The sequence below is a fragment of the Columba livia genome, chromosome 1 (genome assembly GCF_036013475.1).
Source record: "Columba livia isolate bColLiv1 breed racing homer chromosome 1, bColLiv1.pat.W.v2, whole genome shotgun sequence".
NCBI classification, from domain to species: Eukaryota; Metazoa; Chordata; class Aves; order Columbiformes; family Columbidae; genus Columba; species Columba livia.
This window is the reverse complement of record NC_088602.1, coordinates 130,064,275-130,190,226: the sequence shown is the minus strand read 5'-3', so window position 1 is coordinate 130,190,226 and position 125,952 is coordinate 130,064,275. Positions and strand designations below refer to the sequence as shown.

At 44.2% G+C, this 125,952-nt stretch overlaps 4 protein-coding genes across 8 annotated transcripts in view; 2 read left to right on the top strand and 2 right to left on the bottom strand.

The window, feature by feature from the left end:
* The window catches only part of LOC106145872 (killer cell lectin-like receptor subfamily F member 1), a 3,674-nt gene extending 525 nt beyond the window's left edge, over positions 1-3,149 (bottom strand). Inside the window, 3 exon segments of the mRNA XM_065029548.1 lie at positions 80-195; positions 670-821; positions 1,385-3,149. Of these exon segments, the coding sequence (XP_064885620.1) occupies positions 80-195; positions 670-821; positions 1,385-1,496 (380 nt within the window). The 5' untranslated portion in view covers positions 1,497-3,149.
* Positions 3,150-46,940: 43,791 nt separating this feature from the next.
* FKBP4 (FKBP prolyl isomerase 4) lies at positions 46,941-64,615 on the top strand. Its single transcript, XM_065029520.1, has 10 exons — positions 46,941-47,346; positions 50,729-50,873; positions 52,135-52,277; positions 56,542-56,662; positions 57,188-57,344; positions 58,714-58,804; positions 59,144-59,227; positions 59,956-60,141; positions 60,619-60,858; positions 63,961-64,615. Exons 1-10 carry the CDS (start codon positions 47,263-47,265, stop codon positions 64,057-64,059), a joined length of 1,350 nt encoding a protein of 449 aa, XP_064885592.1. The 5' UTR covers positions 46,941-47,262; the 3' UTR covers positions 64,060-64,615.
* A 2,534-nt stretch (positions 64,616-67,149) lies between these two features.
* ITFG2 (integrin alpha FG-GAP repeat containing 2) lies at positions 67,150-82,045 on the top strand. Of its 4 annotated transcripts, none has more exons than XM_021297638.2 (12): positions 67,150-67,502; positions 68,958-69,053; positions 69,506-69,547; positions 70,355-70,532; positions 70,846-70,985; positions 71,436-71,584; positions 72,686-72,780; positions 75,278-75,331; positions 76,297-76,388; positions 76,888-77,005; positions 77,669-77,842; positions 77,992-82,045. In XM_021297638.2, exons 1-12 carry the CDS (start codon positions 67,470-67,472, stop codon positions 78,135-78,137), a joined length of 1,317 nt encoding a protein of 438 aa, XP_021153313.1. In that variant the 5' UTR covers positions 67,150-67,469; the 3' UTR covers positions 78,138-82,045. The 4 variants fall into 4 exon arrangements, with proteins under 4 accessions (XP_021153313.1, XP_005509837.1, XP_064885575.1 ...); XM_005509780.3 differs by having other exon boundaries at positions 67,252-67,486; XM_021297639.2 differs by lacking the exon at positions 67,150-67,502 and adding an exon at positions 67,509-67,777.
* A 3,627-nt stretch (positions 82,046-85,672) lies between these two features.
* Positions 85,673-110,974, bottom strand: NRIP2 (nuclear receptor interacting protein 2). Of its 2 annotated transcripts, XR_010466098.1 has the most exons (7): positions 110,322-110,974; positions 105,047-105,223; positions 99,161-99,243; positions 98,584-98,711; positions 95,749-95,801; positions 94,756-94,908; positions 85,673-94,033 (listed from the first exon to the last, which is right to left on the bottom strand). XR_010466098.1 is itself a non-coding variant. In XM_065029538.1 (6 exons), the coding sequence occupies exons 1-6, from the start codon at positions 110,550-110,552 to the stop codon at positions 94,816-94,818; spliced, it is 765 nt and encodes a 254-aa protein (XP_064885610.1). In that variant the 5' UTR covers positions 110,553-110,974; the 3' UTR covers positions 85,673-94,815. The 2 variants fall into 2 exon arrangements, 1 of the variants encoding a protein (XP_064885610.1); XM_065029538.1 differs by having other exon boundaries at positions 85,673-94,908.
* Between the last annotated feature and the right edge of the window lie 14,978 nt (positions 110,975-125,952).

The following is a 125,952-nucleotide window of genomic DNA, read 5'->3' as shown; positions in this document are numbered from 1 at the left end:
AGTGGCTGAATGGCCTAGGCCCAACAAGTGAAGAACATGTCACAGAAGCCAACACAGCTTAACACCAGAATGAACCTACCTGTGCCCTGTATATTTGGGATTGTTGAGCCATACTCATCTTCCTTTCTCCTCATCAAAGCTTAATCCAATCCAAAGAAAGCCAATGTTGTTATCCTTCAGTTTGTTTAAGAACTCCTAGAGAGAGACATGTCTTTGAACTCATAATAACGACACTTCATATAACTCCAGCACCAGCAGTGCATAGTGGTAATTAATATTTTAAAACGACCAAGGTTTTCATGCCCAAGGATTCCAGAGAATGTTTCCAAGAAATTGACAAGGGAAGAAAAAATAGTTCAGATTCTCAGCTACACTCAGTACTGTGGCTAATGATGGTAAGTGGAGCAATCAAGGAGCTAGCCTTTAGCTACTTGCTGCCCCCATGCCCATTCCACTAGAACATTTTAGACGAGCATCAGGCTGGAGCTGGAGCTATCTCTCTTTTTACCCCTACGAAGAAGTGAGGTGATCATTTTGTCAGCCTATCCTCCTGGGTGCTCTAGAAGTGACTGTCTGAACCTGGTCACATTTAAGCAAAATCAAGAGCACAAAAGAGACATTCACAAAGTAAAACGAATATTTAAAGCACAGAGGACCTTACAAGCTTACCATTTCAGTCTCATTCTCTATAATCAGGAGCTCGGATTTTTTTTCTTAGCAATACTTTCTACTATTCTGCCAGGTGTCACAAGTTTCTGAGTAGTAATAACATCTCCCATAATGCAGCTTCCAGCCAGTAGGACAGAGTTCACATCTGGAGTCTGTGAAGAGTTTGGGGTGAAGAGATTTTTCTCACTTCTTTTTTTTTTCTTTTATTATTGGCTCCTGCTTTTTCTGTGGCTTTTGAATAAGAGAATAAAGAAGCTTTAAACCAGGGATGGGGCAGAAATTGTGATGGTATAGCTTATTTTAAGAAAGTACATTGTCTCTGCTTTACAGTAGTAATAAGGATAGTAATTATTTGATTAGGGATCACTCTGTGCCTTTAAATATTTCAGAACTCTAGGTAATTGTACTAAATATTTTACATAATAATTGGAGCAAAAGCCATGGATAAAATCCCAGCTCTACTGGGAGGAGTACAATTCAGTGGCATCCATGGAAAATAACAGACCTTCAGTAACAATGGTCCACTTGTATTTTTTGCTTAAACTAAAATTTTCAAGGATGGAACTCTAAAACAGATCTCTATACATCTTTATCAATATAAACATGTTTATTCTGGTACCAAAAGGTCAATTTATTTGTGCACATGTTTTTATATTAATCTTTTCAGGAACTTCAAACCATTTATGCTATTATGAGTGAGACTTTATTTTCTTACCATTTGCATGCATGAACAAGCTTTCTTTCAATGTAGTCAGTAAGTTGTTGTCATTAAGATCTTCCTCAAAAATACTGCCACTTTCAGAAAGATTTTCTCTGGGCTTCTGCATGACATTTGATAGCAAGTCACCTGGACAAAAATCTCCAACATTTTAATGTAAAGCTCACAAGTGAACTGTACAGAAACCTCGTAGTATTTTTGCATGGATGATAATAGCAGTTATAAGCAGAAACTCAGATCTCTTGTCTGTCCTTCCTGTAAATGGTAGGTGGAGAACTAAGCATGTAAATCATATACATTAAACAAACACAAGGTGACTGACTTCACAAAGATAGTGTAGAGTCCATTATGATCATGCTTTTGACAACATGGCATGCAACAGTTGTCTTTCAACTAAAATGATTGTTCATTTGGTTTTCCAGTTCCTGAAATTGCTATTGAGCTTATTTCAGAAAAGGATGGGTTGATGCAAGACAGCAGGAATGTCATCCAGAGAAAGGGAGAACAGCTGAGTCCGCAGGGTACTTCTGCCCAGAAAGGCTTCCGAATTCTCATTTTTTTCCTGTGTTCTCAAATTATTTTGATGTGCAAAGTGGTTTTGATGTCCAGAAGTAGGCTGAACATTGGAACTACCAGGCCAAGGTATTCTAAAGGCAGAAACTAAAATTACACTCCTTGATCAATATTTGGATGTTTGTTGATGGCAACCTAAAAACTGTTCAACTTGTTTTACCAGGGCAACTGCAACTATTTCTCTCTGATCTCTAACTTTAGATGCTCAGGGATAGTGGCACACATCTGGGATGGATAGCTAAGTTCTGTACGTACATGATCAGTGCTGTCAGTGACCCAGTGCTTGTGCACATTTTCTGTGTACAATGCAAAGGACACTTTTATAAACTTAGAGGCACACATTTTTATTTATGTTTAGAGAGGTCTTTTCCAACTATGTGTACCATCTTCCAGCCTCCTATCTCACCCATCCCTGAAGTCCATTTCACATTCCCATTGTACATGCCAGGGGGGACTGGATGAGACTTAAGGTAAGCAAATCAGGGCATCAGGAGGTGAAGACTGGCTGTGAGGACGAGGAGGAGACAGCAGGGGTTCCAGTTGTACCATCTACCTGAGTAACTCCTTTTTCATTGCTTAAAGAGTTTTTCCAAACTGATGGATGGATTCTCTGGCTAGAAACCTTGGTGGTTTGTTCAGTTTTGGAAAGGAATAGTAGGGACTCTCAGAGTGGGGGACCGGACAGTGAGGAAGACTCCAGCCCTCTTCATACAGCCCAAACACGCAATGGTCCTCTGGAAGCCACCGACCTTCTGCAGATCCACAGACCCAAAATGACAGTGACTCCCTCCCATAGTCCTCAGAAAACAATAGTAGAAAGCATGAGTGGTCTTGTTACCTTATCAAAATAGTTTGTTTGCAAAACTTGTTTAAGTTAAGGATAAATATCTGTCCATTTCACAGGAATTAAAGCAAAACATTTCACTTGGTCACTTACATTGCTGAATTAAGGTGATCACAGCTCCAAGAAATACAACATTCAGAAATAACCTCAAACTGAGAAGCAAACCACTTGGACCTTGGGATACTTGCTCATTTGTATCAGTGAAACCTCAGCAGTATTTATGAAATACGTTTTTTTCTTCATCAGAATATTTCTTCTTCCTCAGAAAGTTGTGAGCTGATTAAGGTGTATCGTTGCAGCTCTTAGAGACTCGAACAGCAATATACTCAAAGTCAGTGTTTCCATCAAATCTAAAGGGAATAAGAGTAAAGAAATGGACACGTTGCACAGTATACTAAGAAAAAAATTATATCCTGTTACATTGTAAATAGGTTTTGGCTAATTATATTTAAAAGTCTCAGCAAAATGTTACTATTTGTTTAGCTTTTTGTGTTATCAAAAAATACAGACAAATGAAGTTTTAATGTTTAGCTTCACAATAGTTAACAATTTTCTATTTATAATTACCAGTAGACTATTTCTGTGCAATGAGCCAATACATCTGGTTGCAGTTTTTCCAGAAAAAAAAGGGTGGAAATGTTACCTGCACTACATATTCAGCATGCAGAAAGCAGTGTGTAGTTATGTAAATGCACTCATACACCTAGAAGAACTGCAGTAAGATTTTGAGGGCAAGCTTAATTCTAAATTTTCCTATCTTCTACGTGCAAACTTCTCAACACTGGTTAGTACTATTTTCATGCTTTTGTACAATTTCATAGCTTTTTGTAAGAGAAGCAAACCCTTCATGCTCTGACCTTTTCCACACATTTTCTCTGTGAAACTATGAGAGATTCTTTCTCTGAGAGTTGTCAGATCTGATCTTTCTGCATGTCAGCCTCTAGTATAGGCAGCTAGTACCAGTCACCTCATCCTGGAACTAAAATGTTCCTTCATATCTTATCAAAATTATCACAAATGACAGAATATAAATGCTTATGGTCAATTGCTGATATTTAGTCACACACTAAAATGTTACTACAACATATTGACATTTCATTGAAAGGGGAATTTTCCTAGTACAGAAATTCTCAGTAAACCCAAGGTTTGCTACTTAACAAGTTTGCTGCATAATTATTTGCATTTCATTAATTTATTTACTGATTTAGGGCCTAAGAGATTACTCCTATACAGAACAATTCAGAAATATGGCTGAGCTGGTTGGGAACAATTTTTTAGAAAGGGAGAACATTCCATGGACACTTCCAAAATTGCCTTTTTTCTTTCCCCTTCCAATTCAGCTAGCTTTGGTCATTAACTGAAGTCTCAGACAAGTGCGTTGTTTTTTCTTAATACCACCACCACCAGAAATACAAGTGAGTTCCCCAGCATGTGTGTTACTTAATATGTAGAATAAAGCTTCACACAGGAATTCACAAATCCTCTGTTGAGATTTATGATCAATTTTCATTATAAATGTAATGTGTGTGTTTGTTCATGGGTTATAATGTTTGCATCAAGTTTTTGAAACTCAGAAATTTTATTAAGAAGTACCCAAGGGTGCTTCTCAAACTGACCAATTTGAAAATGAAAATATATTTAAATAATTTATTTTTTGGCTTCACAGCACCACTGGCAGCATGCATAAGTTGTCAGTTCTCTAATGTGGTGATCACATTGTAGTGATCACATTGTCTATACTGAATTCACAGCTCACTTGATTGCTTTTAATGTAATTAATCTGTGTCAGGTTTCCTGTAAGAAAAAGCCAGTCTCACTACTGTTGTGTTGAGGCTATCATCCTACACTGCAGATTTCTTTGAAGAGTAAAGTGTTTCTTCTGGTTTTGGCAACAGTTAACACAATGTACAGATGCACTGTTCATGTGTTTACATAGAGGTCTGAAGCATCAGATCAGTGATGGGATGTGACTTTTGGTAAATTATGCACTTCACTCTCCTAAACATTGATTGCAGACTGTTAAATCTCTGTATTTATTTCCAGCTGGGGTTCCCAATGTGACTCTGGGGAGTGAGGCCACAGTCAAATGTGCCTCTGCTCTTGATGTTTTTGGAGAGGGGGAGTCCTGCACATCACATGTGATGTTTTGTACAGTTGAGCAGTCTACAGAGAGAAGAAGCCTCAGCACTTGAGCAAAGCTTCTTCAGGTCTAGCTTTGGACGAAACACAAAGAAGATAGATCTTTATAACGTATTACCCAACAGACTACATATTTTCCTTGTGACTATGTTGGGAACTAAGAACAGACCCCCTGTGGTAGCTAGACTGGCAGGCTCCATGGGTAACCTGAAGCCCAGAACAGGCTCTGTGTGTCCACACTGTGCAGTTGAGTTCAGGCTGCCTACATTTCCCAATTCTGCTCTGTGGCAGATTACCTTAGGGTCTTTCTGGGAAGTATTTTTGAGATGACATTGCCATGTGATAGGAAAGACAAAGAAGACATAAAGGTCCAACTGTGAACAGGGCAGTCATTTGAACCCTGAAGCAAGGCAAAGCTGAGGTTTTCTGTAGTGGCTGGGTTGCTCCACAATGTCTTTGGCTAGAGTAAGGAAGCAGCACAGATAGTCAGTAAATTTAAAACGCAGTGTAGAGAAACTGACGAAACCTCTGTCACAATACTCACATTGTTGGCCTTCTACAGCTGTCAGACCAGCAGGTGTAGATGTTTGGCAGTGCTGGGAAGAGCTGGGAACTGGTGGTCACAAACTCTGCTGTTACCTTGACTAAATCCATCTGATCCCATTTCATTGTCCTAGGTATAAAGCCAGACTCCAGTTTCTAGATGCTGAAATATTCTGCTAGGTCAATGATGTCTCCTAGAAACTCTAAAAATGCTATGAAAATCCCGAATCACAAGAACTCAGAGTTTCTTAATACGCAATTGGTGGAGACTTTTTGCAATGTTTGGGCTTTATGCACAAGAAACATCTTTACATGCCTAAAAACAACGTTTTTAGCAGATCTGAGTGGTTTGATATCACTCAGGTGTGTTGGGAAAATGCACTTGTTTATCTCTGCAATGTAATAACATTTATTTTTGTAAATATTTTAACAGTATTGTGCACATTGTTGCAGTGCAATATGTAGCAAACCCACATTTCTCAAAATTCAACTTCAAAATATGTTTCATGTAAATTAAGATTAAAATTCCTGTAAGTGGCATTGGCATCATACAAAGAAGCAGGAAGCTACCTAGAGATTTTACAATACAGATCAAAGGATAGTAAAGGTGCTTTAATAGAATGTAGGTGCTCTCATACAATCAGAAGAAAAACAAGAGCAAACAAATTTTGCAAATGTTTTGAATTACTAGTTCCCAGAGCAGTTCTTATGGGATTACAGGTGATATTGTGGCCTTGTGTTCAGAAGTTCAAAACCATTCTTATCTGCTAGAACTAAGACCATGAGCAGATCTCACCATGTCAGAAGAAGCCAGAGGCTGACACTCTCTTTCCATAAAGCCCCTTAACTCTGCCTTTGGATTGCTTCTCCAATTTCCTTCTTAATTTTTCCTTCTCCAAAGCAGCCTGGACTAATGTGTTGTTTCCTAAACAACTCCTGGTCAAGCTGTTTCTTCCTGGGAAATAAATCTCATTTGGTAACATTGCTCTTAGTAATGGATGATTTTAAGAAAAACAATGCAAGCAGTGTCTGAGGAAGCCTTTAGATGTCCTGATTTGAGCTACCAGAAAATACCACTGTGGTTTCAGCAACCTTTAATTCTCCGAGTAATATGAAAGCGGTTGCTGCAGGAAGTAGAGCTAGTGTCTACATATGGGCAGTATCCATTCCCTCCTTGCCAGGGCTGAGATGAGCCTGTCACATCCACTGCCTTCCAGCTGTATCAGGGCTGTCTGGCAGACTCATTGGTACGAACTTGAAAGTGAAGTCTCAGGAGTCAGGGTTAGAAATGTCTACAGTCTTGATAAATCACCTGTGTCTTCTTTGTGCTCAGGCTTTCCATTTGCAACACCTACCATGTCACAGTCAGCACAAGTTCTTTAACCTGCAATTTCTTTCCAGTTGGTGCTCTGTTTGCTACAGCAGGAATCCCTAAAAACGGGATAGGAAACTGGAGAATCAGACCCCAGGTATGGCTCTTCTCAGAAACGTGGTGGGACGCCTTGACAACTGGAGTGCTGCAGTGGATGACTATAAACTCTTCAGAAGTGACAGACAAGTAAGGAGAGAAGGTAGGGCAGCCATGTGTGTTAGGGAGTGGTCTGACTGTCTAGAACTTAATAATGGCGCCAACAAGGTTGGGTGTTTATGGATAAGAATCAGGGGGAATGCCAATAAGGCTGTTATCCTGGTGGGAGCCTGCTACAGACCACCCAACCAGGATGAAGAGGCAGATGAAATATTCTGCAGGCAGCTGGGAGGAGTCTCACAATCGCCAGCCCTTGTTCTCATGGGGGACTTCAACCTACCAGATGTCTGCTGGAAATACAACACAGCAGAGAGGAAACAGTCTAGGACAGGGGTGTCAAACACATTTTCACTGAGGGTCATATCAGCCTCATGGTTGCCTTCAAAGGGCCAAATGTAATTTTAGGACAGATGTGGCCCCTGGTGAAAATTAGTCTGACACCCCTGGTCTAGGAGGTTCCTGGAGTGTATGGAAGCCAACTTCCTGACACACCTGGTCAGTGACCCAAATAGGGAAAGTTATACGTGCATATGTGCACGAAAAGTATAAATATACTCGCAATCCTGCAAGAAGTTTTACTCACATCCATGGCGGCAAGGCAAGCGGAGTCTCCACCCCGGGGAGGGGAGCTCTCGGCAGCAGCATCTTGCTCGTGCTCCGAGAGACCCGCGACAATGGGCGGAGTCTCGACGAGAATCCCGTTTTTATCTGATCAGATCTGACTGTAGACACTCCAGAAGCTTCTCTGCACCCCCCACACTGGCTGTGGGTGCCCCTGAAGCCTCCAAACATCCCCCACGCTGGGTGCAGCTCAGTGTGCCTTGGCACTCCCTTCTTCTAATGGCCCTGGCCAGGGTGCTCTGGGGCCAAACAAAAGAAGCTGTTAGCCTCAACTAGCAGAGAAAGGGGGAGATGTGCCCACTCCTTCCATACTGAAGGAGGGAGGGGGAGAGAATGGGGGTTGCATTCTGCCACACACGCACAGAAGAAAAAGCAGACCATTTGCCTTTGTGTGAACATGGAACAGACGTCTATACACTCGCAGACACAGGAACGCGCTCAATGCAGCCACATAGCCACCAGCTTTTGAACACAGGCTCTGCTGCTTTTGGCACTTTTCAGGCACGCTCCTGAAAGCTGCACACACTGCTATTCATTCGCTACAGCACCTCTGTGAAAACATCTCTGCGGTCGATGTACCGCTCAGCTTTCTTCTCGTGTAACTGAGAAATGTCAGCGCAAGGAATCCGTCTCTGTCGAGCAAACGTCAATCCTGAATCGCTTTTGCTTTGTTGCTTCTACCTAGATTATTTTCCTTTTCTCTGATCACTTGCGCAGTCATGACTGTGCTGTGTTGCACACAGGCACAGCCAATGCACACCAAGTGTCAAGAGACACACTCAGCTGAGCTCAACACCAGCGCAGATGCACATGTGCGACGAAATCCACCCACCTGATTTTGGAGGGAAAGACATGGACTCACACGCGTATGGAGCCATGGATAGATAGAGCAGGCGCTAACGAACACAGACTTTCAGGCACACAGTCTCCACACAAACAGGGACCAGTCTGCAGGTATCCTAGACCTTGATTGTCGAGCTTGAGTAAACTAGACCTGAGCAAAACTCTCCAACACTTACAGGAAAGACACACGCTCTCGCACAAGCACACAAGTGTTTGCCCTCAGCTATAGCTCAGGGATAATCTTGGAAGAGATGCCGTGCTCTTCTTTCACCTTATGGCACGATCTGTTTCATTTCTCTTGTGGATCAATTGCTCTGCGTCTTTCCTCGGGCGACTGTGAAGCATTTGCCATAGGAGAAAGGGACCCCGGAGCAGCATTCAGTGCTGCCTGTGACTGTCTTTGTTCCTTTCCTAGCAGAGCTCCCTTGCATCTGTCCGCATGAGAAATGCAGAACTGTGCAACACGCGGAACCTTGACAAGAAACAGCACAGCTGTGCACTCCCTCCAGCTTTAAGCATGAATGGAGCCTGCAGCAAGGCACACGCATGTGGACAGACAAACGATTGTAGGCACAAATGCTTTCACGCACAGGGTCGTCCAGGAACAGGCACATATCTGCAGATACACTCCAAAAGTGTATTCTCTGCAGCCACGTATGTGTGTGTGCGGTACGCTATACATCAACAAACGCGTATAGCCTCAAACATGTCAGTGCGTTTCACATACGTCTTTCTTTCTGTCAATAGACGAGAGTGGGCGTGCTTGCAGAAGTGTGCCTGTGTGTGGCCAGGCGTTTGCTTACTTATCAGGGTGTGAAAATGTAGGTGCTTTTCTCTAGATGCGTGTGCGTGCACGTGGCGATGTGTGCACACAGCTGGGTGATTGTGGCAAGGTTTCTGCGTGGTTTTGGGTGAGGAATCGGGTGTGTGCACGTGGACAAACAGCAGGCATAGCAACTAGGTTCCAGCGCTGAAGTAGGCAAAAGTCAAGCTTTCCCATGCTATCTCTTTCTCTCCCTATACCTGGTCGTGCAAAGAAAGCCAATAAGCCTGCGATCGTCAAGAGAGCCACAACACAGCATGCCGAACAGAGCAAATACCAGCAGCTCATCTGTTCACACATCGTTTCGGATATTTGCTTGAACGCAAATACGTTCGTGCTTCTGTGAGATTAAAGACGTGTGCATGCGTGTGGCCAGGCGTTTGCTTACGCATCAGTGTGTGAAAAGGTAGGTGCTTTTCTCTAGCTACGTGCGCGTGCACGTGGTGATGTGTGCTGTAGACCACACATTGATCTTCTTTCTCTTACAATTACATGGAATGTGGCTGTGCTCCCCCTCCTTTCCAACCCGTCCCACCATCACTTCTGGGATAGGGTTGGAAGGAGCCCTGCACACACACAGCATATGTTCACCCACACAAACAGAGTCCTCATATGCATCCCAGCACAGAGAATACTGCACCGACATAGAGCAGTTCCAGTACAAACATGAGTGGGTGACCAGCCTGGTTGGAGTGGGGAAAGGTTCAGATTGCTGACAATCTCTTGTCCGTGCAGTCTCTACTTGGAGTAAAGAGGGCTAGGGAACAGACCCATAAAAAGAGATCTTAGCCTGCTTTATTTTCTGTGCTCAGGATAGGAGTTGCTATGGATAGGTTTTGGTTTATTGTCAGCATGTGTGCATGTGCACACTAGGCAGGTTTCTGAGACCATGGGATTTTGTGGCTGTGTCTATATGTGCAGGAAATGGTATGTGTATAGTGGTGTGTGATCACAACTGTGTGTTTTCAGTCTGATCTGTGAGCATATATATATAATGTGTGAGTATGAAACCTTGTGAGTCTACAGGAGTGTGCATGCCTGTGTGCACCATGATGTGTAACCAACTGTGTGCATGTGCAGTGATGTGAGTACATAGACATCCACACATGAGTTTTCATGTGCGTTCTTATTTTTTCTCCTCATCCCTATTCATGGTTTCCTAGCTATTTGCTTCTTTCCACAGAACTGCTGCAGGGAGAGTTTTGCAAGAGGTTCAGGGCTTAGAATAGAGATTCATTTATCTGGAGACCAGGAATCCTGAAGTTTTCGGGGAAATGGGTAGTGGAGATGTTCTTGTTGAAGTGCGAGTCCGTTCCCGGTGTGCAGTGAACCAATCTTAGAAACAGTGATGAGATGTTCTTCAATTCAGAGTTGTACAAGCCTAGATGCTAGAAAGTCAGCATGCCAGCAACAAAAGTCACAGTCATTATATACCAAATCTTACCACAACGTCGACAGCCTCAGGGCAGTCCTAAATTGGTCACACATTCGCTTATTTGTTACACAATAATTGTGGTACTATCCATAATCACTGGGGAGAGGTCTCATGTCACACGTCTCATGTTGGGTTGGTGTCTGCAGTCCTGTGGGTGTGCTTTTTAGTATTATAATGTGCAAAGATCATCTAAGGGACACCATCTGGATATGTTTGGGTCTACATAAAACAACTCATCGCTAAGGCTTCAGGATGTCTAAAGTGAAAAGAGCAGACTGACCTGAAACTGGTCAATTCCTGACAAGATTCAGAGGTTTAGGATTCATTCCTTAAGTGGTAATGACTACAGAAGGATAGGAGGAGAGAATCATTGTCAATGCCTTAATAGGGTCAGGGTGGAGAAGAACCTGCCTATGTCTGGAAGGCCACATATAATGTCCAGGGAAAAAGGTTTCTTATTTCTGGCACTGTCTGGGCCATTATGAACACTCTACATGTGGAGGGAACTGAGTGCCTGAATGTTGGAATCCTCTTCCCATCTGTAGGGAGATTCCAGGACTTAGTGAAATAGAAGCAAGGGAATAGGGGAGGGAACAATGCAGGTGATGAGTATTAAATTCCCTTGTGTGAGGAATTAAAAGTTTTGCTTTTGTGATAATTGTACCCGTCTTACAGGTGCGAAGTGTGTTTTGCTGCTATCCAAAGATGTACCCTGGTGAAACAAGGGTATGAACTTAACAGCAAGGTCTATATTCTTAAGCAGATATTATTTTTTTTAAAAGCGCTAGGGTAGCACTGGGTATTATCTTCCATAAGTACTCCAAAGTCTAGATGCTTTTGGGTTGCTTATTTTCACACATTTATTACATATTCATTACAATTTTTTAACATGCAATACATCTATACTAAGAAATCCATAATCCTTGGGTAAGACCCAAGTTAGTTCTTTCACAGTCTTTGCTGCCATCTGGCCTCTTTTTACAATGCATTGAAGTCTGTTTTGGTGGGGGTTCTGAGGACCTTTTCCTGTGCTGTCCTTTTAGTTTAGAAGGAATAAAGTTGATTTTCCTTACTACATCACTGCAGACTATAGTCAATTGGTGTGGCCCACATGCAAAGAGATTAGACAACTTCTTCGTTCCACTTCAAATTAAAACCATGGTGTTAAACTTATTCTCTGCTTTAAAACCAAGCAACATTCAAAGGGGAAGAAAACTGAGCTGTTCTATAGTAGGCACGCAAATCAGACAACACCTCCAGTGATGGCTGGAAAACACAATGATTGTGTGAATATAAGCAATGCAAAAGCGTCCATTCTTTGGAGCACTTATGGAGGATAACAACCAGTGCTGTTAAATGAAAGAATACCTGCTTAAGAATATAGACCTTGCTGTTCAGTTCATATATCTGTTTCACCAGGGTACGTCTTTGAATATCAGCAAAACACCCTTTGCACCTGTAAGACGGGCAGAATTATCACAAAAGTAATGCATACTAGTCTGTTTCAGTGGGGCTTCTGAGGGTCTTTTTATGCATCCACTGATCAAACTCTCCACGTTTGCAGTTCTTTGCAGAACTGCAACTAGTACACACTTACATAAGTAATTGATTAGTTTCTTACTTACAGTACATCTATTAATTGCTAGTCAAATATCAGCTAAGCACCCTGCTTCTAGAGAACTTAATCTTCTGTCTCCAGCTTGTCCTGCAGGAAGATCTAAAACTTGAAAAATATCCCCTTGTTTTGGAGGTGGTTAGAAAGAATTTAATGTGTCATTGGTTAATGATGGCTGAGTGCTTTGTAACTTAGTCACAGTCTACACAATTTAGCAACTTCCCTTCATGGGGACAGAGTCGCCTGTTCTGGACATAGCCTTGGTCCTGTCTTGTCAAGGATGAGTACTTAACATGCAGGAATGAAAACTCTCCATACAAAAGCTGAAGACAAAACCCAGTCACCTGGCTTCTCAGTATCTGCTTTCCTTTCTGTGTGTTGTTGTGGTTATCTCTTTGATGCCCAGAGCCAGAAGGAATCCAGAAGTTGGAGCTTCTGTTCCTTTTATGCCCAGCCGCAATACTTCTTTCCCCATGGAGAAGCAATGCACTCTGTTTGGGGTGGAGTGCAGGCAGCTTTCCCATGTAACGTTTATTTGCCCTGTAAAAATCAGCCCCATGTCCTCTTTCGTGCAGTTGTTTTTGACCACGAGGTGGCACCGCTTACTGCTAAATGGAACTTTCAGAACGTGCAGGACTGCCGCTCTGTCTGTGTCACTAGGGCTCTCACATCGCTGATCTGCCCCCAGCTCCTCCACAGCGTCCAGAGGGGCTTCCAGCCCTGGCTCAGCAGGCATCCGCCACCTCATGGAGATTCAGCACCCCACTGAGATGCTCCAAAAGCTGAGTCCTAGACGCAGTGCCCCCCCTCCCTCCCTGCAACTCCCCCAGCAGTTGTGCCTGATTATGCACTAACCCCTGAGGTTGTGAAACCATCTGCCCCCCCTTGCTTAACATAAGCTCTCCCAGCAGAGAGGGGGATGTTTGCTCACCTGCCAGCTATATACTATTGGTTAATCAAAACCAGCCCCCATGACCCTTTCACCAAAAGCGAATGTGGGAGGTTTTTCCTTCACCTGTCTGTAAAGCCTCTCCTCTTCCTCAGCATGCTCTGCTCTAATTCTCCAAACCCACTTCCCTCCAAGCAAAACCAAGTGTCTGCATCACTACCCTTAGTCCCACAGTGCCACACAGAACCAGTGAGAGTCCAACAAAGCACAATGGATGCGGACAAAGCTGGAAAGAGCCCCATGTTGCCCAAGAGAGCCTGAGAGAGCCTGACAAAACTCAGCAGAGACCGACAGCACTTAACAGAGGCTAACAAAGCCACACAGAGTGAGACAATGATTGACAGATCCTGACAGTCGTGCTTTCTTGCCCTTATTCAGGGTTTCTCGGGCTCTGTCAGGCTCTGTCAGGTTCTGTCAGGCAATGTCAGGATTTGTTTGGGCTCTGTAGAGTTTTGTCGAGCTCTGTCAGGCCCTTTTGGGCCTTGTCGGGATTTGTTGGGCTCTGTCATGCCGTGGCAGGCTCTCTCCGTTTCTGGTAGGTTCTATTAGGCCCTGTGAGACTGTGTCTGTCAGGTTTTCTCAGGTTCTCTTGGTCTCTGTCAAGCTTTTACTGGGCTTTGTTGGGCTTTGTCATGCCCTGGCAAGCTCTATAGGGCTCTGTCAGGATTTGTCTGGTTCTGTCAGGCCCTGTCCATTGTTGTCAGGCACTGTCAGGCTTAGTTGGGCTCTGTCAATACATATCAGGCTCTGGTGAGGTTTGTGGAGCCTTGTCAGACACTGTTGCGCTCTGTGGCATTGTGGCAGGCCCTGTCATGCTCTGTCAAGCCCTCTTGGGTTCTGTCAATATTTGTTGAGCTCTGTTGGGTTCAGTCAAGATTTCTCGGGTTTTCTCAGGACCTGACTGGCTCTGTCAGGTTTTCTCGGGCTCTATTGGGCTCTGTCAGGCAATGTCAGGATTTGTAGGGCTCTGTCATGATTTGTCGGGCTCTATTGGGGGTTGTTGAGCTCTGTCAGGCTCCACTTAGTGCTGTTGGGCTCTTTTAAGCTTTGTTGGGTTCTGTCAGGCTGTGTAAGGCCCTGTCGTGCCCTGTATACGCTTCATTGAGCTCTTTCAACCTCTGTCGCACTTTGTAGGCCTCTGTCAGGATGGACAGGAATCTCTTGTTCGCTCTGAGGTGCTGTCAGGATTTGTCGGGCTCTGTTGAGTTCTGTCGCGTTCTGTCAGGCCCTGTTGGGCTCTGTTTGGATTTGTCAGGGTGTGTGAGACTGTGTCAAGCTCTGTCAGGCTTTCTCAGGTTCTGCTGGGCTCTGTCAAGCTCTGTCAGGCTCTGTAAGTATCTGTAGGGCTCTGCCAGCACCTGTCATGCTCTGTCAGGCTCTGTTTGGCAATGTGGGACTCTGTCTGGCTTTGCTGGGCTCTGTTGGGCCCTGTCGGGCCCTGTCACACTCTGTCAGGCTTTGTTTGTCTCTGTACAGCTTTGTGGAGGTCTGACGGTCTCTCTTGGGCACTGTCAGGTTTTGTCTGTCTCTGCCAGGCCTATTCAAGCTTTCTCAGGCACTGTCAGGTGTAGTCGGGCTCTGTCAATACCTGATGGGTTCTGGGGGGCTTTATCAGGCTTTGTTGGGCTCTGTCCAGCTTTGTCAAGCTCTGTTGGGCTTTGTTGGGCTCTGTCAGGCTCTGTCAATCTGTGCCATGCTCTGTCTATCTGTGTCGAGCTCTGTCACTCTTTGTCAGGCTGCGTTGAGCTCTGTTGTGATTTGTCAGCTCATTCAGACCCTTTCAGGCTCTGTCATGACCTTTTGGGCTTTGTAGGTCTTTGTCAGGATTTGTCGATCTCTGCCAGGCCCTGTCGAGCACTGACGGGCTTTTCTCAGGCTCTGTCAGGCCTTGCCAGGCTTTGTCGATCCCTGTCGGGTTTGCTGGGCTCTGTCAGACTTTGTCAGGCTCCATCTGGCTCTGTCAGGCTTTGCCGGTCTCTGTCGGACTAAGTCAGGCTTTGTTTGGCAATGTGGGACTCTGTTCAGCTTTATCGGGCTCTGTCTGGCTTTGTCAGGCTCATTCTGTCCCTGTCGGGCTCTATGGTCTTTGTTAAGCCTTGTCAGACACTGTCACACTCCGTTGGGCTTTGGCAGGCCCTGTTGTGCTCTGTCAAGCCCTGTTGGGTCCTGTCAATCTTTGTTGAGCTCTGTAGGGCTCGGTCTGGATTTCTCAGGCTCTGTCAGGACCTGGCTGGCTCTGCCAGGTCACGTTAAGCTCTTGTGGGCTTTTTTGGGCTCTTTCGGGCTTTGTCGGGCTCTTTTGATCCCTGTTGGGCTTTGTCAGGCTTTCTTGCCAGTATTCAGGGTTTGTCAGACTCTGTCAGGCTTTCTCTAGGTATATCAGGCCCTGTCAGGCCATGTCAGAAATTGTAGGATTCTGTCGGGTTTTGTTGGGCTCTGTTTGGTATTGTTGAAGTCTGTCTGGCTCCATTGGGTGCTGTTGGGTTCTTTCTAGCTTTGTTAGGCCTTGTCGGGCTCTGTCAGGTTCTCTCAGGACCGGTAAGGCTCAGTCAAGCTGTGTCAGGCCCTGTTGTACTCTGTAATGCTTTGTTGAGCTCTGTCATGCTTTGTCAGCCTCTGTCAGGTCCTGCTGGGCTCTATTGTTCATCGTCAGGCGCTGTCAGGATTCGTCAAACCTTTTTGAGCTCTTTTGGGCTCTGGCAGGCCCTGTCGTGCTCTGTTGGGCCCTGGTGGGCTCTGTCAAGCTTTGTCAATCTCTGTTGGTTTTTTTTCGGGCACTGCCAGGCTCTTGCGTGCCATGTCAGTTTCTGGCAGGCTCTGTTGATGGCTGTCAGGATCTGTCAGGCTCTGTCGGGCTTTGTTGGGCCCTGGCATGGTCTATCGGGCTCTGTCGTGCTCTGTCAGGATCTGTGAAGAACTTTTGGGCTTTCTCAGGCTTTGTCAGGCTCTTTCATGATCTGTCATGCTATATCAGGCTTTGTCAGGCTTTTTTTGGGCATGTAGGGCACTGTCAATCTGTGTCATGCCCTGTCGGGCTCTGTCGGGCCTTGTCAAGCTCTGTCCAGATCTTTTAGTTTGTGCTGTTGGGCTCTTTCAAGCTTTGTCAGGCTTTGTCATGCTCTGTCAGGTTCTTCTGGGATCTAAGGCTCTGTCAAGCTGTGTCAGGCTCTGTTGTGTCTGTCTGTAATGCTTTGTTGAGCTCCTTTATGCTTTGTTGGCCTCTGTCAGGCCCTGCCAAACTCTCTTGTTCACTGTCAGGCACTGTGGGGATTTGTCAGGCCTTGTCAAGTTCTGTCAGGTCTTTCAGGCCCTGTTGGTCTCTGTCAGGCTTTGTCAGACTCTGTCTGGCTTTGTCATTCTCTAAAAGTGCACCAAAAACTGGACACTCTTGTGATGCTTGTATTCCTCCAATTATTGCATATTCATTACAATTTGGGGGAATTTTTATCATACAATGCACCTATAGTAAGAAAGAAGTGCATAAACCTAGGGTTAGAATGATGCTAGTTATTTCATAGTCTTTGCTGCCATCTCACATCTCTCACAGGGCATGCAGGCTGTTTCAGCAGGTCAACTAGTACACACCTAAGTCAATGATTGGTTTCTTACTTACAATACATCTGTAAATTTCTAGTCAAACATAAGCTAAGCACACTGCATCTATACAACTTAATCTTCCATCTCCAGCTCATCATGCATGAGGATCTAAAATTTGAAAAATATCCCTTCGTGTTGCAGCTGGTTACAACACATTTCTCATGTCTTTGGTTAACGATGGGTAAGTCCTTCGTACCTTAACCAGAGTCTACATTACTTTTGCAGCTTCTCTTCATATCGCTTTTGTGTCAACATGCAAGCAGGTGAGAGGTCAGCTACAAATATGCAGAAAATCTTCCCAAACACTCACAGATGTGTACATGCTACAGCTCTTACATAAATAAGATTCCAAATGAACGCACGTGCATGTACACAGCCATGGACGGTCTCATGCGCATGTAGAAACACAGGACAACAGCCAAAATTTTGCATCACTACCGTCGTCTATAAATGAATAGATGCAGCAGGTACTTACGCACAAGGACTTACAGGGACACTGTTCTTTCTAATCTGCTGTTTTCGCGTTATGGCATAGTATGTTTTTTCTCGGTGATTGATTGCTAAGCGCCTTTCCTTGGGTGACTGTGAATCATTTGCCATGGGAGAGAGAAGGACCATGGAACAGCATTCAGTACTGCCTACGACTGCCTTTGTTCCCTTAGTAGCAGAACATGAAAATTTCCTGAACCAGCTCAGCCTGTGTTCAAGAGCTGATGATATGTGCCTACAAAATGCTTGTCTGTCCACATACGTGTGCCTTGATGTGGGCTGCAGTCATGCTTAAGCCTGAGATGGTTTACCTGTTCTCTGTTCGCTGGAAGAGTCATGACTGTGCTGGCATACACAGGCACAGCCAACACACACAAAGTGTCAACAGTCTCACTCAGCTCACTCAGCAACACTAGCACAGCTGCACATGGGTGACAAATTCAACACTCACGCCTGTTGAGGGAAAGACGTGCTCACAGGGGTGTGGAGAGACAAATAGATTCAGCAGGTGCTAACGAACACAGACTTTCAGGCACAGTGTTTCCACACACACAGGGTCAAGTGTGCAGGTATCCTAGACGTTGAGAGTCAAGCCCACCTCATGTAACTGTGCACAACTGCCAAACACTTACAGGAAAGACACTCGCTTTCACACAAGCCCACAAGCACTTGCTCTCAGCTATATAGCAGGGAAAAGCTTGTGCAGAGATGCTCTGCTGTTCTTTAAGGCATGGTCTGGTTCGTTTCTCTCATAGACCAATCACTAAGCGCCTTTCCTCGGGTGACCATGAATCTTTTGTCATGGGAGAGAATTAACCATGGAACAGCAATTCGTACTGCCTGCGACTGTCTTTGTTCCTTTCCTAGCAGAGCTCCCTTGCATCTGTCCGCATGAGAAATGCAGGACTGCGCAACACGCGGAACCTTGACAAGAAACAGCACAGCTGTGCACGCCCTCCAGCTTTAAGCATGAACGGAGCCTGCAGTAAGGCACACGCATGTGGACAGACAAACGATTGTAGGCACAAATGCTTTCATGCACAGGGTCGTCCAGGAACAGGCACATATCTGCAGCTACCCTCCAAAAATGTATTCTCCTGCAGCCACGTATGCGTGTGTGCAGTAGGCTATACATCAACAAACGTGTATACCCTCAAGCATGTCAGTACGTTTCATGTACGTCTTTCTGTCAATAGACAAGAGTGGGTGCCCTTGCGGAAGTATGCACGCGTGTGGCCAGGCGTTTGCTTATGCATCCGTGTGTGAAAAGGTAGGTGCTTTTCTTTAGCTGCGTGTGCGTGCACGTGGCGATGTGTGCACATAGCTGGGTGATTGTGGCAAGGTTTCTGCGTGGGTTTCAGTGAGGAATCGCGTGTGTCCTCCAGACATGCAGTCTGTTTCGGCAGAGATTCTGAGGGTCTTTTCCTCTGTCTGATGATCTACCTCTACACGCTGGCAGTACTCCTCTGAAGCGCAACTGGTACACACTTACATGACGTAAATGATTAGTTCCTTACATCCAATACATCTATTAATTTCTAGTCAAACATAAGCTAAGAACCCTGCTTCTATACAACTTAATCTTCTGTCTCCAGGTCCTCGTGCTGGAAGATCTAAAATTTGAAAAATACCCCTTCATTCTGCAGGTGGTTAGAGAGCAGGTATCATGGCATTGGTTGAGGATGGGTAAGTCCTTTGTACCTTGTCCACAATCTATATTGCTTCATCAGCTTCCATTCATATCGCTTCTGTGTCCACACGCAAGCAGGGGAGAGGTCAGCTCCATATGTGCAGAAACTCTTCCCCAAACACTCACAGTTGTGCACATGCTACAGCTCTTGTATAAATAAGACTCCAAATAAACGCACGAGGCTGTATACCCCATCGGACCGTCTCACAAGTGTGTGCAAACACGAGACCCCGTTCAAAATTATGCACCACTACCATTGTGTATAAACGTACAAGCACGTTTATGTCTGTGCAGACTGACAAATTTCTATGCAGACGTTTGATACACGAATGGCTACACGTGCAGCCATATCCCACAGCCTCTGCTGTTCTTTCGCTAAATGACCTCTTTGGAAGCGTTTCTCGGGTAGGTCTACCTCTCAGATTTTTTCTGGTATAACTGTGAAAAGTCAGCGCAGGGAAACCGTCTACATAAACACATTTCAGTCCTGCCTATTTTGCCTTTGTCTCCTCTACCGAGATGATTCTCGTTTTCTCTGTTCACTTGAGGTGTCATGATTGTTCTGTTGCACACAGGCACAGCCAACACAGACAAAGTGCCAGCAGACACACTCAGTTGAGCTCAACACCAGTGCAGATGCACATAGGAGATGAAATAAACACCCATGCGTGTGGAGAGAAAGACGTACTCACATGCGGGTGGAGAAACGGATGGATTCAGCAGGCGCAAAGGCACACAGACTTTCAGGGACACTGTCTCCACAAGCACTGGGTCAAGTCTGCAGGTATCCTAGACATTGATAGTCTTGCCACCACCTGTGACTGTGCAAAACTACCAGACAGTGACAGGAAAGGCACTGCCTCTCACACAAGCACACAAGTGTTTGCCTTCAGCTATAGATCAGGGACAAGCTTGTGAAGAGATGCTTTGCTGCACTTTCTTGTTATGACATATTCTGTTTCGTTTCTCCTGTAGATTGATTGCTAAGTGTCTTTCCTCAGGTGACTGTGAAGCATTTGCCATGGATGAGAAGTACCATGGCTCAGCATTCAGTTCTGCCTATGTCTCTCGCTGATTCTTTCCTAGCAGGGCTCCCTCGCGTCTGTCCACATGAGAAATGCAGGACTGTACAACTGGAGAGATGCACAAGCGTTCCAACAAACACCACAGCTGTACACTCATTCAAGCTTAAACATGCATGGAACCCACAACCAGGCACACGCATGTGGACAGACAAGCATTTATAAGCACAACTTCATTCACACACAGTTTCATCCCAAAACAGCAGCATATCTGCAGGTACCCTCCAAATGTGAAGCCATGTGTACGTGTGTGCAGCGCCTCCATCTTAAACAGACATGTTTACCCTCCAGCATGAAAGTGCTTTTCTCGTACATCCTCCTGTAAGTAGAAGTGAGAGGGCGTGCTTGCAGAAGCGTACACACGTGTTGCCATGCGTTTGCTTATTATGTCAGTGTGTGAAAAGGTAGGTGCTTTTCTCTAGCTGCGTATGCGTGCACGTTGTGGTGGGCGCATATACCTAGATGCTTGTGGAAAGGTTTCTGCGTGTTTTTCGGTGAGGAATCCTATGTGTGCACGTAGTAAAAGAGAAGGGATTGCAACCAGGTTCCAACACTGAAGAAGGCAGACGGTAAATTTTCCTACGCTATCTCTGTCTTTCAGTATACCTAGTAGGACAAAGAAAACCGCTAAGCCTGTGATCGGAAAGAGAAACACAACAAAACACACCGCACAGAGATAAAACAGCAGAGCATCTGTTCACAACCTTGTTTGTGAAGGCAAACACACTGGTGCTTCAGTGAGTTTAAACATTTCTCTCTAAATTTGTGATTGCGCACACTGGTGCGAGTGGTTGTACAGACCTTCAGTCCTTGGGTGCGGGGCTTTCAGAAGTGTGTCTGTGGGCATGTCTGAAAATATTCCGCTGTCTGAACACGCACACTTGATTGTTTACCTAAACATATGCAGACACATTTTAACACGTAGTTTCGCATGCACAGAGATGGTCGCTGTTTACAGCACAAAGAGTTATCACTTTCCTGCCATCAGAAAGAATGACTGCACCACTTCCCTGGGCAGCCTCTTCCAATACCTGAGAGTGCTTTCCATGAAGAATTTTTTCATAATATCCAACCTAAACCTCCCCTGGTTCAACTTGAAGGCATTTCCTCTTGTCCTACCACTCGCTACTTGACAGAAGAGACCAACACCCTCCATGCTACAACCTCCCTTCAGGTAGTTGTAGGTGGCGATAAGGTCTCCCCTCAGCCTCCTTCTCTCAAGGCTAAACAGGCCCCCCAGCTCCCTAAACCGTTCCTCAGTAGACTTGTGTTCCAGGCCCCTCACCAGTTTTGTCACCCTCCTCTGCACTCTCTCTAGTACCTCAATGGTTTCTTATGATGAGAGGCACAAAAATGAACACAGTATTTAAGGTGGGGCCTCACCAGCGCTGAGTACAGTGGCACCAGCCACCATGCACCAGTCCTGCTGGCCACACTATTCCTGATACAAACCAGAATGCTGTTAGCCTTTTTGGCTACCTGAGTACACATATTCAGCTGGTTGTCAATCTTGAAGGAGAACAGGGAAAGAAAAGTATTCACTTTCCCATTAACAATTTCTTTGGAGAGGGTTAGTGCCAGAGGCTCCAAGAAATCTACCAGGAATTAGCCTAGTAGATGTGGTCCACATGAAAATAGCCAGAAAATGAAAAAATCTTATCAACACAACACATGGCATAACTCAGACATGGAGTTCACATGTTAATTACCAACTGGATGTGTGCAGAGCTACAGACAGTTGCTGCAAGATTGTATTCCAAAGTTGTACTTTTCCATGTCTGTTTAGGTACTCTAAGCCCTTGCTTAGTATCAGAAGGTGCTGTGAGCGGGAGGACAGTCAGCAGAAATGATGGAGACAAGCAGCTCTCCTGGAATAACTGGCACGTTAAGTCACGCAGTACCTAGGAGAGCAGACCTGGGCACAGGAGATTAATGCATTAGTTCCCTGATCCAAACTGCCATGTGATCTCAAGGAAATAATTTCCCTTTTCTGCAGCTTTGTTTCACCTGTTTTCCCACCTATGAAGTAAGGTGATTGGTAATCCCTCCAGCTTTTGAACACAGGCTCTGCTGCTTTTGGCACTTTTCAGGCACGCTCCTGAAAGCCACGCACACTGCTGTTCATTCGCTACATCACCTCTGCGGAAACATTTCTCGGGTCGATGTACCGCTCAGCTTTCTTCTCGTGTAACTGAGAAATGTCAGCGCAAGGACATGTCTCTGTCGAGCAAACGTCAATCCTGAATCGCTTTTGCTTTGTTGCTTCTACCTAGATGATTTTCCTTTTCTCTGATCACTTGCGCAGTCATGACTGTGCTGTGTTACACACAGGCACAGCCACCGCACACCAAGTGTCAAGAGACACACTCAGCTGAGCTCAACACCAGCGCAGATGCACATGTGCGACAAAATCCACCCACCTGATTTTGGAGGGAAAGACATGGACTCACACGCGTATGGAGCGATGGATAGATACAGCAGGCGCTAACGAACACAGACTTTCAGGCGCACTATCTCCACACAAACAGGGACCAGTCTGCAGGTATCCTAGACCTGGATTATCGAGCTTGAGCGAACTAGACCTGAGCAAAACTCTCGAACACTTACAGGAAAGACACACGCTCTCCCACAAGCACACAAATGTTTGCCCTCAGCTATAGCTCAGGGATAAGCTTGGAAGAGATGCCGTGCTGTTCTTTCGGGTTATGGCACGATCTGTTTCATTTCTCTCGTAGACCGACTGCAAAGCGCCTTTCCTCGGGTGACCGTGAATCTTTTGTCATGGGAGAGAATTAACCATGGAACAGCAATTCGTACTGCCTGCGACTGTCTTTGTTCCTTTCCTAGCAGAGCTCCCTTGCATCTGTCCGCATGAGAAATGCAGGACTGTGCAACACGCGGAACCTTGACAAGAAACAGCACAGCTGTGCACTCCCTCCAGCTTTTAGGCATGAATGGAGCCTGCAGCAAGGCACACACATGTGGAAAGACAAACGATTGAAGGCACAAATGCTTTCATGCACAGGGTCGTCCAGGAACAGGCACGTATCTGCAGCTACCCTCCAAAAGTGTATTCTCTGCAGCCACGTATGCGTGTGCTTTTCTCTATCTGCCTGTGCGTGCACGTGGTGATGTGTGCACATAGCTAGGTGACTGTGGAAATGTTTCTGTGTGTTTTTCGGTGAGGAATCCTATGTGTGCATGTGGTAAAAGAGAAGGGATAGCAACCAGGTTCCAACACTGAAGAAGGCAGACGGTAAATTTTCCTACGCTATCTCTGTCTTTCAGTATACCTAGTAGGACAAAGAAAACCACTAAGCCTACGATCAGAAAGAGAAACACAACAAAACACACCACACAGAGAAAAAAAAGCAGAGCATCTGTTCACAACCTTGTTTGTGAAGGCAAACACACTGGTGCTTCAGTGAGTTTAAACATTTCCCTCTAAATTTGTTATTGCGCACACTGGTGCGAGTGGTTGTACAGACCTTCAGTCCTTGGGTGCGGGGCTTTCAGAAGTGTGTCTGTGGGCATGTCTGAAAATATTCCGCTGTCTGAACACGCACACTCGATTGTTTACCTAAACATATGCAGACGTGTTTTAACACGTAGTTTCACATGCACAGAGATGGTTGCTGTTTACAGCACAAAGAGTTATCACTTTCCTGCCATCAGAAAGAATACTGCACCAGTGCAGGGCAGTGCCAATGCCCACACTTGTGTGACCAGAGTAGCTGGAGTGAGGAAACAATCAGTATGATGTGAACGTCTTGTCCATGTAGTCTCATCTTGGAGTAATAAGGGCTATGGAAGACAGGCATAGCAAGGGCTCTTAGCCGGCGTTAGTATCTGTGTTTCTTGATCTCAGGCTAGGAGTTGCTATGGGTAAGATTTGGTTCATTACCTTGGTGTGCCTATATGCTCTTGGCAGGTCTGTGAGACCTTGGGATTTTGTGGCTCTGTCTAGATGTATAGGAAATAGTATGTGTAGAATGGTGTGAGATCAAAACCGTGCATGTGTGCTCAGCTTGATTTGTGATTGCAAATGTGGAAGGAGTGTGTGTGAAACTTCTTTATACAAGAGCTGTAGCAGGTGCACAAGTGTGAGTATCCCAGAAGGGCTGATGAGCCGGGTTGGAAGGGAGGGGAGCACAGGCACGTCCTAGGCAATTGTAAAGGAAAGAAGAAGGAATATAATCTGAAAGAGAAATAGAGAGGAAGAAGAGGTGCTGAAGCTGGAAGCCTTTCCTTGCTAGCAGGAATTAGCGCAAGGTCCTTCATATATGATTTGTCCCTGATACCACGCTCTGCTCTTCTTTGGCTAAATGACCTATTTGGAAACATTCTGTATCACTGTGGGAACAGGTAGGTGCTTTTCCGTAGCTGCATAAGCATGCAGGCGGTAGCTTTTGCACATACCTGTGCGTTTGTGGAAAGGCTTCTTTCTGCCTGTGTTTTGGTGAGGGACCCTATGTGTGCATGCGGACAAAGAAAAGGTAAAGAAGTAGGCTCCAATTCTTGCATATTCATAACAATTTTTCACGTACCAAGCGTCTACAGGAAGAAAGAATGGCCTAAAGGCAGGATATGAATTATTTCACGGTCTTTGCTGCCATCTATTGTCAATTGCAGGTCATGCAGCCTGTTTTGGCGGAGATTCTGAGGGTCTTTTCCTCTGTCTGATGATCTACCTCTACACGCTGGCAGTACTCCACTGAAGCACAACTGGTACACACATTAAGTAAATGATTAGTTCCTTACATTCAATACATCTATTAATTTCTAGTCAAACATAAGCTAAGAACCCTGCTTCTATACAACTTAATCTTCTGTCTCCAGGTCCTTGTGCTGGAGGATCTAAAATTTGAAAAAGACCCCTTCGTTCTGCAGGTGGTTAGAGAGCAGGTATCATGGCATTGGTTGAGGATGGGTAAGTCCTTTGTACCTTGTCCACAATCTATATTGCTTCAGCAGCTTCCATTCCTATCGCTTCTGTGTCCACACACAAGCAGGGGAGAGGTCAGCTCCCTCCTTCAAAATTCCCTTGTGGGAAACAACCACCATCCATCTTTTCCCATACTGTGTAAGGGTGACCAAATCCTGCCTCTTAGAGCTCACAAGCACATGGCAGGTATCCTTTCCAACAAGTAGAAGCTCACATCGAACAAAACTGCCAGTGAAGGCCTAAAGCCACCCACTAAAAGCTCATAGGTGACAGATGGTTTCATCTTTGGGTCACTCTGGTGTGGTGGAGAGAAGACCAACTTCCATTACAGTATGGCTCAGCAGTAAAGAACAGTTGTAACAACCCTGTGGAGTAATTTCTTTGTTGTCTAGTAGGAACTCCAAACAAACGGGAATCATTTACTGGGAGCAGCTTTGTGGACATTAACTTTTTCAGGGATTTGCGATTTTTTTTCTTTGCTTCTTTGGCTTTGTTATTACATTATTTGCCATTTAAACAGAAGTAAACGTCTATCAAGATGATGAAGGGAAAGAAAGGAACTATTTCAATAAATTCTGCTATGAATCTTATAGAAACATAGAACCACAGAATCATTTCAGTTGGAAGAGACCCTCAGGATCATCGAGTCCAACCATAGCCTAACCTAACTCTAGCACTAAACCATGTCACTAAGAACCCCATCTAAACGCCTCTTAAACACCTCCAGGGCTGATGACTCCACCACTTCCCTGGGCAGCCTGTTCCAATACCTGACAGTGCTTTCCATGAAGAATTTTTTTTGTAATATCCAACCTGCTGGCCACACTATTCCTGATACAAACCAGAATGCTGTTAGCCTTTTCGGCTACCTGTGCACACATATTCAGCTGGTTGTCAATCTTGAAGGAGAACAGGGAAATAAAAGTATTCACTTTCCCATTAACAATTTCTTTGGAGAGGGTTAGTGCCAGAGGCTCCAAGAAATCTACTAGGAATTAGCCTAGTAGATGTGGTCCACATGAAAATAGCCAGAAAATGAAAAAATCTTATCAACACAACACATGGCATAACTCAGACATGGAGTTCACATGTTAATTACTAACTGGATATGTGCAGAGCTACACACAGTTGCTGCAAGATTGTATTCCAAAGTTGTACTTTTCCATGTCTGTTTAGGTACTCTAAGCCCTTGCTTAGTATCAGAAGGTGCTGTGAGCGGGAGGACAGTCAGCAGAAATGATGGAGACAAGCAGCTCTCCTGGAATAACTGGCACGTTAAGTCACGCAGTACCTAGGAGAGCAGACCTGGGCACAGGAGATTAATGCTTTAGTTCCCTGATCCAAACTGCCATGTGATCTCAAGGAAATAATTTCCCTTTTCTGCAGCTTTGTTTCACCTGTTTTCCCACCTATGAAGTAAGGTGAGGGGTACTGACCTTGATTACCAAGACACATGCTCTATTTTAGGCTCCCTCCGTTTGAAAGTTTGGCTTAGCTCTTCACCAAAACTGTCTTTTGCTGAACTGGTGCGGCTGCGACTGTGCAAACCAGAAGGTTTTGAGGTGGAGAGTATCACCCAGTCACACCTAGTTCCTGTCATTTAAGATTCACAAAAGTGTCTTGGAGCACTATGCGTATGGCAAAGGAAGGAGCTGCTCCAGGATGGGCCTGGCCCTTTCCCTGGCAGCATCCCATGCCAACACTGTAGCCGCATTCTCTGGTCCTCACATGCACTCATATTTGGCATGCAAACACAGAAAAATGGATAAATCCTGGAGAAGCAGCATTCTTGATTTGGATTTGTCACAAGCCCAAGGGTGCTCAGAAACAGCAACCTCATCAAGAATTACAGTATCTTTCTCTTTGCTTATCCTCTGTACATGCCTGGAAGGTCCTGTTTTTCACCCAAATTCCTGTGAAACACACTGTTTTACATATGATTTATGAGTCAAAGCTGCTGATTAACATCGGATAAAAACTACGTTGTCCAGTAATTCAGTGCTTGTTTGTTGGCTTAGTTAGAATTCCAGCTTAGAATTCAGCTTTGTTTCCCTGGGTTTGAATAAACCCTACATTTAAAGGCAAATATGAGGTCAAAGTGGTTTAGGTTGTTTTACCAGGAATCATGCAGCAAAGTAGTAAGACAGCTTGGAAAAATATTCAAGTTTTTTTCCAGTGGCTTCTGTGATTTGATACTAACATACTGACACACTGACCATGGTGTGGGAGGGGAAAATCAGGTGGATAGTTTCAGCAATTTGTATTCTACCTGAGGACTACCCCACAGCACTATGTTTGAACTAAATCCAGCAAAAAACAACCCTTACTTCTTAGCCCCCATCCTTCTTATCACAGGATTTGAAAGCTAACATCCTAGCCTTTGGACCCCTAAAATGATGGGTGCTCCCTGGCATTTACACAGAACCAGGAATGGCTGTCTCAATGTAAGGAATGGCTACGACATCTTTGCAAAAATGTGATGTCATGATTCACACGCTTGATTGGTTTGTTGTTATTTGGCAATGGCATTAACTTGGTTAGAGGCCTTGCTCTCTGTCTGTTCACTAACCCCCGCTGCAGTCCCTACCCTGATGCATTGTAACAATAACTCATCTTGTCTGCCTAGAAGCAGCTCAGTGCATGTACCCCACCTACAGCAGGAGTGGGAAAAGGATACAGCATGATGGGAAACGGAGAACCTGTGCTATTGGCTGTAGAGTAACAACGAATCAGGAGCAGCGCAGACATAGTAACATGTTTAATGTACAAGCTAGCCCAGAAAACTAATTAATATGTAACAGCTAACAGGGGGTGTAAGTAAGCTGTGGGAAAGATTGTACTCTCTGAGTACTGCAGCCAATGGCGAAAGGAGGAGGAACCGCTTGCGGCTGAGGCGGGAAATAGGATAAATAGGGGGACTATGTCCCCACCATGTTTTGAGAGACCCCCTAGGGACTCCTGTGGACTCTGTTCGAACAAAGTTTATTTTTTGTTAGTTAGTTTGTTTTTTGTTTTAGTGCTCTGTCTCCTCTTTTACCCCTCCTCATTTACCTCTAGCAAAGCCAATTTCCACACATTGGGAAGGATTTCAACTCTCTTAACCATCTTCACCATATAACAGAATTCCCAATTTCTATGTAATTGCAATTTCTGCATTTCCATAGTATTAACCATTTCAGTGTGGAGAGACGGGAGGAAGTATACTCATTGGACCCAGAGCAAATACACCTACAGGCTCACTCCTCTTTCCTAGAGAGAGAAGGGAAAAGACACAGTAGGCACAGACAACTCCCATGTCTAACAAGAATGTGTGTCTGTCGTAAGAACTAGGAGGAAACAACTACCAGATGTGGGCACAAGCAGAGGGAATATCTTGGCTCCAAGCTGCCTCCCTTCTGAACACAGAAGTGAAAATTCTCCATGATAGTGTCTCAAACAAGCCAAAGACTCTTGATTCCTTGTCTTCCCTCCTACCTCTTCCACCTCTCATCTCCAGACAGTTCCCACTCCCCACTGAGCTGAAATTATTGAGAGTACATATTGGAGCACACATTTATAAATCCTTCTAGATGACTAATTCTCTCCTAGCCTTTCTTCTGTCTCTGGAAAAGTGACAAAAATGTGATGGGAAGGTATTGGGGTTTCATCAAATGAAGATTTAAGATTCCATCATCTGCTGTCCAGAAGCCATCACACCCACGCAAAAGGGATGTGGTACAAAAGAAGGAATAGAATACTCCTTGGTCCCCTCAGGAAGAATATCTCTGCAAGACAGATGATCTGAGGGAGCTCCAAGGGTGAATAAAGGAACAGACTTTGTGTGTCGAGTGTTCAGTCACTTTGGGGTGAGTCTTTAAGGTCCTTGTAAAGCCCGAGAGGATCTCCATGAGTAAATAGTATGGGATTGTGCAATATCTGACAGGGAGACGACAAAAGGCATAGGACAGCCACTGGCCTGGATCACTTCTTAAGAACACAGGCATTCTAATTGAGTGAGAGAGACACAATTCCTAGGGACTTGGCTGCTCTTCTTAAAGAGTGGGAACCCTTGGCACTTCCAGTCTTTCCTCTATTTCATATATACAGCCTAGCCGTCTGCACAGTAACCAAGCACCAAGTATGCTGCAAAGTCTATACACAGTACAGAACAGGTGAGCTCTTGTTTCTTAACATGTTTATCAAGAAATTGAGCAAGAAGATGAATGCTGACATCCACCATTTGCTGAGGGTTGGACTAGATGATCATTAAAAGTCCCAACCCAACCCATTCTATCAGCCTGCGATTCTACGACTCGTGTTGTGCAGCACAAACGCAAATTTAACATACATAAAAACGGAAAGTGTACCTCAAAGTTCTATGGCATACTTTACACTGCAAGAGTAAGTGGGCTCTAGAGCTGGCTTAAGCATACAAGTGAGAGCCTGGGCTGATGTTAGGTCAGTAATGTGCTCAAGCTCTGCCTTGCTGGAGTATCAGGAACTCGGTCTTAGCCAGTGTGTGATCACATACATACAGCAGGCTGGGTAACTGTGAGGCTGAACCACTTGAGAATGGGCTCAAATTTGCATTAACCTGGAGATGACAGCTCTCAGGACTGGACGTCTTGGGTATGGTCGGCATGCTTCTCCACCCTTTTCAACACCTGTGAGAGCATGAGCACCACAAAGACACCAGTGGGGTAGGCTAAAGTAGTAAGCCATGAAGTGTAAAGATCAAGCAATGTGCAAGAAGGGTGGTGAGATGAAGCAATAAACTTAGATGCAACGGATTGCATGCAAAAGAAAATACAACATTTAAACTTGGACAACAACCTTTCTTAATAAACTGCTCAAAACTATGGTAAAAGATGGCATCTAGTGGAGATCACAGAATCGCAGAATATCTCAAATTGGAAGGGACCCATAAGGATCATTAAGTCCAACCTCCTGCTCCTCACAGGACTACCTAAAACTAAACCATATGACCAAGAGCGTCATCCAGATGCTCTTTAAGTTTGTCAGGCTTGGTGCCATGGGAAGCCTGTTCCAGTGACCAACCACCCCCTCAGTGAAGAACCTTTTCCTAATGTCCAATCTGAACTTCCCCTGATGCAGCTGGAGAAGTAGGATGCAGAAGTGGGAGGCAGCCAAGCAAGAAATCTTGCATGTGAAAGGCAAAGTTAGGAAAAAAAAATACATCAAGAAAAGCCTTTCTAATGTTACATAACAAAAGTAAAAGAAACAAAGCTGTTGCATCAAAGGGAAAGAGAGCTGAAGTAGATTAGATTGTTAAATTAATGACAACTCTAAAAGTGGGTCAAGAAAGCAATTACCAAAGGAAGTTACTGTATTTATAGATATATATATTTTTACAACTACAGTGTTATTAGTTATTGGAAAACAAATTGAAAACCAGTTTAAAAAAAAAGATTAAAAATGCAGCAGAATCAATCAGGAATTTGCCATCTCTAATTACTGTTATTGGTGTTATTTTCATATGGCACTTTACAACAGTAGATTACACAACACTACAATTTTGAAGCCTAGTAAAATGCTGCTGTGATTTATGAAAAAAAAAAAAAAAAAATGCCCATCCTTTCTGATGGTGTTGACATGCATGCATTAGGGTACACTCACTGTCTAATAGGATGCAGAGACATAGAAAACCTGAATGTCTAAACATACATCTATCCAGCAATCTTAATTAGTTTTAAAGATCAGAAATCTCCTGGAACTGCAGACAGGGAGCCTTTTCCAACCCGGCACTTAAAGGGTTCAGTCTTATTTGTGTGCCTGCTATATAACAGCTCAGATCACTTCCCTTTAAATGTTGATGGCTTTTAAAGCAGGGGATGAGTGTTTTAGTTTAAGAGAGAACAAAGAAGAAGTCTAACCCTCTTTGCATATGGCCCATGCCAATCTACTATAGTCTGTAGTGATGTAGTAAAGGATAAGGAAAAGCAACCTTATCCCTTCTAAACTAAAAGGACAGCACATGACTTGTTTTGTTATATACTTCCAGGCAGCAAGGGAAAACAGGTATACTGGGACAGCTGACTGAAGCTGAGAATGAATGGGCAGGGTGTAACTCATGTGGTGGGCAGCAGCTGACATCTTTAATGGCCTATCATAGACATGTCCCTACAAATGGCATAGGGTTAGAATGATGAAGATTTGTGCCCTACTGTGGATTTCAAAGGTAGCATTGCTTATTGCGACCAAAAAAAAGTGCAATTCACATAAACTGAACATTGGTTCCACCTTACCATGCACCATTATGGGTGGTGTTGTGGAGAACTGGGCCCTTTCTGTTGACCAATGCCAGCTGTAGGCATTGCAGTTTTCAGTGCATTTCATTGATTTGCTGAGCATACTTCGCAGATGTAATGGTTTCACCGGGATTCAGAAAGCCACAGCAGATCAGACCAGCAGCAGACCACCAAACAGTGACCATGACCTTTTTTTGGTTCAAGTTTGCCTTTGGAAGTGCTTTGGAGGTTCTTGTCGGTCCAGCCACTGAACGGGTCATTGCCAGTTGTCCTATAAATTCCCCTCTTCGTCACACAAATTCCCCTCTTTGTCACACATCACAGTCCAAATGAGAAATGGTTCGTTGTTGCGTAGAATAAGAGAAGGCGACACTTCAAAACAATGATTTTTTTCTTTTTGGTCAGCTCATGAGGCACCCACTTACCGAGCTCTTTCACCTTTCCACTTTTCTTCAAATGCCAAACAACCATAGAATGCTCGAGGTTGAGTTCTTCAGAAACTGCTCATGTTGTTGTAAGAGGGTCAGCTTTGATGATTGCTCTAAACTGGTCATTGTAAACTTCAGATCTCTGGCCACTATGCTCCTCATCTTCAAGGTTCTCCTTTGTGAAACTTCTTGAACCACCACTGCACTGTACTTTCGTTAGCAGTTCTTGGGCCAAATGTATCACTGATGTTGTGAGTTGTCTCCTCTGTTTTATGACCCATTTTGAACTTGAATAAAAAAATTGCTCAAATTTGCTTTTTGTCTAACATTATTTCCATAGTCTAAAATAAACAGCAAGTAATAGAAAAACAAACAAACAAACAAAACAAAACGGTGACAGGGGGAGGTTTAAAAGAGGCTGAAACGCGATACTAGCATTCAGTCAGCTGATCGGAGCCAGCCCAGCGAGAGCCGGAGCCGGCGGGATTCAGCCGACCACGAGGTTCAGCCGAGATTAGGAAGCTCAGAGGGAAACGTACAGGGACAGTGTGATTTCCCGCGAGTCCCGATCCCTGCAGCCCCGGCAGCCATTGCGAGAGAGCGGCTGACGTGGCGGGGGGCGTTCCCACGGTGACGGTGACCACACCCCCTCCCCTTGCCTTGAAAAAGCCTTTGGGAGGGCAGCAACTAGTCGCTGCCCACCAGGTGTAGGGAGGAGCAACCAGCTTGTGTAGCAGGTGAGTCCCACCCACACTGGGCTGCAGCAGCAGGTGTGGTAGCTTGGGCAGCAGGGTGCAGAGAGCACTTGTCGCTTGTCAGCCCCTCTAACTTATTGCCAGCATCCCAGACTGCTGACGACCATGGTCGCCTCCAGGAGGAGAGCTTGTCTGAAACAGACTGTGGCTACGCAGACTGAGGAGGTTCTGTCCCGAACGGTGGCTGTTCAGGTCTCCGGCTGCAGGGAGTGCCAGAGCTGCTGCTGCCAGGGGAGGGAGGCCAGCACTCCACCTGTGTGAGGTGTGAGCAGGTGCAAGACCTGCTCGACATGGTTGTGAAACTTAAGGAGGAGGTTGAGATGCTGAGGACCATCAGGGAGTGCGAAAGGGAGATCGACTGGTGGAGTAACACCCTGACGTGCCAGTCGGAAAGGTCCCAGGGAGGTACCCCCCAAAAGGAGATGGACCTCCTGCCCTCTCGGACAGAGGCGGAAGTCCTGAGACGGCCCCACCCTTGCTGCTGTTGGGCAGAGGTAGGTGACCTAAAAGATGACGAGGGTTGGAAGCGTATTCCGGTTTGGCATCACAGGCAGCCCCCCTCCCTGCCTGCTTTGTCTCCCCAGGTGCCCCTCCGTAATAGGTTTGAGGCCCTGGATCTTGAAGAAGAGGTAGGTGAGGAGGTGGTGCCAAGCCTGCCTACAAGATCACATAGGAAGCGGCGGTTGACTTCACAACTTAAGACTGCCTCTGATAAGAAAGAAAGAAGGGTGATTGTAATAGGAAATTCCCTTCTGAAAGGAACAGAGGGCCCAATATGCAGAGTTGACTCTCATCTTAGGGAAGTTTGTAGTCTACCAGGAGCCCGGATCAAGGATATTGCTAGAGAGCTCCCCAAACTGGTGCACCCGACAGACTACTACCCGCTGCTGGTCTTCCAGACAGATGGGGAGGAAGCTGCTTCCCGTAGTCTGAGGGGAATGAAGAACGATTTCAAGGTCTTGGGAAGGATGGTGAAAGACTCAGGGGCTCAAGTGATCTTCTCTTCACTCCTTCCATCTTCAAGTGACGATGTGGGATGGAATAGGAAAATTCAGTCTCTAAATGTTTGGCTCCAAGACTGGTGCTACAGGCAGGGCTTTGGATTTTTTGATAATGGTTGGTTTTATAAGACTCCAGTCTGGACAGTGTCACGCGGGAAAGGTTTATCTCGCAGGGGCAAAAGGATGCTGGGGCAGGAATTAGCTGGGCTCATTTGGAGAGCTTTAAACTAGGCTCACAGGGGGATGGGGTTGTAGCTGGGCTTGTCCCAGTGGGGCAGCATTCTAAAATTGATGAGGACCGGGTGGCCTCCTATGCCCCTAGGGAGAAATTGGTGTGCTCTGCTCGCTCCCTGAAATGCCTGTACACCAATGCCGCAGCATGGGGAATAAGCAGGAGGAGTTAGAATCCTATGTTCGGTCGGGAGATTATGATCTGGTGGCAATTACAGAAACATGGTGGGACAGTTCACATGACTGGAATGTGGTCATGGATGGCTATGTCCTTTTCAGGAAAGACAGGCCAGCCAGGCGTGGTGGTGGAGTTGCTCTCTATGTGAGAGAGCAACTACAATGTACTAAATTCTGCCCAGGAGTGGATGACGAGCAAGTTGAGAGTGTATGGGTCAGGATCAAGGGGCAGGCTGGCAGGGGTGACACTGTTGTGGGCGTCTATTACAGGCCACCAGATCAGGCTGAGGAAGTTCATGAGGCCTTCTATGGGCAGCTGAGAGTGGCCTCACAGTCACAGGCCCTGGTTGTTGTGGGGGATTTTAACTTCCCTGATGTTTGCTGGAAGGACCATTCAGCCAGCCAGCCACAGTCCAGGAGGTTCCTCCAGTGCATTGATGATAACTTCCTCATGCAGATGGTGGAGGAGCCGACTAGGAGAGGTGCACTGCTGGACCTCATCCTCACTAACAAGGAGGGTCTGGTCAAAGCAGTAAAGTTGAGGGCTGCCTGGGTTGCAGTGACCACGAGACGGTGGAGTTCAGCATCTTGTGTGGCAGGAACAGAACAGCAAGTAGAATTGCAACCCTGGACTTTAGCAGGGCTAACTTTGGCCTTTTCAAGCAATTGCTGGGGGAAATCCCATGGGCAAGACTGCTTGAAGGAAAAGGGGCCCAAGATAGCTGGATTGCATTCAGAGATTGCTTCTTCCACGCTCAGGATCAGAGCATCCCCACATGTAGGAAGTCAAGGAAGGGAGCCAGGAGGCCTGCGTGGTTGAATAGGGATCTGTTGGGTATGCTCAAGCAGAAGAGGAGAGTTTACAGGTCATGAAAGCAGGGGCTGGCCACTTGGGAAGAATATAACGCTGCTGTTAGAGGATGTAGGAAGGCAGCTAGGATAGCCAAGGCCTCCTTAGAATTATAGCTGGCGAGAGGGGTCAAGGACAGCAAAAAGAACTTTTTCAAATACATAGCAGATAAAACTAACACCAGAGGCAATGTAGGCCCACTGATGAATGGGGTGGGTGCCCTGGTGGCAGAAGATACAGAGAAGGTAGAATTACTGAATGTCTTCTTTGTCTCTGTCTACTCCGCTGGAGGCTGTCCTGGGCAGCCCTGTACCCCTGAGACCCCGGATGAAGCCAGGTCAATGGAGGAGTTTGCTTTAGTCGATGAGGACTGGGTTAGGGAGCAATTAAATAGTCTGGACATCCATAAATCCATGGGTCCAGATGGGATGCATCCGCGGGTGCTGAGGGAGCTGGCTGAAGTCATTGCTGGACCACTCTCCATCACCTTTGCCAAGTCTTGGGAAACGGGAGAGGTGCCCGAGGACTGGAGGAAAGCAAATGTCACTCCAGTCTTCAAAAAGGGCAAGAAGGAGGACCTGGGTAATTATAGACCGGTCAGCCTCACCTCTGTCCCTGGGAAAGTAATGGAACAGCTTATCCTTGGTGCCATCTCAAGGCATATCAAGGATAAGAGGTTTATTAGGGGCAGTCAGCATGGCTTTACCAAGGGTAAGTCATGCTTGATCAACCTCATAGCCTTTTATGAGAATGTAACAAGGTGGATGGATGATGGCAGAGCGGTGGATGTGGTCTACCTTGACTTCAGTAAAGCCTTTGACCCAGTCTCCCACAACATCCTCACAGCTAAATTGAGGAGGTGTGGTATGGACAATAGAGTAGTGAGGTGGGTTGCAAACTGGCTTAAGGAGAGAAGCCAGAGAGTGGTAGTCAATGGTGCGGAGTCTAGTTGGAGGCCAGTATCTAGTGGAGTGCCTCAGGGGTCAGTACTGGGGCCAATGATTTAGACGAGGGAATAGAGTGTACTATCAGCAGGTTTGCTGATGACACTAAGCTGGGAGGGGTGGCTGACATGCTAGAAGGCTGTGCTGCCATCCAGCGGGACCTGGACAGGCTGGAGAGTTGGGCGGGGAATAACCTGATGAAATTTGACAAGGGCAAGTGTAGAGTCCTGCATCTGGGCAGGAACAACCCCAGGTTCCAGTATAGGTTGGGAAATTACATATTAGAGAGCAGTGTAGGGGAAAGGGACCTGGGGGTCCTGGTGGACAACAGGATGACCATCAGCCAGCACTGTGCCCTTGTGGCCAGGAAGGCCAATGGCATCCTGGGCTGTATTACAAGGGGAGTGGTTAGTAGATCAAGTGAGGTTCTCCTTCCCCTCTATTCCACCCTGGTGAGACCACATCTGGAATACTGTGTCCCAGTTCTGGGCTCCTCAGTTCAAGAAGGACAGGGAACTGCTGGAGAATGTCCAGCGTAGGGCAACAAAGATGATTAAGGGAGTGGAGCACCTCCCTTATGAAGAAAGGCTGAGGGAGCTGGGGCTCTTTAGTTTGGAGAAGAGGAGACTGAGGGGTGACCTTATTAATGTTTATAAATATATAAAGGGTGAGTGCCACGAGGATGGAGCCAGGCTCTTCTCGGTGGCAAACAATGATAGGACAAGGGGTAATGGGATCAAGCTGGAACACAAGAGGTTCCACTTAAATTTGAGAAGAAACTTCTCAGTGAGGGTGACAGAGCACTGGAACAGGCTGCCCAGGGAGATTGTGGAGTCTCCTTTGCCGGAGACATTCAAATCCTGCCTGGACATGTTCCTGTGCGACCTCACCTAGGCATTCCTGCTCCAGCAGGGGGATTGGACTAGATGATCTTTTGAGGTCACTTCCAATCCCAAACATACTGTGATACTGTGAAAACAAAAAACAAAGCAAGAAAAGCACATTAAAATGATGTACAACATAACCACATTTAAGAATGCATTCCAATATCAAATGGCTGATTTTAACAATGCAAAAACTGCAATTCCTTTTGCACCAACTTGATAGCTCTTTGTTACTCTAGCTAGATGGATATTTACAATCAATGTTTTAAGGCCTTATTTGAAATAACATGGGTTACTATTGGTCTTGCCCATGTCCTTTGAGTTTCTCCAGGAATGTCCTTACCACACCTGAGCCATGATGGGTTAAATTGTGTCTTCTCTGGCAGCTAGCATCAGGGTTGTCCCGGCCAATGGCCGGGACCTGCTATGCTTGGCCCTTTCAAGCCAATCGAGCATGAACCCAGTGCTCGTTAGCTTGGATTCAGTTCATGTTCCAATGACAAATGAATATTCAGGGTCATTTCCTTTTTTGGTTATTCTGTTTCCTGTTATATTGTCATATTTGAGGTTACACAGACCTACCTTCTTATCCTTGTTCATGTGAATCTATGGTGCCAGCCTGAACTACACAACTGGGGAAGTGAACCTCCAGGCAGCAACCTCTCATGGCAGGCTTTGGTCAACCTTCAGAGTGCAGTGACTCAAACCATGACATACCCAGGAAGTTGACACTTTGACAGCATCCCAAAGGTCCTTCTTTCTCGATGGGCTAGACTAAGGCTCCTTTCCAATGCTGTGGTACTATAAACATGTCTTGAAAGAGGCTTAAAACAAGGCTTAAAAGACGAGGTAGACTTCTGACCTGCCTTCTACCCATATGTACGCTAGCAAAAGCATTATGGCATTGACATCACCTAAAATGCTCACTGCCTTTTTTATACTGTCTCTGCCCCCTTTTCCATAAAGCCCTCCACACACAACCCATGTTCAGTTTCTGTCTGATGCACCTTAAGGAAGGCCGTTAAGCAGTATCTTAGCAGGCTTTGAAAAGTTACTATGGGACATAACCTGTTGCACAGGGTTTAAATTACTTATCTAAGGGTTTGCCCTGCTATGCTGAAAACAGAGGAATGGCTGCAAATAGGAGGTATATAACACCTGTAAGAGATTTCCACTAAAAGATCTCCTTTCCTATTTGCTGTTTAGCACTTTCCTAAACTTGGTTCTAGCATATTTGGCAGTTGTAGCTAATTTGGCAGCATGTCTACATACTGGATCAGAACCAGCTTAGATACTCTGTGTTCCTCAGTGTATCAGGGTCTTGGGTCTACACACAGAACCAGCTTTGTACCTCCTACAGATTTAATCTGCAACCAAATAACTAATCCTTATTAAATTGCAAATTGACAGCAGATAGAATGTCTAGACCAAATGCACCCAGAAACCCCAACTGTTTAGTTTCCTCTCCACCTTTCCTCTATTTACTGTTTGAAAATGCACTGAAGTGTATGTTTGCTTGGGGTTGAAAAGCATGCTCTTTATCAGGGGAAACCTTTAGATTTTGCAGTTTACACCCACCTGCTGAAGTAAATACAAGTTCTTTATGTAGGCTCTTTTGCTACTACTTTCCTTTGACATCAGCAGAGCCAACGTAAGGTTGCTAGAGTCATCGTGCACTGTGCACAGACGCAGCTTTATACTAGCACAGAACAGCTCCAGGTTGCATGCAGAGTAAGGACAGTGTGCAACATGCACACTCCCAGAGCAATCTCACATACTGCTGGCCAAACCTTTTGAAGCCTTTGCAGGGACCCCTTCTGAACTTAAGAGGTCTGCATTGCATGGACCTGTGCCCTGAGACGCCAGTGCAGTTTTCAAAAGCAACTCTGGAATACTGAACACCAGTGTGTGCCTCTTTCTTTTTACCTTCAATGGACAGTTTTATTACCGAAGGATCATATATCACACAGAAGATGCAAAGACAGAGGGCGCACACAACCGCAGCTGCTCAGGGTGTGTGTGTGTGATTTGTCCACGATTGTGCAGCCCCAGCTCTTTTGTGGACCTGACTGTACGGAGAAGCAATTGTGGCAGGCAGGATGGGCCACTGTGCAGCCACATCCAGGGCCCAGTGGGAAAATGGGAGAAGGGGAAGTTCAGGAAGGGGCAGGAAGGTGCCACAGAAAGACATGGTGACGTGTGGAAACAACTTTACAACCTATAAAGTCATAAAACTTTACAACTCACAAAGTTATAAAGCACGTATGTTTATTTCGACATCGGGTGCAAGGGGGATCGTTCCACCATTCATGCGTAACTTCTAACAATATGAGGTGTGTTTAAATACAGTAAGGTGTTACATATTCATAATGACCCCAAGAACACCTATACATGTTCATAACCTTTCCCCACTTCTTATTAAAATCACAGAAACACAGAATCGACTGGGTTGGAAAAGACCTCAGAGATCATCGAGTCCAACCCTTGGTCCAACTCTAGTCCGTTCACTAGATCATGGCACTAAGTGCCATGTCCAATCTCAGTTTAAAACCCTCCAGGGATGGCGAGTCCACCACCTCCCTGGGCAGGCCATTCCAATGCCTGACCACTCTCTCTGTAAAGAATTTCTTTCTAATATCCAGCCTAAATTTCCCCTGGCAGAGTTTAAGCCCATGCCCCCTTGTCCTCTTGCTAACTGCCTGGGAGAAGAGACCAATCCCCACCTGGCTATAACTTCCCTTCAGGTAGTTATAGAGAGTGATGAGGTCACCTCTAAGCCTCCTCTTCTCTAGACTAAACAACACCAGCTCCCCCAGCCTCTCCTCATAGGTCTTATGTTCAAGTCCCTTCACCAGTCGTGTTGCTCTCCTCTGGACCCGCTCCAGCACTTCAATGTCTTTCCCGAACTGAGGGGCCCAGAACTGAACACAATACTCCAGGTGTGGCCTCACCAATGCAGAGTACAGGGGAAGGATCACTTCCCTTGTCCTGCTGACCATGCTATTTTTGATACAGGACAGGATACCGTTGGCCTTCTTGGCCACCTGGGCACACTGATGGCTCATGTTGAGCTTCCTGTCAATTAGTACCCCCAGGTCCCTTTCTGCCTGACTGCTCTCCAGCCACTCTGCGCCCAGCCTGTAGCGCTGCAGGGGGTTGTTGTGACCAAAGTGTAGCATACGGCACTTGGCCTTATTGAACTTCATCCCATTGGAATCAGCCCATTTTTCCAGTCTATCCAGATCCCTCTGCAGAGCCCTCCTGCCTTCCAGCAGGTCGACACTCCCTCCCAACTTGGTGTCATCAGCAAATTTGCTGATGATGGTCTCAATCCCCTCATCTAAATCGTCAATAAAGATGTTAAACAGGACTGGACCCAACACTGACCCCTGGGGAACACCACTAGTGACTGGCCGCCAGCTGGGTGCAGCCCCATTCACCAGCACTCTCTGGGCCCGGCCCTCCAGCCAGTTCTTAACCCAGCGTAGAGTACACTTGTCCAAGCCATGGGCTACCAGCTTTTGCAGGTAATCCCAGGTAATCATTTCCATAGTCTCCTCCTTGACCCCGCCCTGTTGCACCTGCGCAGTGCCATCTGGTGGTCTTGAGGAAGGGCCTTTGGGGGTCTTTGGATGAAGGCTCCTTCAGCTTCGTCACAGTGAACTTTTTACCTTTGGCTCATTATGTTCAATTGACTGGGACCCAAGCTGCCAAGTCGATTGAAACCAGACTGGCGCCCCCTTTTGCTGTAAAACTTCATTATCTTGTCTCCTCAAGTTTACAGCTAGGTGCAGTAAAACTTGTTATCTTGGCATTCGATGGGGTTCTGTTTTTCTTAACATAAGTTTACATAAAGCTCTAAACTAAGCACTTATTGTGTGGCTAAGCCTTAAAGTGTTAGTTTGTTAGTAGGCACCCATTATATGTTTAGTTAACCCTTAAAATGTTAGTTCCCTCTATCAATTCCTCCCTTTTCAGGAAGATTAGTAAATTCTTTTACTAATATGATGATGCCCTCTTTAACATTTTCTGTGACCACAAGTAAGAAGGCTACTTCTACCTGAGAAGACTTGTCTTTCTCCCTCAAAGAACAAATTTTATTATTCAACAAAACATTCCAGTTACTCTTTTGGGGCAGCTGATGACCAAGTGGCTGGTGCCCCAGCAGAAATGGCATCTTTTGGGCAGCGGCGGGAGCTTGCACTCTTTGGCATGGTGACCCTGCTCATTGCAGTTATAGCACTTTTCTTTTGGATTTCTTCTTACCAATGCGATAAGCACCACCCAGGCCGGTCACCCAGAAGGACCAAAAGGTGATTGTGAAAAATACAGTTTTCCAGGTTGCACCCAGGTTACCCTCCATGGTGTTTCACAGGCTTTCTTCACTCTAGAATGATGAATCCATGCGTTCTGTTCTTTAATATTGGTAGCAGTGAAGGATATCAGGAGGTCTTGAAATGGACCTTCCTATTATGGTTCCAAAATTCTCTGCAAAAGACTTTACATAGACATAAATAAAATTTGGCCCTCCATCAGAGGATGTAACAGCTGGAACTCCAAACCTTGGTATTATTTTGTGTATCAATGTTCTAGTCACCTCCTAAGCTTTTGCTGTCCTGGTAGGGAATGCTTCTGGCCAACCTAAAAAAGTATCAGCTAATACCAACAAATATCAGTACCCCCCTTTTCTTGGGAGTTCTGAAAAATCAATTTGCCATTGTTGCCCAGGCCCATTCCCTTTCCCAATTAGACCCATTTCTAGCTTGGGCATATTTTTGGGATTGGTCTGGAGGTAACGATCACACTGCTGTCACCTGTTTTACAGTGATATACAAATTTCTAGCTCCTATTTCCCTAATCAAACGTTTGCATAGTGGTTCTACTCCCCAAAATCCCTTTGTATGTTCTTCCCTTATTAAAGGCCAAACTAGATGAGAGGGGATGATAAGTTTTCCCTGGGTGGGTGCGAACCCACCCTTCCTTATGATATGATTCCTCTAAATCTACGATGAGTTTTGATTCTCTTTAGTATACTCTGGTTTACCTTTTAAAGAGACCTGCCCGCCAAGGACTAGAGCACTTTCAGTTTTTACATTTTGCTTAGCCGTTTGTTGTGCCGCTCTGTCGGCCAGCCTTTTCTGATTCCGAGCTCACTTTCTGGTGTGCCTTAATATGCATGATTGCCATTTTTCTTAGGAAGCTGAACTGCTTCCAGTAGTTTCAGTATCTCCTCCGCATGTTTGATATGTTTGCCTTGAGAGTTCAAAAGTTGCTTTTCTTTCCAAATTGCTCTGTGCACATGCACAACCCTGAAAACATACTTAGAGTCAGTATAGATGCTAACAGTTTTACCTTGAGCTAGTTCCAGAGCAGAGTAAGGGCAATTATTTCTGCCTTCTGTGTGAAAGGATTTTTTAAACAAAGGTTCAGATCACTTCACGACTAGCTGCTTCTGTCCATAAACCAGTTTTCAGCGTTTTCAATAGGAATGTCTCTTAGATCTGGTTGACTGGATTATGTTGCTTCGACGGTCTCCAGGCAGCCACGATGAACTGGTTCTCCAAAGTTACCACTGAGGAAAGAAGCTGGGTTGACAATGTTAGTGACGATAATTTCTACACCATCTTGTTAGACACTGTGTGGGATACTAGCACAGTCATTTTCTGACCCATGGCAAATCTCTGGGCCTCCTGTATATTCAGTACCACTGCAGCAAATGCCCACAGGCATCCAGGCCACCCCTTTGCAGTTGCGTCTAACTGTTTGGAAAAACAGGCCACTGCTTGTCAATATGGACCAAGATCCTGTGCCAATATACCCAAGGCTATTCCCTGTTTCTCATGAGAGAATAGGAAAAACGGTTTACTCACATCTGGAAGTCCTAGAGCAGGGGCTGACATCAAAGCCTTTTTAAGTTCTTTAAAGGCTCATGTGGCTTCCTTATTCCCTTGCAGGTGTTTCTGGTCCGTAGGGTCCAGGTCACGCAGCCTCCTTGGTTCTAGTAGCAATTAAAATGTCATCCACATATTGTAGCATCTGTCCCTCATCAGACGGGGCTTCCCAGGATTCAAAATCTTTAGTAAGCTGATCTCTAAATATTGTCGGGCTATTCTTCAATCCTTGTGGCAACACTGTCCATGTGAGCTGGGTTTTACATTTATTTTTAGGGTTCTCTCATTCAAATGCAAATATTGTCTGGCTAGCTTCATTGAGAGGGAGGTAAAAGAAAGCATCTTTTAAATCTAAAATGATAAACCAAGTCAAATTAGGTGTTAATACTGTCAGAAGGGTGTATGGGTCTGCTACCACTGTGTAGAGGTCCTCAGCTATTTTGTTTATAGCTCATAAGTCCTGAAGCGCCCAATATGACCCAATATGGCTTGCGGCAACATAGGGGTGTTATAACTGGACTCACATTCCTTTAATAACCCTATTTGCAGGAATTTCTCTGGTACTGGCTGAATTCCTTCCCTGTCCTCTTTTTCAAAGGGTATTGCTTGATCCTTGCCAGCTGCCGTCCTTTGATTTTTACCTCAACTGGTGGGGCATTTTTGGCTCTTCCAGGTACGTCACTGGCCCATAATCTGGGATACACTTGGTTCACAACCTCTTCATTAATTTTGCCCTCTGTGGGAACAGTTACTAAAAGGAAACTCATTATTTGCACATATTGCTGATTATCTGCCTCCAGAGTAATTTCTCCTTTTTCAAATCTTACCACTGCACCCATTTGTTCCAATAGGTCTCTCTCCAAAAGAGGATTAATGGAGTTCGGCATATACAGAAATTTGTGAATGCTTACTTGTTTACCCAATCTGTATTCCAAGGTTCACAAAAATACGCTCTTTCACTTTGGCCAGGTGCTCCCTTTACTACTATGTAGTCATTACTTATTGCCATTGAGAACGAGAATCTTGCTTTCAATTTCTGTAACTTCCTTCGAATATAATTTGCTGACTGACTTGTAAATAACAACACTAACTGCTGTATCCCTACTTCTGAACCTGGGTCAGAAGGTGTATATCTAAGGGGAAATCCGAGTGCTCTGTGCGCGTTACACACAACCAAGCAGCCCAGCAGGAGCGGGCCACGCGGCGACGACTGCCCCCCCGCGCTTCATCCCCCGCGGGCGGCGAGCCCGGAGGAGAGGAGCTGCCGCTCCAGCTCCAGCTCCAGCTCCAGCTCCAGCTCCAGCTCCAGCTCCAGCTCCCGCCACTCTCCCCCAACACCTTTTTCCGCTGCTTTAGCAGGCAGTCAGCTCTTTACTTCTTTTCTTCTCGCCCCAGCTTATGGAGGGGGCAAGACATTTATGTTCAAACTTCACAGCATAGGCTTGGGCTCCTCTTGCCGTTTTTCTCTCTTCATTTAATTCCTGTGACTATAAACTTTATATGCAATTTCAATTAGCTGAGCAATAGTTACATCCCTCAGCTCCTACCTTTTGTAATTTCTTACAGATGTCAATAAACAGCATATTAAACATCAATCCCTTGCATTAATTTTAGATCCAGATCAGTCTATCCACAGAACAACACTAACTGCAATATGGCTAACCCAGAATTTCACATTCAAATCACTTCCCCCACTAATTTACTCTCATGTAAAGATGCATCTTAAGGGGCAGCAAGGTGGTACTTCAGTAACGGAACCGGTTCTCATTTTGTAATTATCTCCCCAACCAAAATTCTTTTGGTGCCAAATATAAATATACAAACTAAAATACTGAGCTCAGACACGCAAACCAAATACCAGGCTAAAATATGCAAACAAATCACAATTACATTCATTCAAGACAATATCTTGATTTTAGCATTGCACCTTTAAGCCACTTACTGCTCAGCTGGGTAGAGGTACCGCTGGGTCTCCCTGACAAAACAGGTCAGTGCACGCTAGAGCCCCATCGGCACCTGCCCCCCCACTTCCTTCAGCAAGCTGGACTGGGCAAGGCTTTTATTAGTGTCTCATCTGGGGTATTACAACTGTTATCCCAAAACAGGATTTCTTACCTGGTGTACATACAAAAAGCTAAATTTGGTACGCTGAGATGAGACACAGCTTATCACAAACAAAACCTTCTCACCACATGCACACAGTTAAAAGCTGAATTGCTCATTGTACAGATGGTTGTACTCTAAAGATTATTACAATAGACATGGAATGCCCAGGCACTTATAAAGATAACACACATGATTACCAAGCTAGCTATCAGTTCAACAAACACTTATCATTTGCCTCCTCCGTCTCCGGCCGGTCTCCTTGTGCAGAACACGGAACCGCGGATCAGGACTTCGCACTCGCTTCACGGTCAGACTGCGTCTCGGGCACTCATTCACACAAAGCACGGTACCGGCACAAAAACTTCTTGATCAAACAACATGTAACTGTCACCATAAGTATTCCAATTACAGCTACAGCAATATAAATTTCAATTCCCATGGGTTAAGATGTTACAAGGTGTCAATTGCCATGGGGACTCAAATCCTCAACAATTGTTAGTGGGACCTGAACCCACGACTAGAGACTCTGTTTACCCTTCTCCCGCTTTCATAACAGTCATTAGCAGGTCCATCCTGCCTCCCATAATCGAGATGCAACAGAAGTCTCAGGGTTACTCGATCTACCTCCAAGATTGCTAGCGGCTGACCCCGTTCTGGTTGAGTCAAGTCAGTAACCCCCTTAGGTACCCGTTTACACCAATACGGTGAATTTGGACATGCGCAGGCGTCCCTCGTGAGTTACTGCCCCCCCATGTTACAGGCCCGTGTTACAGTAAAACATAAACATACCTTATCCACTTAATGCAAAAGGTCGTTGTCTGCCCCCGTGGTGACCAGCCGGAGCGGAGCGAAGCCCCTCTGTAACAAACGGTTCGGGACGCGTCTAGGAGGTCCGTTTCTCTCAGGCGGTCCGCACAGCCGGGCAGAGCTTGTCCCTTCGTGGTCACCAAAATTGACATGCGGAAACAACTTTACAACCTATAAAGTCATAAAACTTTACAACTCACAAAGTTATAAAGCACACATATTTATTTCGATATCGGGCGCAAGGGGGATTGTTCCACCATTCATGTGTAACTTCTAACAATATGCGGTGTGTTTAAATACAGCAAGGTGTTACATATTCATAATGACCCCAGGAACACCTATACATATTCATAAACTTTCCCGCTTCTTATTAAAATGAGTCCCAGGTAATCATTTCCATAGTCTCCTCCTTGACCCCGCCCTGTTGCGCCTGCGCAGTGCCATCTGCTGGTCTTGAGGAGGGGTCTTTGGATGAAGGCTCCTTCAGCTTCGTCACAGTGAACTTTTTACCTTTGGCTCATTATGTTGAATTGACTGGGACCCAAGCTGCCAAGTCGATTGAAACCAGACTGGCGCCCCCTTTTGCTGTAAATCTTCATTATCTTGTCTCCTCAAGTTTACAGCTAGGTGCAGTAAAACTTGTTATCTTGGCATTCGATGGGGTTCTGTTTTTCTTAACATAAGTTTACATAAAGCTCTAAACTAAGCACTTATTGTGTGGCTACGCCTTAAAGTGTTAGTTTGTTAGTAGGCACCCATTATATGTTTAGTTAACCCTTAAAATGTTAGTTCCTTCTATCAATGGCCTGAGGTAGGGAGCATGCAAAACTGTGCAGGATAGCCCAGGGAGCCAGTATTATGCCCAAAAGAATAGAGAAGATCCTAGTCTGATTTTAGGTAATTGGAAGTTGCAAATGGTTTGGCCAAAATTTGCATACAGCTCATGACATTTGTACAGATGATGAATAAGCCTACAACCTGATCTGTTAATTCCTCTACATTTGCACCAATGCTTTTCATATTCAGAAGGGGCATCTCTTTTTTATCGATGCATCCCCAAATACTCCAGCAGCAGGTCAAGGCACAAACCAGTGCTACTTATCCTGATGGATAGGGACGGGCAAGACACAGAGCTCACAATCTCTGCCCTAAACATGTCTTCACCTTTACTGGTCCAGGGTAACAAACCATTTTAAATCAAATGATGTCTAATGGGACACCTGAGCTCCCAAGACTGTTATGCTTGCTACTGACATGCCACATCTATGCCTGTTTCTACGACCTTTCCTGTAATCATTCACATGCTTGTGGTGGGCAAAACCACACTCACACATCTGCAAAGGCCTGCTAATACTGAGGCAGGAGGACAGTCCGTTTTACTCTACGTGCAGCTTTGAGTAAAATAAGCAGGACAGGGCGCACCAGATCCTCCTTGCTGCTGGGCTACCCTGCACCACCTACGAGAGCTGGGCACACCTTGCCCCGCCCGCCCAGCGCCGTAAATGCGCGCCCTCCCTCTTCTTGTTGAATAAACTCTAAGGTGCAACCTCATCCCTGGCGCTCAGCACTACCGGCTGTTTTACAGCAGCCTGGCTGCCTCTAGAAACTTCTCGGTTCCTCCCTCTCCCCTCCCCTTCCTCCGCCCCGTTAGCCAGGGGGCTGGCGCTGCGGCGGAGCAAGGAAGGAAGGAAGGAAAGAAACGCGCCGGTGCTCTCTCTCCCGTCCGCGTAGCTCAGAGGCGGAGGCGCAGCGAGGCGCTAGCCCCAGCTCGGTGGGAGGCCGGTGCCGACCCCACGAGGCGGCCCTTCCCTACGCAGCGGTGGCAGCAGCAGGCGGGATGACGGCGGAGGAGATGAAAGCGGACGGGGCTCCCTTGGAAGGCACGGACATCACCCCTAAGCAGGATGAGGGCGTCCTCAAGGTACCGGCCGCTGCGGCTCCCTGTCCCTATCCCCCGGCACTGACTCGGAGGCCTGTGGGGAGGGGGCGGAGCGGCCCCTTCTCACGCGCCAGCGGGGGCTCCCCGGGCGCCCGACCCCCGCTGGGGCCTGTTTGTCCCCTGAGAGAAAGGGGATAAGGCCGTTACTGGGCTCCCCGCTGCCCGGCAGGCTCGCGCAGCCCTCGCGGTTAAACATTAGCGGCGGGAGGCTGCCACGGGCGCGCACGCGCTGCGGGGTCTCTCGCGCGGGGCTGCCGACATCTCGTTACTGTTGGCCCACCCTCTCCTCCCCCGGCCCAGGCGAGCTTGAGTCCGGGCTGCCTGCTGGGAAACCCCGGGGTCACGAAGGACTGCGGCGGGGAGAGAAGCTTGTTTCTGCGTTCCATCTTTCCCCAGGGCTGGGGTGGTTGTGCTGGGGGGGGAAGGAGCTGGTTGGACTCTTCGTCTGGCTCGCAGGGTGCGGCTCGTTTTGGTGAGGGGGGGGGGGCCGGTCTGCGCCCCTCCGCCGGCCCGTGTTCGGGGGCTGGATATTAAGGACGGTGCCTCGGCAGCGCATGTGCGTTTTGTGTATCTTTATAGCTGGTGCAGAGTAGCGCTGCGCTGCCTCCTTTTGCCAGTCTTTAAGGCTCTAGGAATGGGGCTCTCCATCTTGGTAGGAGTATGCTCGCTAAGCTGAGGTGGTGCATTGTACACGTGGGCCTGATGTAAATGCACCTCGGCGGCAGGAGCCGGAAAGGCGGCCCAGTGGTTCAGCTTCAGTGGGAAAAGTAGCTCTTATAAATCTGCAGGAGCAGTCATTGATAGAGCTGGCAGCAGGGCTGGTTGTGGTCGCGGTTTGTGCGATGTATTGAGAATGCTGGTTGACTGGCTTCTGTTTTTCGTACTGGGCAGGCAGTTGGTAAGGATAGCAGAATTTATATCATGAGGGGGAGTTGATCTAACTTCCTCTGTCAGATATTTGCTATTTCCATATGTCTGGAAACTTCTTTAGTCTCTCTTAAAAACATCAGCAATTACTAGAAGCATTTTTTTAATCGCAGTGAAATTTCAGAGTTATAGTGTTTGGAAGAAGGAAAGTGGCACCACCGCAAAGACAAAGTTCTGGTTTTAAGTTTCAGAGCCTTCTGGCTTTAAATTCTGGGTTTATCGCAGAGTCTCTGTCTCCAGTTCAGGAGAGATAGCAGCAGCCAGATGGAAGATCTGTGGTTGGCCTCTATACTCAGCTTTCTCATGTTTACTGCTAACATCATTTGGGGAGAGTTTATATTTTTTGCTTGTAGCACAATGTCAGGTTGGAGTTCTCATCTACCTGGCTGCAAGGAAGCTGCTTGCAGGTCTCCTGCATCTCAGATCCCTGAGCAAGGTAATAAAAGGCAATGAGTCTCTGACTACTCTGTGCGATACCCACCTTTTGATGAGGGAGAAGCAGCAAGTGATTGTTTTTAAAACAAATTTTTAAAAGGAGAGGAGGAAAATATACTGGTAAAAACACTGATGTTGTGAAAACCTCAAAAAAAGGGGGATGGTGAATTGATAAGACAAAATGCAGTAGAGGTCACGAAGTCCAGCACTCGTGGATTTTATTTTTCTAGTAATTGCCAGAGTGCAGAATGCAGAGATTGAAATCAGGGGTCTAACTCTGAACTAATCTACACCAATTTTGTGCTGGTATCATTGCACTGATTCCAGGGGAGGGTTTTTTTTATTTCTTCATTAGCTTTATATCATAATAATACCCAGAAGCTTTTACCTGGTGCTGCTAAATGTGTTTGCCCTATTTCTAGTGTAAGTGTTAAAGTTTACAAATTAAAATACTCACAATCACAATATGAACAGAAAAATCAGGTTTTTCCACCTGAGAGGGAAATGTAAACCTTATGGAAAATATGGTTGCCATGTTATTATATGAAAAAGTGAAACCTGAGTGTTTTGAAAATGAAGTAAATGCAAAAGAATAATATCATATAAATCAGACATTCATTACTTCTGTGTTGGGTAACTCAGTATGACACTACAAGAATGGCATTTGGAAAAGCTTTATACATTTCCATTAAATGCAGTTAATATTTTGAAGTGACTTCAGATCGGCTGCCGTAAAATTACCAGTTTAGATCCACTGTGTGGGTTTTAGTTGATTACCAGATTCACGTTATTTTCATGTCTGTGTTCCCCTATCTCTCTGAGAGTGGTTGCTTGAATTTTGCCTTCTTTGGGAGATAAATCAATATATTAGTTCTGTAATGTTAATAACTGCTGTAGCACTGAGGTGGTGCCGAGTAAGGAGATGGAATGCTGTGTGAGGTTAGGCATCCCTTTCGACACCGAGTATTCTCTCCTTAGGAAAGTGAGCAGGTAGCATGATGTTTTTGCAGCTTTTCCTTAAAGAAGGGACACAAAAGCATACTTCTGTATAACGGCCCTGTCTGTCTTCCATGAACCATATGTTTTCCAGGTCTTTATAGATGCAAGCAGACAGGATCCTCTATTGGTTCCATTGCTTAGCTAAAGTAATGTGGAGGTTTGGTTAGGTGGTTTCAATCAATATTGGAGAAAACTCGAATTTGAACTTCAGGAGTGCTGTTATGGGCAAGCCCTATGTGATAATGTGTATAAAAATAGAGATTAATACTGACATTTCAAATGAACACCAGAGAAATTGGCTGATCTTGTTTTTTGTATACCGTGGACTTAGTTGATACTGCACTTGCTAGCTGGGGAACCTCTCAAGAAAATCAAATCCTTGTAGCTGTTTGTGAAATTGGGGTACTGGCAATCCATGTATAATACAATATAATAATTCCTAAATATTACTGTGTTGGCTGCTAGAACTAACCTGCATTGGGACAAGATTCTGTTCACCTTCGTTAAACTGTCTGGTTTAACTCAAGGATTCTCAGATTACATGTTATAATAGACTTTGCATGGAATGAAACAGCTTGTATTCTTGTTGAAATGCTTTGTCTAGCATACCAGATTCTGGGTAATGATTGAGTGGTGGTGAGGAAAGTACTTGAATAAAGCAAAAAAGTGTAATGCTTTACCTGATTAACTTTTGAGAATATTTTAAAATGTTGAGGAAAGAAAGGTAAGTGACACTGTGAACTATAGATGCAGAGATCTGTAAGCTGGTGCCACTGTTGGCAATTAAGTTCTGCTGTCACAGCAGAGCCTTCTTGAGGTTCCTGCATTTGCAACACTGCTAATCTGTACATACGATAGTCAATTTATTTCCAGGTAAAGTATTTGCAGGTTTACTTCAGTTATCTACAGAAGCTGATAATATATGCATCTAAGTACATGGAAGTAATGTCCACTAGGCAGACTTAGTTTTCAGCATTTTAATGTTGCTTACTGTTTTTCTCAGGTTATCAAGAGAGAAGGCAGTGGAACAGAGTCTCCAATGATAGGTGATAAAGTGACCGTCCATTACACAGGATGGCTTCTTGATGGCACAAAATTTGATTCCAGTCTGGACAGGAAAGACAAATTCTCATTTGACTTGGGGAAAGGTAATATCTTGTGTTTGGTATTGGTGAGTTTTGGTAAAAATTGAGATGGGATTTCCTTGCATGTGTGACTTCTTTGCATGTTAAAGTTGCTATTTAAACTTGTTTTCAGAGCTTAAGGTTTATTGTTTTAGAATGGCACAATCAGAACAGCTTTGATGTTTTTCTCAATGAGAAAACTGTAGCCCCTTGATGAAGCCTGCTAAAGAATTCGTGGGCCTCAGGCAAAGCACTGCAGGGGAGCAAATTTGCCCTGAAGTATAGTGATAAAGGGTAGTTAAAAAGCCATAATGTGCATTTTGTTAATTGTGTTTTTTGACCTAAGGCTCAAATTCAGTTGTACTTAGTTATGACCAGATACTGGGACACAGGGTGCACAAGGGCAGCTGTCAGCTGCAGTGTGGTAAAACGAACTCCCTTTTTCCCTAAGTTCCCAAATGAAACAGAATATGGATCTTGAAGCAGTGCATCTCTTCATTACCAAAAACCTTCATTTTTGAAAAAATCCACACATCCTTGTTCCAGCAAATCTTACTACTCAATCTGAGTTTTCTCCTGGTAGTTCACTGCTGCTTTTTTATTTGGGAGATAATCTGAGATTTCAGTACACTGCAGAATTTAGGTGTGCCTATTAACATAAGACTAAGAGAAAGGCTGCTTGATTGAGCTGACGGGAGCAGCAAGTAGGAGAACTGATTAAAAGAGACATTAAGATAGGATTTTGTTACTTGAGGTTCTGGCTTCTGTTCACTTCTGGCTGTAGAAGGAATACTACTTACTTTCCTCCCTCTTTCTGTTACAAATATATGTAACTTTTAGTTACTGCTCCTGCTGTTCTTGGCCAGCTGATGAAGTATATAGAGAAAAGGCTGTTGTTTTGGATTGTTTTCAAAATATGAGCAGGCAATCTCTCACCCTAAGACCTTCTTCTTCAAAGAGTCTGTGGTTGTTTCCTTGCACTTGAGATTGTGCCAAGCACTTCAGCCCGTGTCTGTGTTCAGATGACTAATATTTGCTGTGGGCGAAGAAGTAAGGGGAGGAAAATAATCGCTACACCTAGAATGAATAAATACAGCTAAATTTGATCCCCAGGTAACTTTATAATTAGAGTTAAAACTGATATACATAAATCAGAGTGAGCACAAGTCTTTTCATATTTGTCTTAGCTGTTGTATACTAAAACCAATGATGCTTAGTTTCGTAGCTGATCATATGTCTTGCATGTATGCATAGCAATCATGTGATTGAAATTTGGCTTAAATAGGTGAGGTGATCAAAGCATGGGATATTGCTGTGGCAACTATGAAGGTTGGTGAAATCTGTCGGATTACGTGCAAACCAGAATACGCCTATGGCTCAGCTGGGAGCCCCCCAAAGATACCTCCCAACTCTACACTGATTTTTGAGGTGAGTAAGAGAAGGTCATGAAAATGGTACACTTGAAAACCAAACAGAGATCATATTTCACTGTAGAGAATGTGTGATGTAATATCCCTTCAGAACAGGAATGTGAGATTTTCTACGGAGAAAGATGTAGTCAAATAGGGTAATGTGGGCAAGGCATAGAGTTCTGGTCTGGCTGCTACTGATGTGCAGTGGCTCAGGTTCCATAGTTTTTTGAGTTTAAAAATATTGTAAGGTTTTTCAGTATTCACAGTTTCAAATTTACAGTTATGGAATGATTCACTAGGATAGTTTGGGTTGAGAGGCTGGGCAGGGGAGGGAGGACTTTCTCAGTGGTGAGCTCTGAAGTAGTGAAGAAATGAAATCTTTATAATGTTTAACGTAAGTATCACAAGTGAAAAGAGGATTAAATATTTCAACAACAGAGCAATTAATGTCCTTGGTAATGTTTTTTTCATACTATGTCTTCTTTGCAACTTTAACGTGATCTTTTATGAGCTATTTGGGGGAGAAAAGAGATAATTATCCTATATAAACTGTAGGATATAAAACGTTTTTTGAACAGCCTTGCGACTATGAACTCTGTTTTCTGTAGAGCTGAGTGTTTTAATAAGCCTTACAGCACCATATGAACAGTTTGAATTCCATTGCTTGTTGATTACCAGTCTGTCTGTGAGTCCAGCCTATATCGTCATTTGTACACATTCCTGTGACAGATTCAGGATTCTTGAGTTTGGTGTCTGGGTAACACTAGTTTTACAGTTCACATGGGCCGTTGGTCCCCTCAGAGGTGAACTGCATGTCTTGGTGAGCATGTTACCTATTAGTGTGGGTATTTCTTAACCTCACCAGCACAGGACAGAATTCATTTTCTAGTGGACTTCAAGACATCTTGCCCCTGTCCCCCTGCCTTCCCAAAAAGGGGGTAGAAATAGTACCTGTCACTTTTTATTTCATGGAGTGGTTGCTCAGAATGCTGAGACTTGTGTTTGATTTTTCCATACAGGATGATATTAAAGCTGTTCCTGGAGCATGCTTTGACAGACAGTCTAAACAGTGTTTTGGGAGGATATATTTTTCTTACTGTTGAAACAGTTCAGTTTTCTAACAAACACTTTCAAACGAATTGCACTTTAGAGAAGGAAGATGGACTCTTTAAGTGTGATTCTTTTTTTTTTTTTTTTTTTCCAAGTTACTTAATTCTAAAATACTTAATCAGTGGAATGGACTCCTACATTGGGGGCATAAGGAAAGTTTTTAAGCTCTGATAATTGCTCTAAGGTTTTATGCAGTTATCTGAGAAAGGTCAAAACAGCTCATGGAGTAGGAACTGAAAGCCTGTTTAGATGTTTAATGGAAACAATGAGTGTCTGTTAGTGGTAAATTAAGTATAGTGTCATATTCTATTTGTATTACATTTGGATAGTGTATTTGCATTTTTTTTTCCCATGAACTTGTGAGTAATAGCATTTAAGATGTATTTTGTGTGGAAGGATTAAAAAAATACAGCATGTACTATCACAGGCCACTAAGGGATCAGAATTTACTTGTTTTGAGTGCATCAAAATTAATTCCATTATTTCTGCAGTTGACTGGTGAAAAATATTACCTTGTAAATGGCTCTTAAACAACATTTTCTAATATATAATCTGAAGATACTCATGGCTTATTTATATCAGATCAAACTACGTTTGCTGGAATGCTTTATGGTTTGCACAAATGCAAGTGATAGTGGGTGTAATAGGGCAGGACTGAAGGGGGAGATAAAAACACTAACACATACTTACTGTATTCTGACCTCATGCAAACTCTAATGGTTTGTCTTGTTTTGATTTTTCTCCTACAATTCATCTTGTTCTTGTACTTTGGCAGCATAGTAAGGCATTCTTAAGGGCGTAGCACTACTACACAGGATGATGCTACTTCACTGTCCTGCAACAAGAGATAATACCTAACATTTGGTAAATGAAAGTGCTAACTGCGAGATGGGATTTGTTTCATCAGAGTACTGCAGAGCCTATCTGATAGAGTCACCCAGACGTTTCAGTTCTCTCTTAATGATGCCAGTCTGGCCTCTCCATCTTCTAGGACCTGTTTAGATAGAAGTAGTCTCTCGTTCATGACCTTTTGTATACCTGCCTGGGTAGTAATGTTAAAGGAGAAAAGGAAGAGGGGAGAAAAAAAAAACCCAAAAAACACAACAAAAAAAACCAACAAAACAGCATCGAAGCTGCCCCTGATGGTTTTGTGATTCCCTAACAAAATGGCCTGCAAGTGACATGCTACAACAAATAAGTGGTGCTGGGTGTGTTAGGTGCAGAAAGTTTTCCTTAATTTTATTACATAGAAGTGGTTTCTGACTCTCATGACTCTCAGGCACTTAAAATCTCTGAAGTTTACAGTTGTTTTTAGTTTTGCTCCGATGTTTTTATCATTTAAAACAATGTCAGTGTGGTTCCCTTGCAAGTGCCATCACCATAGCAAAATTTTGTATGAGTTGCTTTAAAAAGAACCCTCTAAAACTTACGTTAAAAGATTTTGTAGCTGTGTCATCACCACATCAGGTTTTGGTTATGACCTGAAATTAATGTCTGTGTTAGGATTTTTTTTTTTTTCCTCATGATTGCTTTTGCTGAGCAATATAAATAGATTCTTCTATAGAATACTGCTGTTCAGATACAGAAAAAAAGAGAAAACCTGTATGGTCATCATCGGGATGTTCCGGAGTGACTTAGCTTGTTTGAGGCAGACCAAAGAGAAAAAACAGAATATTACTTGTTATTAGGTGTCCATCAAAATACAAAGTGGAAGTACGGTTGTGCTGGTGAATATTCAATTCCTTTTGCATTCCAGGTATCTTAAATCCAGTGTAATGAACCTCTACAATATATAAACCTTGAACTCTTTTTTTTTTTTTTTTTTAAATGAGGTACATAGTCTAAATAATGCTGATCATAATGGCTTGCCATTCTGTGCTTTTTTTACTATTGTTTTACTCAAACGTAGTATAGCAGAATATGTTTTTCTTAATTTCATAGAAGCAACAACAAATTTCTTTTTTGTTTTCCATCTTATCAGGATACTCCCACTTCAAACTATGATTTGTATTTGAGACTTGGGAGGGAAGATTCAGGCTGGGTGGTTATGTCCTACATTAACACCAGCTTTTAACAATTCTGAACATTTTGTTGCAGCAACAAGTGTAGATGAAAGGTGGGCCAGATAACGGCTTTCGTTTTTTATCATTCTTCTGGAAATATTTTTTTTAAAATGATCCCAGAATACACAATGATAAGGCAAGCCTAGAGAGGAAAAGGTAACGAGTAAAATGAGAATACTAACTTTTCAGGCATGCAAGGGATAATGACACAGAAGCTTTGAAACTGTTGTCCTGTGGCTCAAGAGTGGGAGGATGAAAGAACAGGTGGGGAATAGCTGGAGTCTGAAAAGATATTCTTGATTTTGTTTTAATAATGCAGGACAAGCATTTGAAATCAGTTTGGGCTCCATTCCAAGCACTTCAGAGTTGATCTGAACTTGACCATAGATACAATTAAGGATATAATAAGGGCTTAAGAACAAGGATTGCATATTTAATTTTTGTGCTCCTTTTGACCTTGCATTACTTACAAATTTCCCTGGCCCTTGAATGCAGTGACACTACTGCTGATTCTACTTGACTGTAGAGGAAGAGGGCATGACAGCTGCTGATCCAAATGGTAGCATTGCAAAATGGCAGCTGAGAGCAAATTCTTCCTGGCTTAATGTGTTCTAAAGTTATTTTCCCCCATATTTAAAAACACCCCCCCCGCTCCCCAACCAAACAAACAGAAACACAAATAAGAAAAACCTTAAGCCTGAAAACCACTATGCATACTTCTGCCTGCAGACATTAGCAGAAATACTGTTAAATAAGCCAGTAGAATCTTTTTTTTGCAATAGTCCCTAAGCATTGTGGCTCATGTAAGCTTTGTTCAGAAGACAGGTCCACAGTCCTTCCAGTTAAAGGTTCTAATTTGTAGTATGTGGAGACCAAAATTGCTGGAGAAAAAAAGCTGTAAAGGTCTGAATTGTAATCTGAAACTCTTACGTAGGTTTCCATCCAGCAGCATTTTCATAGCCTAGGCTATCTAATGTGTTACAGGACATTAACTAAGACAGTGGCTTCCTGCACAGCTATAGTTTCAAAGACCTCTGGAGAACAATTTCTCTTAGTTACTGAACTGAATTGATGAGAATAAATGCAAGGCTTTTCTTCCTTCCGCAGATAGAACTTTTTGAGTTCAAGGGGGAAGACCTCACTGATGACGAAGATGGTGGCATCATCCGAAGAATCCGTAAAAAGGGGGAAGGCTACTCCAAGCCTAATGAGGGTGCTGTTGTAGAGAGTAAGTATATTACACAAATAGTAAACAGGTTTAGCATATGGGAGGACAGAATCTTTTTCCCAATCTACAACTCCTTGATCTGAGAGTGAAGAATATATGGCTTTTCTTTCCTTTACTAAGTAATTTAACAACCTAGAGTAAGCTTTCATTCTTTTATTTCCAGTGAGGTTTACATTTTCCAGCAGCAACTGTGTTCTCCAGAGATACTGAATCCAATAAAGTGCTTATCTGATCACAAGGTAGATGAATCTGATACAGTATTTCCATTTGCTGAGAAATGAAGGGAAATAGTTCTGGCACTTGTTGGAGTGAAAAATAGTAATTTTTAAAATTCATCTATATATTACTTACGTTTAGCATTAGAAGTTGTATTTGTGGCTAGTAGCCAGCATGCATAGGTGGCTGTTAAAAAGAGAAAAGACTGTTTAGGAGAAGGCTTTGGCACTCCCTGTATAATCTGTGCTACCTTACCATACAGAGATATCTTCTGCTTTTTATCTGGCTTGTTCTGTGCTTTGTTACCAGTCCAATTTGAAGGCCGATGTGGAGATCGTGTTTTTGACAGTCGGGAATTGCGGTTTGAGATTGGAGAAGGTGACAACTACGATCTCCCTCATGGTCTGGAGAAAGCAATTCAAAAAATGGAGAAATTGGAGGAATCTGTGTTCTATCTCAAACCCAAGTACGCTGGTTTTGATCTTTTGATGTTTGAAGGACTTAAACTAAGCATCTAGCAAGAATTAGATGTTTTATTTCAGTGCCTTACAGCATGTTTCAGTGCTGTAGTAAAAACTTAATCAGCCCCCAAAGTTTGATGTATGAGAAGTACAAAGCTAAGATCACTTTTGTTTGTGAAGTAGTAGCACTCCAAAAGAAATTTACTTAAGACTCTATAGTGTAAGTCTTGGTGAATATGAAAAAGAAAATGTTGCTCTCTTTAACTTGTATTTTTGTGGTTCCTCTTAATGAAATAGAACTTATTGTACAACTGTGCATATAAAGATACCTAAAGAAAAGCCTCAGAATAGGAAGAAGCTGAAGAGCCTCCTGAGCAGCCTGATGTGACCATGTAGTTAGTCCTTAGCTGATGTGGTTAGTAAAGAGTATCAGAAATCTTCTGTCAGTAGAAAATGTTCACTGATATTCTGAAAGCCTTTTGGAAAAAGAACTTCAAGATTCCTGTGAGATACAAAGCAGAGTTATATCCACATCTTGGACCATTATGAGAGCTTTCTAAGAGCAAGAACAGCTGAGATGTATGACTGCCCAGTATTGTAAACTTAAACAGTATTGAATATAAGAAGAATTTTCTCTTTACAGTGAGAGCACGTCTGAAACAAGTAGAGTTTGCACTGGTTGTTTCCATCAAATTTGAATTAATTTCAGGGTTTGTTGTTTGTTGTTTGTTTTTTTTGTTTTGTTTTGTTTTTTTTTTTTTTAGTTTTAAAACTGCAACTGAACCTGATGGGAGAAGAAAAGCAAAGCAATCTGATCTTGAGGGTTTTCCTGCCACTATGCAGCTTCTTACTGGAGCTGCAGAGCAGAACCTTTCTGTAGACATTTACTGTTAATCAGCTGATTGGCAGCATGCTAAGTGTACAGCTGTTCACTTAATCTCTATTTATTGTTGTCTTTGCGTTTCTGAGTATAGTACTAAAATACAGGTGCTCTGGAGGAAACATCCAGTTTCAGACCAGGAATATAAAGCAAGATGTGTATAAGTTGAAAATTTATTTTTCCTTGATGGAGAGAGAACTTTTCCTTCATATAAGCTTAAAAAAAGGGGGAGCGGGGAAGAATAGGAACTGATAACCTAGAGATTAATGAAATAAATCGCAGGTTGCTCTGGCTTTATTCTGCCTTGTGCTTGCTAATTTTAGAATAGTAACCCAAATTTTTCAAGCCTTTCTGTCTTGTAATAATGCTGTATAGGCATCCCAGATTTGCATGGGAGTTTTGCCTCCAGCTTCCTATGTAGCTCATGTGGCTGGCTGGATAGTTTTGGAACTCTTTTGTTTGTTTTTTTTCTACCCCACCACCCAATCTTACAGCTATGGTTTTGGAAGTTCTGGGAAGGAGAAGTTTCAGATTCCTCCAGATGTGGAGCTACAGTATGAAGTGAAACTGAAAAGCTTTGAAAAGGTAGGAACAAGAGAATACTTCGCAAAACTGACTGGGAGATGAGGGAGGAAGTGAGTGCAGCTTAAACAAGGACGATGGGATCCTTGAATGTTGATCTGAAATAGGGAAGCCATTGTTGTCAGAGATGATGACACACTGGGAGATCTTGGCTGAAATTGTCCTTGTTCTTACTGTATCCCTGTCTGTTGCAGATAGTATCTCTCTTGCTCTAGCCCAGTTTACATTAGCGGTGCAAAACTCTGCTTTGCCAAACCTGCCTCTGTTAGTGAGAAGCAGCTGATACAGCTTCTGGTTTCCCCAAAGTTCTGTCATTGACTTGAACTGTTCCTGTTTGGGTAGGCTAAGGAGTCTTGGGAAATGAACACAGATGAGAAGCTGGAACAAAGCTGCATTGTGAAGGAGAGAGGCACTCAGTACTTCAAGGTAAACTCTATTACTCAAGCAATAATAGCATTTTTTTAGTCCATGTCATAAGCTGATAATGATGATTACAGGTTCTATCATTTCAGAGTGATGTTCATGGTGTTCTCTATGATGTTCTTCTGGGAGGACTGAAGGGGAAGGTGTCTTTAAAAAAAAAAGAGCCTCAGAGTTGGAATATCCAAACAACTAACTATGCAAGGAGTTAGTTCACGCTGTCTGAGGTGTTTGCTGTACCTACAGATAACTTTGAAGCATACATTGAATAGTAGCGAGGTTATATTATGTAAGTTCCTACTGTGGAATATGCTGTGAATTAAAAACATTTCATTTGGTTAGAGATGTGTGGAGAAGCTGTTTGAAACAATTTGACCAGCTAAAGTCAGACTTTCCCATTATCTTCATGACACAGCAATAGTTGTGTTGTTTTGAAAGTGCCCCATCTTCCTTGATTTGTATCAGAAGTTGAATATTAGGTGGGAGTTAAAAGTGAAGTATCACTGCTGGCCTGTACCCCGAGCTTTAGTGGGGAAACCAGTGTATTCCTTAAGATTTTCTGATCCTATGCAGGAATGGCTTTCAGAAGTAGTATGTTTTTGATGTTACAAGTTATTTTCTGATTACTCTGATTTTTTTTTTTTTCATATCTATTGTTCAGGGTAACCAGGAGGGGGAAGAGGGAGATGAAAGTTACTTTGAGCTGTGTGACAATTGAACTGCCTTGTTTACAGGAGGGGAAATACAAACGAGCAGCATTACAGTATAAGAAGATAGTGTCGTGGCTGGAGCATGAGTCGGGACTCTCTGATGAGGAGGATACAAAAGCCAAAAGCTTGAGTCTTGCTGCTCACCTTAATCTCGCAATGTGCCATCTCAAGCTGAAGGAATACTCCCAGGCTTTGGAGAACTGCAACAAGGTAGTAAGGGTTCGTTCTTAAGCTGCACAAGCAATCTGACAGTTTACCCCTTGCTCTAACAATTTGAGGGATACCGGGCTTTTCTTATCAGCTGCAGTTCAGTACTGAATACATGATTTAAAAATATCTAATAGGTTATTTTTGTAATTATTGTCCTTGGAATATATTTTATTAACTTGATGCAACATTGAGAATATTATTTAAAAACTAAAAACACTGAGATGTGGGGAAGGTAGTAATGTTGGCAAAGGTCCTTCAAAGAGCTGGAATAGAGCTAGGACTTAACCTTGCTGATTCTCCTCTAATAGCCTGCTATGTTCAGTTCTCTTTGTACTTCTTGTATTAAACTCTCAGTAAGTCCTGAAAAGACTTAAAAATCTGTATCAGCAGGTACAGTTTCTAGCAGTCTCTAGTGTTCTGACTGCATATTATTTTAAAAAGTGTATTCTTGAATGTGGTTTTTATTCTTCAATGCAGGCACTTGAATTGGATAGCAATAATGAAAAAGGCCTCTTCCGGCGTGGAGAAGCGCACTTGGCTGTCAATGACTTTGAATTGGCCCGAGCAGATTTCCAGAAAGTGATACAACTTTATCCAAGTAACAAAGCTGCCAAAGTGCAACTGGTAACTTGTCAGCAAAAAATACGTGAGCAGCATGAAAAAGAGAAAAAGATGTATGCCAACATGTTCCAAAGGCTTGCAGACAGAGACTTAAGGGTAAGTAACATTACTCCAGAAGAATATAGGAGGTGGTGTCACATGTTAGACAAGGAATGGTGTTTTAGATATTCAGCTTACCACCTAGTACAGATAAATACAGTGGGAGAACATTCAAGTAGCTTTCTCTGGGGGAAAAAAAAAATGGAAATAGCCAACAATCAAAATGTCTAGGCTGTCTTGTTTGAACAAGGTAACAACCAGTAGCAAGCATTGCACAGAATGCTTTTACTTATTTCAACTGATTTTGCAACATATCAGTGTTGATCAGAAAGCTATTGAAGTAATGAGGTGCAAACACAATCATGTTCAAGAACTGAAAAAAAGCACCTATTCTCCTTCAACGGGTTATTCTAAAGAACAGTCTGTTCTGGAGCCTGAGTGGCCCATTTAGTGAGACCTTATGTCTGTCATACAGATGGTGCTGTGCACCATCTTGCCTGTCATGGAGACGTTAAGATGTGGTTGATGTTCTCTATCTCAAATGTCACCAATTGATTACAAAGTGTCAGGATTCAGACTTCTAGAAGATTCATTATTCTACTGTGTGGATGGTTTTCCTACTAAGTTTTTACTAGAAGTTTAGTGCTGTTCAGTTAACAGCAGCAATATTTGAATACAGGTTATAACCAGGTTGTATCAGCTAGGAAGAAACATTCAGAGTTACTGATGAGAACCACATATCCTAAGGAGGTGTTCTGTGTATTTTCCTTAAACCTCATGGTCCAGAAGGACTAGGTAAACCTTTAACTTCCAAGACAAATATGGGATTTATATCAGACTCAAATTTTCTCAGTAACATTGGGGGAGTCTGGCAGCTTGCATATTGCGAGGTAATTTTAACAGATCTTTATGTCCACCTTCTCAGAATATGCATGGAGATTCAAAAAAATTGTCAGATATTGGTATGTCATTTTCCTGTGGTTAACTGTATCAGTCCGTCAAGGGGCCCACTGTCCTCAGATGAATATATCCTGACAATGTGGCCATCTCTGCCTGCCGGCTGACAGTCCTGCATGACACACTTCACAGACCTCTCTTGTTCTCCCCCTCCCATAGTCCTTCAAAGTGAGATAGATCTGAAGTCAGTTTATCTCCCAGAGACAATGGGACTTCATCAGCTGAAGTAGTCATATAGTAAGCATAGGGTAATCACCCCTGACTGGATGGCTGGTTGGGCAAGCTGTTCTGTTTGTAGCTTTTTGGTTGTGTTTTGTTTTCTCTTGAAAGAGTAGCAGCAGTTCTATGGATTTGGTCTACATCTCATGGAGGAGTGTAAACACATCAGTGAAGACATTCCCCACTGATTCTGCACAGAAAGTGTAATTGTCCATGTAGATATTTATCTGGCTAGAGCAGGCTAATGTCAACAGTCCTTGCTTAGTGGACCCTGAAGAAAGCATTCTGTTCTTTTAGGCTTTGTCGCATATGGCCAGTGCAGTACCTTAATTTTTGGTAGTCTTTAACAAAAAATCTCAGGAAGGTAAAGATAGAGCAACTAAACTGGAATTATTTCACAGTTGGGCATTCTCCCTTTTGAAATAAAAGGTTTTAATTGCCAGCTGGCAGGCTTTGTTGTGCAGGTCTCTTTCAGCACAGCTGCTGGGAATTTGGCTTCCTCTACTAGGTGTGCAACATAGCAAGATCTGTTCAGAGACAAGGAGTGGATTGCTGAAACAAGCTATACCCACTAAAAGTATAGAAAGGCTGCCTTTGTGCTTTTCAAAATGTACACTACACTTCAACCTTTAAGAAAGACTGTTGGTAGATTGGTATTCTTGGCAAAAGGCTAGAGGCATAGAATCATTTAGGTTGGAAAAGATGCTTAAGATCATCAAGTCAAACCACTGACCTAACACTGCCAAGTCTGTCATCAACCCATGTCCCTAAGCACTTCTACAGGTATTTTAAATACCTCCAGGGATGGTGACTCAACCACTTTCCCGAGCAGCTTGTTCTAATGTATGACAACCCTTTCAGTGACATTTTTTTTCCTACTATCCAATCTAAACCTCCCCTGGTGCAACTTAAGGCAGTTTCCTCTTGTCCTGTCACTTGTTACCTGTGAAAAGAGACTGGTGGCACCTTGCTATAATCTCCTTTCAGGTAGCTGGTGAGAGCAAAAGGTCTCCCTGAGCCTCATTTTCTCCAGACTAAACAACATCAAGATGTTCAAGAGTTCCAGAGAAGAGGGTTTGTTTACCAAATGTCTTCTGATTGTGAAGAAAGCAGCTTGGACTATAATTCTGAAATACCTGACATTTGCATATCTTACAGTCTGTTGAAGTTCAATAGCCACTCTTGCATCAGTAATTCTTTTCATTAATTCCATTAGTTTACATCTTCAAAGTGTGAATTTTTAAAAGATCAGGATTGCTAGATAACAGACTTTCTGTGTAGAGGAGACTTCACTCTTGCATGCTTCACAAGAGGCTTCTGAGGATTCAAGGCTTTTGCCTGAATGTTCTTTGGCTGTGGTTTCTTGTTGCAGCTAACTTAATGTAACAGTTTAAGGATTCTTCTCCTTTTTCCCCTTCTGTTCCCACCACTAACCGTGCATGCTTGTATCCCGTCTTGTTCTTGTCTAGTTCTCGTCTAACCTTATAATAAAACAAATGGTTCAGGGTGCTAGGTCGACAGGTGGAATAGCAATTTCACTTCACGGTCTTCTGAGATGAGGACAAGACATTTCTACTTCCCTTTACAGTGTTTGAAAATTATTGCAAGGTCAGGATGTGCTGGTCATGTCCTATTGAAAAAACTGACCTCGGACCCTTACCACATGGCTCTCTGCCTTCCGTATTTTTTTATGTGGGCAGGAAACTGCCAGGGAAAGGGCAATTGAAGAAAATGTCACATATCATAACCATCTAACATCAGTGTAATTTTTCAGTCTCCTCTGAACTGCTTCTGGTTTCCTAGATGCACAAAAAAATGCAGAGAAATTTTCAGTTTATCTTGGCTGAAGGTCCTAATGACTTAATTCAGTCTTCCAGGGAGAACCAGGTATTCTAGTGATAAGAATTAAATACTCTTTGTGGTATTGTTTGCATTTGCTAGCAATTCTGTATCACAACAGAATATCTTTGTTTCTCTGTTTAGTCAGCTGCTACTCTTCAAACCAGCCACAATGAAGATGCAGAAATGAAAGATGAGCAGAACGGAGTTGAAGATAAATTGGAAGTTGACACAGAAGCGTGAAGACAAACCCTGTTCCTTTAGTTTTGTAAACAAAAGAATTTCCAGTGAATTATACCTTTATTTTTCTATCTGGTTGAACAGTGGCTTCAGGGGAACAGAGGCTGAAGCCATCATGCCACAGTGAGTTACAGCTTAACATGTCTGTTGAAGAAGCTGAGTGGCAGCATAGATCTGGTTTAATCCTAGGGACTTCTATTTATTCATTCGGCCTCTGTTAACTCGTTGGGTTCTGCTTGGATTTACTCTGCTTGGTTTATTTGCATTTTGCCATTAGTGTCTGTCTCCTGATTCCAGATTGCTTTAATCCTAGGTTCTGCTTCCTCAGTTTATTTCTTTCAGGTAATCAGCCTTTTCCAGGAGTCCTCATATGAGACTTGAGAACAAATTGGCACTTCCAGTTGTTCTGCCTTGGCATTGCCCCCTTCCTCCCTGTTCAGTAAGGGGCCCCTTTCCATTAAGTGTTGTAACCTTTCTCACATGCATCCTCTTTGCAAATTGCTGAAGGTGAAGACTGTGAAAGTTGCAGCTTAAGTAATAAAGTTCCAACTCAAGAAAACAGAACTTTTTGTGGCTTTTTATTGGAATTTGCACAGAACTAAGATAATTTACTGTCCTTTGATCATTTGGCATTTTTCTCATCCACATAGGCGTACAGTAGCCATAATATCTGATTATTTTTGTGTTGTTTGTTCATTGCCATAGCAAATTATAACAATAGTCAATGCAGTATTTACCCAGTTATTTGCAAAAGAAAAAAATGTTGGTGAAAACTGGGCAAAAAGCAAGTCTGTAATCTATACATAAAGCTTATTTTCTGTTCATATTGTTAGCGTCATCTTCCCCCTCACATTGTAAAACTGGATTGGGGGGAAAAAAAAAAAAAAAGACACATTTATTTATACCTGAAAGTGACTGGCTTTGAAGACAAAAGTTATTATAGTTTAACACATTACAAATACTTCTAATTTCTAATGAACTATGAACTTGAGCGATTCTCATGTCTGCTTATCCCCATCCACAAGAAAACTATTACTTGATACTCTGTTTCTTTCTGCAATATGTTTGTGTCTTGTTTGGGGGTGGGTGTGCTTTTGGGTTTTGTGGGGGCTTTTTGTTGTGGGGTTTTTTTTTTTGTTTGTCTGCAGGCATGGAATGTAGTACTAAAACTTGTCTTCTCTGTTTATGCTGTTATGTAGTGTTAAACTCAGCATCTCCACTGTCTTGTTCTGAGGCCCTCTAGCAACAGGGATGCTTTTTTGCCAACTGCAGGAGGTAGATAATTTATTTTTCAGATACAGAAATGGGATTTTTTTGGCGGTGAGAAAGATATGTTATCCCTGGCATGAGATGACCTGGAATTGTTTGTGTATTGCGAAGAGTATTCCCGTTTTTAGTAGTAATGACATCTGAAATCTTTGTTTGAATTCCTGGTCTCTTTTGCTGAGGTGAAAGTACTGTGTAAGCGCGCACTGAGTCGTGGCTTTCTTAGGGGCCAGGAGGTTGCCTGTATATGCCTCTGCAGGAGCACCAGCTTGGGCCTGGCAGACCTGTCACTGAACTGTCATCAGAGCATTAAGGCCTGATTGACATGCTGTCCTGCCCCCAGAGCCAAGACAAGAAGTTCAGCACCTGCTTTGGGGTTGGAGCTAGCTGAGGAAGCTGTGAACTGCACTGCTCTGTGCATGATGTAGCAGTGCCCCTCGAGTTTCAGTGCATGGAGGGGGGAATAGGAGAAGCAGCAGGATAAAAGACTTGGTCATCACATTGAAGGAAATGCTGTTTTGATTTACTTAGTAAAATCTTTTCATTGCCGGGTAATGCAGGTGCTTTTCATGAGTTCTGATTCAATAGTATCAGCCATGTGTATGTGAAAACTGTTCACACTTTGTACCAAAGCATGACTAAAGAGAATGTTACAACAACGTATGAAAAGTGTCTGTCAACTGACTTTACACGAGGGGGTTTCCAGACACGGAAGAATGATAAGGGGAGGAGGAGTGTCAAGCAAGAGTTCTTTTTCTCCAGCAAGGAAATAGCTTGACTTTTTTGGGGATAACTACTGGAAACATGAGCCCTTGTGGCTGAAAATGTTGCTATGAAAGAATCATAGGGCCATTTCTAATTCTTGAACTACAGTTTTTTTCAAAAATGTTCCACAGGAATGACTATTATTCAACATTTTTGAAAGCAAAAATATTATTTCTGTGGAGCATCTAAAAAAATTCCTAGAATTAAGGATGTGTAGGTTAATTGTAGGCTATCTTAAAGTATGATTTTTGCCTTCATTGTTACTGCAAAACTAACTAGGAAATATTTTAAGAATCTAAATTACTACAGCCACTAAACATGCCCTATTCAGGCAGCTGAAAGGAGGTCCTGTGCTGTCTTTAAAAATGGGCCTGGTTGCCAGCAGAAGGTGGCACAGTAGTGTTTATAAGTGAAGTTATGCATGTAAACTTCAAATCTATTAGTTATGTCCTTATAGAAGAATGCTTAAAATAACTGCAATAATGACTTTGTGAATGAAACGTGTCTGTCTCAATTTATAAATACTTTATCCTGTGAGCTATTCTTGTAATAGTCATACAGTATCTTTGAAGTAACAGAACTGTCCTGTTCCACTGTCACCTATGGAAATGAAAGCAACTGATCTTCGGCTAACCTGCAACAGAAACACAAAGGAACTGCGGTGCTCTCAGGTGTATGATTGTGCCCTTGGATCTGATCAGGAATTCAACAGCTCGTTTGCAGAAGGCAGTGGAGAAACAGTTTTGCTGTTCGGAGGGGCTGGATGACGTAAAACAGCAACTGGGCCTGGTAGGCCCCTGTTCCGGCGGCTGTTCCTGCTTGGCAAGGAGCGGTTGGGTCGCCGAGGGTGCGGCAGCGCCCGAGATCGGGTAACGGGGTAGCGGTCGGGCACTTGGGCTGCCAGAGGGTGGCGCAGCGTGCCGGGGCGGGCGCTCGGCAGAAGGGCCGTGGGCCCGGCCGCCTGGAGCGTGAGGCTGCGCTGGCCGTTCCAGTCGCCCTGCTCGCTGAAAACCGGGGCTGGGGTGCGGCGGGGCGGGGCGGGGCGCCCCGCGCCCGAGGAGCGGTCACGCTCATGGGGCTTGGCAGGCGCGCGACCAGCCTGCCGGCCCCTCCCTGCTGCGAGCCCCACTCCCACGGGAGCCTGCTCCCCACCCACCGTGCCCTCACGTGATCTCTCGCTGCCCTGCGAGTGCTCCGCGGCTGCGCAGGCGAAGTTTGTACCTGCGGAGCCGCCGTTACTCGCCCTCGCCCCAGCCTGGCGGCCGGCGCCGGGAGTTCCGCCTCTGCGGGTGGCGGCGCCGGGATGCGGTCCGTCAGCTACGTGCAGTGCGTGGCGCTCGACTTCGCTGGCAGCCTCTTCCCGCACGCCATCTGCCTGGGAGATGCCGACAACGACGCGGTCCGGAAAGCGGGCGGTGGCTGACTGTGGGCCTACGCGGGCGGGTGGTGGCTAGGCTGGCGGGGCTCGGGCGGGCCCGTGGCAGCAGGCCGCAGGAAGTGGTGCTTCCGCAGGCCGAGTACTAGGCTCGGTTTGGCTGGAGCGTGCCCAGTAGCGAGCCTCCGCGGGACAGGCGTGGTGGGTCTGGGGAGCCTCCCGGGGCTGCCTGCATCCGCCACCCCAGCCCTGTCAGACACGAATAGCGGCCGGGCAAGGGGGAGCAGTCGCAGGTAGCGAAGGAAATTAAAACAGGTGAGGGGAAACACCGAGTGGCTTGTAACGCACCAGAGCAGGTTCCTGGAGGAGGTGGTGGGGCTTTCACCCCTGGGGTAACTCAGAGCTTGACAGGGGCTTGAGCAATGTGAGAGATGCAGGGGCTGGATGAGAGGGCCCCCACAGGCCCTTCGCAAACCTGAGTGTTTTAGTGATTCTGAGCTACAGCTGGTCGGTGCTTCCATCACCATTAGATGAGCTAGACGCCTTTGGCATGGGACTTGGGTGACGTATAGCTAGCAGGGAGATGAAATTTTAGTTTCAAAGAGACATACTCTCCGCTTGTGATGGTGGGGATGTGGAGGTGTGGGGAAAAGCTTTGCTGGGGCACAGCGGATCACAAACAGGGTAGAGCCAAGTTTCAGTGTTGACCTGTAGGGTGGATGGATGTGTATCGGGAATGTTCCTGTCAGTCCCACAAATGGTCCTTTCTGATGGGTCTGATTTGTCTGTAACTAGAAAGAGATTAGTTTAACCAGATGTATCTAAACTGTTCCTTCTTATCCACTATTTATTACATGTCTATATTGCTATGCTAAACAAGTGTCATAGCTAACAATGCGGTGGATAATAAAACAAATTTTCCCATAAGAAGGTGTTTTATGTGGGGTAATGTGTGCAGGGAATTATGAAATGCACACAATTTAAATACACAGAGGCATTGTGCAGATGGGATAGTAGGAGTAGGCTCATCAGCTGCGGTGCTTGGTGATTTTTAGCAGTCTTTAAAGATACAATCACCATTTTGAAAGACCTTTATCCTTTCATCAGTGAGATTGAACATCCAGTGTAAGTCTATTGCAAGTGTTCTTGCAGCCTCTTTCTGGGTGGTTACATTTTTCTCATTGTTATCATCTTCCTCAGGTGATTTGAGAAAGATTAACTCAATCTAGATTGAAAGGTGGAAAACAAGATGATGAGGTTAGCAAAGCAGGATGTCTGAAACAATGGCTAGAGAAGCAGTGGATAATGGGTTATTGCTCTGAGGATCCACGCTCCAGCTCTTTTATTTGTGGGAGTAAAATTAGGGTTTTGTTTTTTCCGAGACCTTCTCTATTGATTCGAGGCTGTCTCGAATCTTGTTTTGCTTCTTCCCACAGAGTGTTTTTTAGTACTGTAACTGTGAATTTCTTCTTACTAACCTGATTCTTTTGTACAGCTGAATGAGCTAGTGGTGGGAGACACCAACGGGAAACTCTATGTTTACAAGAATGACGACAGCAAACCCTGGGCTGTGCAATCTTGCCAAGGAATGGTCAGTTCTCGACAAATTTTTTAAATGGTTGGGCCCTTTCTTAGGTGTATGTGTAGCCAGCTGTCCTTGACTACTGCGTAGGAATATGTAGACCAGAGGGCAATGACAGCCAGAACTGGTTCTGATGCCTTCTTGTAGTTATGCAAGACCCTCCTTTTGCCCACAGCTAGCCCATGGACAAGAAGTGAAGAGCTAAGTGCTGAACAAACGCAGGAACTGGGCTTCTTTCCCACCTTGACCCTGCTGCTGTGCACTGTGGATTTTGCCCCAGGGCTCTGGGCAGTTGTGTGGCAGATGTGTTTCTGTCCCTTAATCTGCACTCTTTGTCCTTGAAAAAGCTGTTTAGAGTTCAAGAGGCTGTTTAGGAGAGAGGAACGAGTAGAACATCGGCTTATTCTCAACTGCTATTTTGGATTGCCTTCTCTCATGTATGGCTGCCTTTTCTCTTGCAGCTCACATGTGTTGGTGTGGGAGATGTATGCAATAAAGGAAAGGTGAGAGCAGCCAAACTCTTCCCAGCTATGTCTGTGGGGTATGTGGGAGGTGCTTAGGAGATCAGGGTCATATCATATCCTGCCCTTGCTCATAGAGTTAGCACTATTGTTTTAAAACTGTTCTTCTGTTTACATATAACCTGTATCTGTGTGTGAGCTAGATGCAGGTTTTAGTTTTACTGAGCAAGGAAATCCATCCTGTTTTCAGAAAGCAAGATTTGCAAGTCCCCATGTGTGAGTGCCACAAGGCTTTGGTGGTTTTTTACTCCTTTTCCTCAGTAGTTTTTGCCCTGCTCTGTGCTGTTCCCTGCTGTAGGCCATGGCCCTTCTGCCAGTTGGCTGTATGCATTTAAGGTCATCTAAACAAGACTAAGCCACAGAATAGTCTAGACTCCCAAGCAAATTCCACTGGGTCTAATATGACTTTTTGCTGGGTTGCCATTTCTGAGTGTGAAACCAGGACCACTGAGTCCAAAAGCCCTGGTGTGGGCACCCTACCTAAAATACTGCAGCTACATATGCTCCAGTGGGGAGCAGAGCTGCACTGAGCACTGAGAAGGCCACACAATGTTTGGGGATTGCATGCACACATTGGCTTGATATCCTAGTCTGACAAGGATGGACAAGAGTTTGGGCCCTGCAGTACCTGAGTAGTTTGTAGGCTGGCCAAAAGCCTTCTTCTGTTCCCTCTGTAGCAGTCATTGATCTTGATGAATCTACCCTTGTATCTTCCCTTGCTCTGCTGTGGGACAGCTTCTGCAGTTTCTAAAAGAGGAAAAACTGAAAGGTTTTTCTCTTCCCTCTTAGAATCTCGTGGTGGCAGTGAGTGCAGAAGGCTGGTTTCATCTTTTTGACCTGACTTCTCCAACTTCAAAACACCCAGATGCTTCAGGCCACCATGAGTTGGCTACAGCAGAAGAGCAGAAGCCAGTGTTCAAGCAGCATATACCTGCCAACACCAAGGTCATGCTGATCAGTGACATTGGTGAGCTGGAAAGCTGGTGTGGAAGTGAAGGCTGAGGGCATTTGTGGGTATGAGGTGCAGGGAAAAAGTATCTGGGACTCGCAGAAGGAAATAACTGTCTTGCCGAAACAGGTGCTTTAACAAACCACAGCCAAGTCATGAGAGAGAGAAGCAAGAACTACAGAAATTTTCCTTAAGAGCAAATTCTCATTACAGGATTGGGGTCCTCAGGGATGCTACCTGATGGAAACCAGCACAATGGTTTCTGAATGCTGGGGGTCTTGGGGCTATGAAAGCCTGAGACAGCCCATCTTTCTCCTTTTATTTGTTGCAGATGGAGATGGGAAGTGTGAGTTGGTGGTGGGTTACACTGACAGGGTGGTACGTGCCTTCCGCTGGGAGGACTTCTTGGAGAATTCAGACCATGTCTCTGGGCAACTAGTCCTGTTGAAGAAATGGCTACTAGAAGGTCAGGTAAGGAAACAGGATATTCAGGGCAGAACTCGTCATACAGTCTTCAAGGGGTGGCTCTCCCAAGGGAAGAAGCACAAAATCTCAGTCCTATAAATGAAGCAATTGTCATGTTGATGGCTTGAAAGGAGATTTGCCCGGTGGTTGTTCTGTATATAGGGAGCAGCTGGTGGGTTGGTCTGGGAAACAATCAGTTGCTCTCACCCAATTAGAGAGCATTAGTGGAAAATACTACTGTGTTCTTAGGTGACTTTTGGTGGGAAAGCAAAACTGTTTACTGTAACTTGGACATTTTGCTCCTAGCTGAATTTGTTCAACTCCAGCTCAGCGCTTTCAGAAGATTTCCCATGTTCAAATTGAGGTACAAGGAGCACAGTGAAACCTTCTGAGGTGTTCAAAGTTCTTGGTTCAACTCTACCCATGTTTTTTTTTTTTTATACTCTGCGAGTATAGGTGGACAGTCTCTCTGTGAACCCACGCCCTGATGGCTCACCGGAGATGATGGTGTCTCAGCCAGGCTGTGGTTATGCCATTCTGCTGTGCACGTGGGATTCTGAGCAGCAGGCCATGACAGACGGAAGGGACAGCTCTGCCCCAGGCAGGTGGGTAGATGGGGTAGATGAGGAGATTCTTCTGTAGGTGCCCATCACAAGAGAGCATCGTGACACCACCTTTCTGAGGGTGGGCGGTTGCTGTCATCTGTCCTTGTTTCAGTGACCTGCTGTACTATGGGGAGTTCAGACTTAAGCCCACCTGCATCCAGGCTTCCATGATTACTGTTCATGTCTCATATCACAAAAGGTGAATGCTACTGCTTTCCTTCTATCCCACTCTTTTCTCCTTGGGTTGGCCAAGGAGATTTGCAAAACCAGCTCACTGAGAGGGGCAGTACTGGGGGCTAAAGCAGGGAAATGAATGACCTAGATCTCCAGAGGAAGGGTGGTGGGCAATCTGGTGACCTATCTAATGGTGGAAAGGGTAGCAACTGAAAGGCTGGGCCAAGCCCAGTTAGTCTGAAGTCTAGGATGACACTTTGGGTTCATTCACTCATTTCTTCTGGGTGAAGTAATTGGAGGTTTTCCTAATGACCCTGGCAGTCAGTGCTGTAGATCACAACCAAAGCGATCTGGATGAGCAGTGAGGTTATTGTCCTTGGTGCTGGAGGGACTCTGGTGGGGAACTCAGTTGCTTCTGTGGTGTTCTGTGACACTTTAAGGCAGACACAAAAAACTGCAGCAGGAGGAGAGCTAAGCAAGTCTTCTTGGCGTCTTAGAGAGCTTAGTGGAATGGTACCCTCCTAGCCAGAAGCCCAGCCCAGGCATGATCTCTGATGAGCCTCTTCAACCCCAAATAGAACCACTTCCTGAGTGAAAAGCAGCAAGGCTTACATGACAGTAATGATAATTTTTTTTTTCTTTATTAGAATACATGTTTTATTGACTTATTTTGGCTCTCTCCAGTTTTCTGATGCATCAAATAATTCTGGTTTTGTTGTTTAAACATTAGTAAGTTCCTTTCATACCTAGGTGGCATGCATCCTTTTCCTTGGTCTTTACCATTAAAGGACTAACCTATGCACAAACTCCATCAGATAATCTCTGAATTTGTAGAGCTTTGGAGTATACTGCTCTTGAGATTGTTCTGCCAGAGTCACAAGCATGGTTCCCTAACCTTTCCATGATGTTTGTCTCTCTTTTCCCTAGCGAGGCCCCTGTTCGAGATGTTATTCTACACCAAACGTCGGGACGAATTCACAACAAGAATGTTTCCACTCATCTAATTGGTAGCATTGGCCGAGGTGAGAGATTAGGAGCTTGGGGTCTCTGGCCCAGCAGTTGCCTCTGATAGTTTTTCAGTATGTCAGTCCGGCATTAAATCACATTTCCCATGGTTGAAAAATAACAGTGGGAGACAGCTGCAAGAACAGAGGGAACTCATCTTCTATTAGCCAGCTCCCAAAGGAAGAGAGCTGGATATTTGCATTTGAACTTTTTATAGCCTTTGTCCTTCCCTAGGCAACTCTTACTCTTCATCTAGCACAACAGTTTCTCTGCAGCCTTCACTAGCCTGCATTTAGTTATTCTGAATGGCAATCATGCCTTGTTCCTACAGATGTCCTTGATCTTTGTTTTTGCATGGCTGCAGCTTATGCCCTCTTCTTATTCCCGAGATACATCTCTTCCTTTCCACAACCTCATCTTTATTCTTGCTTTTATGCTTTTCAGCATTTGATTCTGGATACCAGGCAGCTATATCCTGCACTTCAGTCCCCTGTGTAGTCACAGCCCCTCCAAAGCTGCTTCCATATTTCATTGTCCTCTGTCTCCTTCCAGTGTCTTCTGTTCAGCAGTTGTATCTAAACTCTCCACAGCTGCTGACTCCTCTCAGCCCTGACACACTGCTGTTGCATCCAGACTCTTCTTACACACTGCCACTGCTTCCTTTGTGTAACTGCTTTGTGCTCTGACTTGCTCCTGGTGCACCTGCTGAACCCTATTTTGGTACCTGTGGGGAAAACGTGGCTTTCATTCCACCTTGGAACATGTGGGCATAATACAAGAACGTGGAAAATTCCTGATGCACTTTGTCTTGTCTGCAGCTACCTGGAATCCAGCTGCATTTTTTCTGTCTAGGTATTACCCCCTGCAGTGCTCTCTGAGAATGATTAGGCTGTCCAGTGTAATTAGAGCTGGGGGCAAGAGCAATCCACTGAAAACCCTCTTTTTCCCTTTCCCCATAATACCCTTCCTCCCTAGTTCCTGATCTTGTCATGTTTTCAGCATCTTGGATGCTGCTTCAAGCAACATGGTCAACAGAATATGAAATCAATTATTTCGCTGCAAACAAGCCTTGCATCTAATGAAAGGTGTCTGTGAAAAATGAAGTTACACAGAATAAGGGATGAAGACAAGGTGGTGAAAAGCCCACTGATGCTGGGCCATTAATAATGAAAGAGCTGAAGATTGCCATGCTAACCAGTTTGTGAGGGGGACACAGCAGATCTTTTGGATCAGAGCCTGTCTGGATGAATGTCAGCTAGGAGCAATAGAGCGCTCACTGACTGTTTACTCTAAGCTGATCTGCAGAAATTGGATAGTCTGTGTCCTGGGAGTGTGCAGGGTATTGTAGTTTGGAGCTGTCTATAGGCAGCTGAGGTAGGCTTTCAGTATTATGTCATTCTGAGGAAACTGCCTATTTGCTTTCAGCTCTGCTGGGTTGTTCCTGACTGCCAGGTTTCTTGGGTCCCTGCAGACCTCAGGGAGCAAGTGTCCCTCCTACATCATCACTGCAAGGTTCAAATGCAGCTGTAGTTGAATGCAACTCCAGTCCTCCCCTACCAAGTGTGACGGCACTTTCAAAACTGACCTTGCATGTCTCTTCTGACTGGTAGCTAGTTAGAGAGTATATTGAAAGGCTGAAGTAGCCCAGTGGTCAGGGGAGTACCCTCTTCAGATTTAACTAGTTGTATTTGTCAGTGCTGTCCTGCACACAACTGTGATATACAGGATTTGGAGAGGATACTGCTTGCAGGAAATTCACAGCTGTATAAACATAGTCTAGAAATGCCAGGGCTGAGTGTGTAGATGAGTATTAAGGCAGATGTCTAATCTGCTCATAAAGCATGGGCTCTCTAGCCTCTGACAAGTGTTTGCTGGAAGATGACAACTTCTGTGCAGTTTTTCTGTAGCGAAAACAATAGAGTTGGTAGCGTGACCTCTGTAGACTCATTCAGGAGTTGCCATAGAGGTGCTTTTGTGCTAATGTGACTGATGGTTTGTCCCTCTGGTGGGACCTCTCTTACTTTTTTTTTCTTTACCCTGCACCTTCCTGGAATAGCCAAAGGCCATGTTCCTGTCCTTGAAAGAAGCAGTGAGGGTACAGTTGTAATACCCTTCTTTGGCTTCAGCTGTTCTTCACTTTGTCCCTTGTGATGGTCCTTCCTGTGCTTGTGCATTTCTGAAGCCTGGAGAGGATGCGATGCAGTCCACCAAAATCAGAACTGCCATGGGCCTGCAAGTGCATATGTGGTACAAAGAGACTCCTAGGAGCAGCCAGCAGAGCCAGATATGCCGGTATCAGTGCAAACCGGAGGTTTTGGGTTTTGAGATGCCAGTGCTCTACAAATAAAAGCCAGCATGAATTATGATTGGTTGCAAGAATCTGCAGATATTTGCTAAATAAAATGTCAAGGCTGGGCAAAAAAGGAGGCAGGGTGGATCACCTTGGTTTGGATAATTTTTTCAGGAGAGGGAGGGGACCACATCAATTCCTGTAATTCTCTTCTGCATTTACAGGCTGCTCCAGTGAGAATAGTGGCTCAGGTCTCTTTGCTCTCTGTACTCTGGATGGTAAGTAAGTCCTACTACTTTCCTTGAAGAAAGGTCTGTGGGATGGCCAAGGCCTATCACTAATTCAAAACAGGCAGCCAGGGGCTCAGAGGTTTTTGTTTTGAAAGAAGCGGGAGCTGGGTTTCAGAAATCCTGGTTCCTGCAAGAGAATTTGATTCAAAGGCTCCTCCTGCTGACATACATGAAAGCTAACACAAGAGCCAAGGTAGGAAGTGTCACTGTAAGTCCCCCATAAACCAGGTGTGTGATAACATGCCTGTATCTGAGGATATGATGAAACATATTAAAGCTGAACCTGTCTTTCTCTTGCTTACTGAACTGGGTATTACATTGCACAGGCTTGCTATCTGTAGGAAACCTGTTGTGTTTTCTGTCTGTCACTAATATCTGCCTTTCCCTCTTCCCTGATACAGTCTATTCATCAGTGGATTTCAAAGTATTTTACAAACATTAGTTGCTTGTATGGTTCTATAGCCTATGGCACTAGAATTATTAAAGTCATGCTGCAGCAAGCAGCAAGGAAGATGAAGAGCCTAGGTCATTGGCCAAAAGACACAGTGAAAGCTTGAGCTGGAGAGCTAGAGTTTTCATCTGCTGGCTCCTAAGTTGCCTGCTTACTCAGTAGTCAGACAACTGTTTTCAGATGGCAGTTCAACAGTGCCATTCATGTAGACAGGAGCTTCTAAACCACAGCACAGATGTGTCTTTGTACTTGAAGGGACTTGGGTTGTTTCCAAAAGCAGTAAAGGAAATGGATGCTGGAACCTGATTGTTGGTAGAGAGAAGCTGTCCTTCCCAGAACTGAGACTGTGTCTTCTGCTATCAATCACAGCCTGTACCATGGGCCAAATACTCTGTCTACAGACCCTAAGTGCTGAAGGAGTGTGCAGGGCCCAGTGTTAGCAAATACCTGCTCCCTTTTGATATTTTCAGGACACTCTTTATTGTTTTCTTTTTCCCTTCAGGGACATTGAAACTCATGGAGGGAGCAGACAGGCTGCTCTGGTCTGTGCAGGTGGATCATCAGCTGTTCGCTCTGGAAAAGCTGGATGTTACTGTGAGTGTCTGTGAATAGGACTGGGAGGGGTGCAGATGGAAACTTTTTGTATATGAATTTAGGAAGAGCAGAGGGAGTTGAAAAAGGCTATGGTTATCCCTGGCCTGTGCCAGAGCATTCTGTACTCATGTCAGTTTGTCCACCTGCAAGAGGTTCAGCTGGGTCTGCATGTTTGGCCTAATGAGCCCAGCATCCTGCTATGAACTCTTTCATTCCCCAGATCCTGTTTTATCTTATTGCAAAGCTGAATGGTTTTGCATGCTACTAATATACCCCAGTTGGCTACAAACTCTTATGATACATAAAGATTATGATAGAGAAGAGGTAGATGGTCTCAAGGTGCAAAAAGTCTGGACAGGTCCAAAATGGCTGGACAAGACATCCAAAAGTGACATCTTGTTCAGATGTTAGTGTTCTGTCTCTGAACAAGCAGAAAATATACTGACTGCCTCTGGGAATAGTTGATCCATGCTAATATGTGACCTTATGGTTCCTGCAGGGCAATGGTCATGAGGAGGTGATTGCCTGTGCATGGGATGGTCAGACATACATCATTGACCACAGTCGGACCGTTGCCAGATTTCAAGCAGATGAGAATGTCAGTGCATTCTGTGCAGGTGAGGAGCCTGACTGCAAAGGCAGCCCTCACAGCATCTCACTCAAAACTGCTACTGCCCTCGGGAAGACCTGGAATCCTTTTGTCTGTCTGCAGTGGGGAATAATTTCCCTGTATGAATAATGCAGAAGGCCCAGCTAATCTTTCATCTAGTGGCATCTGGGAAAAGTAGGGGTGGGAGGAGGTGATGCTGAGGTTTGTCCGTGATGGTTTTGTTGCCTTTTTCTTCTTTGTTTCTTTTTTTTTTGGGGGGGTGGGGAGGGGAGTCGGATTTTGTGGTTGCTTGTCTGTTTTTGTTTTTTTTTTCTCCCCTGTCCTTTTTGAGAGTGCTGTAGTGGCCTCTTGTCTTCCCCACTGCTTTTGTAATTTGCAGCCTTCTAAGCTGTTCTCAAATGGAGATAAGGAGCCTTATGGAACCAGCCTGAGCCTTGGCTTTGCTCAGTCCCCTCTTTTAGACCTGCCAGAAGCAGCTTGTAAATCCCAAAGCTCCATTCATTAGCAGTTTAGAGACACTTTCTTGGGTTGTCTCAAGTCCATGTCTGTGCCACTCACCCCAAGTGCTCCCTGCTTTCTGCTAACAGCTTTGGTACTTGATCATGAGAAGTTACCAATTTGCGTTCTCTGTACAGATCAGTAGTCAGATCTCCACACTTGCTTTCTGCAGGCCTCTATGCATGCAAAGGAGAAAGGAACAGCCCCTGCCTAGTTTATGTCAGCTTCAATCAGAAGATCTACATCTACTGGGATGTGCAGCTGGAGAGAATGGAGTCCACCAACCTGTTGAAAATACTGGATTGTGACCCAGAGTTTGGAAGTCTCCTGCAGCAGTTGAGTGTGGGTGAGTGCAGTAAAGGTGAAGGAAAAAGTCAAAGGGTTGCTGGCAGGTGATGTGCTGGGAACTAGCGTTCCAAGTACCTCTTAAGGAAGAGGGGCTTTCATACTGCCTGTTGAGAATCCCTAACAACTGTCTTTCTCGCTTTTCTCTAGAAAGAGATGATGTTTCTGCTGTCAAAGATCTGATTCACAAAACATTGTATTTTCCTGAGAAAAGGCAGCAGAGCAGCCCCTCGCAGTGTCAGGACCATGTTGGAACAGACTCCTCTGCCCACTGCACTGTCATCCGGCATCCTTAATAACAGGTCACATGGAAGGTGACATCTTTAATACCAGCGCAAACTCTTCTCTGACCGGAATGAAGCATCTCATGAAGATGAGACTGTTCTTTTCCCATCTCTGTCAAAGCTTCCAAACAGCAAAGGCTGTACAGGCCAGGTTCTGTGGAGGGATGTGCTTGACTTAAGTGGAAGTGGTGGGTTGTTTTGCTTTTAGCTGAGGAAGGTACCAGAACATCAAGAGTCCAGAGTCCTGTTTATTTGCCTTCCATTGCCAGTTTCTATGTTCTCCAGTAGCTGAAGCGTTTTATGGGTGTCTGTGAAGGAGCACTATGGACATAAATGCAGAGAACAGCTGAGCTCGGTCTCTGTTTCTGTTTTGGCATGTTTTTTCAGTTGCAGCAGTGATTACTTCTGAATTCTTAGCAGGATCACAGTGCAGGAGCTGCAGATGGAGGAACTGAGTTAGGGAGCAGACAGGGGCCTTCTCTGCCACTCAGGTATGTTTTTAAAGTAGACTCAGGCATTGTTTGCCTTTGCTCTGCTGCTGGTCTTCTGCCAAGCAGTTTCTCACAAGCCACCTGCTGTTCTGAGGAGCTGGAAACATGCATGAGAAGAACTGCAACTTGCACTAATAAGTTGTTGAGGGGTACCAGTTCCATCTATACTTGAGAAGCACCGCATTTCTCCAGCTTCTTGGCCGTGGTGATCCCAGAGGTGACTGAGACTTAGCAAAGCAGCTGTGAAATTGATGATAAGAAAAACCTGTCTAAACCATGGATCTGTGGTGCTATGAGTGCTTGGCCATTCCATAATAAGCAGTGGAATTGCCACACTTCCCTCTTATTGTGGAGAGTGCCATGCTATTTTGAGTCCTGCACAACTGAAAGAGGGGGACTGGAGGTGATGTTCCACTTGATAGTATGTGGAGCCTGGAATAGGCCATTTCTCTCCCAGGCTACTCATATGCAAAGGCCCAGGCAGGAACCTTTCCACAGACTTCTGGTATTTTCTTTTCACCATTTCAGCTTTCCCCTTGCCTAGTTCAGCTTATTAGGATAGTAGCAGCAGGCTCACCTGCTCTTTTGCATCTATTATCTTCTCTCACTTGAAGTTTTATTGGACATGCATAATTAATGGAGCTGTCCCTTCACCTTTATGGCAGCCTGAGAGGGTTGCATCTTAGAGCAAATATAATTCAGTGATCTCTCCTCAGCAAATTTTAACATTTAAAGATTCTCCAAGCTGTTGAAAACCTGCTGTACTATACTCTGCAAAACATCCAAAACATCAGTCATGGCTCACACAATCTGGCATGTGTACTGCTGCACAGATGATGGGCTCTTCTGCTGTGTGTGCTTTGACAAAAACAGATGGAGTTTTACCACAACTTGTGCCTGCAATGGTCCCACTCAACCTTGTTTGGTTTTGGTGGGGCAGGTGTTCTCCACAGAAGTACTCTCTCTCTTGATCCACTGCTGGAACTCCAGAGGGTCCTGCAACAATTGCCCGAGAGTTGGGCCAGACTGAGCTAAGCTGGTAGCTGGGTCTTGCAGTGCTGCTATATTGTAATTCCTTTTTGAGGACTAACAGGAAAACAGGACAATTCTGATAACAGAACAACTCAATGCTGTCTGTCCATGCCAAATATAAACTTTTATTAGCCACACAAGTGCAAGAGGGGTACAAACAGTTGTATGATTCAAGCTTTTATGCAAAACAAAGTTTGCCATACAGGTCAAATTATTTCCAAGGAAGGAAGGTCAACTTGATCCGCTGTTAGACTGTTAATTGTTGAGAAGAAACAGGAAGGGGTTAATGGGAGAGAGATACTATTTTCCTAAGAACCATCTTCAAAGAAAATGGGGCAAAACCAATGCAGATGTTGGACAGGGCAACCTATGCAACCTAGCCTTCTTCCCTTGTTGGCCTTAGAATACTGTTGTGTGCTGTGCATGCCCGGGCATGCTGCATTGTGGAATGCTATTTCCCCAAACTCTTCAGCTCCTAAAACCATTTGAGAGGAAAAATACTAGTGTTTGAAGGTTTCCTCTGACAGTTTTATATTGCTTATAGCACATAACTTGCAGATGCACGAGGGGCACAAGAGCAAAATGAAAACTGTTTACAGAAGAATTAAGTGGAACTTCTCTACTGTTCATTGGCCAAAAGATTACTTTCCTTTTTTCATGCCATGAACTCCAAAGTGACAGACTGGTTACAGTCAAGACTTCCTGAAGTCATTGCTTCAGGCTATTTCCCCTGGCAAAAAGCTTTGCGGAGTGTACGTGAAGGGGCATTTGCAGATAAAAGATTCATGGCTTTGGTAGTGATGCTCAATTTATTATACTAGTGAGAAAATAAAGGTATGGGATTCCTTTATTTTCCTGAGATGTAATAAACCTGCTGGCTGTCCCTGTTCTTTGCTGAATGTAGTTATTTCTATAACTCTAAAGGTATATCCTGGCATTTGCCAGTGGAGTCTCTTGAAAGGAGGACTGACTGCAAAGGTATGTAGGTGGCTCAGTGCCCTTCACTTATGTAACTCACCTGCTAGTTCTGAAAGAAGGAGCAGGTCTGTGGGAGTATAGGTGGCTGGAGCTCCCATTCCATTCAAAGCCAAGTGACCCTAGCCTCCTGGAAATGGTCCTGATTATGGCTTCAGCAGAGTGCATGTTCTTGGGATAACTGTACCTCTTGTGCATAGGCCCTGGAAGAGACCTCAGAAGTCCAAATCCACGTCCCTGGGCACGTTCAGCCATGCATAGGACTTGCAGACTATGATGCTTCTCTGTTCCAAAGACTTTTTATGACAGACACTTCCCTGCAGACTGGTTCACAGCTATTGTGTCCACTCTACTGGAAAGTAGCCCTAGTAGGAGCTGACCACCAGGGTGGTTCAGAGAAATTATCCTTAAATAATAACATTCCATTGTCTGTGTTGAAGGGATGGGCCTCACTGTGAGGCAGATGCTGTTGAATGCATACAGGATATGCATATGTCCTACACTGAGGTGGCAGTTTGTACTAAATTTCTACTTTCCATATGAAAGTATTAGCATTTTTTGATCACCAGTGGAAAAGACCTTTAGATGGCTCCTTCCTTCCCCTCGTACCTCAACAGCGATAGAAATTACTGGAATTGGGGGTAGAGAAGTGTATCTGTATGACAGATTTTTCCAAAAGAAACTACTATTGACACAGTCTTCAGTCTTGCCAACCCACTTAAAAATTACTTAACGTAGGAAGACTTTTAAAAATTACCATGTTTGTAAATAGGATTGAGTTTGCTTTTTTGAGATGTTGTAAGTTCTGTTTTATAATATCTTTTAAAGCCAAGAAAGATTTCTGTCTTTCAGAATGGAAGCTGGGATTCCCATGTAATAGCACAAAAACAGTGGTCTTTGGAGAAAACATCAGTTTGGGCAAGAATTCAGAATAGATGTGTTAACATGTCGTTTAATGCCAGGGAACTTTGGGAGATGGAAACCCGTAAGGAGTTCTATTTGATGATGAGGAAACCAGGTATTGACATTGTAGGATTAGACCAGAGGCATCAAACTCATTTTCACTGGGTCCACATCAACCTCACAGTTGCCTTCAGAGATGTGGGAAACTACGGCGGGTCCATGGATTCCATGAAAGGGGGTGTGGGAACAGAGAACAGCCTTGAAGATATTAAGGTGTACCCATGAGAAAGAAGGGAGGTACCCATGAGAAGGATGGGAGTAAAGGAGTGTCTGAAGATATTGAGGTGTATTCGTGAGAAAGAAGGGAGTTAAAGAGTAATATTGATGACAGCAAAATCAGCCAATGAGATGTTACTGATATAACTTGTAGCCAATAGTAAAAAGACATGTGAACTGGTAAAGACTATATAAAGTGCGCTTGTAGCAATAAATGGTAGATCTGTTTACATCTCAGAAGAACTTGGTCTATGTCATTTGTCTGTCTCAACGGTGACATCTGGTGACCCCGATGTGATTCAAACACACCGACGTGGTCCTGCATGAAGAAGGGGACAGCGGCAGAACTGTGACAGCCGGTGCTGACCCGGAGGGACGGAGCCTGGTGAAGCTGAAAGAGCAGCGGGGGGTGCTGCCATAGATCTGGATCACTGAAGAGACACCGGCACCTGGAGTGTTAGGTGAGCCACCGGGAACATGGGAGGGAACCTCTCTAAAGAAGAGGGTGTTATATTATCTACATGGAAGTTGCTTCTGAAGAAGTGGGGTGTTAGCCTTCTGGAATTGACTTTACAAAAGATGTTACCGTGGGGCAAGACGCAAGGTTTGGAAGTTAATACAGTGACAGCATTTAGTGTGTCACAATGGAAGGACTTGGGAAATAAACTGTTTGATAGCACTACCCAAGGGTCCAAAGAAGCAACTGAGCTACTTAACGACATGGTGCTTGTTGCAGGAGACTTTGAAAGGGTTAAAAGAGCAACAGGATCAGGCAGAGGCAGCGGAGGGGAATGGTCTTCCTGGTTCTCCTGAGGTAGATTTGGAGGAAAAGGCAAGATTGCATACTATTCCAAGCCCCCTGTTGGTAATGATTTGTCAACACCACTTAAGTCTGTGTTATCTGATGATTTGGAGAAGGATGGGGATCTGCAGCACTCTCCTGAAAAGTTAAAAGGAATAGACAAGGAGCATCCATATGTGTTGCCCTGAGGTAAAAACTAAGAAGGACTCACATGAAAAAGCAGCATTGAGTTATATATGGTCTCAGGAGGGGCTTCCTAAGCATCGGTCAGGGCAGTGCGTTCAACCTTCTGCCCCGCTGCTATCAATCACAGAAGAAAAAAGTGAGCACTTGTCTTCATATCCCCCCTTGCCTAAAGATTCGGATGATGAGGATTATCCTATGGTGAGCCAGAGTGAGTCCAAGAATGTAGTTCCTAAGAATCCGAATCCCCCAGATCCACTCCTTCCCCGCCCTGTGACAGAGAAAGTTCCTGAGGGTGGGGGTGGAGATCCAGGGCATAAACCGAACTTTTCTAAAACTTGGGATTTACCTTTGGCTTCAGTTACAGTTAGACCATGGGACCCTGTGCATTTTTGGAAAAATGTGAAAGCTAAAGCTATGGAAATAGTGGACTGGGATCTATTGGAAAATATATCAGTTCCTTCTACCGTTGCCGAGCCATTAATTGTTGAATCTGCTGGGCCTGTGACGTTTCCCATAGTATATCATAATTCTGCAGTGGGAGAGCCCCATGAGCATGTTCCCTATTCCTGGAAGGCGATTCAAGATTTGCAAAAAGCCACTGCTCAATATGGCCCTAATTCCCCTGCAGTTACGCAGTTGATACATTCTATTATCCATGGAAGCTATGACACCCTATAATATTGCTCATTTGGCTCAGATTATTTTTCAACCTGTACAACATGCGCTGTTTCGAAATATTTGGCAACAAAGAGCTGAGGCACAGGCAGTGGTGAATCTGCAGTGTTCAGAGACTGATCCCCGTTCTGGTAATGGTGTGGATGTGTTGGTGGGCTTGGGACAGTTTAGTAATCCGCAACATCAAGCGCAATGGCCCCGTCTAGTGCTTGAACAAGTGAAAGCCATAGGGCTTGAGGCTATGATTAGAACAGCAGAGTTAGGGAACAGAAACAAAGATACACCACTATCAAGCAGGGTCCTAAAGAGTCGTTCCTTTCCTTTGTTGAGAAATTACAAGCTGCTGTCGAACATCACGTGTTTGATGCACACCTTCGGGAAGTTTTGATGAAGGAGCTAGCGCGTGATAATGCTAATGAGGGCTGTCAGAAAGTGATTGAAACTTTGCCAGGGGATCCAGCTTTAGAAGCAATGATTACTGCTTGTGCCAAGCTTGGTTCAGTGGAGCACGAAATGACTGCGCTTGCTGCAGCTATGGCAGTAGCAAGAATGCAGGAATATATGTGCTACGGATGTGGTCAGAATGCACATGTAAGATTCACCTGTCCACATAAAGGCAGACAGGTTTTAAAAGGTGCAAGCAAAACTGGCAATGTTTGGGGTACAGACTCTCTAATTTGCTTCAAATGTAAAAAACATGGACATTTTGCTAAGCAGTGTCACTCTAAGTTTCACTCTAATGGACAGCCACTTCAGCAGAGAAAAGCCAAGAAGAGCATGAAGGTGTGCATGCAGACACAAAGTCCTCGATTAACAACACCTTGCAACCCTGGCCGCCCGTTTCTAGAGTCAGTACACAGACAGCCCTCTGTGACAGGCTATCAGGAAAACACAGCAGATCAGCTGGGATGGATGTATCCACCACCCAGACAGTGACTACAACAACTCAAGAGGTGCATAAAGTACCTCTGGATGCTTAGGGACCAATTGGCAGGGAACTGAGCGCTTTGTTAATAGGACGATCATGTAGTACTCTGCAAGGATTAATGGTACACGTAGGAGTTATTGATGCGGACTGTAAAGGACAAATTTGTGCCCTGGTTTCAATGGCAACCCCACCTGTGACAATAGAAAAAGGAATGCGTTTAGCTCAACTTGTGCTTTTTTTGAGTTCTGTTCCTAGGACTGAGCAAGTTGTTTGTGGGGACAGTGGATTTGGTTCAACTGGAAAACCACTTGTTTTTTGTTCTCAAACAGTGTCAGAAAAACTGACACAAATGGTTTGTACACTCATAATGGATGCTTCTGTTCCCAGCCAGGTGAAGCTTGCTGGACTGATTGATACAGGAGCAGATGTGACCATAATTTCGCAGCAAGAATGGCCTCCTTCTTGGCCCTTGGTTTAAAATACTTTGGGGGTGATGGGACTAGGTGAAGTTGCAGACAGTTGATGTCAGCCAAGCTGATAGTGATTGCTAATCCTGAGAATCAAAGGGCTACAGTGAGACCTTATGTGACCCTGGCCCCATTGAACTTATGGGGAAGGGATTGCTTAGGGCAGTGGGGGGAACAGATAACTATGGATTTTTAGCAGGGGTCACTGTGATGCAGGGTGTTTGTTGGCCCACTTTTACACTGAGATGGTCAACTGAAAGATCAGTATGGGTCGATCAGGGGCTCAGGAAAAACTTTCAGCCCTTCAGTCTCTTGTGATGGAACAGCGAGCTGTGGGATGCATAGAGGTCTCACATAGCCCTTGGAATATTCCTGTGTTTGTTGTCAAAAAGAAATCTGGAAAATTGAGATTATTGCATGACTTAAGAAAAGTTAATGAGGTTATGGCAACTATGGGAGCTCTGCAACCAGGTTTACCTTCTCCAACAATGATCCCAATGCAATGGGAAATTGTTGTAATAGGTTTGAAAGATTGTTTCTTTACTATTCCTTTAGCAGAACAAGATACAGAAAAATTTGCCTTTACTGTTTCATCTGTGAATAATGGAGAGCCAGCAAAAAGGAATCATTGGAAAGTGCTGCCACAAGGGATGAAAAATTCACCTACCATATGTCAGTGGTATGTGGCAAAAGCTCTGAGTCTAGTATGTGCTTTGTTTCCATCAGGGTATTGCTATCATTATATGGATGACATCTTGTTGGCTGCAGCAACACCACAAGAATTAGATGAGATGAAAAATGAGGCATATGAGTCATTGAATCAGTATGGGCTGGTTGTTGCACCTTCTCAGGTGCAACAACAACAGCCATGGCTTTATTTGGGCATGAAAGTTTTAGATCAGACGGTGACACCACAACCCATAAAGTTGCAAGTGAAATTAAAGACACTGAATGACGTACAAAAATTGGCAGGACTGATTAATTGGGTGAGACCATATGTAGGAATCCTCTCTTCTCAGTTGCAACCTTTGTTCGACCTATTGTGAGGAGACACTGACATTTCTGCCCCACGTACTCTGACAGCAGAAACACAGAAGGTAATTGCAGAAATTGAACAAGTAATCAGTAACAAACATGTATGGAGAATTGATTTGACAGTACTTATACAAGCAATTGTTTTAATTGATCAATGCATACCTTTTGCCATGATTGCACAATGGCATGAGAAGTGGGGAGATCCTTTACATATTTTAGAGTGTGTCTTTTTGCCAGCCAAATTTAAAAAGGCAGCCCCAGGCCTTTTTGAACTGGTTGCTCAGGTGATTATTAAAATCAGATCACGTTGCATGGAATTAATGGCAAGAGACTCAGAAATTATTGTGCTTCCTGTACAGAGTCATTATTTCGAATGGTGGCTAATAGTTCTGCGCTACAAGCAGCTATGATGAATTATACGGGTCAAATCAGTTACCATTTGCCCTCACATCCAGTGATTAAATTAGGGAGTCACATGAAATTTTCTCAGAAGCAATTGAATCAATCTAGCCCAGTAAATGGACCTACAGTGTTTACAGACAGATCAGGAAGAACAGGCAAGGCAGCCATTGTTTGGAAGGATGGGTCACAATGGCAGCATCACATAGAATATCAGGAGGGGTCACTGCCAGTGGTTGAACTTAGAGCAATGACCATAGTGGTTTGGGCCTTTCCTGGCCCTGTGAATATTTTAAGAGACTCTGCTTATGTGGCCAGGCTTTTATACAACAGTTGGATAAAGCTGTATTGGGACACGTGTCTAATGAAAAGCTATTTGGTATTTTAAAACTGTTATGGCTAGAAATTCAGAAGCATCGTTATTAATATTATGTCACGCATGTTAAAAGTCATACCATATTGCCAGGCTTCATAGGAGAGGGGAATGTGAAAGCAGATTCTCTATTTTCAGTGGTGGCTTTGGGACCTGTTCCTGATGTTAAGCATAATTTCTATTATCAAGGCTACCGTGCTTTGAGACGACAATTTGGCATCCCAAATTCTGAGGCACATACCATTGTTGCTGCATGCCCTGATTGTCAAGGTCAGCATATTCCTACTTATTATGGCACCAATCCTCATGGCCTTTGAACTCTGCAAATTTGGCAGACTGATGTTACACATATATCTGAATTTGGGCAGTTAAAGAATGTTCATTTCTCTATAGATACCTTAATTGCCACTGCTTATACTGGAGAGACTGCACGAGATGTCATACGCCATTGGCAGCGTGCGTTCTCTTTTTTGGGTGTTCCACAGCAGGTAAAAACAGATATGGTTCAGGATATGTGTCCCACAAAGTTGCTTCATTTCTACAGCTTTGGGTGGTATCTCATGTTACAGGTATTCCCCATTCTCCTACAGGGCAAGGCATTGTGGAGCATGCCCATGGAACACTCAAGCATTTTCTCCAAAAACAAAAAGGGGGAATGTTGGGTGAGCCACCTGATGCACGCTTGGCTAAAGCCATGGATGTTTTAAATTTTTTGCAGGTTTTTGATGATGCCCAGACACCACCCATTCTATGTCATTTTTCCTCTTTAGTGGCTCAGGAGAGAGTGGGTCCAGGGGTAAAAGTGTTGATAAGGGATTTGCCCAAGAGACAATGGATGGGTCCACATGAGTTATTAACCTGGGGGAGAGGCTATGCTTGTGTTTCTACAGATCAAGCGCCGCAATGGTTGCCTGTGCAAAATGTGAAACCTGTGTTGCCTTCCTAATGATGATTGCTGCAGCTGCTGCGTTTTGGATGCCTGCACAGAAAAGACTAACATGTGGATTACTTTAGCAAACATGGCTGGCCACGACTCCGTATGCCTAGCTATGGCATCTCCAGAAAATCTGTTCCACGTGTTTGGTTGGCATCCCCCCTGATGACTACAGCAGCATCACACAATTGTTGCAAAATAGTGATTGGTGCAAAGGCATTGCAACAAACTGTAATAATATCAACATGGCACTTTGAATTAGTTGCCTCCCAGAAGCAGATATTGAACCACAGGAACTGGAATTGCTGGGATCTGTGCCTATGGACACTTGTATCCAACTGGTTTGGGCAAAGTGTCAGAACAATATGCAAGAGCATGAATGGATAAAACTGCAAAATGTTAATGCTACCCTTGGTCACTATAGAAATGAAATTCAGTGGTGTAATGCCTCGCAGAAGAATCCAAGAGGTGCTGTTAACAATGTGGGATGGTGACCCTGAAAACTTCCATATGGTGTATTCTTGATCTGCAGAGATAAAGCCTGGCTAGGAATTCCTTCTAATGCTGTTGAAGGACCGTGTAGTTTGGGACGATTAACTCTCTTAACACCCAATGTATCTATGATAATAGATCACAGAAGAGCAAGACAGGAAAAATGCTTTTTGCATGTATATGAGTCAAAATGTAATGATAATGTAGATCTTTGGGAATCAGGGTTAAGGGTTGTAGGATCTCTTGTACCTGGAGTTGGCACAGCTAAAGCTTTAAATACTTTAGAAAAATTAGGATGCTGGCTAGCTAAGCAACCTAACAGAACTTTTAAGGCTTTAAGTGGACTTTTGTTAGATGTAGATTCTGTAAGACATGCTACACTGCAGAATAGAGCCACAATAGAGTTTTTGTTGTTAGCTCAAGGACATGGGTGTGAAGAATTTGATGGTATGTGCTCTATGAACTTGTCTGATCATTCTGAATCAATTCATAAAAGTATACAATTATGGAAAGAGGGATTACAAAAGTTGCAAGCTGATGATGGATGGGATTGGTTAAATAAATTGTTTAGTGGTTGGGGATTTCCAGTGGTTGTTATCAGTAGTGAAAACGGGACTGATTGTTTTGATGATGGTTGTGATTGTGTTACTAATGTTGCCATGCATGATTTCTCTGCTGCAAAGGGCCCTGCATCAGACAAGGAAGGCAATTTTTTTAGCACAAATACACAAAGGGGGAGTTGTGGGAAACTATGGCAGGTCCATGGATTCCCTGAAAGGGGGTGTGGGAACAGAGAACAGCCTTGAAGATATTAAGGTGTACCCGTGAGAAAGAAGGGAGGTACCCGTGAGAAGGATGGGAGTAAAGGAGTGTCTGAAGATATTAAGGTGTATTCGTGAGAAAGAAGGGAGTTAAAGAGTAATATCGATGACAGCAAAATCAGCCAATGAGATGTTACTGATGTAACTTGTAGCCAATAGTAAAAAGACATGTGAACTGGTAAAGACTATATAAAGTGCACTTGTAGCAATAAATGGTAGATCTATTTACATCTCAGAAGAACTTGGTCTATGTCGCTTGTCCATCTCAAATGCGACATGAAGGGCTGAATGTAATTTTAAGATTCGACCCACAGGCCTTGTGTTTGCCCCTCGGTTATGCGCATTGTGCTCCTTAATCACAAACACTGTCTCAACACAAAAGACATACTGTTTTTTCTCCTTGAAACACAAACATGTATTCGCTTTCCCATCATTAAATTCCCTTCCTTCTGCATCAGTCTTTCTCTTACTGGACATTTTTGAATTCATGAGTGGGACCCTGACTGCTGGTTATAGAATATGTTTTTACAGGTACTATTTTAAAATAACATGCAATTGCTAAAGTTCATGTGTCTGGCTAGTTTAAAAATAAAATAAAATGTTTGCCCAGTTGAAAGTACCTCTTTAAGGGCCCTGCCCCCTCACCCCCCCCAACCCGACTGTGTAATTCTTGTCTTTCAGTGCCCCAAGGCATTTACTAGTGTCAACCATCAGTCTCACCTATTACTCTTCTTGCCCAGGCTCACTGCTTTCCTGTAGCTAGAGCTGCAGCTCCTGCCGTGGAGCATTTCAAGGATAAGGGGGTCATTAGGGGCAGTCAACATGGCTTCACCAAGGGGAAGTCATGCTTGACCAATTTCATAGCCTTTTATGAGGACATAACCAGGTGGATAGATTATGGCAAAACAGTGGATGTGGTCTGTCTTGATTTTAGTAAAGCATTTGACACCATCTGCCACAGCATCCTTGCAGCTAAACTGAGGAAGCGTGGCCTGGATGATCGGGTAGTGAGGTGGACTGTGAACTGGCTGAAGGAAAGAAGCCAGAGAGTCGTGATCAACGGGGCAGAGTCTAGTTGGAGGTCTGTATCTGGGGGAGTGCCTCAAGGGTCGGTACTGGGACCAGTACTATTCAATGACTTGGTTGAGGGAATAGAGTGACTGTCAGCAAGTTTGCTGATGACACCAAACTGGGAGGAGTGGCTGACACGCCAGGAGGCTGTGCTGCCATCCAGCGAGAGCTGGACAGGCTGGAGAGTTGGGCAGTGAAAAATTTAATGAAATATAACAAGAGAAAGTGTAGAGTCTTGCATCTGGGTAGGAACAACCCCAGGTTCCAGTATAAGTTGGGGAATGACCTGTTAGAGAGCAGTGTAGGGAAAAGGGACCTGAGGATCCTGGTGGACAGCAAGATGACCATGAGCCAGCTCTGTGCCCTTGTGGCCAAGAAGGCCAATGGCATCCTGCGGTGTATTAGAGTGGTTAGCTGGTCGAGAGAGGTTCTCCTGCCCATCTACTCTGCCCTGGTGAGACCGCATCTGGAATATTGTGTCCAGTTCTGGGCCCCTCAGTTACAGGACAGGGAACTGCTGGAGAGAGTCCAGCATAGGGCAACAAAGATGATTAAGGGAGTGGAGCATCTCCCTTATGAGGAAAGGCTGAGGGAGCTGGGTCTCTTTAGTTTGGAGAAGAGGAGACTGAGGGGTGACCTCATTAACATTTATAAATATATAAAGGGTGAGTGTCACGAGGATGGAGCCAGGCTCTTCTTGGTGACAACCAACAATAGGACAAGGGGCAATGGGTACAAACTGGAACACAGGAGGTTCCACTTAAATATGAGAAGAAACTTCTTCTCAGTGAGGGTGACAGAGCCTGGACCAGGCTGCCCAGGGAGGTTGTGGCGTCTCCTTCTCTGGAGACATTCAAAACCAGCCTGGACGCTTTCCTGTATAACCTCATCTAGGTGTGCCTGCTCTAGCAGGGAGATTGAACTGGATAATCTTTCGAGGTCCCTTCCAATCCCTAACATTCTGTGAAGACTCCCAGTCACCAACACCTTCACCCTAGCCAGAGCACAGCTCCAGAATGGACACCCTGGCTCCCAGACAGAAGTGGCCAGGACCAAAAGCTGTTCGTGGCCATCCCTTTCCATCGGCAGACCCTTCACAGCCTCACCAACACTGAGGCTCTATGGTTGCTCTACCACCTAATCCTCACCTACCCCCTCATCCTCACCAGAGCCCAGCTCCAAAATGCACACCCACTGCCTAGGGCTCCCGCACAGAAGTCGCCAGGACTGAAAGCTGTTGGTGGCCCTCGCCTTCCCTTGGCAGCTGCTTGTGGGTATCAGCAAAGCCTGGCAAAAGCTGTCAGACACTCTGGAAGGCAGCAGAGACTGCCTGGGCATCAGCAAAGCCTGTCAAAACTGCAGGGATGTGCTGGAAGGCCCCAGGCCAGCTTCCACAAAGCCTGGATAAAGCTTTCAGGCATTCAGGAGGGAAAGCAGGACCCTTTGTGGACACTGACAAAAGCTATCAAATAGTGTTAGGGTTAGGTGATGGGGTTTACACTTAGGTTTAGGGTTAGTCTTTGGTGTAGAGTTAGGGATCAGGGTTTAGGGTTAGGGATTAGGTTAAATTATAAGGTTTGGAGTTAGGGCTAGGGTTAGAAGTTAGGGATAGCATTAGGGTTAGGAATAACATTAGGAGTTAGGATTAGTGGGTTAGGAATATGGTCAGATTTAGAGATTAGGGATTAGAGTTAGTTTTAAGATTAGGGTTAGGGGGTTAGATTTAGTGGTTTAGGTTTAGGGGGTAAGTTTATGATTAGGGTTAGATTTAGGGGGTTAGGGTTAGAGATAGTGTTAGATTTAGGATTAGGGTTGGGTTTTGAAATTAGTTTTAGGGAGTTAGAATAAGTGAAATAGAGTTAGGTAGTTAGATTCAGGGAGTTAGGTTTAGTGTTTAGGGTTATGGGCCAAAGATTAGAATTAGTGGTTATGGTCAGGGTAGGGGTTTGGGTCAGCATTAAAGTTTCACGTTAGGTTTTATGTTAGGATTAGGTTTAGTTTAGAGTAGCATTAGGGGTTACATTAAAGGTTAGGGATAGATTTAAAAGTTTGGGTTGGGATCAGGGGTCTAGTGTTAGGGTCAGGTTTAGGTTTAATGTTAGGGTTAAGGGTTATCTTTAGGGTTTGGGGTTAGAGTTAGGGTTAGTGTTAGCATTTAGGTCTAAGATTAGTGGTAGGTTTAGAGGTTTGGTTTAGGGTTAAGATTAGTGATAGGCTTAGGGGGTTAGGGATATAGGGTTACCATTATGGTTTAGGGTTAGGAATTAGAGTGATTGTTAAAGTTTAGGAATTGAGATTAAGGTTGTGGTTATGAGGTTAGAGTTTGGGGGTTAACAGGTTAGATTTAGGTGGTTAGGTTTATGATTAACATTCAGGGGTTAGGGTTTGTCATAAGGTTTAGAGTTAGGGTCATCTTTAGTGGTTGGTGTTAGGGTTGAGTTTATGGATAGGTTTAGTGGTTAGACGTTAGGATTAGGGATTAGGGTTAGGTTTGCGGGTTAGGGTTTATAGTTAGCATGTTTAGGATTAGGTTTATGTTTTGGAATTGAGTTAGGGTTAGGTGGTTAGAGTAAGAAGGTTAGAGGGTTAGATTTGGGGCATTATGTTTAGAGTTTGTGTTCATGGTTAGGGGCTTGTATTTAGGATTATGGGTCAGGGTTAGGGTTAGCATTAAGGTTTAGGTTTTGGGTTAGATTTAACGGTTAGGATTTAAGGTTAGGGTTAGCTTTAGGGGTTAGATTTAGAATTAGGGTTTAGGGTTTCAGTTAGGGCTAGAGTTAGCTTTAATGTTTAGGGTTTGTCTTCTTTTTAATAGATCATAGAAGTTAATGGCTAATAAGAGATGTAATGGATGTGGTATCAGTCAGCTTTAGCGGATTATTTGCTGTTGTTTCACATACCTTTTTTAGAGGACAATGAGAGTTAGAAACTAGGCATGTTGCTGCACACAGGAACATGTATCTCATCTATAGCAAACAAATTTTTTTCAGCAGAGTTAACCTAGGTACTATGTAGATTCCAGCTGACACACATTATGGTTTAGTAGAAGTCTAAACTGTCATTAAAGACCCTGGGGTTTGAGAAGCCGAGCAGACATGCAAGGGATAAAAATCCAGGAGGAATTACTGGTACTTTGGAAGACAGGCTCATCGAGTAGACATAGGTCCTGACATAAATGAAAGAACTGTTGATATCATTCAGGAGATTCACGGAAAGCAGTTCATGCAACCAGAAATAATCAGATGCACAAACAGAATGGCAAAGAAGCCAAGGAACAGATCAGATGCTGCAAGGTATGATGACTAACAATAAAAATCACTAGCCACTAGGCAGATGTAGGAGGAGCAGATGCCAGTCACACCCACTAACAGTGGTACTCTGCTGCCCTCAGTATGTGATAAACTACAGCATACAGCATCTGATTTAGGAAAGAACTAACAGAAAAAAGCAAAAATAGATACGTAAGTAATTTGAGAAGCACAACAGAAAGAATGAGTGGTTTGATAAGGAAGAGAGTCAGCAGTATTTAATTCAGGAAGATAGGCAAAATGGAGACGTCATGACATTCTAAGGGTGGACAAAGGGACACTGGTGCAGAGTTTGGATGGCAAATCAGTAGTCATGAGGCATGGAACAAGCCCAGATCTGGTGCACCTTTCCTAGAGCTAGTAAAGAATAGACTATCTATCATACTGCTATGGAATAAAAAAAATTAAAAAAACCCAACAATTTAGTGACTTAATAAACACCCTGGTCATCCCAGATGAGTTCACAGTTTTCTGGCCTGAGTTGATACTGCAAGGAAGTCTAGTTCTTGTTTCATGCAGGACTAGCAAAGTCGATGGCCTCTGAGATGCCAGGACTTGAGGCTGATGATGTATCTGTGTCCAGTGACTAGACTTCAAGTTGAAAGAAAGGAGCTGACAGAGCAGAAGACTCTGGGTGCTGTGATTCTTCACAATATTTAAACTGAGTGGCAGAATCTCCAATGATGCAGCAGAGGTGACAGGAATGGAGCTCTAGAAGATGGAGCGCAGCAAGCAGAGGCCTGGTCAGAACAACGGGGTGTGCAAGTCTAGTTACTATGATGTATAACACCAAGAGATTATAAGCATTGCCATTCATATAATATGGCTTAGTGGCCAAGGATGTAGTGACAAAGCCCAAGACTCTGTGTGTGTCCACTGTACTCTAGGCAACTATACCCTGCATTTCTGCAAAGGTTTCTTAAAATTAAAAACTGTAAGAGTGTTCTTGCTGCAAGGTTTTTCCAATGAAATACTTCTGTTGTGCTCCGAGCCAGCAAAAAGTAACAAAATCCAGCTTCCCAGAACACAGGTGAGGGGAGTGGCCACAGAGACTTTCCCAGGAAGAGAAGGGAGTGGGGTCCGGTCACATGGAGGCAAAGAGGAGGGAAACATTCACATAAATATTTGGAGACTTGTGGAGAAAGCAATGCCCTCCCGTCCACAGAACAACTGGAGATTGTTTACAGAGACTTTCTTGTCTCATGAACAGAGGGTATTGTAAGAATAAGGGTAGGGCAAATTTAATACAGAAGCAGAAGTTGGAGTGACTTGGGACAGATAGGAAAAACAAGAACAAAATGCCCATGTGGCACATGAGGACAAGCAAGAGGGTCCGCTGAAAGGAGGGATACCTCTCAAGGTGAGGCACTCGCACCAACAACAGCTTCCAGCACCCTTTCGTTGCTTCCCAGTGAATGCCTCAGCCCAGAACTCAGCAAGGTTAGGGGCGTGTGAGCCTCACCCTCATCTCTCTCTCATAGCTGCAAGTCTCCTCAGCCCCAGACATGGCGAATGCAGTCAGTCACTGACCAGGCTCTTCAGAGGCATGTAGAAAAGGCAGCTCTTGACTCAGTGCTTTAAATCTCAGGACTCCTTCCTCCAAGTCGATGCAACACTAAAGAATGGGAGAGCCAGTTACTTGCAGGACATTTCAGACAGCAATATCATGGTGTCTCTGATCGAGGAAAACCTGCATAACTATCAAATAACACCCCTTTGGATTTGTAGAGGCATTACTGTTCCCCTCCCTGTCCCCCATGCTGCCTCCTTGCTCCTATTCCATTCAATGTATTCCTCTCCAAACCCTTCACAGGGCTATTCCCTTCCCTTCTTCCTAAGACTCCCTCTGAGCTGATGTCTTCACACCACTCAGCCATTCAGCACAACGCTTTTCCTGCTTTATGAGTCTGACATGTGGCAACAAGTACTTGAGAGGCAGGAGCAAGCTTGCCGCAGCCATATTCTGAGTCACCTAGGAGTCAGGCTCAGCAGAACACTAACTCTGAACTGAGCTGGTGAAAGGAGAGGACTCTTTTCACCCAGGTTCAGCTAGGGTTGGACACTAAATGTGATCATACAGCTTCATTTGGCTCAAAGCAATGGCGGAGCTTGTTCGCATCTGCCTTCAAAAGATGACACAGATATAACTTCTGACACAGTGTGCCTTGCCTTTTCTTGTTTCCTCTTCCTGTTTGCAACTTGTATGGTCAGGAATACAAAGAATGGGAGATGTGATAGTATCCTATTGGGTGATTCCTTTCTTAAAACCTTTAAGAAGGACTGAAAAGGAATCAATGACTCAGAGCATACTGCAGCCAGACAGGCAGCTGTGCAACAAGCATTGCAAGTGGCATCCTGCAATATGTGGATGCAAGTATTTCTGATGCTTACAGCAACCAAATCTTGGAGAAATTGTTCAGAGGAGCCCTGCAATAAGCAAGAAGCTGTTCCTTACCTTGAGAGACAACAGAGTCTGGAGACCAATGCAAAACTCCAGCATTTCGTCATCTGGGAAGAGAGAAGAGACTCATCAGGCTAAAGACTATATATACTGCCCCTCTAAAGTGTGTATCTCCTGTAAGAGGATGTGGAATACAAGAGCATCTGTTTCATAAAGTTATATGATTATGGTGTATTCGGTATAAATTAAATAACAAGTATCAAGGAAAGTGGTGGATTAAATGCACAAACATTAACAAACAGATGGTAACAGTGACAATAACAAAGACCAGCACTCTTCTGCCACTGACTGGTGAGTCATTGAAGGAGCTACTTAGGCACAGCCCTGAAGAGGGTCAAAAAGAACTTTGTAGCTGATGAGAGAAAGGCACCATGATTATAATGAGATATTTGAGAGTGTAGGATTTTTTGAAACTTACCATGAGATATGAGAACGAGCTTGTAGGATCATATGAAATTTACTATGGGCTGTGTAGGGGAAAGGCCAAAGGTAGGAGAAGGCAAGTGGCAGGGTAGATTAGGGAACAACAAGGATGGAAAAATGGAGAGGAGGGGGGAAAAGGGGCCAGTGACATGCAATCAGGCTATTGTTCTGTTCACTTTTGTGATCAAACCCTGTGCCTGATGACCACAATCTATGAGATATTAATAAATAATTTTATTAAGGTGTTGGTTTTTTGTTTTTTTTTTTTTACTGTGTAACCTTTCTATCCTACATGTGACTGCTGCAAGTCTTAAGTGTCCACAAGTGTAGAAGATGCCACAGGTTAAGTGGCAAATAGCTCTAGATGTCAGCAACCAGAGGGACTGGCATGTAAAAGAGGTGCCGGTAACTGAAGGGACCACAGGCCATAGGGCTCATAGGTCTGTGTCAGCAACTGGAGGAGAGGACATAGCTCACAAGTGCCAGCAAGCAGAGAGGCCAGTGTGCAAGAGTCTGGGCACCAGTAACTGGGGAAGGGACCATGGGCTGTAGGGCTTGTACACCTGGCTGCCAGCAACTGGAGGGACTGCAACATGTGCTGCAAGGTCTAAATTCCAGTAAATGGACTATGGGTCACAGAGCTTGTAGGTCTAGGTGCCAGCAACTAAAGAGGTCAGCATGCAAGAGACCTCTGGGTACTAGCTCTGACCAGGGTCACAGGGGACTTAGGTTAATAAGCCAGTGACTGAAGAGGACAGGGCATATGTTTGAGTGGTCTAAATGCCACTAATTATAAAAACTTGGGTGTATTTTTGTTTCCTCAGTGAATTTAATCCTATATGCTTGTGGGTTTTTATACGTAATTAGCTAGTAAACTTCAGTCTGGCCTAGCCAGGGAGTAGGAGGAAACCTGCATCTGGAAAGACTGAATGTCTGGGCCAGTGGCTAGGTAAGAGGTCCAGGGTCCAGACATGGATATAAGACAGACCTAGAAGCTGTGCTGTTATTTGAAGACTCTGTTAATATGAGTGTGCTTGTGAATCTAGAGACTAAGTATGAGCTTCTGTTCCGGTCAACCAGAGAAGAGGACCAGGACTGGGCTATATGTTTATGTGAGTGTTGATAAAGACACTGTCTATGTGTGGTAATCTGTGTGGCTGGTCTTGTTTGTGTCCGCTCTGTATGTGCCTCTCTGGAATATATGTTCAGCCTTGCCACTTGGAACATGCATTGGACTGAGCAAGAGCGACCTGCTGGGTCTTAGAGTCATCCATCTGGACTCCAGTAGCAGGGAAGAAGGAATTCCCAGGTCCTGAAGCCTGCAGGGTTCAGCAGCCACCAGTAACATCATCAACACTTCCGATGTCTCCTGGATGCCTGCTTGCCATGTAATCAGTGCCTGTATTTTATAATTTGTTTATGACCACATAAGCAAGAGCACTGTAAGGCAATTCTGCTCCTTCCAGACAGCCATTTCCACATTCCAGCAAAACAGATAGATGCTAGTGGGGTAAATTCACCTCTGCTAGTACTAATACAGACTCTCCATGATGGGCAAGGACAAGTGGAGGGGAAACCAGGGAAGAAGAATGAGCTGGAGTGTTGAAGAGGAGGAAGTTCTTTCTAGATTACTAAGGAAGTGGGAAGAATAAACATGAAAAGAGGGAGCAAGGGAGGCCTTGGAAGATGAAGAGACAGATAAAGGCAAGAGGGTAAAGCTATTAGCTTTAGGGAGAAAGAACAGGGGAAAAAAGGATGACTAAATTGTTTTCAGCATATGCACAGCTTGATGTAAATGCATAACATGCAGCTTTTCTGCTGTTTTCTGGATCTGCTCCAGTGCATTTTGACTTGACCTTTTCTCTTATGGCTCCTTCTTTCAAAGGGTCCTGTCTCAAGACAACAAGGGAGACTCAGTACTCTGGGGCTACCAGGTTCTTCCAGGATTCTCCCTGCAGCAGAGGTAGATCAATACAGAGGGAAACACTCTGGGGAATAAGCTGTATCCTCCGTCGGTTTCCCTGATGACTTTCATCCAGCCCCAGACATAAGTGCCCATTCAATAGGAGAACATGGGGCACCAGAGGACTAATCAAGCAGTCTGGATAATTTTAAGAAAGGTCTATTATAGAAGGAAAAGAGAATTTTCCACATCCTTTGTTAAGACAAAAAAGCACCTAATTTCTCCCCACTTTCAACATCTTCTGTCTTCTCTGTACTCTTCCTATAGCCTGTGCTTTTGGTTGAGGGTGTTCACAGAGCATAATGACCTTGGCCAGCAGTGTAGGTAACCACGTCCCCAACCTCCCACCACATCATGCTTTTCACAAAGAGCCTTTTAAATGCCCTTGGCAGGGCAAGAGGGACACAGAAAATTTGGGGAAGAGGAGGGTCTGGCACTCTCACCTACAACCAGTGCTGAACATAGCACTGTCTCCTGGCCAAATTGTAACTCCATATGTTCTATGTGGCCAACAACGCTGGGGATGGGAAGAGAGAGGTCTCCACTGTCCATGGCAGACACTTCTTCCAGCCTGTGGGACACAAGAGGTGTTATTGTCTCAAGAGGAGGGAAAACAGGACTTCTAACTGATGGCAGTACTTCTTGGTCTCATTGGGAACACACCCACAAAAGGAGGAATCTATTTCATACAACATGTCTGGAGGCAGATTCCACAAGCAAAACCATAAGGCACTGTTAATTTGGGTTCCTCACTGCTGAGGCCAAACATCAGGTGGGCAGGTTTGCCCTGCAGTACACACAGACAGAATGACATAGCTCTGCCTCCTAGTATGCACACAACTCTGTCAGTGCTTCTGACGGTTTGCCCTGTATCCCACCCTCTTCATCATCTTCTAAATAGCCATGTGTACATGCAAAGCTGCTAGTAAATATCACTGGGGCTGGGAATGAGAGTGCCTAGGTTTTTGCTATAGGATTTCTTTTTAGCCACCCCTCCTTTTCTGCTCTGCAAAGACTTACCCCAGCTGGCTTAAACATCTCTTGGAGATGAGATTGGGTAGACACCCAGTGTTAACAGTCGCTTTCAACGCCTGACCTTGGCACTAGAAAAAACAACAACAGATAATTACTGTGGGCTCAAAATTGGCATACCCACTCCTCCAACAGTGTGACAATCCACTAGACTTTTCTGAGACACACAGCCAAAGATGTGGTGTTTTAGGCAGTAGTCAGAAGGCAGGAGAGTCATCCAATACAATGGTGGTCTTCCCAGTGCTCTGCAGACCTCTGCCAAAGGCTGCTTTTTGAATTTGTCTTCTTTAATTTGTATTTAATTACCTAGACACTTATCTGTTATTAGCAACTTTAACTTAGAAGTATTCCAGTCAAGAGATGCATAATTAATGAATTTGTTCAGAAAAGCCACATGGACTTTATTAGCAGAGCAATAATTGATGTGACAAAACCTTCTGAAAGCATATAAGCATGTGCTACAGCCTTTGTAGGTTTCCTCTCTCTATTTCTTCTGGTGTCACAGGCAACAATGTTCCAGGGCTAGATGTCTCTTCTCAGTTAAGCAGCTTCCAGAGGGAGGAGTTTGTGGGAGAAGCAGGAGCACCAGGACATGCATCCCTGAGAAGAGCCTGAATTTAAGGCAGTTCCCAAGATAACTGACACATCCAAGTGTCCTGAATCCAAAAAACCAACCTAATCAAGAGGTGTCTATTTTGTGTGGAGCTTACATTAGGTTCCTAGACAACTCCTTAAGGAAATATGATGACATGAACACTACAACTACAATATTCACAGGTGGTGTCATCTAGCAAAGGGAGAGACTAGATGCCCTGCACCCAAGTCACTTCTACATGATCTGACTGAATAATCCCCAGTGCTTTGACCATTTTGTTTCTTCACCCCTTTGCACTTGAAAGGGAACAGGATGAGGTCCTTAATGGCAGGCCAGAGGTGCTGAGGTAACAGCAGGTCTCATATGTGGTAGAGGTCTGAAAAAATGGGTCATCAAGGACATCAATGAGTTATACTCAGAAAAAAAAAAAAAATAGGAGCAGGACTTAGCAAAGGAACTGAAAACAATGGAGTAACTGTCATCTAGAAAATATGACTTGCACCTAACTATAGTGCCTAACCATATCCCTTCTTGATGGCCTAGTTCTACAAGGTCTTGCACCAACACCCAAAAACCTCCAATCACAGAGTTTCCTGCTTGGGAGGCTCATTTTCCTCCTGCTATCATTTGTATTTTTCCTGTGATTCCTTCTCTTCTATCCACTATGGCACTCAGTGCCATGAGCTACTCAGAAGAAGCAACAGACTTCTCATAGCTTCTCTACCCTTATGCTCATTCCTGATGAGCTTAAATGCTTTGAACACCTTAAGCATGACCATCAGGGACTCAGTGCAGCACCAGTAGGATCAAGGAAAATATCTCACTTTCCTAATTCCTTAACGAAAACTGTTTATGATTATTACATGGGTTTATCATCACAGAGAGCTACATCCTGTATTTCCAATATTTTGTTTTTGAAAACATGCTGCTTGTGAGTTATTATAAAGAGAAAGGAGAAAACATCTCCTGTGAGAAATACTGGGATGCTGCAAACAAACCAGTTGTAGTTTGCGTGCTAATTGCACTCAAGGCAACCTCAGAGAGCACATCCTGGAAACTTCAAATATGATTTGTCTTGGAGCTCTTCCTGTGGTCTAAACTGCATCTGCAGTACATCAGTATAGAAAATGTCATCATTCTGAACGTTTAGATACACCATGTTCCTAGAATGGCTACTTCTCAAGAACTGCAAGACCACTGGAGATCTCCACCTATATTGCTTTACAGAGTTCACCAAGAATCATGTAAGATGCATATATGTGTGTGTCATTTATATTTAAGTAACGTCAGTGGTTTTAGAAGGATAAGCATTCACCTTGTGTGGCCTCATCCAGGAAAAAAAGAGCAGTGCTCAAGCAGCATCTACACAGAAAAGATGCACAGATACCTATTTTCAACAGCTCCTGATTTGGTTATTATACTTTTTCTTCTTTAAAGTCTTATTCATGAAGAATTATGTCTGGTTAGTTAAGAGTCCCATGTGACTGCAAACACTTCTGACTACTTACAACACCAAGTGAGGCATATATTGCTGAATACTTCAGGAAAGTCAAAGCCAAGACAGATATCACAAACTTTTAGCTGCCAGCACTGTGCCTTCCCTATTATGTCATGTGCTTCTTACAATCTCAGTCTTGCTGACTTCTACATTCAATCCAAGGCTGCTCTTTGGCACATATATGGAAATTGCCACAGAACTACAGGGTTGGGAGAACACAAAACTTAACTGACCTGGTATCAGATGGAAGATTCATGAAAGACTACAGACAAACCAGCCCCTAAAAGCTCTCTCTGCCATTCTTTGCACATTCATACATGAATATTTTCCCCATCTCCTTGACAAATGAACAGTCCCATTTCACTGCAGAGCAGGTTGAACTGTTGTCCCATGGTAATGCAGATCACACACATGGTAGAGCTCGTAGGGGACCCAGAGAAGCTGCTGCCTGTTCCCAGAATGCACACCCATTCTCTTGCCCTTTGTTCATGCACGCCTCCTTCCTCTTGGCACAAATCTACTTCAAGCAAGTGAGGGAGCATGCTAGAGCCTCACAGAATGGGAAGAGCTACAAAGCACTCTATTTAGAAACTCTTGACTTTGGTAATACTTCTTTAAGGTCCCTTCCAACCCAAATCATTCTACAAGTCTATGACAAAACACCTGCCATTATGCTTTTAGAGCTCTGTAACATCTGTGCTGTCTGGTCCTCATTGATAAATCAACCTTGCCTAGAAGGACTGTGGCCAGACCGCAGCAAGATAAAGCACATAGTGCAGATACATGCTAAGCATCTACCTCCTCATCCTCTGTACTGTGCTTCATAGAAGAGGCTTTCTTGTGCCTCCTCACTACCTAAGCAGGTATATTAGTCATGAGTGTCAGGTCAGGTATGCTACCACATCTGCCCAGACTGCAACCTGACAACAGTGTTCAGCTGAATCAGCTCTTTCTCATTAACAGACATGGATTCTACTGGGAAAGAGTTAACCATCCCTGTGGCTCACAGAAGCCAGCTGTTCATTGTCTAGCTATAGAAAAGGCATTATATCAGCTCTTCAGAAAGAGAAGACCTGGACTACATACAGCAATTGCTAAGGAATCACTTTGTGAGCAGGCAGACCTGGGATGCATGAGCCCTTAGTATTGTTTTGATCATAAACCTAAACTGTATCACTAGGCAGATTCTTGAGTTTTGTTTCAGAGCAGTCTGGAAAAGTTTTAGGTTAGAAACAGTGATTATTCTGTAGAAAATATTTCATTTCATTTAGTACTAAGCAGCCCTGCACAGTTATGAGCTCCAGCAGCCTCACAAAAGCTATCCACTAATCATTTGTCCAGAGAACTCACCAGGAGAGTCCTTGGTCCAGCATACCACAAATACACAAATACAGTGCAGATTAGGTGAGGAGTACACAGACACCTGATGAGCACTTGCAAGCCTTCTTGGACCAAGAGGACTTTTCATCATGTTGCCCACTCTCATCTCTGCCCCAGAATTTTCAGTCTGTTACTACCACTCACCATTAGTAAATGTCAATTACAGGGAGTTCCGAGAAAGAGAAAGAGGGGAGGGTAATCAGTAAGGGTCACCTTTTATAAAGAGCTTTATTGTCTGATACAGTGTCATTTCAAGAGTCAAGAAGCTGCTTTAACCAACCAAGGTTGATTAATCCCAGGTTGCTTTGACAAAGAGGAAAAGCAGCTTTGGACAGCAGTGGAATCTTTCAGCATTTGTTTCCAAGTCAGTAAGAGACAAGCCCCCCCTCCAAATAACAGCTTGATTTTATGATGCAGATGCCAGCCACGACAAGCTTCCAAAATCAGCCACAAAACCAGGCAATTCTGCTGAAGTGCCATGTGAGCAACCCGCTTAAGTAAATAGCAGGGTGAGTACCTCTGCAGTACAACTATTACAGACTGTGTCTGTCTGTGATCTCTGAAACTTACAAAGGCCTTAGACACAGGCCAACTATAACCTGTCAGAGTGAAAAAAACTGATGGCCTGAGTTGCCCTGTATCACTGAAGTCTACATAGATTCAGCTTTATTTCCCAGTTACGTTCAGTTACTAGTGAGATGATGCATTTATTATCACTTTGAAATTTTCAGAATACTTGCCTGAGTATAAATGGAAGCTTTATGCTGGTGGATGATCTTTTCTTGGGAGCTGCTGTCAGAAAGAAGAGACTTCACTGGGGTCCTGTTCCATTTCTAATAAAAACTACATCATAGTCAAGCAGTTCTCCAAAAGGTACCAGCTCACCTCTCTAGTTAAAATAAACTGGCAGCCTGAGTGCTATTTCCTATCATAGATCTGTTACTTACAGATGAGGCTTTTTGAATTTCACAAATGTGAACATGAAAAGCAGCAAGACTAAAAAGAAGGGAGAGAGAGCTTCCCTTCCTTCAGTGTAAAAAAAATTAAGTGTGACAAACAGTGTCTGGCTCTTAAGGGCAGAAAAAGAAAATGCCTGTGCAGAAGGTACTGAGTTCAGGGAGAGTTAAGTGAAGTGTTAGACCTATTTCCTTGACTGTGATGTTCATTAACCTTCTTCCATGACAGAAAATATAATGTGTGTGACAGTTGGGGTACAGTCCATTGGAAACACAAAAGGGGAAGAAGTAGTGGACTCTGATGCTGAGCTAGCTACTGCCCCTGGGATATGATAATTGTGTCCTTGTTGGATGTACATACCTGCCAAAAAAACACCCTTGGTCACTGAGTTTCCTCTTATACAACAACACAGAGTGGTGACTAAAGAAAAGGAAACACCTTCATTTGCTCAAAAAAAAAAAAAAAAGGTCCAGCTATTTGGAGAAATTACACTGAGAGCCATTCATCCTACTAGTCTGTTTTCACAAGTATAGTTAAGTTAATCTAGCTACATCACAGTCTAAAACCCAGAGTAAGCAATACCTAACTGCATCAGTAAAGCTTGGAAAACAAGCCGGATGGTGGCTTTGTGTAGTACTGAGGCACTTGATCTAAACATTTCAGAAACTTGCTACCAGGCTATGTTCATAAGATAATTAATTATACTAACTGAATTTTTAAAGGTATATGTATTTTTCCTAGAAGTGTAGACTTTACACTAACATGTCATATGTTCTTTTGGACAAGTAACTGAAATAAAAACAGCTTTAAAATGGATATTGTATACCACATTTATAGCTTGGTGAGCCTCATATCTGCATATTACATGCTCTAACCATGAAGCTGTCTTTCATGGGCCACAATTTTGGATGTGCTTTCTTACCTACAGTGGCCAGGGAGAAATGTGTCCTGATGTATAGGAGGATATAAGAAGAAAAAGGAGCTAAAAATACTGCTTCCATCAAGAACCACTAATTCAGAGCACAGTTAGCCACTTTCTTAGGAGGTCCTTTGATGCCTGAGAGAATCAGACCAGATTGGTTCCACTAAGTGTAAATCAACTACGGGCACCCGTCTTAAAGTGATACAGAGACATTCCTTGCTTCTTTATGCATTTATTAAATACCTCGTGTCACAGGAAAGCTGGCCTCCAAAGTAAGGAGATATGATTAAGGTAATTTATCTTCCAATATGGACAATTCGAATCCACATGGCAGAAAGGCTTTCCTCTGTTGGAAGAACTGAATTCAAACTCTAGGACAGGCCATGCAGGAAATCTGTTCTTTCTGTCTGCAGCTGTCTTTGCAATTAATAACTTTGCATGGGCCTTGGGAGCGGGGCAGCTGGAAGTCACTGAGCATTTGCCATCACTATCAAATCAGCAGCACTGTGTTTTTTGCCTTACCTGGCACTGTATTAGCAGGGGTGAAGTTTCTTTTCTCCTATCCTCTCCCTTTTCCATCTCTTCATCCTGGTCTTTTGCCAGCGGAGATTGAACCCATGCAGACTGAACCCTGGTCTCGACCCGCAGCTTGTTCAGATTGCCTTCCAAGAGGCGCCGCTGGACCACACTATGTGGCTGCTGTCTCCATCACAAAGAAAGAGAAATTCCAGCTAAGTATGGAGCTAAGAACAAGAAAGCAGATGCTTGACCCAACTGATCATTCTGATGAAAGACAGGCTTATCCCAAAAAACTTTCTTTAAACCACAAGACTTTTTATGTAGCCACTAAGGTGATGTTGAAATGTTGAGATGCTGTAACAGACAGGTCTCTGGGATGCAATTGTTGAAAGAGAAGAACATGCCTGACACATGCTCTCCTCACACAGCTTCCTTCAGCTAAATATGCAATTGGCAGTCTCATATCTGTTCAGGTACTGCAATATACTGCCTGATGGGTGTGTGCTGACATCCATCCAGGCACACTCACACCTGTGAGAGGTGACAGGGAATGCAGCATTTGTGTGATGTACATTTGGATAAGAAGGCAAGACTCCAGAAATTTTAGGTGTAAAAGCTATTATTTGTAGTGAAGCAGGAAGCTGCCCCTGCATAGGAAACTAAAACTAGCTTCTAATGTTCTTTGGAGTCTGTCTCTGCTTCCCTCCATCAGAAGAGATACTATTTTGACTCCCTTCCTAGCTGGAGGGTCATCTATGAAGCCCTATGCTGTTCACAGCTAGAAGAGAACACCATCAGCCAGATCAATGGCTGAAGGAACTTTACTCCTGCCTCGTGTATCTCATTCATATCTCGTGTATTTTGTATTCCTATTTCCTTTCTTCCGGGCAGAAGGGGAGGAGCACCAAAAGGGACAAAAATTTATGGAAAGCTTCTTATCCTGACATTGCATACACACAGAGGAAAGCGTTCCTTTGGAAAGAAAGCTCTCTTTGTTATTGCCTTGATGCTTTAGTTTTTGCCCAGTGTTTATCCAGTACCTCCAGTCCCTGCACAGCTACTGAGTCAACAATGGGCAGCAGCAATCAAGTAGGTCTGTTGGAGGTAGCTTTGTCCTTTTTCCATGTATTTGGTCCCATGGCCCTTCTCCAGGAGAGCAGGTGCTCAGAGTTGCCAATAGCATTTTCAATAGCAACTGCCTACGTGAATCACAGAATCACAGAATCGACTGGGTTGGAAAAGACCTCAGAGATCATCGAGTCCAACCCTTGGTCCAACTCTAGTCCGTTTACTAGATCATGGCACTAAGTGCCATGTCCAATCTCAGCTTAAAAACCTCCAGGGATGGCGAGTCCACTACCTCCCTGGGCAGGCCTCCCTGTGTGTAGTGAAGATAGGCAATGAATCTACAGGGGCTAATGTGCTACAGCATAAACTGTTTCTTTTATCTTTCTCAAAACAAAATTAAAAAATCAGCTTCCAGATAGTGCAGCATTTTGATACAGGATCTTATCAATGTGCAGGCCAAATATCTGAGCTAGACCAGATGTGCCAGTTAGCTGGGCTGTTATTAACTGTACAGGGGGTGTGCACTTTGCACTAGCTTTATGCCTGATCAAAGGGCTGAGGCCAGGCATGTGTGTAAATCACAACTCGAAGCACACTGACTTGTCAGTTTCGCCAAACAGTTGCAGCAGGAGAGCAGCTATTGTTTGTACCAATTCCATTTTGCGTCTATTTCCCTGTTGCACAAGGATGAGAGTCAAACATTTGCATGCTGCATGAGAGACACTGCAGTAGTTGAAAAAGTGAGGTAAAAATATCCCTCTGTCCCAGGCCTTTTCCCAGCCTACTCTACAGGCCCACAGCTGAGCTGGCTGTTGTATTTCACTCCCTAAATACTCTGAGCACAGTGCCTGTTTGGCTGCCAGCTAACAGCTGGGCCATGGGAAAAGGGCAGGAAACTGACAGCAGGTCTCCAAATTCCCATCCTCTCTCCTGTCTCCTCTCAGAATCTGGCATGCAAAGGACCTTTCCCTCTCCCTGCAAGGTTTCCCATGGAAAGAGCAGGCCCTTTTCAGCTTCTACCTCTGTCTCCTTCTTGTCGCTCAGGCTGTGAAGAGGCCAAGCACTGGTGGGGAGTAGCTGAGCTTTGAACTGTGGAGGCATCTGATTCAAGAGCAGACTTCTGGGGCCCTCCCTGTCTTCTGTCTCACCAGTGAGACAGAGAAGTGGGCACCATTCTCTCTGTTGGGCTGGTAAGAAACAATGAGATGAAGAGGATGGTGAGGGAGGACCTGAAGGGAGTTTTGACCAGCAGCTGGAAGGGAGGCCTTCTCAGGACTCTTAGAAGGGTCAGAGCAGGTTTCCAGTGCAACTGATCACATTCAGGCCCTCCAGTGTGAAATCTCAAGGCCTTGCTATGATTAGTGAAGTATGAGCCGGGGATCTTGATTTTTGGGAGAGAAGACAGATCTTCAGATCTTCTTGGTACTTTCAGAATATTTTAGCTCATGCAGCTATTTTTTCTTTTTAAAAGTGTCATATTTGTAGTTGTTATAGAGCTGGAAATATGAGGTCTCTAATGAAACGTATTATTAGAAATTGTTAGAAACGTGTTGGGCCCATCAAATCCTAGACACTGCTGGATGCACACCCACAATACACATAAAAGAGTGGAAAAAAGTAACAGCCTGACTTTGACTGTGTAAGAAAACTTGTTTTTTTTAATTACACAAGGCCTTGCTCTAATTCTAGGAAATGTGGGGCTGCCACAGCTGGAGTCTCTGACACTGTCAATGGAGACATGCTTTGGGGAATTAATTAAACTTTCATCCCAGTATAAGTGCTATAGGACTCTGGGATGTCTTGCACTCTTTCAAACAATCAACTGTTCCAGCACCACCTCCTGCTGCTGCTTTGATTGCAGCCTTGCATTCCTGTCCTTCAGGAGGGGGGCAGATCAATTTAGGAAACAGATGGAGTATTACATGGGGATGGAAGAGTGCCTGAAAGCGTATTTTGGACTCTAATTTGCAGACCCCAAAACATTACAGCAATTTCACAGTGGCCCATAAGGTTGCAGGGACTTCTGAATCGCTCATGGAAATCTAAGGCCTGGTTCTTCTCTTGCTCCAAGGTAAACCAGCAATTAGATACTCCAGCTACCACATTGACCCCAAGTATGGCACTATGTGTGCGAACTTTGCATAGGTGCCACACTTAATTTTGTGCTTTCTAAAACTAGTGCAAAATTTCCATGGCAGAAAATATGTTATGCTTTATGCATTGCTCTGTGATTAAAATGTTTCGGTCATTCTGCTACAGATCAAACACAAACTATTGCAGTGGTTTTGAGTGACCAAATGCTGTTTGCATGCAAGGAAGTCCCCTACTGAGAATGGCTAATTTGACCAGGAGAGCTACTCATGGCAAGCAATTTGGACGAGGCCTGTCTCATTAGAACAAGGGGCTTCAAAATGCCAGCTTCTGGAGGCAAAGGCTGCCACCTGTACTGAGGAGGACTCCCACAGAGGCCTCTGTTTAGTTATCATTTTGGGGCAGGGTGTGACACTAGTAAATTCCAAAGCAAAGTGGGTAGATAGATGTGTTTCTCTCTGCCTTTGTAGCTGGGCTCAGCAAAAATGCACTGAAAGACTCAGAAGTGGCTCCTCCCTTTTCCCTCCCAAAAGCTATACAAGGAAGAGCCCAGGGGTACCTCTGGCTATGCTCTCCTGAGATGCAATGCTACCAGGGCATGAAGCACCAGTGTTAGCCTGCCAGTCTGAACAATGCCTTCCAGGCACCAGTGTGCCCAGACCTCCTTCCCTGCAGGGAAGAGAGGCCACATTACTAGCTAGCATGACACTTACATGACTCCCCTGTTATACTTCAGACAGAAACTATATTCAGGGCCAGTGGGATGCTCAAGATCTGTCCCTGCTGAAAGCCATGTGTGCAGCTGCAAAGGGCTGGCAAAGCATGAGGTGATAGCTCAGAGTGACTTTGAGGAACCACCCTTGACCCTGCTGAGCCAGGGACTCTCATCAGCAGTTGAGGTGGCTGTGGGAAGGATGGTGGAACAGGAGGGTGCACAAGCACAAGAACATGGCACTAACCCCTCCTCTGTGCAGCGGCGCTGCACCTGAGTGTTTCAGCAAGGGACATAGCTTCGGTTCAGGTCCAGTGCCTGGGCCCTTGCCTATCCCACACATATCTGTCCCTGTGTGCAGCAGCTCTGGCTGCCAGCAGCTGTGGGGCCTGCCATGGGAGCCAGGAAATGATTGGAGGAGATACATGATGAATGGAGGAGATGCATGAGCATCTGTGGTGTTGCTGCAATGGTCTGAGGGTACAGAGGGAAGCACAGGATGCATGGAGGAGGAAGACCTTTTATAACACCCACTGGCACAGCTGAAATAAGTAGTTGTACCCACATCACTGGACAGACCCAAGCCTTCTTTTGGGAAAATGGTTTAGACCTCTGCATCCTTGAGCAGTTAAACTCCACAATGAAGAGGAGTTAGACAGCAAATCTGCCAGAGCAAGGGGGAGATACGTGCAGTTAAGCCGGCAAAAGGTCCTGTGGGAAACGGTTCCCTGCCTTAAGGAAGTCCCTCCAGATGAAATACTGCCCAGGCTCCTGGGAAGGATGCCCTCACCGATGCCTCCTGCTCCATGCCTCCACCAGAAAATGCCCACAGACGTCACTCCTGTTCCTCTTCCCCAAAGGTGTTATCCAAGGGTGCTGGCCACTGCAGCTGCCTGCATGCCTGGCTAGTGGTCCTGCCCTGTGATTGCTCCTCTGGAAATCCAAAGAGTGGGGGGAAAGACAATAATGCAAAAAGGTGACAGGGTCAAACATAAGCATCTTGGAGTTTCATGAACTGTGCTTCCCTCACTGCTAGTCCAGGAAGGAGGCTACTTTTAACCTGGATCATGCAGGAATACATGGGGGCTTTCAGAGATGTCCCACATGGAAACACACATGTCAGATGAACATATTTATGTATCGGGGTGAGTGGAAAGTTGGATCCTGGGGCGTGCTTCTACTTCATGTCTGCCTAACTCTTTGAAGAGTTTGATCCCTATGGGGATGCATAGGAAGATGGATGCAAAAAAATTATTTACCCTTACCCTCACCTGTTCATAGATGATTCTGGAAGGAAGTCTCATTTCTGCTGAACCCATGACCCTTTCACAAAACCTGGCAGCAGTTCCCAACTGGGATGAAGGCTATAAGGAGCCCCCCTCCCAAATGGGGTCCCACTGGACTCACCAGATCCTTGGAGGTGCCAAGCCTTGTCAAGCCATCCAGGGGCAGCAGGTCAGCAGAGTCCTTGTGCACAAACTGGATGGCCTGTTTAAGGCGCCTCTTCTGATGCAAAATAGCTTTGCTTCTGAGCTCCACCTCACACTCCCGTTGTTCCAGGTCAGGAGTACCCTCACTCTGCTTTTCCTCCTGGTCTCCTTTCCCCAGTAGCAGTGAGAAGCTCTTCCTTGAGCTCATGGTGAAGATTCAGACAGAACAGGTCCTTCTTGGTATGCTGGGGTGTTCCCTGCACTTACCTCCTGGTGTTTGCCTTCCTGAGGCTGACTCAGTCTCTGAGCTCCTTTCCTTTTCCCTTCCTCACAGGTCTCCTTCTCTCCCTTTCTCTGCTTCTCTTCCTGCTCTCTTAGTTATAACTCACCCATCTCTGAACTGTCTCTGTGCTTTTTTCTCCTTCTGTCCTCTCCAAACCCTCCGTGTCCCTCTGCTCCTCACCTCTCCCTCTCTGTCCCTTCTCCTGCCCTCACTGCAGCTTTGCCTTCTCCAGTTGGTGGGTCCCTGTGGTAACAGAAAAAGCCCCACATCAGAAACCAGTTTCCATAAATTACAGCAGAGCAGGCAAGATGGTGCGGCTGGAAAAATCCAGCATCCCTGGGGCTGGGGGCTGGACTTACCTCCCTCAGGCTGTGCGCATGCACACAGGCTCAGGCGTGTATGTGTGTACCCTGCCTTCCCCCCCCCCATCCCCGCATAATAGGCTGAGGAGACAGTAAATCTCTCAGTGGCAGGCTGTGCAGTTCAGTGGGGGGGCTTTGACGTATCTCAGTGATTCTATAAATACTGACAACAAAATGGTTTGGTCTAGGAGACGATGAAGTGCCTTAGTAAATGGGAGAGAGCATCTGCCTCAAGGCTCCTGGCAGACATGCCCAGTCTCATTTCTGCAGAGAGTGGCACGCATTTGGAATTGGCTGCACTGAAGGATTTTACTGTGTAGCCTGATCCTGCAGGCCTGGTTTCAGCTTCTGGTCAGGGCAAATTTATTTGGTCTGTCTCTAACCTCATTTTCCCCCCTCTCCATGTAGAGCTGAAGTTACAGGAGCCTAAAATCACTGTCTTGTCAATACCAGTGAACTTGACTCTCTGTTTACAGTAAGAGTATGCTGACATTGCAGCAGCCTGGGATATTTGGACTAGGGAAGACATCTCATCTCTCAGGGGAGAGAGGACATTACAGATCTCACTTTTTTACCTTTCTGCCTCCATCATCCTGTTTGAAACTATAAGTTTCAACTTGAACTGAAGTTAGTTTGATCCCTTTTCACTGCTTAATGCACTGCCCCAGCAAGCAGCAGTTCTGATGTCATATACAGAGGAGAAAACTCAGTTTTACTCAGGTATGAAGCTGAAAACAGCATTACCTTTCCATGAATGTCAGCTGAGGGTAAAACAGCTTTCTTGTATGACATAGAAGAAATAGCAGCAACAGACTATGGATGTTACAGCAAAAGTAGGCTTTCTGTTGCTCCCTTTTTTTTTTCCAGATTAGTAGTATGTAACATTCCAACATTACTGATACCAATTATTTCTATGTTCTAGATTGTATATAAAAATAAAACATTGAGTTTGCAATGTTAGGAAGTAAATCCCATAGTCCATATACAGTCAGCCACTGTGGGTCCTCAGTATGGTCACAGAAGCTACAAGAATGTTGGCCTCAGTGTAAAGCAAACCATGTTGTTTACCCTACACTCCCTGCTAATCATCACAATGTTAGCATTTCTCTTGGTCCTCAAACATTAGAAGAGAAGCTGGTCATTTTTAGAGTCATTCTGAAATTTGAAGAGGTTAACATTTTTGTTCCTAGTATGCTAACTTCTTTACACAAGGAACCATGGTTCCAGCACCAACTTGTAGAACTAGATTTGGCAGGAATGAGGGTAGAAATATATTCTAACTTCTTTTGCACTGCAAGGCTAATCTCCAACATCATAATGCAGGCAGAGTCCCACCAAGAGCTCAGCAGAGCTGCTTTCAACTATCCTTGTCTCTCTGCAAGCCCAATTAAGAAGAGTTTAAATAATGGATATTCCCAGGGAAGCTGTGTTCCCACAGTCTTGTTTTCTTGCCTCTAGGTTGGCATGATTCCTGATTTACACACACTTTTGACCTCTTGTGGCCTCATTGAACATCCTCTAAGTCCTGTTATTGAGTCCTCATAAACCAGTTTCAAATCATGCACCTCTACTCTTACACAGGGCCCTGTTTCCCCTGCTGAAGACTGTGAATACCTCATCAGGCCAGCTTGACAAGGCAGCTCCACTTCTGCTGGCAGCAATGGCAGTGCCGATTTCCTTAAAGCCTCAAAACAGACCTTAAAACTATAAAGTAGAACAGAACATCTTGGGACCAGATGCCCTACAGTCCCTACCTTGAAATCCATGGGCAGAAGTGATGCAAATTCTGATGAGATCATCTCCCACCTTGCATGTGCATGTTGGCATGAAGAGGAGAGAGCGCTCGTGGTTGCCAGTGCCAGTTCCTTCTTGCAGCTAACCACTCTTTGTTGTTTGTTCTTGCCCCACACTTTGGCAAAGGTCAATCAAAATTTATTTGCCTGGCAGCTGTGCTGAAGCCATTGCTTGACTAGTCCTGCTTTAGGGTCTGACCAGCTAATCCTGGCCCCTAACTCACAAAGTATTTCTCTCCTAGTGCTTCAAAGAGGAGAATTCTTCAAATATTATTTAAAGCTTTCTCCCCTCCTTCATCCGTTCTGCTCCAAAGAGCAGGTCAGTTATATCAGTCTTTATATCCTGTGATGTGTTGGTTCCCAGATCCAGCAGAAAACCTCTACCATTTTGATGGAGGTGGAATCAGCTAAGATATCTTCTCCCTTTAGAGGCATGCTGGGTTCTAAGTCACTGTTTTTTTCTATTCAGCTATTATTTTTCCATCCTGTTCTTCTAAAGCAGAGATCAGTTTTCTTTCAGGTTTTTGTTTGTTTTGTTTTGTTTTGTTTTGTTTTGTTTTTCCAGAATGGACATTCTGAAAGGTTTTCTGATGGAGAGCCACCAGACCACAGTGCAGCAAATATAAGTTTATTCCCAGTAGCTCTGCCTTTCCCAGTCGTCATTTTTAGGCCTTGGAACATAAAGTATGACTCACCAACAAACTGTGTTAGAAAAATACAACTGATTTAGATTAAAAACATTCATACACAATCCCATATGCACTAAGAAATTGTTTTTCTTCCTTGATACAGTAATCATAACCTGTTATATCTCAGTATTGTCCACCTTCATACAGAAATTCTTACAGGTTGTGTAACAGTGCTATTGAGACAACAGAAGAACCATTCCACCTCCATAGAAGAAAAAAAGCCCTTCTCCCTTCTGCTAGCAGCTTGGCCTTCTAGCCTGAGCAGTTACAGGTCAGTGAGAGTTCTGGGGCAAAAGATTCCAGCTTCTAACCACACAGCCACAGCACTGCACCTGTGTTCGTGGCTGTTGGTCCCTGGTGTTGATCTCCTCCATGTCTGAGAAATGCTGAAGAATTCAGATTTAGTGCCCATATTTCTGAGGAAAGGCACTGAAAAGTAGGATTTCCCAGTCATCAGTTTGCCCAGCCAAGAAAAAGGAGAGGGTAAAAATTCCAGCCAGCTATTCCTTTGTTGAAGAAATTAATGAACAGTACCTGAAGTAGTGAAGGGAAGGGTCCTTTGCTGTAAGAAGTAACTCCCAGATTAAAGAACATGAGACAAAGTAAAGATTTTATCTCCCTCTTCCAAGAGCATCAGGGAGTATCCCAGTTGTTTGAGGAGTTGCTCTGTTGAAGACTTTTACTGATTTTATTTTTATTTTAAATTCACAAGCTGAGGTTATTTCACCACAGATTTTCCTTATATCACACTTCTGGGAGGCTTTACCTGACCTAATAATTCATCTTTCAAATATTCTCCTGCTACTTTTGTAATTTCTAGTAATTGTTCCCTTGTTAGAGCATTCTCTTCAGCTTTGAATTTTTCTCTCTTTCAACAATTGGGAAACTATTATTTTGTCCTCTTGAAGAGCCAACACAGTGCAGGCAGAAGGCTGGATTTTAGATAAAGAACTTTACATTTCTTTTGCATCAAGCTGGACTGTTACAGAGCTCAACAATAGCCCCCACATAATGTAACCAGGCTAAAGGTTGTTTCTACATTACACCGGTTTCCAAGGCATTGTCTCAGTTTGGTAGAGCAAGCTTCAAGTGGCTGTAAAAGTGCCCTTCAGTGTATCAACTGTCAAGACCAGGAGGTTGCTTGTGGTGGCCCAGTGCAGGATCACATTCTTGTTGTGGGTTGTTCTTCAGGAACAATGACTGTTTAATAAATACGCACCTTTTCCACATTGTGTTTTTTCCTTGTTGGGAGATGCAAGGCACTGGGCTCATCCCTTTTAAAGCAGTCAAACCCAAGCCCTGAAAATAGTGTTTCACATCTCTCATGCTTTTCTGCACTACCTGATCATTTTGCTCCAGCCTTACACCAGAGGACTGTTGAATCTGTGACTATGATGGTCCTTATCCAACCTTGTTCTTTTTTTCCTCTCAAATGGCCTCAAGTTGCACCAGGGGAGGTTTAAATTGAGTATTAGGAAAAAATTATTCACTGAAAGGGTTATCAGGCACTAGAAGAGGCTGCCCAGGGAAGCAGTTGAGTAACCATCCCTGGAGATATTTAAAAGATGTATGGATGTGGCACTTAGCAACACGGTTTAGTGGTGGACTTGCAGTGTTAGGTTTACAGCTGGACTTGATGATCTTAAAAGTCTTTTCCAACCTAAATGATTCTATGGTTCTATGATTCTATGTCTTCTGAACCCTGTCTCAATTTCGCTCTTTGAGTTAGTTACCTTCTTCTCATCGAGGTCTTCCTATTATCCACTCCCTGAAGCACAGCAGAAGTTCCTAGAACACAAGAGAACTCCTGTTACCATGATCAGCTGCTGGCAGTTGTGAAGGGCAAGTTCAGAAAGAAATCTCCATACACTCCAGCAAACCTGTGCTGGAGCACACTCTGTGCTGAACAATCTCGGGTTTCAGTTACCAACTATATCTCTGCTAAGGGTGTGAAATAGATTTTTTTTTTATGTTTATAACAGCCAAAAATTGGAACATTTTCTTTCAGCTTTTAAAAAGGGATACATCAAAGCCAAGAATGACACCCTGACAAACTCCCTCCACCGCAGGGAGACCCTAGGTCTTTTCAACAAAAGGCTTGTTATAAAATGGTTGTGGGGATTTTTTCTTTGGTTGGTTGTTTGGTTTGGTTTAGTGTTGGTTTTTTTGGTGTGTGGGGGTGTTGTTTTTACCTGAGAAAAGCATTCCTGTGCTGTGATTTATAGAAGCAATTGGGCTGTTTGAATTGAATTCCCTGTGTTCCCTGCCCCTTTCCAGGAGAACAAGAATTACTCTGCATGAGACTGACATGCAGTATGGATAGTTTCTGCTCAAACAATTCAGGATTTTATGATGGAATCACCTGTACGGTAGTACTGCTAGTACAGAAGCAGATTTGTGTACACAGAGGGATTTGTTATGACCCCAAGGATTTGATGGATAACAATGATGGTTTAACAATGTCATTTTATTTCAAACTATAAATACTGTGTTCCTTTGGTTTCTTAACCTTTAGGCTGTATTTGTACATCATATCACCCAACTGTTCTTTGCATTCTTGATGGCTGGGCTTTGGCAGGATTTGAACGACAACTGAGATTATCTCATGATCTCCTGACTCCAACAATCAACATTTCAATAAAAACAGCAAACAAAACAAAACTCAGATTCAACTATGGGAAATGGTAAACCACTTATTATTGTAGTATGTCAATCCGATGGGTATGCACAGCAGAATGTCAAGCACTAATTAGCTGCAGCGTGGAGCTCCTGCGATCAGACCATTCTATGGCATTGATATTTTCATTGGCAAATACTTGGAACATTATATTAATGCTGAAGGAATCCTCAGTGATCCCACAAGTTGCAAGCTATGGCCTTTATGGTGTCAGCTCAGCTGCATTCCTGACCTTTCTCCACCTCCTACTCTTGGATGCAAAATGCGCCAAACACTATTAATTGTCAAAAATTTTAAGGCTACATTGTTATTTGTATTAATAAAGGAATGACAAGGGTCACAAGTGGCCTCTGAAGCAGAAAAAGAGGGTGAGTAAGACATGTGGAAAGTGAGAGGAGGGGCTGAGAGGGAGTGGGTGAAGGTCTACAAAGAGTAAGCCTATGTGCACCAAAATTATCTGGTGGGTGGGGACAGGGTTTGGAGGCTGATGATCATCCTGGTCTGCATGTATAGTCTTGGGGTTGTGTAGAGACACCTGCTCTCCTGGCAGACTGTTCCTGACAGAAATTCTACAAACATGAAAGCCCTGTTCAGAGGCCTGGCAGGACTGTTGACAACCTGACACATGGAGCACCATGTTTTTTCACATCATCCAAGTCCTAATCTGTAACATGCCCCCTGTCAAGAGAGGGAGAAGTAAAGGAGAAGACAGACTCTGCATATGTAGCAAAAATGAAATGAAGTGTGGTCATGGGCAACCTGAGAAAGAGACAGCAGTAGCACCGACTATTTATGGACACTTCCAGCCTACAAGATTTAGAATCATAGAATGTCCTGAGTTAGAAGGGACCCACAAGGATCATCAAGTCCAACTCCTGTCACTGTGTATGAAAACCCCACAGTTCACAGAATGTGTCTGGGGGCGTTGTCCAGTCTCTTCTTGAATACTGTCAGGCTTGGATCTGTGACTGCCTCTCTGGGGAGCCTGTTCCAGTGCTCCACCACCCTCTGGGTGAAGGACCTTTTCCTAATGTCTAGCCTAAACCTCCCTCATCTTCCTGCCATTCCCTCGGGTCCTGTCATTGGTCACTAAAGAGAAGAGTTCAGCATCTACCCTTCCTCCTCTCCTTGTGAGGAAGCTGTAGACCGCCATGAGGTCTCCTCTTAGTCTTCTCCAAGCAGAAAAAACCAAGTGACTTTAGCCAGTCCTCACACGGCTTCCTCTCCAAATCCTTCACCAACTTTGTAGCCCTCTTCTGGACACTCTCTAGTAGCTTAATATCTTTTTTGTACTGTGGTGCCCAGAACTGCACACAGTGCCCCAGGTGAGGCCGCACCAGTGCAGAGCAGAGCAGGACAATCAACTCCCTCGCCCGGCTGGCAATGCTGTGCTTGATGCGCCCAGGACACAGTTGGCCCTCTTGGCTGCCAGGGCACACTGTTGGCTCATGTTCAACTTGCCATTGACCAGAACCCCAGATCCTTCTCCACAGAGCTGCTTTCCAGCATCTCATTCCCCAGTCTGTATGTACGGCCAGGGTTACTGTGTCCCAGGTGCAAAATCCAGTACTTGCTCTTGTTGAACATCATGTGGTTGGTGATTGCCCAGTTCTCCAATTTGTCTAGATCCCTCTGCAGGTCCTCTCTGCCCTTGAGAGTGTCGATAGCTCCCCCCTATTTTGTGTCATCAGCAAAGTTACTAAGCAATCCCTCAAGTCCCAAGTCTAAGTTATTTATAAAGACATTGAAGAGTGTTAGCCCTAAGATGGATCCTTGCGGAAACCCACTAGTGGCTGGTCACCAGCCCAACAAAGCCCCATTTACTAGAACCCTTTGAGCCCGGCCCATCAGCCAATTGCTTGCCCACTACATTATGTGCTTACCCAGCTGTGTGCTGGACATCTTGTCCAGGAGGACACTGTGAGAGACCGTATCAAAGGCTTTACTGAAATCCAAAAAGATTGCATTGACAGGCTCCCCTTGGTCAACTAGGTGGGTAACCTTGTAGTAGAATGAAATTAAGTTGGTCAGGCAAGACTTTCCCCTCATGAACCCATGCTGGCTGGGACCAATGGCTGCATTGTCATTCAGATGTTTTTCAATAAGTAACAGGAAAATCTTCTCCATGATTTTGCCAGGAACAGAAGTGAGGCTGACAGGCCTGTAGTTGCCAGAGTCATCCCTGTTGCCCTTCTTGTAGACTGGGACAACATTTACCAGCTTCCAGTCTTTCGGGATCTCTCTAGATTCCCAAGAGCATTGAAAAATCACAGAGAGAGGTCTCACTATGATATCAGCCAGCTCTTTAAGCACCCTTGGATGAATCCCATCAGGTGCCATCAACTTGTAGGGATCTAGCTGGAGTAGCAGATCACATACAAGTTCCAGATTCATTGGAAATCACAGCCATGGTTTTCCAGCCCAGTGTTATGGGAACCCCCAAGTCCCTCGTTGGTGTTGAAGACTGAGGTGAAGAAAGCACTAAACATCTCAGTTTTGTCTATGTCCCTGTTAATAAGGTGACCATGCTCATCAATTAATGCTCATCAGTTATTTCTAGTTTGCTTTTTGCCATTAATATATTTTTAAAAGCCTTTTTTATTGTCCTTCACAGTATTGGCCACCTTCAGTTCTAATTGAGCTTTGGCAGCACTAATTTCCTCCTTTACAACGGCGAGCAGCATTTCTGTAGTCCTCCCATGTTGCCTGACCTTGCTTCCACTGACCATGTAGTTTATTTTTTCTCTGTATTTCAAGAAGAAGATCCCTGCTCAACCAAGCTGGCTTTTTACCTCGTCTGCTAGATTTTTGGCATTTTGGAATGGCCTGGTCCTGTGCTCTTAGTAGGTGGTACCAATGGCCAATGACCAACACCAATGTACCCCAACACCTATTAGCGCTAAGAGGATGATAGAGTTCTCAGCAACCAATAGTCTTATTAAACTTTTATATACGGTTGACGGGATAATGCCTGAAGGAATTTCTCTTCTAGTTACCTCTGTGTGTGTAACAACAGGTAAGCAGACAAAACTTTAACTGCCCCAAACAAAAGCTTTTTTGAGGTGAAGCTTGAAGTAGAATATGCATGTTGATAATTCATGACAGCTTATACTGAAAGAGTCATATAACTATTCCTCAGTGGAGTGTTTCGTGGCTTAACAATATACATGCATTATCCAGAATAGAAATTACATTTGGAATTTCATAGTGTTCCACAATCCAAAATAACCTTGTGCATAGACAAACATGTCATCTAAGCATTCATAATTTAAAAAAAAAAAAAAAAAAGTAATCTAAACATGTACATGTTACTTAATGAGATGGGTTGTTCTGGCCTGTTGTGTAATGGTATAAAAAACTTTGCCTTTGTAAAAAAATTACACAAAAATACATAAAATGTGAAGGAATACAGTACACCAAGAAAATATACCATATTGGTAGTGAAAAAAAAAGTATTCTATAGAAAATGTCAGCAATATCAAGAATCCTCTGATGTACAGTGGACTTGAGGAGGTTTTGCTCCTGCTGGAAAATTGGTCTATTCATTTTTCAAACAGTCATGGTTCTAATGAGCCAGTCTCTTGTTTGTAACCACAGATGTGTATAACAAAACTTACCTTCTACAGGCTACATTACTGTTATGGAGGCACCCTGAAATGAAGAAATAAACTTAACAGCAAAAGTCAATTATATAGTTAAGCAGGTTTTCTTTATTGACAGCGCTGGAGAACACTGGAAATTATTGTCCATAAGTGCTCCAGCGACTGGATGCTCTTATGTTGTTTATATTCACACAATTATTGCATATTCATTACAGTTTGGGGGAATTTTCACATACATCTGTACTAGGAAATGATTGCATAAGCATAAGATAGAGTTAGTTATTTCACGGTCTTTGCTGCCACGTAGTATCCATTTGCCAGTACCACAGTCTCTTTTGGGGGGCTTCTGGGGGTGTTTTCATGTGTCGGCTGATTGACCTCTCCACATTGGCAGCTCTTGGCACAAGCACAATTAGTGCTCACTTACATAAGTAATTGATTAGTTGCTTACTTACAATACACTTATTAATTTCTAGTTAAACATAAGCTAAGTACTCTGCTTCTAAACAATCTATTACTTAATCTTCTGTCTCTAGCTTGTCGTGCAAGAGGATCTAAAATTTGAAGAATATCCCCTCGTTTGGCAGGTAGTTAGAAAGCATTGACCATATCTATGGATTTAAGATGGGTATGTCCTTTGTAACTTAATCACAGTGTACATTAATTTAGCAGCTTCTCCTCAACCTCAAAAGTCAATTTTATGCAGACAACAAGTTCTAAATCAGACTTTATTCTAGCCAGAAAAATGTAGCAAATAAACCAACTAAAAAATGGGGTTTATATAATTATTTAGCACTCTGACAACATAAAATACAGATTCAGATATCAGTTGAGGAGATTGTTGGGGTATGACAGTGTAAGAATAATGACAATCCACAGCATGCACACATACACTCACAGGAAACAAAACTAGAGGTCTCTTTTACCCAAGGCTACCCAGAAGAAATAATCACTTGCCTGGGTTAGGCAAGGACTCACTCAGGGATATATCCAGCAGAGAAAAACAACCACTCACCTAATCAAGGAGGTGAGATACACTCAATGCTGGGAAGTCTCCTTAGATGGCATCTCAGTCTAAGGGGAGGACTCCAGTTCACAGTGCCACTGCTCTGAGAAGACCGCTCAAACCGGGTATTCAGTGGGGACCCTATTTTATAGCCTGGTCAGATCTGGCTGTGGTCATTATACCATGGCCCAGAAACTTCTCAGCTTCTCTGCTCACCTCCTTTGTTCAGGACCCTGTCAACTGACTGAGGGTCCCACCTCTCCTGTCCCCCTAGCCTGTGGGAGGTGGAGTCATCCTGCCCCCAGGTGTGGGGAGGACATGACTGTCAGCACCATCCTAGCTGTGTCTGTGGCGACAGGCACAGTGGGACACAAAAGGTGCTAAAGACTCCAAATCTCATCAGGGGATGTGCAACTGTCACAATTACTAGAGAAACGAAGGTCCTATTGCCAGCAACCTACCCCTCCATGAGTAGGTAATAAGAGTCCAACAGCACGGAACATAGGCCATCCATGTCTGACTGTGGTTTAATAATAATTTGTGTTGAGTGTTTTGCTTGACTTTCTTAAATAATGTAATTAAATGTTTCTCTTTTTAGATAAGGTACATCAAAAAAGGAAGCAAACACGGAGGATAAATAATTCTGATAATATGCAAACAGTTTATCAGTGTGCTCTATATAATTACTTCCTACAGAATTTGAGATGTGGAATAGAATCTGCTTTGCATAATCTTTTGCCTATATTGTTAAACCTTGTATCATGGTTTTCAGTTGTAACTGAAACTCAAGGACAAATGTGACATTTGAACTGCATCAGCAGTTCAGATTCATGGCCTTCATATTCTAAAACACTTCTTTTATCAAAGCAAAAAACCAGTCTGAGATGACTAGTGAAGCAAGACACTTTTTTCTTAATCTCAGGCAGCTAATGTAAGGAGCCATTGAAGGAGGAATGTTGTTTTTACAGTTGATCTGGCACCTGACCCCAGCAGGGGGGAGGACTGAGAGACATCTGGCTGTGAACCTTTAATGTAAAACAGTCTTTTCAAACCAGTCTCGGAATGCAAACTGGTTACTGTATTTAAAAAGATAAGCTGGGGAAAGGGTAGCCAGGGAGCCAGGAATCTGCACTTTAAATCAATAAGGGAAGGGAGTTGTTAGAATCCAATGAATAGGATAGGTAAACTGAGGCAGGTGTCAGGTAGTCTGTAAACCCTGCAGTACCCAAACAACAGGGAACAGACGAGGGAATTTGCAGCCAGGATTAGGGTGATACAAGCAGGGACTTTTTGCCCTATCCCGTGTGCCTACCATTAGGTAGAACACCCAGTCTTGCAAAATCATCAATAAAATATGCTTTGCTGAGAGATCCTGCCTGAGCCTGTTATATTGGCAAGATTATTGTTTCGTACAGCTAATGCTTTGTTATACCCTGAATATCTTTTTATCCAGTTGTAGTTCACCTCTGCTGGAGGAAGAAAGAGGCTGTTTCTGTTCAGGAGCAAACTCACATTTTTCAAGCCTGTCATTTTGCTCTCTAAATCTATAATATTTTTAAAGAGGAAGGGAAGTATTTTACTAAAAAAGGCATTTTGTTTAGAGCTAGACTATATTTGGTAGAAATAAAGGCCTGACACCCTCACAAAGAGATTGCTTGGTTGTAAAACGGTGTCTCTTCTGTATGGGGAAGGGCTCAACTTCTTTCTCCATCAGCCAAGTTGCAAAAGCAACTCACCTCGTGTCAGAGGGCATCTAGTTCCTTTCAGTGACAAAATTACATATAAGGAACCACTCTCAACTGGTGAAAGAGAATTATCTTCCCCTTTTCACCTGTTGCACTTCTTGCCAGGCACAGGGCAGGATTTTCAGCTGAGTGGTGCATCCACAGCACTTGCTTTCTCCCTGTAGATTTATGTGTCCCAGATCCTTTGGAAATTATACCTTAAATTAATGTTTTCTTTCACTGGCTGGAAGGTGTTTAGCAGCCTGCTCTGTTATCAGAACTCAAGGGCAGTCTTGGGATGCTCCTGCACATTACTCAGAAAAGACCTGGGGAGGGCTACACAAGGGGTGTGACTAACTGTGCCTACCTGCTCTTCAGCTACAATAGGCTCATGAGAAGACAAGAAGTATAGCTCTGCCCTTACTGAAGGAAGATGGGCAGAGGCATCTACCATCTTACAAAGTCACACCTATACACTATAATACAAATACTGAGTCGGCAGTGACAGGTGATAACTAGTTTCTGGCCTCTTTTCTCCTCTGTACATTTCCTGTGTTCTAAGCCTCCTTCACTGTTCTGCTCTTGAACTTACAAGTCTTCAAGTCTTTGCCCAGTTACAACTCCCTATGCTAAGCAGACCTCCTGTTTCCTGAGAGTTGCCAATTTGACACTATCGTGACACCCCTATCCCAAGTGTCTGAAGATCTTTATTCACAAAGTCTTAACTATGTTTCCCATTCTTCCTTATAAAATACTCCTGCTATTATTGTCATGGACCAACCAAGCCTTCATCTGATTAAAACCATAGATCTCTTTTGAGAAATACTTTTTGACAACACTGCTTCACTGCTGTCACTTGCTGAGCAAGTGTGATTTGACATGTTTCTTATTCCCAGGCCAGAATAAAACTTCAAGTAAGCACTCCAGATCAGCAGTAAGGATGGAGATACGTGGTGGAGCTACTCCTGGGAAGACGTCAGAATTCTTTTGGTTGGGGCTGGCTGTAAGCCCTGCACCTCTGCCAGCTGACAATCAGAAAAAAAGAGATCCTGTACAATTTCCAGAGCAATGCTTTCAAAACGTGAAGTTGCAGAGGTTGCAGAGGGAGACACTGACAAAGAGCATGGCTTTTGCCTATGGAAATACCATTGCAGTTTAAGTGTTGCCCAAGAGCTGTGCTGTTTTAAAGCAGAGCCATGTGTTTTCTGGGGGAGGTTATCAATAATCTTTATTCTTGAACAATGCTGCTGTGTTACCTGTTCTGTCTGTGCCAAGAGTGGGGCAAGGAGGGGACAGACTTTATATCCCATAACACAATTACCTGTATGCTTCCACCTGTCTGTGTCCACTCTATACAGTGCCTCAAACTCACTAAACTTCAGTGTATGCTCTACTTTTACATAGGGTGCTGTTGCTGCACCCTATTGCAGTGCCCTGTTTTTCTCTTGTCTGTGTCTGATGTGGTGTCCTAGTATTTTTTCACCAGCTCCTGACAGAAGGTGACTGTTCTTCCTCAAAGTAAGACTTAATGTTGTCTCCTGATAATGAGGATGAGGATTGGGGCAAGACCAGGCCCAGGAGTCCTTCAGTGCAGGTCCAACTGGGTTGAGCTGAACACAGGGTGATTGCAGACTGGTTCTTGCAGTTTGGAGGCTGTATCTGTCCAAAGGGAGAGTTCACAGTGTTTTGTTCTTGGACAGGTGTACTTCTTTCTCTTTCTTTGACTCAGCTAATTTCTGCAGAACAGAAGCAGACAACTATATCATTGTTCAGCTCTGAGTACTGAATGTGCTTTTGCGTAATGGAGAGGATGATGGACTTGTGCTAGAGTAGATCTCTGTTACACATCCAACCTGACTGCAGAAGAATTTATGTCCTCAATCAACTCTTTGTTCTGCCTGTGTACCTCAAGTTCAATAATTGGTTCCCCACAGTCCAAAATAATGTCTTTAGTTTTGTTTCTCACACAATGTTTTACTTCTGCCTGGCAGCTCCATCATCTTGTTTTAGCCTTTAGTTCATTACAAACATTTTCAAAACAGAATACTCCTACTCTGCAGCCCCACTTCCACTGTTCCCACTGTGACCTCACTGCATATGCCTCTAGAAACTGAAACTACAAAGTGCTTGAGTTCCAGTTGTCTTAATTGTCTCACTTCACTTCTGAGCAATGGCACCTTGGAACAGTCCAGTTGTTCAAATACAGGATACCTAAGCAATGACCTCCAGTAACAAACTCTGACAATTTAATCCAAAGGCATCCAGGCAGCTGCTTTGCTGAGCGATTAGAAGTGCAGCTCTCCCCTCCTCTGCCTCATAACACGCCTTCCAACACCAGATCACATCCAATTTTGTAGATCTTCTGTGGGCTAGGAATGGGTATTAAAAGCAAGTGTCCACAGAGATGTGACAATTCTTACTGCTAAAGTTGTAAATATGCATGACTTCCGCACTCCAACAACTTTTCTTCATAGTAGTTTATGTGCTGCAGGAGCTCATTCCCATAAACAGTGACATGTAAATACCAGCAGGGAAAGAACAGAATGAGAAGCCAAGACTTAGAGTTTTCAACAAGCTGGCTGCAGTCACTCAGACACAAGTGTGGTGTCTATAGCTTTTTGTAGAACTTCATAGCAGGGAATGTAAAAGGATGAAATTAAGGAAAGGATCCAGGCAGAATATCAGACAAACACTGACAGACAGAGAGAAACAAAGTAGTCTTTCTGAGGGTTGTGGTGAAATTGTCAACAAGCAGGGCTTTGAATTAGATTGTGCAAAACACTGGGAAATGTGCTGCAGGTAGATATGACTGCTTAACAGTTTTCTTGTTCTCATCATTTTTGATACAACTGCCCGAGCTCCCACTGGGGACACTTAGCAGGAGGAGAAACTAGTCACTAGTGTCACTAGGCACTACTGTGTTTGAACTGCTATGTTTGAAATATGATGTGAGGTGGCCATCAAAACATCTCAGCTAACAGAGACAGCAAGGGATCAGCTGCCTGAAATTCACACCATCCCAAGGACAAGAGTATTTCATAATTTGATGGAGACGTGATCTTTGGCTACTTGGATCCTGAATGACAATTCTGCATATGTGTCTTCTCAGGAACAAGAAATGAAGTGAAAGGGAGATAGGATGTCTTGAGAAACCTAAGTAGTGTTGTCAGCTGTGTAAACTAGCTGCTATGTACTAGCAGAAAGTATGCCATAAAACACCAAGTGTGTCTCTTCTGCTGCCTTATGAGCACCACCTTGCCTTCTGTCTGCATTTCTTCTTCACCCTGAGCCTAAATTTAGGTTTATAGTTTGCTCTCAGCTCTCCTCCCTGAAGACAGATGTGCTGTGTAGCTTTGACTAGTTTTCACAGCAATCTGTTGCAATTTCCTGATTAGAAAATAACAATCTCAATCTAGCTGGAGGACATGAACTCCTTACTAGAGGACATTTGCAGAGAAGAATGAATCAAGAC

What these genes read in the sequence shown, in the direction of transcription:
- FKBP4 (XM_065029520.1), top strand. Translation starts at nt 47,263, where the DNA reads ATGACGGCGGAGGAGATGAAAGCGGACGGGGCTCCCTTGGAAGGCACG. An exon ending in TGAGGGTGCTGTTGTAGAGA is followed by an intron (nt 56,663 to 57,187) that starts GTAAGTATATTA and finishes CTTTGTTACCAG; the next exon opens with TCCAATTTGAAGGCCGATGT. An exon ending in GAGGCACTCAGTACTTCAAG is followed by an intron (nt 59,228 to 59,955) that starts GTAAACTCTATT and finishes CCTTGTTTACAG; the next exon opens with GAGGGGAAATACAAACGAGC.
- ITFG2 (XM_005509780.3), top strand. Translation starts at nt 67,391, where the DNA reads ATGCGGTCCGTCAGCTACGTGCAGTGCGTGGCGCTCGACTTCGCTGGC. An exon ending in AATGGCTACTAGAAGGTCAG is followed by an intron (nt 70,986 to 71,435) that starts GTAAGGAAACAG and finishes CTGCGAGTATAG; the next exon opens with GTGGACAGTCTCTCTGTGAA. An exon ending in TGCTCTCTGTACTCTGGATG is followed by an intron (nt 75,332 to 76,296) that starts GTAAGTAAGTCC and finishes TTTTCCCTTCAG; the next exon opens with GGACATTGAAACTCATGGAG.
- NRIP2 (XM_065029538.1), bottom strand. Translation starts at nt 110,552, where the DNA reads ATGAGCTCAAGGAAGAGCTTCTCACTGCTACTGGGGAAAGGAGACCAG. An exon ending in AGATGTTTAAGCCAGCTGGG is followed by an intron (nt 98,712 to 99,160) that starts GTAAGTCTTTGC and finishes TGTGTCCCACAG; the next exon opens with GCTGGAAGAAGTGTCTGCCA. An exon ending in ATGTTCAGCACTGGTTGTAG is followed by an intron (nt 95,802 to 98,583) that starts GTGAGAGTGCCA and finishes CTCTCTTCCCAG; the next exon opens with ATGACGAAATGCTGGAGTTT.